Genomic DNA, 144,179 nt, shown 5'->3' with positions numbered 1-144,179 from the left:
CCAATCTCCCGCTCCATTGTCCCCTCACTCGCGAACAAAACCCCAAGGTACTTGAACTCCTTCACTTGGGGTAAGGACTCATTCCCTACCTGGAGTAGGCACTCCATCGGTTTCCTGCTGAGAACCATGGCCTCAGATTTAGAGGTGCTGATCCTCATCCCAACCGCTTCACACTCGGCTGCGAACCGATCCAGTGAGTGCTGAAGGTCGCAGGCCGATGATGCCATCAGGACCACATCATCTGCAAAGAGCAGCGATGAGATCCCCAGCCCACCGAACTGCAACCCCTCCCCACCCCGACTACGCCTTGATATCCTGTCCATAAATATTACAAACAGGATTGGTGACAGAGCGCAGCCCTGGCGGAGGCCAACCCTCACCTGAAACGAGTCCGACTTACTGCCGAGAACCCGGACACAGCTCTCACTTTGGTCGTACAGAGATTGGATGGCCCTGAGAAGAGACCCCCTCACCCCATATTCCCGCAGCACCTCCCACAGTATCTCCCGGGGGACCCGGTCATAAGCCTTTTCCAGATCCACAAAACACATGTAGACCGGTTGGGCATACTCCCAGGCTCCCTCCAGGATCCTTGCGAGAGTGAAGAGCTGGTCCGTTGTTCCACGACCAGGACGGAATCCGCATTGTTCCTCTTCAACCTGAGGTTCGACTATCGACCGAACCCTCCTTTCCAGCACCTTGGAGTAGACTTTACCAGGGAGGCTGAGAAGTGTGATACCCCTGTAATTGGCACACACCCTCTGGTCCCCCTTTTTAAAAAGGGGAACCACCACCCCGGTCTGCCACTCCTTTGGCACTGTCCCAGACTTCCACGCAATGTTGAAGAGGCGTGTCAACCAGGACAGCCCCTCCACACCCAGAGCCTTGAGCATTTCTGGACGGATCTCATCAATCCCAGGGGCTTTGCCACTGTGGAGTTGTTTGACTACATCAGTGACTTCCGCCTGGGAAATTGACAATGATCCCCCATCATCCTCCAGCTCTGCCTCTAACATAGAGTGCATATTAGTCGGATTCAGGAGTTCCTCAAAGTGCTCCTTCCACCGCCCTATTACCTCCTCAGTTGAGGTCAACAGTGTCCCATCCTTACTGTACACAGCTTGGATGGTTCCCCGCTTCCCCCTCCTGAAGTGGCGAACAGTTTTCCAGAAGCACTTTGGTGCCGACCGAAAGTCCTTCTCCATGTCTTCTCCAAACTTCTCCCACACCCGCTGCTTTGCCTCTTTCACGGCAGAGGCTGCAGCCCTTCGGTACCCTGCAACTGCCTCCGGAGTCCTCTGGGATAACATATCCCGGAAAGACTCCTTCTTCAGTCGGACGGCTTCCCTGACCACCGGTGCCCACCACGGTGTTCGTGGGTTACCGCCCCTTGAGGCACCTAAGACCCTAAGACCACAGCTCCTCGCCGCAGCTTCAGCAATGGAAACTTTGAACATTGTCCACTCGGGTTCAATGCCCCCAGCCTCCACAGGGATGCACGAAAAGCTCCGCCGGAGGTGTGAGTTGAAAGTCTGTCGGACAGGGGCCTCCTCCAGACGTTCCCAATTTACCCGCACTACCCATTTGGGCTTACCAGGTCTGTCCAGAGTCTTTCCCCACCCCCTGACCCAACTCACCACCAGATGGTGATCAGTTGACAGCTCCGCCCCTCTCTCTTCCGAAGTGTCCAAAACATACGGCCTCAGATCAGATGAAACGATTATAAAATCGATCATTGACCTTTGGCCTAGGGTGCTCTGGTACCAAGTACACTTATGAGCATCCCTATGTTCGAACATGGTGTTTGTTATAGACAATCCATGACTAGCACAGAAGTCCAACAACAAACAACCACTCTGGTTTAGATCAGGGAGGCCGTTCCTCCCAATCACACCTCTCCATGTGTCTCCATCATTGCCCACGTGCGCGTTGAAGTCCCCCAGCAGAACAATGGAGTCCCCCACTGGAGCCCCATGCAGGACTCCAGTCAAGGTCTCCAAGAAGGCCGAATACTCCAAACTCTTGTTTGGTGCATATGCACAAACAACAGTCAGAGTTTTCCCCCCCACAACCTGCAGGCGTAGGGAGGCGACCCTCTCGTCCACCGGGGTAAACTCCAACATAGCGGCGCCCAGCCGGGGGCTTGTGAGTATTCCCACACCCGCCCGGCGCCTCACACCCTGGGCAACTCCGGAGAAGAAAAGAGTCCAACCCCTATCCAGGAGTATAGTTCCAGAACCGAGACTGTGCGTAGAGCTAAGCGCCACCAGATCTAACCGGTAGCGCTCCACCTCCCGCACCAGTTCCGGCTCCTTCCCCCACAGAGAGGTGACGTTCCACGTCCCCAGAGCCAGCGTCTGCCGCCCGGTTCTGGTCCGTCGAGGCCCCTGACCTTCACTGCCACCCATTTGGCAGCGCACCCGACCCCAGCGGTTCCTCCCACAGGTGGTGGGCCCATGGGCTGGAGAGATGGGAGCCACGTAGCTTTTCGGGCTGTGCCCGCACCGGCTCCGGGGTGGCAAACCCGCCACCAGACGTTTGATGGAGCCCCTCCGCTCTGGGCCTGGCTCCAGACGGGGGCCCCGGGCTTCCTCCGGGCAGGGTCACTCCATCGCTACCTCGTTGTGTCATAGGGTTTTTGAACCATTCTTTGTCTGGCCCCTCACCTGAGACCACTTTGCCTTGGGAGACCCTAGCAGGAGCACAAAGCTCCAGACAACACAGCCCTCAGGGTCATAGAGACACACAAACCTCTCCACCACGATAAGGTGATGGTTCCCTATTCCTATTTTCCTTCCTCATCAATCTAACAAACACGTCTTAGATTATTTCTAACACTATTCGGTCCGGTAGATACTGGTCGTTAAGGCATCGGTGCCATATAAGCAGCGGATTTCGGTACCCAACCCTGGTCAGAGTGGAACTGTTTGGCACCTCTTTGTATTTACATTTACTTCCTCCCCCACATCTTTTTTTTTTTCCAATTTTCTTTCTCCCTAACACACTCTCCCTCCCTCTGAATATCTTTACTTCAGACAAAAAAAGTTTGAAAAATAGATGTCTGAAAAAACAGATTGTAGGACCACTGGCTCATAGCTACATACATTATTTAGAGAGGTTGCAAATCAGCCATATACTCCAGGCCACTCCGCTGAAGGTGAAGTGCCTGTCATAGTAAATAATAAGCTGCTAGCAACAACTACATTTTGAAAAAAACAAACCACCTCATACTGTATCTGTAAAGATTTCAGACCCCAAGAAAATAAATATTTCAACTCACAGAACAAAGGAATAAGGCAAGGCATGCGCAGGGCCTGTGTTAATAACTCTATTCTTAGTGACTGGAAGTTACAGCTGAATTGAATCAACAGGTTCAAATAGCTGTACATATTTGTATTTCTATCACTGCACAGAAAAGTTTGGTGCATTACTAATCTCCTGGGAAAGCAATAACTTTCTGTTGGGTATCTGGCACATAGTTTGTTGCTGGCTCTTCACTTTTCTGTGCGATTGCAGCTGCTGAATAAACAGTAACATGGTACCAGGAGAAATGTTCAACCAGCAGTCAGCTCAAGGGTCAGACACATAAACACACACATACACACACACACTCTGGTAATGTATCAAGCACCGGCTACACATTGTTTTGGAAACCAAGAAAGGTCTGATGAGGTCAGAAAAACAAGAAGCTGCTATGGCAGATAACCAACAGTGTGTGTGTGTGTGTGTGTGTGTGTGTGTGTGTGTGTGTGTGTGTGTGTGTGTGTGTGTGTGTGTGTGTGTGTGTTTGTGTGTGTGTGCCTATATGGTTGCACAATACAATCTAATACAACAAAAACACCATTCCCAACAAAACCATGCTTTCCTGTAGAGCTATTGTTTTGGATTGCATTACACTCTAGTCAAATTCTGTTCAGAATACTCATACATTTTCCTCTTCTCCTCTCCTTACCTTGGAATAAGAATTTAGATTTGCCTGCACTAAACTGTCACCTACATTTTCTGTCACCCTTGAAACTGTCAGTATGAATGTTGAAAGCTGTTGTTTCTTTACTTTAGGTGATTTCGGGACAATGTTGGACAAGTGGTTATAAGCATTCGCCACTTTTTTTCTGAAATCTGCCCGAGAAAAACGGCAGCCCTTGCAGAGACATCGGCCTCTTTCCGACCAAGTAGTTACAGGAACGTAGTTATAGGAACAGTCCACTTCTAAACAGTTCTACAGGCCTCCAGCTCCGCCTTGGAGTTTCAAAAGCAGAACAGTAAATGCTGACTGGGAAAGCCGCAGGGAGATCAGAGCGTTTGGACAACATTCGACACAAAAGAGGGATGGGATAGCGAGGCCTATGGTTTGTTCATGCACCTGCACCTGCAGGAACCGAAGTTCCTCCAGCTCTTGCAGTTTTTTTCTGAGCTCATGCCAGAAGTGGGCATTCTGTACAATGTACTGCAAAAATAGGAAATTGATGTGGCTGGTATTAACCAGCTCCAGCTCCAATGGGTTGATGCTTATTTTCATCCCTTTTCCAGCGCTATGCTGTGAAGCACGTCGCCTCCATTGGTAATTTGTATCACCTCAGCCAACAAATTCCATCCGTCTCCACCCAAGCAGCGCTCAAACATCGTTCCAAACAAGTCGGCACCGAGTTTGAAAGAGAGACAGAATAGGTAACAGATTCTGGGGCGTGCGTGGTGGAGCGAATGATGGTGAATGCAGAGCGATCGGTCCGAGTGGATAACAGTTTAAGTGTATTAGCAAAGATATTGAGTCAATGTACAGCAGAGTTTGCAGTTTTGTGCACTGTCGGAAAGCTGTAGCAGCTAGTTAACACTTGTCCAGCATGTTTGTGACGTTGAATGTGATGTATCGCAAGTAAAGTCTATGGGCTATTTTTACGGGTTTAAAAAACCTGCATATACATGCACTTTTGGGTGGATTAAGGGTATTACAAAGTCTTGCTTTAAAGCTCTTCTATGAGAATTTGTGTGAGACTAAATTAAAACTGCAAAAAGAGTGATTGTCTATCTTCATTAGTGCTGTGATGGACAGGCAAACTGTCCAGGGTATCTCCTTGCCTTCGACTAAAAGCATGCTGGGATTTGGCTCCTGGAGTCATGACCCTGAAAAAAAAATACAATCCAATAAAGAAAATAAATATGATATCAGGAATTTAGAGAATACAATACTATTGACGCAAAAGGGATTACAAGATCTGGGCGTAATGCACGTGCAGTTTAGCAATGACTGACAGATGATTGATGACGATGGATGATGGTTGCAGCTTCACTAGAATTATTTCCACGTATTTTCACAGTCTGCCTTGCCCACGTCAGGGGACTGTCTGCTCTACATTTTTTCATGGGCTGTAATTAGGACACAGTTTTGCATAAAGTGTCACCACGAGGGAGAATCCATCATACTGTCTCTGTCAGCATGCTGTCAACACAAACGCATCATGATACAGAGGGAAAGCTAAGAAACACAGACATATACTGTATAGGCCTATATCCTGTATATATATATACACAGTACTGACAAGCATTCATAAGCAAATAAACTCATGTCTGTCGCATAAACATATGCCAAATTTAGTGAATGTTGTCCAGTCATCAACCTCATGACAGCGTGAATTACTTTTCCAAAGTACACAGGAAGAAATCTTAGGAGTGTTTTTGCACCATGTATTTGAAGCTGCTTTTCAAAGTGACTAAAAATGTTCAAAGTCACCTAAAATAGTTTGTGAAAAGATATAAATATGCTCAAAGCAAATGCGAACAATTAAAAGGCTTGTCGTAGAGCCTCTTGGCTTTAATAAGGTGGCATGGTCTCTGTGAATGTGTGCCTCTCCGAACATGTGTGGACACTAAAAGCCAGGAAGGGATGACACATTTCCAGAGAAGCAATTGTCTTTATGTCAGTGAAGTATGATTAATAACCCACACGTTTATGGAATGAGAGTCTTTGTGAAGGGATCTACAGTATGTTGCTTTGGAAGTAATTACAGAACAGGTACAAGCATCAATACACTCTTCATTAGTTCCTCATACCGTACGTTGTTTTATCAATAAATGAGAATTGCACACAGCGACAACTTATATTAAAATGATATTGATTAATGACCACTGAAATGAATAGACCTTGGTTGATTGCAAACTAGAGCAGTTCAGTATGGGTTTTTTTATGTAGAGACTGTGGTTCTATACGTAGCGTATTGAACAATGCATGTGACCTTCTCAAGTAAACTGAGAAAAGATTCTTCCTTTAAAAGTGCTACATGACGATAACAGGGGCAGAGCAAAGGGGTGGCTTCTTGGGCTCCAACCCCGAAGGTTTTCTCAAAAAGCCCCGAATCTTTGAGGGTTTTAAAATAACTTCAATTTTGTGTAATTTCCACTCATTCTCTCTGACTGGACCAGCAAATCAATGATGCAAAAGTTCTATTACTGGGGAAATACTGACAATCTACTCAAGTGAAAATAGGTTTCAAGATTAGTTATGCGGGTTACGCCAAATTCCTACCTAACCTATGTTATGTCATTTAAAAGCAGTAACAGTATCAGGCAAATTTTGCCTGTTGTAAGTTGGCAGGAGTGAAAATGAGTCATCTTCAACATTTGTTGGGTTCTGCTTTAAGAGTTATGGAGACAGTTGGAGAACAATTAGATACAGAACAGGATGTCGGCTCTACAGGATAATTCTTTTCCTTGGCAACTATCATGTTTTTCCCAAATGATGTATAGATTTGTAGGCATTTTTTATCAAATGGTTTGAAAAATAGTGCCCCCTGTCACCCAAAAGATTTAAGCTGAGCCCTGAATGTTTACAACGTCTGGCTCCGCCCCTGGGCAGTAAATAAAGCCATTTTATCTTAAAGATTAGATCGGGCCCAAAAAAATCACGCCCGACCCTACCCGAGCCCGTGCACGTTGTGTCCGAGCCCGGCCCGGCCCGACACATTAACTGTAATTATGAGCCCGAGCCTGATTTAAACCCGACAATTTTTAAATATGCTAAGTGGGCCGCTATAACTGACGTTCTCAACTACAATTCTGAGTTTTTTGAACTGCAGAAGTTTAGAAGGGGTATACTTGGAGAAGTAACAAAAGAGGACGTTGAAGGCTGACTATCATCTTTTCTGCCATGGCCAGCCTGCTTCATGTGTCTGTTCATCGTCGAAGTCCCCGTTTTTTTTGCTGTCATAGGCGAGCAGCGTGCCGCACTTAATGCACTCGACAAAGCCAGCACATATTGTTATGGTTTTGGGGTTTTGTCTTATTTTGGTGGTCTGTTTTCTGTGTTGTATTTTGTTCGGTTTCCTGTTTTATTTTGAAGTCTCTGGTTTTCTGTCTTGTCTTGTTTATTTTACTTCCTGTCTTGTGTTTTCCCTCCTTTTTTGATTGCTCTGCCCAGCCTAATGTGATTCACCTGTTTCCCAGCACTTGTGTCACCTGTCTTGTGTTATCTCATTACCCTCTGTATATTGTCTTTGTTTTTCCCTTGTCAGATAATTTTGTGTGTATACCCAACCGTGTTCAGTCCTGTCTTCTCATCTGTGAGTTTTGCCAGTTGTTTCTGGATTTCCTTTGATTTTGATTTTTTTCTGTTCTTTTGTTGCTTCTCTTTTGGACTTTAGTTTTGCCTGCTTCTTTTTACTCTCTTTTGTTTATTTCACCTGCTGGATTTTTTTGGATTCCCTTTTTGTTGTTTGGACTCCTTGTTTAATAAATCTTCTACCGCTACCTGCTACCTGCCTACCTGCCTACCTGCCTTGCCTCTGCATTTTGGGTCCACCATTCCCTACTCCTCCCTGCTACACCTTGACACATATGTTGTCACTGCCCACGACTTGTTTAAAATGGTTCCATGCCTCCGACTTTCCTCCAAACTTGCTCAAAGTTAATTCTCCTGTTTTTCTTTACATCTTCAAGCTCCATGTTGCACTTAAGCTCCACAATACAGCACAGCAGGTCCGGTGTGACGCGTGCGAGTGGAGGAAACTCTGCGCATGATTATGGCATAGCTTTCTCCCCACCCAATTAGGCTAATAAAGTACTGATTTAAAAAAATAATAAAATGCTTGATCAAGGGCCCGGCCCAAGGATAGTGGCGGGAAATATCGGGCCGACCCAGCCCGTGTGTCGGGGTGGGTCAAGTTCGGACTCGGACTTGGGCAGAGAATCTAAACTCTAATGCCTATTCAACGAATCCTCCACCTTCCCTGTCCTTTATAAACAGCATCTCCTTTTTAAACAGAAGGTACAATCAACTCAGTCATAAATTTAAGTTACCGAGTCACATGATGACATTTAATCAAGGCTCAGTTTATGAGATTTGCTGGAATTCAAACACAGTTACCATCAAAGCTAATTGAAAAATGTAATAACACTGCCGAGGGAGAAAGAAGCATTTCACCATCTTAAACTATTTTAAAACTCATTCATAAGAATTCAATGTTGTCACATGGTCCTCTTAATGCAGACACAGGGCAGAGGAGGAGACAACACAACATGAATTCTTAACTTTATGACACAAGCTTGATCTTGCTTTTCTAAATGTCCTAAATGAGCTAGACATTGTCTTCGCAGCATGTTTCTTCTATAATACGCTGGAGAGGGATTTAGAATGTGATCCTGATTAAATGACTGTGAACTCTGAATAATGGATTGTCCAACATCTCCTCTGCTTCCTGATAATGCAGCTCATCCCTGATTCTGGTTTATTTGTAGAGCAAAATCACATAAAAATGCCAGTGCTTCAAAGGGAGCATCTTAAATAAGTTACAAATATGTAACTTATTTAAGATGCTCAAATGCAGTATGTTTATACAGTTATTATATGCTGGCCACTACTTAACCAACTATATGTTGCATTCATACCGTATTCATACAGGAACCATCCAGAGTATCAGGTCACATCCATTAGTACCTAAAGTTATTTTATGTGGCAAGTCCTCCTAAACCATACGACGATATAGGTCATTCATCCCTACCTTCTAAAACGACATACGGGAGCGCTTCATAAATTAGCAGAGTGGTGGCAGGAAGTACAACCCACAGGAGCGTTTTCCATCCACAGAACGTAACGTAACGTTCACAGTTTGTTTAGGCACAAAAACATGTTATGTTTTAGACAGAATTGAACCCAAATGCAGACAACAACGCAGAGCCGGAGAAGATTTAACAGGTTTATTACAATGTTCAATTGTTCCAGGTTTTCAGAAAAGGGGAGAACAAGTCCAGGTCTACAGATGGCTACAGGTCCAGGGGTTCTGAGCAGGAATAGTACCGTACAGTTCAAGTGTCCGTGTTGAGTCCTTTGTGAGGTCCAGTTGTGGCTAGCAGGATAGGTGGGTGGCAGGAGTGAAGCGGAGGCAGGAGTCAGGTTACAATATACTGTAGCACAAGAAAAAAAAACAATCAGGACAGGCCAAAAACACAGAGCAATAACTAGCCGGTTTGTTCTAAGTAGTTAAAAAGTGTACTAACTTGAAAACATAATAGAAAATTGTTTACAGCTTTACAGCTAGGGTAAAAAAAGATCAAATTTGAGACTTCCACAGTGTATCAAAAACTAATACAGCTTTCTTACTGCATTTCCATGCATGGCATACTGTATTACCCAATTTCAGCTGAAAGGGTCTTCTGGAAAAAAAAAACACTGGTACTTGAGATTTAAAAATAGGCAAAAAGATCTGTACAGTCTAGGGATTAATCAGTGTATGGCCTTACTCTGACCTACACTATGTTATGTGCAAATACATTTTAATAACACCCTGTCCTCCACACATACTGAACATGTTCATCTGGCAAAGCAGGGCAAAGTAGCAACAAGACAACTGGTTTACTAAACAGCTTAAAGCTGTGGTAGGCACATTACTTTATATTATACTTACTTATACTTATACTTATTATATATTATTATGGAATTGTTGGGCAACGATTCCATAATTTTTCATCATATTGTAATTGAAGTGGTCTGAGAAAAAAAAAAATAGACTTCTGCATCTCTGCTTGGCTCTGTTTCAGGCTTTAGAAAATCTAGGTGTGACGAGAGACTTTGGCCAGTCACAGGTCATTTCAGAGAGAGAAAGAGAGTGTTCCTATTGGCTGTGCATGCTTACGCCCGTACGACGGAAAGGACAGGGGGAGAGCTGCAGGATAAAGTCTTACTCTACTTCAAATTCTGCAGTTTCCTTTTTGCATTCTACCCACTGAGGCTATAACGTAGCAGTATTCCAAGCATAAAGAGCCTCTTAATTGGTCATTACAGCATGCCCTCAGTGTTTAAATGAAGGGATCATGAACATAACCAAGGATAGGCTAACTCATCATGAGGTCATCAGAACACTACGGTGAAAGTTCACTTTTGATAATCTGTTTGTCTAACTACTTTTGTCTTACCTCACAATACTTTTTGCATTCACTTAGATCCATTGATCCAGAGGGAGCTGCACTGTGACTGGCTGCTGCTGCTGCTGCTGCTGCTGTGATTGTGACAGTCTTTGCCAGGGCTCTAAAGACATAGCTGTGGCTGTAGCTGTGATTATTGGCCATTGTTGTTGCTGTAATCATGCAAGACATTCCCATGAACGTGTATCGTATGATAACATGGATTTGGCACAGCATGATAGCAAGCATAGCTTAGCATTGCATAGGGGGAACTCTAACAGCAAGCAGTACATTACCAGAGACGGATTCCTGTTAGCGCAAACTTCAGTGTTTCCATGAACAAGTACAATGAATAAGAATTCTTTATGTACTGCATCTATCTGTAATAAATAATCTCCTGAAGCCTAGAACTTAATAAATGGAAAATCCTTTCTGTACGCTGTAAAGTATATCATGTAACACTGTATATTTTATGAGGGCGTGTAACTGGAGTTAAACATATGGCTTATCACTTCCATGCGATGGGCGAGTTCAAGTCTGTCAAAGCTTGCACCCGGTGTAAAATGTATTGCTTTGCATTGCTCATCTATCACGCTGCACCATCTGTCTGGGGATTAATTTCATTTTTTTCTCTCTCTCCTCATATGTATCGTCTCTCTCCATCACCGTCTGTCTCCCTCACATTGGTATGCTGTCTTTTTGATATCAGGATTCTACCAGTGATCAGGTGACAGGGGTGTACACCATGTCAGATTAGCAAGTCTGCCATGTTATCCAGATATGTGTGGGAGACTACAAAGCCCTGTCAAGAGCCAGAGAGGCTCACTGTATAATCTCTCAGTACAAACTCTGCCGCAGGACAAACCAGCTGTTTTTTTTTCTGCAACGTCACAAAAAAAAAAGGAGAATAAGGGAGAGGGACCATTCTTTACTCCTAGTTCATGTTCGGCTGCTGTGGTTTTATATACGTAAAGGACAATATACATTTGCAGTGATGGCCACAGTGATTACGAAAGCGGGAGGAGAAGACAAGTCAACGAGTCAAATGTCTCTCAGTCTCTGGTGCTGGTGATTAGACAAATCCTTCCTGTGGGATGGGAGGACAGATGAGTTTTAAATACTGCAGCATTGCATGATCTTTTATGTAATTTTTCCAGCCAGACATGTCAGCAAATTATTGAAGCTAGTGGTCTACCTCACACTGAAGACAGTGGTAAGCTATTTCCGAACAACGTTTTTCACCTACCACCCGTCCATCTGGCTGGAAGTCCACCTCCTGGGCGATTTCTGCACTTGGTGTTTCTTTGACACTATGAACACCATTGAACAGATTCTCCTTGAAAAACATGGCCTAATCAAAGCCAAAGAAGGAGCGGGAGAACATCTAGAAAGTTCACGATGAAGAGGAGCTAGTTTCCACGGCTCCAAAACACTATAAATTGACTCTTCAAAGCTCTATGGGTGACCTACTTTAGTGCAGCCAATTATGTTATGTCTCGCTCTTGCATCTTTTTTAAGTGGGTCAAGCAACACAAGAAATCTGAAAACAAAGTTGGTGCGTTTGTACACAGAAGGTGCTGGTATTTGTTCTTCTTTTCTGACTGATTATTAATAAACGTCTTCAGTTGTCAGGATCAACTAAACATGAAATACTTATATAGCTGTTGATATAAATGGAAAGATTAGGTTTAGAAGTTTAAGAAAAAGACATACCGAGACCTAAGATAACATGTAAATTTTGTTGAAAGGGTTAGGCATGGGAGCTGAATATCAACTTCTCTTATGCTATGACTTTTTGTGAATGTATCTTTAGCTCATACAGTACAGTGTTCTAATAAGCAAAACTTACTTTTGCCCTGTTTTAGTTACCATTTCCATTAAAGTATACGTTTTGTGGGCTGTTTTGGAATTTCTGAACACTTAAATTACAATACTCATACTCAGAAAGCACTATTAACATCATGAGCATGTCAGACAGAAATACTGAACATCCATGATAGCCGAAAAACTGGCAACCCCAGAACAACCTGCTACTAAACAGTTGCCCAGACATGATTAATGGAGTCAAAGAATATTTGTATGATGCACAACATGAAAAACAACAGATTTGGTTTTCTTTTGATAAAGCCTAAATGTTAAAAGTGCTACAGTACAGCATACGTGGCATTTATCTATATTACATAATATAATTCTGCCTTTTATACCTGATAGCTAACAGTGAATATGGGGAAACAAAGAGGGAGATATAAGAGCCCCTGCAGTCAGAGTATTGCAGTTACATGTTAGATAAATGCAGTGTTCATTCACGTACAGATATCTATTGGTAAGCAACAATATTCACAATGCTGGTTTTCTTGTACAGGCCCAGGAGCATTGCCAAATTATAATAATGGGACATGTTGCTGAATCAAGATGTGAAGGTTGTGAACAGTGTAGAGTGAAATGAAGCAGACATTTGCCAAAATGTCTTTTAGACCTAAAACACCTTCATCTGATGCTTGTAGATTGTAATAAAAGATGAACAAACAAAGGACATTGTAGGAATGCAGAATCTTTGATTGCAGTTTTTAGATCTCTTCATATGCCATGGAATTGTCATGAGGCTAACTGTTTAAACCTTCATTTTCATTTTCTCCTTTATTCAAATGTAAAAGCAGTACTACTAGATTTTTTTTTTCAAAAATGGGGGAAGTGCAACAATCTCTTTATACAGTGAAGTTGATATGGCGAACATGCTAGCAAACTGTTGCCTCTTTACACATCCGGCAGACACAAAGCAACATTAGCATTCGTTAAGAGTGTGTTTCTGGCTACCCAATATAATAATAATAATAATAATAATAATAATAATAATAATAATAATAATAATAATAATAATAATTTTAAGTCCAAAACTACACTCCTTTAATCTTGGTTTTGGTCTCCACCAACTGCTGAGGAAAATATCTGTCTCTTTTGATGTTAGATGCTCATCAATTTTCACCAGCTGATCGATAACTTTGTCTGTCTGCTGTTTGGAAACGAGGTTGATGAGAGATGAGATGGTAAACCAAAACTGTAATGCTGTGGGCTGTTAAACCAATATGATCAGTGCAGCTTCAATTTTATGTGTAACTGATATGTATATGTACAACATTTTCATTCATACAGTATATCACACAATAGGAAACAACCTAATTCTAAATATGAATATGTTGGATACAAACATGAGGATAAAAACTGTCCATCTACATATAATTTTCTTTGAGTTTTCTATCTTATAGTATAGGGCTGGGACGATATCTTTTGGTCCCGATTCGATTCTTTCACGATACATGGGTGCCAATTTGATTTATATTTTGTATTTGATAATGCATTTCCTGCTTTCACTCTGTTTTGCTGGAAACGGATATGATGTAGTCGCCGTCGGCGGTACTGTAAAAAAAAGGAAATATTTTGGTCAATCATTTGTAAAAACATAAATAAAAAACTATTGAATTAAATCACATACAGTACAATTTCCATTTTTTTCCCCCGCCCCTATTATAGTATGTACTTTGTCCATGGTGTGTGCACACTGGTAATCCAGAATGTTAAAATACAGCAGCAGTGATCATTAATAACCCTTACCGACTGTCTCACTCAGTACGATGGAGATTTCTTCATGCCTTGATATGTGTGCTGTGCAGGTACCTGCACTTTTAGAAAACGCCAGACAAATGGAATTAGACAGAGGCTCTAAGTCACCAGAATAATGGTGTCTTTTCTTTATTAGTATGAGAATGTTGTTTACAAATCCCACACTCTTTCTAGCACAAGCACAACAGAATACAGATTATTCCTCCCTCTCTTGTGGCTTTTCTTAAACTGTAAAAAAAAATAAAAAATGACTTGGCAGCAACGCACTCAAGTTCTTTTAGAACTTCCTTACGATGCAAAGCCCCAACAAGACACAAGACAAACAGAGGTCTGTGTGGAATTTCAAATGCTAAATTGAGGTATGAAACATGGGATAAAGCTGCTTAACAACTCGTATGAGTTCGCAGCTTACACCTCCGCCACAACAAAGCATCTGTCTGCTACACTCTCCGAGTTAACAAGGCATGACGCCTCAGTTCCAGCTGATATCTTACCTTCCACTCTGTTGTCTCTCCTCTCTGTCTGGATATCCAACTCTGTTTCACTCTTCTGAGACAGTGTTATGGATTGAAAAAAAATGGGTTTAAAGGACCAGTACTTTTTGGGCAAAAGCTGCTGAAAGCTCAAACCAACACTCAATACCAGTAAAACGGACCATTTCCATACCAAGCACTTCCTGAAAATATTATTCGCTGTTTTCCCCAGGAGATTTTAAAGCCACTGAGAAAGCCTTTAGAAGATAAAGCACTGACATGGCAGTAATAATTGACTCCAAAAATGCTTTAGATACAAATCAGGGTTTGTTGTGCACTATTAAATCAACATATAATGAAACCAATTAATTAAATCCGATCAAATATTTCCAGCTAAGTCCTTAATGATGACAGTGCAGGGTATCAGTCTAGTGAGAGTAACTGGGTGTGTCTGTGTCTCAAGCATTTTACAGGCAGCCGAGGCCAATTGGCAAGCAGGGCTGTAGTGTCTGTCACCAGGAGGAATACACAGCAGAGCCTGAGGACAGGAAAGAAGTGGAAGAAGGCATAACGCCAGCGGACACTCAGGAATAATCGCTCTCTTCCCGGTCACCAGCACACACTGAGTTCTGTCAGCACAAATACAGCCAGCCAGCCACCCACCTGCTCTCTGTCCGAGGCCCTACAAACATTGCAGGGTCAAACATTGCAGGTTTTTGGATAAAGCATATGCCTGTTAATCACAGTCATATGCAGACAATGGCAGCGTCCTTTGTACAGCCCAAACAGGTCACACAATATGGGACAGCAAAGTAAACAGCAGATGCTCTCAAATGTTTAATGAGAATGCCTGAGTTCAGTAGCGTTTTTTGGCATGAGCGAACCGGGCAGCCGCCTGGGCGGCATTTTTTCATGTCACATCGGGGGACGGCACGAGAATAAAAAAAAATAAAAAATCCTCTGCGCCGCTAAGCAGTTTTCTGTTATCTATCATTTCACTGTGTGGGGAATTGGCAAATCGGCGCCCCCTGCAGCTGCAGGCGCCCTGCTTGCTGAGAGAGGAGCATCTCACTGCAGCCTGCATGAAGGCGGGGACATCCGCAGGGGCGATTCTGGGGTCTGACCTTTGTGGGGGCTCATCCCCTAATGAAAAGTTGATAGCAGTTAAGCTGTCCAGGGACATGCCCCCATAAGATATTTTTTTTTAAACCCTTAAATCATGACTTCTGCTGAGTTTTGGGGAAAGAAAGTGTCATAATTGCATGTCTCAATCTGTCTAACAGATTCAAGGCATCTGCTGTGAAAAAAAGATGGCAGCTACAAAGCATGATTATTGCAGCACAAATACCCAGGGGCGTCGGACTGGTGGGAAAAAGGGGACTGAGTTCCTCATGTGGAGGAGGGCCCAAAAAGATGCTAGAATTAATAGAATTAATAGCTGTGGATGCCCATAGAAAATGCCTTTCTACAGGGCCCAGAATTTTGAGCTACGCCCCTGCACATACCTTGAACTGGTAAAATAAGCCTTAACATATTTGTAGACAGGATTATTCATGTTTTTTCTGCTGTTAATTTTCAACTTTTTCATTTACATCATTGATAGAAACTGATATGGTTATACAGCTAAATGATGACTAATCTAATCTAATAATGCTTCTGAACCAGATGGGGAAAATCCAACATCTCTTTTCTTAAGAGCCTAGTCCTCCATGAAATGCATATGAAAATATAATGTGAATGGAACGTACAATATTTATTTGGGGTCCAAGCCTCATCGGCGCGAGTTGCCCCCGACGACCTGCGAGGGCGCGCGAAAGCGGGACCCAAAGTGTAACGGTGGGGAGGCAAACATCAGGAAATATCGAGAGGTGTGAGCCGCAAGGTCTTTGGTACATTGCCATTGCAAATATCCCATTAACACTGATTGAGTAAAAGGGCCAAAACTGGTTTACGTTGACACAGATCCTTTAGTAAGTAAATAAACAACTATTGAAAAGTTTATATAATAAATTAATAAATTAGAATTAGATATTAGAAACTTGGCGCCCAGATAGCTCAGTTGGTAGAGCGGGCGCCCATATATAGAGGTGTACTCCTCGACGCAGCGGGTCCAGGTTTGACTCTGACCTGCGGCCCTTTGCTGCATGTCATCCCTCTCTCTCCCCTTTCATTTCTTCAGCTGTCCTGTCAATAAAGGCCTAAAAATGCCCCAAAAATACTAAAATTTGCTTCTTCAAGACTGTGTGGGTGCAGTTTTATCAAATTTCATCGACAGTCTGGCAAAAGAAAACTTGGCAACTACGGAATAGTTAAGGTTAGGGAGAGATTGTGGTTATGTCAAATAAACTATGGTTCAGGTATGGTTAAATGTCCCATATTATACTAATTTTCAGGTTTATACTTGTATTTTGTGTTTCTGCTGGAATATGTTTACATGCTTTATTGTTTAAAAAAACACACTTTCTCATACTGTCCGTCTGAATATACCTGTATTCGCCCTTTGTCTGAAACGCTCCAATTAAGCACCTTTCGCTATAAGCCCCCCTCCTGAATAAGCCCAGTCTGCTCTGATTAGTCAGAACTTCCGGTTCTTCCACACCGTCATTGCAGCCGGGAATGACTGTAACGGTACTATAGCAACACGTTTCACTTATATATAGTCAGCCCAGTCTCACGGCAGTTCGTGAAATGTTCGCGTAATTTAATATATTGATTCGTGTACACGGACACATTCATCTAGTTTTTTTTTGGTGATGGTCAGCACGTTTTTTAATCTAATGTATTTCAATGGGAAGCATTTTTTGTGATCACAGCACGATTCTTTGGAAAACAATGCCAATGTAAAGTCAATGAGAAGATGACGTAGCATTAAGAGCGACTACAGTGCGAGTAGTATGAAAGCCAGAAAATCCGCGTAGGGAGGTTGGTTGGGGTGGTGGACGGGTCAAACAACACAGGACTTTCACCCAGGAGACCGGGTTTCGTGTCCCACATGTCACGTTTCCTGAACCCAACCGTTGCTTTCTTCTTTTCCTAAACCCAACTGTCCCGTTGTTGTTGAATCGTGCTGTGATCACGAAAGATGCTTCCCATTGAAATACATTAGTTTAAAAAACGTGCTGACCATCATGAAAAAAACGAGATAAACGTGTCCGTGTACACGAATCAATAGATTAAATTACGTGAACATTTCACGAACTGCCGTGAGACTGGGTTGATATAGTATAGTTGTGACATCACAACCATACAGAAGTCCTGATGGCTTGTTTAAAGGCATAGTTTCTGAATAGGCATGTGTGCATTTCTCTGGATTGAGCTTTACATCTTCCCGGGACGCCAAATCCGCTCCCCTGCTTGAAAGCCCTGTGTTTTATGACCCACCCATTAACCCCAACCTCCTCCCTATGTGGACCAGAGCGGTCTTATACAGCAGTTTGCTATGTGGTGCATACAGCAAAAAATATGTGGAAAACATATTAATTACAGTGCATTACATTCCGTAGCTATATGTACGAATGGTTTATTAGAACAGCCTGGAAAAAACTTTACAGTGTAAAGCCTTACCTTAAAGTTACATGCTATTGTGGCCGGGTTGGGTCAGTGGGCAGGCGCACATATACTTGGAGGTTTATGCCTCGACGCAGAGGTCCAGGGTTCGAATTCAACCTGTGACGATTTCCTGCATGTCTTCCCCCCCCTTCTCTCTCCCCTTTCTCACCTAGCTGTCTGGTCAAATAAAGGCGGAAAGCCCAAAAAAAGTAATCTTAAAAAAAAAGCTATCCCGCCTGAGAGCTGTTTTAATGAAAACAATGGCAGGGTTTGAAATGCAATTTGCTTTTGAGGGATTGTTTCTATCCATTTCCTCCTTTGTGCATTGGGTGTTTGACAGAAAACAGAGTGCAGAGTATAGGACTGATATGAAAACACTTAACTGAGAGATGCTGAAACAAGATTTAATAGAAACTTTGCCAAAATCAAATTAAAAGTAGATGCTTACTGATACTATTGATGTCTAGCTCTGCTGAAGTTGTCGTTGTCAGAATAAAGGAGAATGAATGATATCCATTTAAGGACAAAATGAGTTCTGGTATTGGATTGGATTTATCTTATCTTACTGGGTAGATATGATTCCATCTGTAAAAGAATGAACATGTCCTGAAAACAAAGGTTAGAAAAGAATCTGTCCAATACATAATAATAATATAATTTAGCCTGTAGCTTTCTCACTTGTAAAGGACAATATAGCCACTCCATTACTGAGTGGCATTTTGTGTGTTTTTGTCTGTGAATAAGAAGGCGAGAGGGAGAAAATGTGTGTGAGTAAATGCGAGTATAATGGGCTCCAGCAAGGAGCTGAGATTCAGAGATCATTTTGGGATGCATATGGTAGGAGGACAGAGAGGGTGGGCGGAGAGAGTGGAGAGGATGAGAGCGAGAAATTCTAATTTGCTCAGGGTTGCATGGCAAATACTTTTGGCTGATGTGTTTACAGAAAAACAGGCTGGTGGGATACTTGCTACCGTTTTCGCAGCTTTCACAAGCATGCTCTAAATGTAGAATGTGTCGTGGTGCAATATGCTGCAGTTGTTACTATGACTGAGGCATTTTTCATCACCATAACACATATATACTGTATGCAGAAATGTCAAGTTTTGAGCAATTGTAACTTGAAGCATTTCCCCCTAGCTGGAAGTTAATACTGAAAAAAATGTCTTGATGTTCTTGCTCTTTGTCTTTTGTAGCTGCATTAGAACGGATGCACCACTAGTGACTTGATGTTTGTGTCACACATCATGTCCCACTTTATCATGGATGACTCAATGTGTAGCACAAAAACACAGTGCCACTTTGCTAGTGTTTTATGGCAGCTACCATGGAAAATGGATGGTGGGGGAAGGGAAGCCTATGGTTCATATCACATTTAGCATTTTTTTTCTGAGAAATTCAAACTAGAAATAAATGCGTATTTATCCCACAACATTGTCCATTAGCCATGGTTGCTGTTTGAGCTGAAATCAATGGTTGTAACCTGCTGTGATGTGTAATGAAAGTGCTATTCTGGCTTACAAATCAGCAGGTACCTCAATCGCAGTTCCAAATGTATTGTTCGATTGACACTCTATTCACTGGAGGATAATAGCAAAATAAAGAAGCTCCCCATTTAGCCATGTTTGGCAGAAATGTGACTGGAACATACTGTGTAAACAGATGGACAGTAGAGAAGTGGATTATCCTGCAGGAGTGGTTTAAGATTTCATGTCTATTTGGAATCTATTGTAACTGATTGAATTCAGCCGGTCAAACCTTTGGGATGTTTTTTTTTTTTGGCTGTGACCCGTAGCTCAATAGATCCCTTTATCAACAAAAAAATCAACACACTTTGGCAGCTACAGTTTTTGCCCTAGGAAGTTGACATTTGGCAAGGAGGTCAAGTTTTCTTCTGTTATGCTATGACTTCTTGCAAATCTCTCTTCAGCTCATACAGTACAATATTGTTATAAACGGAAGTTAGGTTTGCCCTTCTTTAGTTTTTCCATAAAAGTCTAAATGTTTGAATTTAGTTCAATGTTAATGATAGCCAAAAAACTGTCAACCCCCAGAACAACCTGATTATAAAGAGTTGCCCAGACATGATTAATGGAGTCAAAGCATGTGTATCTGTATGATGCTTAATATGAAAATCTGGAGGCTGAAATTTGGCATGGAGGTCAAAGTGTTTGTGGGGTTATGTGTGTGCGTGAGTGTGTAATACATGGTGGCTGCTATTGCGAATTTTCAGTTGTTTATTTTTTAAAGAGACCAATAAAAGAGATTTTTTAAATGGAGTCCAGACACTGGCTGTGTTGAAGGAGTGATGAACATCCTAGCTGAAGATCTGGATGATGTGATGCCGAGCAGGATTCCTCTGCACTTACTAGAAGAACTAACTGGACAGCTGGTTGTGATGAACGCTAGCCTGTCAAGCCAGACCCACATCAAGATGTTGGGTCTGGGAACTCACCATTGGCAGGGCTCAATCCGAGGGGTGGGATAAACGGTTGTCTTTTAAATTCCCTCTGTACACAAGAGGATAGCGCTACAACCAGGTTGCTATACCCCCTGGCTGCAAATTACATTTGCTGCCGATAGGGTGCGTCTTCATTTCTAGGCTAGATGAACGCAATAGACAGGTGTTTAGCCGCCAATAGGTGACTGTGAGCCAGCTACAGGCACCGCCAGATGGCGGTCATTTCAGGGGCCATGGTAGTGGAGTTTAGCCAGAAAAAGTGAGCATCATGCGGTGATGACAGTTAACGACTAGCTACGTTTAGGAAAAAGATTGTGTTTGGATTAAAACACTTCTGAGGAACGAACAAGCGTTTCCTGGCTGAAAGTATTTTGTCCCGCCCACCTGGTTTCTTCAAAAATTGCACACTGACAATAGGACAGTGAAATGACAACTGACAGCAAAAGAGAAAGGGGCACATTTTTAAAGTGCTAGGAGATTATTGGCTCACAAAGGTTGTAGTAAAATCAGATTGGTTGAAGGGAAAAGTATGAATGCCCCTAGTCAGCTGAGTTGGAAGCAGGAAAGGAAAGAAAATATAAATACATACAGTGAGCATGAAGGTATCTGGCTGATTGAACTTCCATTAAGCTTGTGATGTCAACCTACATTACATGCATATAATAGGTGATCATATGAAGTTATATTTTATCTTTTGATTGATTCAGATTCAGGCTTCTGCACAATCTTCCACAACAAAACCACGTCTGAGTACCAAGTAAATCTACGCCTACAGAAAATCCATTTGATTGATTATGTCTTGAAAATGCAGTAGAAAGACTATTATTATTTCAATAAACAAGTAACTGATAAAGAACACCAAAACTGAATTTTGGCTGTGTTCCTATAATCTTAGTCAGTTTAAAAAAAAACATTGCTTTTCAGTGGTTGAAAGGGAGAACATCTGCGATGGCATCTTGCAAGACATACAGTATAAACAAAAGTACACAATATAAATGTAATAGGCTATATCCAGCAGTGTTTTCAGTTTGATGTCTATGCGTCTGCTGTAGGCTGTCTGTTCACAGAAGGTGTTTCCAACATAATACGCATCAAGCTAGGATCTGAGCCCCCAGGATCTGTGGGGTTAGGGCTCAAGTTTCATACCCTGGGAAAGATTCTGAGCTCATTTTTCAAATCATTTTGAATAGCAGAAATAATTATTCTATACTCCACACCAACATTCAGCATGAGTCTGTATTACTGTAAGTCTCTTCAATCTTTTACATTGCTGTCAAACCTGTGCATGCTCTGACTAAAGCCTGAAAAGAAACTGTGTGATGCCCGGGTCATGACTGGACTTTGCTGGCAATGTGACAGGACCATGACAGCTTGGCCAGAGTAATCCTGATCCACTGAATGAAGAAGTAACGGAGTGACAGCAAGACCTTCAGACACAAAATTGGCAAGGGTCACTGGATAAAGCAGGCAGTCAGCACTTGGCCAGCAAGGTCAGTGTTGTAGAAAGAGAATGGAGGATATGAGAGTAGTCTTGTTATAGGGCCATGCATGACTTAACCCCCCTGCAGGCTCCTCAAAAGAGACAGAGTTATGGAGGGTGTGGACATGAGAGAGAGAGCCAGTAAAGGACAGAGTAAGAGAAAGAGAGAAAGGGGGGAGAGCGGATGGGCATAGCCTGCATAAGGTTGAACTCGATGTCTTGGCTCACAGGGGATAGATTTTCAGGAGCATAACAGCCCATCTGTCCCCTTACATAAAGTGTTTCCCCTCAAGTAGGATTGTGAATTGAGAGGGAAATGCCCTAATCTGCGACATTCATTCTGGTGAACCATAAAAAAGCTGGGACCAACCTAAAGGGCATCTGATGACAGAGGGGTATCCTTCCTCCCTCTTCCCCACTCTGCTGTTCTCTTTGTCATTCTTTACTAGTGACTTCACTCCCAACACCAGGGATAGAAGAGTACTGCATATTTTACTCAAGTAAAAGGGAAATTACTTGTATAAAATGTGCTTTGATATAGGGCTGCAACTAACGATTATTTTCATTATCGATTACTTTCTTGGTTAATCGATTACATGTCATTTAGCTGAAGCTTTTATCTAAAGCGACTTACAATTGCTATATATGATAGAGGTCACTCACCTCTGGAGCAACTAAGGGATAAGTGTCTTGCTCAAGGACACATTGGCTGATGCATCGCAGTGGGAATCGAACCCAGGTCTCCCAGACTAAAGGCACGTGTCACATCCACTGCACCATCACCCCCCCGATAAGTTGATTGCTCTTTAAAATGTCAAAAAATTTAACGTTGTTAATGTCAATCAGTGTTTTCTCAAAGCCCAAATGATGTCCTCAATGTCTTGTTTTTTCCAAAACTCAAAAATATTCAGTTTACTGTCACAGACGAGTGAAGAAACTACAAAATACTCACGTTAAGAAGTTGGAATCACTATTTTTTCCCAAAAATTTGACTCAAACCGATTAATCGATCAGCAAAATAGTCCACGATTAATTTAATAGTTGACAATGAATTGATTGTTAATCAATTAATCTTTGCAGCTCTTTGAAATAAATAAAAAGATAAATTGTTCGGTTGAAATGTACTCCGTTACTGCGTTACATTTTCAAACGTCTACAAAATGTGGAACACCATTTTCATTTAATTTCATTTAATTTTTTCATTTTATTATTTATCTCGAACAACCTACAATGCTGCAAAATAAAAAAAAATACACAAAATAAAACACAAACTATCATAATTTAACAAAAAATAAAAAAAGGATTAGTTCGAGAAGGAGCAGGCGGAAGCAAATAGCTTATTTGGTCCTGAGCCTTTCACAAAATCATATTACTACAAAGCACAATTTTTCAGGTCTTAGACAAACTTACAACTATACAACAATACCTTTACATTACAATTCCATTCCTATGTTGCGGTCTATTCTTTTCTGAATTGGTCAAGTAATGATTTCTTTAATCTATTTTTAAACTGAATGATATTATGGCTCTGTTTGATTTGTCATTGTTCAGTCCATTCCATAAGTTCCATGACTCCCTCCCCAAGTGTGAACCTTATGTCCAAAACAACAAATTCCCTTTCTAGAAATGGACTTTTGCAGCCTGTGCATACAACTAATTATCAATTATAAATATCCAACCACCTTCCTGTCTACAGTATACCCTAAAAACTTGAAAAGAGAACAAAACTCAGACAATTACACATAAATGAGCAACAATACATAAAAAGAAACAGTCAGGCTAAATCAATTAAATAACCTGAACACTTGAGCAGCAGAATAAAGTAAAGCGGCCAACAAAGAGATGTTAAGACCAAATAAACTCGACAGTGTAGCACACACACACACTCACAATGCTGTGTTTCTAGGCAACACAGTGGTTGTTGACTTTGTTCTCTCTCTCTGTAAATCGATGTTTGTTGTTGTACTCGCCTGTCTGAATATCATTCATTGAGTCTGTGAATCCTTCACAATCACACACTGAGAGCACTCAGTTCAACTTCTCTGTTGTTTATTCTCAAACCAGCCTCTTTTTTTTTACCCACTGTCCTTGGTGCTTTTGTATCAGTGTGTAGGCCAATGTAAGCAGCTCTGCCCTGCTTCCATGGATCTGGGCAAGTTTTTAGTCAGGCAACCCCAGCCAAAGTAGATAGTGTTAGGGTTTATTTTATTTTCACCAACACGTTGATTAGCCTGATCCTGAAAGCGTTTTCTCTTGTAACATACATGTCTACCTAAGTGTAGACATTTAGAATAACAATCTGAGCCTCTCAGTGGCAAAAACAGCGCTGGTCACAATGCAGCCCGATCTGCGGCTGTTGGGTTCAGTGCTCTCACTCAATACTGGACCAATTTCAAAGATTATTGTTCACATTAGTCAATTAGACACAAATGCATGGGAAAAAAATATCACCCAGGTTAAAACATACTGACATTCCACTTTAAGTGCAACCTATTTCTTCAGAAGGCTACATTATATTTATATTTATATTATTTTATATTAATCGTCCCTTTCTTATATTTGATCATGATTTCCTGCATTTTTTTAAGATTAAGATTACCGGTACTCTTCTTTCGAATAATAAAACCGAACATAAAATGCAATGGAAAGGCTGAGGCTGAGTTTATTAGGACTTACTTTGACTTCCCTGTTATTAAATTGTGGGTTGCTTTATTTAGAATAATCATGCAGTGAAGGCCAGTGGGATGCCTTATTTTGGCGCTAGTCTTGAGGCTAGAGCCAATGTGTTGGGCAAACAGCCAAGGACCACCTGAGAAAAGACAGAGCACAGTAACATAATGCTTACAGAAAAGACTCCAATAAATTCCTCCAAAACACTTGAATATACTATGACTGATCCAAATTAGTTTCTTTTAAATTTTGTTCTTTGACACATCTTTTTTTTTCTTCAATCACATTGTGACAGAATTGCATTTGAAGTTTCTTAAGGCACATGTTATTTTCTTATCATCAAAGAGAGAAAAGGGAGAAAGAGTGAAGAGGGGGACGGGGAGCGAGGGAGCTGTTCCCTTAGAAGTTGCTTTCATAATGTGACCGCGATGTGAACTTTGTCATCAGTATAGCATGTTAGCAGTTCTCAAGCGAGTCGCTAATATATGTACTGTAAAATTATGATTTTACCGTATTTTTCTGATACGGTCTGATGACCAGTTGCTTACCAAAAGTATGAGAATAGAGGAATAGAGAAAAACAAGATAAAATAAGACAGTAGTCAAAGAGAGAAGGGCAGTTCTGGCTGGTTACCATGGTACCTCAGGTCAGTGATGTTGCAGAAGTGTTAAAGTGCTCATATTATGCTTTTTGGCTTTTCCCCTTTCCTTCTTTTGTGTTATATATCTTTTTTGTGCAAGTTATAGGTTTACAAAGTGAAAAAGCCCAAAGTCCACCCCAAAGGGACTTACCATCTCCAACAGAAAACACTGTTCACAAACTGCTCCAAACAGCTCTATTGTAGTCCAGCCTTTACTTCAGAGACGAACGTGCGTCACTTTGTAACACACGTTATAATGCTCGCCTAGCTGCTAGCGTGGCACGCCCTCATACTCTGCTTCTGACTGGCTAGTAGTCCTTACCTAGGTACTGCGCATGTGCGACTCCCAACAAAGATGGAACAGAAGTGAGATGTCTCACTCTGTAGCTAAAACAGAGAGCTCAACACACAGGGTGAAAAGAGGAGCTGCAGCAATAGCAATGTGCAGTACGACAAAAATATGGTGTTTTTGGAAAATTAAACCATGTAAACCTATTCTGATATAACCTCTAAATACAATTATGAAAATGAGCATAATATGAGCACTTTAAATATCACAGAGGGTCCTTTTGCTTTTCATCTAAATCTTCCAGACACCAGCTCCTGCCCCTTCCACATCCTAACAAGAGTGGCACCTGTCTGCAGAAAGACATCAACCACATGAGAAGTAAGATACAATCATACACAATAAGGCATACTCAAACTGATAAACAACAATCCAACAACAATACAAGTTCATTAGTTCATTAAAGTGTAGCATTCTGTGACTGACAAGTTCCTCCTGAAATATTCATAAAATGTCGTGTCATCTTTTTAAAAAGGATGCTTTTGTCACAGTTCATAAAGTCAAGTCAGATATCTGACACTGTGCATATAGTCTCGCACTGCCAGACCTTCCTCCACAGCGCTGCAAAGGAAGGTCTGGCTAGTCCACATTAAGTGTGGATCGGGCCGCATTTTTCTGTCCAAGCCTGGCCTGCGTCTGACAGAGCAGTAACCGAACCCGGCCCGAGCCCGACATGCATTAAGATATTTATGTCCAAGCCCGACCCGAGCCCGACACAGTTATAATCTCATTTTTTTTTCTCATACTAATGACACATACGTTTGTTTGTGTGGAAAGCCTGCTTTTATTAAGCAAATGTAGGAAGTCGTTCGGAAATGTCAACAGATGAGCGCATCAGCGCACACGGGGCAACAGTGCACGTTTACAGAGGCGCGCACCTACATAATAAGCTTTTTTAAATTTCAAATGTTAAATTTCTAAATTTCAAATGTTCAATGCCTGATGTGACCGAGCCCGACCCGAACCCAAACATCATTTCTAAATATCTGTCCGAACCCGGTCCGGCCAGTCGAGTACAGCTCTGTTCTGCTCTGCCCTCTGGACACCATGGAGGAGGTGGGGGGGGAGAGGAGGATGTTAGCCAGGCTGGCATCAATCATGGGCACCACCTCTCACCCCCCCCCCCACATGAGACTGTGAGCTCCCTGAGCAGCTCCTTCAGCAGCAGACCGCTGCACCCTCAGTGCTGCCGCAGGTCCTTCATTCCAGCAGCAGTCAGACTCTTTAATGCAACATCATAATGTAGCACTGCTAGCTGTTTCTGCAATATGAGCCATCTCTGGACAATATTCTGTACTATGCATATTTATTTATTTATTTATTTATTTATTTATTTATTTATGTATCACTCTTTGTTACCTCCAACTGTGCAAGATGTCATATCTATTCACCAGCAACTTACTCATCTGTAGATCTGTGTATATATACTGTCTGTTTATATAAGGGTGTTTATTGTGTAAATATGTCTGTTTTGTATTACTATTATTATAACTGATTCAATTTTCTTGTTCATATACTTTATGTATATATTTTTTTCTCCTATGTCTACTTAATGTGTATTTGTGTTATTCTGATGTAGGCCTATGTACATTTTTTTTTCTTTTTTCTTTTGAGCTGCTGTAGCACAGGAATTTCCCCAGTGTGGGATTAATAAAGTCTATCTTATCTTATCTTATCTTAGTCCACACAGCATTCCGGGATGGGGGAAAACGTGCTCTGGTTTATTGGCATTTCTTTAAACCAATCACAATTTTGCAAAAACATATGTCTTTGTTGTCATTGCTTACAATTTAGAAAACATTACCATGCCCTGCTATAAAAAGAACAAGGCATGCATTTTAGATTTCCAGCTGTGAGGAATTTGCATGCAAGAAGGATCCACATATCTTGGAATACATAAATAATGTAAATGATTATGTAAAAGGTGACAAGAAAGTATCTGTTTATCCAGGCAATTAAAAATATGGTGCATTGAATAGTAAATAGACTTTCATTTAGTACCTTTCTAGTCTTCGGACTACTAAAAGTGCTGCACTACATGCCACATTCCACACACACACACACACACACACACACACACACACACACACACACACACACACACACACACACACACACACACACACACACACACAAACATTCATACAGTGATGGCAGACGGCATGAAAGGTGCTAATCTGCTCATCATGTGGACTGGAGGAGACAGGGATCGAAATGCTGATCTTCTGATTAGTGGACAATTCGCCATACCTCCTGAGCACCCGCCCCTATCATACAAAAGCAGAATCATACAAAAACAAACACCTGTGCCATCATGTATGTTGATGAATGGTTAATTTAAGTAGGCCTGCTATCTCTTTATTGAGCTGTTTCTTTTTTTTTTTTCTCCTTATTAGAATGATATTGGCCAATACTCATCTTATTTTATAGGCAACTATTAATGGTTGGGATTGAAATTGACTCAAATGATTATTTCTACATGGAAAACTATTTAATTTTAGACTTTCACTTCATTTAACTACAGTGAGAAATTTAGCAGACGGTATCTGCATTCTGTTATGTTCTGGCCTAGCCAGTCTGTGATTGTACGTGATTATGGTTGTGCGCGCGTGCGCCCAACTGTGTATATGTGTGTTTGTGTGTGTGTGTTGTGTGTGTGTGTGTGCGTGTGCGTGTGTGTGCGTGTATGCTGCTCTCTCTCTCCCTCTTTACCCGTCACCCTCCTGTCCACCTTTTCTCCTATATACCTGAATAGTTAATATGGGTAAAGGCATATTTGTTATCCACCTGGATATTAGGAGCTTGCCACATAAAATTGATCTTTTAAGGGCCTGGCTTGTCTATAATAAACCTAGTGTTATCACACTGTCTGAGACCTGGTTGAATAATAATATATCAGATGAGGAAATTAAACTTGATGTTTATGTTTTGTATAGAGCTGATAGGGGTGCTCATGGAGGAGGGCTAGCCACTTATGTCTTCTCAAATGTATTATCATTATATTATTATTAAGCCCAAAGGAAAACCCTGTACACTTTGAATGTCTTTTTGTAAAAATGTGTCTTCATGTAAATAAACAGTTGATCATAGGGAACATCTATAGACCCCCAAGCTCCCCTCCAGAGTCAATACACTGCATAGGTACTACTATTAAATCTATTGGTAGCTCAAACTAAATGATTATTCTTGGTGACTTTAACATTAATTGGTTAGATCGTTCATCTCTTAACGACAGAAATTTCTTTGAAAACCTAAACCTGACTCAACTAATCAGAGAACCCACTCGGGTTGACCACAGATCCAAATCTCTATTAGACTGGATTCTGGTCACCCACACTTAGTGATCATTCCATGGTTTTCTGTGTATGGAAAATTAGATTACCTCGCCTACCACCCAAGGTAATAAGGGTAAGGCAGAGTAAACATCTTAACACTGAGTTTTTCATCCAAGATTTATTAGATATAAATTGGAATAGGCTTCACCTCATACCCTTTGTTGAAGATGCTTGGAACTTTTTCTACACTGAAGTTCTTAAAGTAATTGACAAACATGCCCCTTGGATATCAGTAAGTTCAAGTTCAAGTTCAAGTTACTTTATTTATTCAGTAAGGGTCAAGGGCCGACATTTACCTTGGATTGATGCTGATTTAATACATCTTTTTAAACAAAGAGATAAGTCATGGGAAAAGTACAGACTGTCAAAGGACTCAGCAGATGGGTCTGAATATAAACATTTAAGAAATACGTGCACAACTAAAACAAGAAATGCTAAATCGAATTATTATAAAAATTCCCTGTCTAATAACTTTAATAATCCTAAGAAGTTTTGGAGTCTTAAAAAAATAATTAATAAAAGTCTTAATTCTTTACTCAGTAATTCTACTAAAAGCATTGCTACCAAAATCAAAGTTAACAATGATATTATCAGTGATCCTTATCAGTGATCCTTCCGCGGTTGGTTTTCTAATTTCTCCTACACTAGTTTGACAGATGAGCTGAGCAGCTCCTTCTCATTTGCTATAATAAATCCTAATGACGTTCAGCAGGCAATTTCTGATTTAAAGTCAAGCAATAGTACTGATCCTGACAGCTTGCATACACGTACGTGTATGCAAACTGTTGCTGTAAATGTTTTCCTCAAGTATATATGGACTTTTCTTTTATATATGTCCAAATAGTTGGGATACTTTTTGTCCTTTTTATTTATGTGTATACATGCGAGTATGGGTGCAGGTGTGTGTATGAATATTATGTATGTATGTATATATGTATATGTGTGTGTTTGTGTGTATATGTATGTGTATGTATGGGCTAAATGTTGTCATGTCTCCTAATATTGCAATATGTATTATACACAAACTTGTTTTCAATAAGGAGTCGGTGGGGCGGGTGGGGTGGGCGAGATGGGATGAGGGAGAGCTCTAGCGAGTGTGAATGTACATGTGCTGTATTGTCCTTGTCTTATGTCTTGTGGACCCCCTCGAAAACGAGATGCTTCATCTCAAGGGGTTATCCTCTTAACAATTTCAATAAATGTATCATCACTCATATTTTCACTTTGGGAAACACATATCTCATATACCTGATGCAGTAAACTCAATGAGCCAGGTGGAATGTATTGCATGAAACAATACAGAACATAGTTGACATATGATTCAGTTGACATTGACATGTGATGGCCTTTTTAGGGGCTACAGCCAATGTTAGATAACTAAAAGCATATTTTGACCATCAAACCAAAGATTTGGTTAGAATTCAATCTACTAGCGAACATGTCACAAATAAACCGCCATGTTGCTGGAAAACATTACACAATCTAGAGAGCAACAAAACATAAAGCTGGCAAACTGCCAAGGAACATGCTAATAAACAGTTGAACTGCAAGCATGTTACATTCAAGCTCTTAACAGCCAGTGAAGTTAAGGGACCAGATGCTTTAGACATAACCTTCTTTACTTGGTTTTCCGTCTGCGTAGCAACACTGTAACTGAGAAATACTAAATACAACAATCTTTTAGTTTTGGCTAGTGACAGCTCAGTTTTGCAGTTTGGGTTTAAGTCCTCATCTATACCTTATCACTCCTTTCCAATTTCAGGCTGCCGCCACACAGCTGATTGAAATACAGTTAACCCTCCTGCACAGACCTTAGTTTTCTTTATAGTTTACACTTAAAAGTAAATTTTCTCCTCATTGAGTTTGTTGACCTTTTGCAACAGCCAACAGATACACTAGCACACACAGCTTTTGTTTAATAAATCATACTTATAGTTTATTTAGTATTGATGGCATACATTAGTGTCTATTTGCAGTGAACTAAATGTTCACTTCTGTACTGTCACGCGTTGCCTTAAGTTGTTCAAATTTCTGATTCTTTGAGTTACCTGTGCTGAGGGTTCCGCTTCTGCTGCTGGAGGGACATCTTGCCCAGCTGGAGCCAAACATGCCCCCCCAAAAACAGAACTCTTCTAATGTCTATTAATTGATGTTTTTGGTTTGATTAATTTCTAAAATAGTTGGACTGATACTGATAGACAAATTGTCCACCTTTTGTTTTATTTGTAATTGAGACGATAGTGTTTGTCTTTGGGTTTTCCCATTGTTTCAAAAATGGTCTGATCAGCTATTATATAGCTTCCTTTGATTTCAGTTTTTTTCTAGTTTCTGTTTTTATTTGGTCTGTTTAGTCCGTTTGATTCACTTTCCTATGGGACTCAATGCACAACCTACAGATTATTTATGACAATGAGCCTGAATGATAATCCCCTTGGTGAAGATACTCAGGGTGCAGTTATGTCTATAAATATTATCTATGGTTTATGTTCAGGTCAAGCTGTACTTAAGCAGTAGGTGGCAAAAGATACGAGATAAAAGTGCAACCAGAGTGTGTTTTTAAGTGGTTTATTGATGCCTGTCAACGGAAATCCACAGTGCGGCTCATCACAACTGACACCCTGAGTGAATGGCCTAGAGATGGAGGTGTTGGAACCTCTTAAAAAGATCAATCAGCCTGGCTGATCCATACAGCAAGCTAAGTGGAAAAGATTTAAGTCTATACAGTAGGCATTCTGCAGCATTGTGAAATTGAAATCTTCTTTACACATCAGAAAACTTTTTGGATGAAAAAGACAGCTTGACTATTCTTAGATCATTATCATTAGTAGGGCAAAAGTTTAAAGTCAAAATGGTTTATTTTATTGCGCAGATATCAGAAGTTCCAAAATGTTGTTTCCAAGTTTCCCTCTAAATGCAGTTTAATCAGGAGAGACTTGTTTAGAGTGAACAATTATTTCTTAAAGCTCCTATGACATGCTGCTTTTTGGATGCTTTTATATAGGCCTCAGTGGTCCCCTAATGCTGTATCTGAAGTCTCTTTCCCGAAATTCAGCCTTGGTGCAGAATTACAGCCACTAGAGCCAGTCCCACAATGAGCTTTCCTTAGGATGTGCCATTTCTGTGTCTGTAGCTTTAAATGCTATTGAAGAGGAGAGAGGCGGGGCAAGGTGGAGGGTGGGGGTGTGGCCTTGACCAACTGCCATACTTCGCTCGTTTGCAAGCCATGATGTCTCTCTTTCTCACGAGCGGGCCAAATTCTCTGGGTGGGCAAAGCAGAGAAAGGGAGGTAACCTTTCCCCTTCTGACGTCATAAAGGGAAGATTCCAGATCGGCCCATCTGAGCTTTAATTTTCTCAAAGGCAGAGCAGGATACCCAGGGCTCGGTTTACACCTATCACCATTTCTAGCCACTGGGGGACCATAGGCAGGCTGGGGGAACGCATATTAATGTTAAAAAACCTCAAAGTGAAATTGTCATGCCATGGGACCTTTAAAATGTGCACAGATGAAAAACAAAGTCTTTGGCGATAAGACTCATCATGATGTCATCATGATGGAGGGGTAGAGAAGCCGTGAGTATAATTAGTAGTAGTAGTTTGTGAAGTAAGATAGTCTTCCTGGTTAAACTTATGCTAAGCTTCATTGCACATTTTAACATCCAAATAAAAAAAATAGAAACTAAAACAGTTAATCCAACTGAATTGACACTTTATTTCACTTCATATTTAATCTGAAATAGTCTTAAGGTTAGTCATTTTCTGTTGATCTAACCAATCAACAGCAAGGTACCAGACACCTACAATATGTGAATCACTGAAAGAATCTTCAAAGTCTGGAACATTCTGAAACATTAAGCTAGCTTCACAGACAGCTTTCATTATAGTAAGCTAACAGTGTTCTTAATACCAGATGCTGAATGCTATCTTTACCATGCTAAAATGCTAATGATAGGTATACTGTAGAGCTCAACTGAAGTATTGGACAAGGGAAAAACATTTTTTAAGATTTATTCTTTGTGGGCCATAAATAGACTTTTTTTTGGCATTTAAGGCCTTTATTCGATAGGACAGCTTAAACATGAAAGGGAAGAGAGATGGGCAATGACATGCAGCAAAGGGCTGCAGGTTAGATTTGAAGCCATGGCAACTGCGCTCTGCTGGGGGTGCATGCTCTACCAGGTGAGCTATTCAGGTGCCCCGACCAAAAACTTAACATCACTTAATGTGATGGCAGTCACTCCAATAGTTATCTGATATAGATATATCACTCTGGTCCAATGTATTAGCCAATGAATTGGCCAACCAAAATTGCAGTCCTGAGAATCACGCCTCTACTGCGGCTGAAAATACATCTGCAGAATAAAATGTGTCATTTATCTTTCATGAACTTCACTGTACAACAGATGAATTACTTCCCAATGGATCAGCAACCTCCATCAGATGCATTAGGGCTTTTTAATCAGTCTGTTGAGCAATTGCAGCAACATTAGACACTTAAACTGTCTAGTGATGATTTAAGTGTTTTCGGGAAGACCTTGCCAGAGCAGACATTTTAATATTTGCATGGGTACAAGATAATTACCCATAAGCAATGAGATAACCAACAAGCACAATACAATAGATTCTGGTGCAGCGAATTGTGAAGCACTACATCAGAAGAATTTAAAACTACATGTACTTCATGTATTATTTAAGCCTCGTTTTACAGTATAACCTCAAACATAGTGTATATATCTTACATATTGAATCTACACTAACATATAGCTGAGAGCATACATGTAATTTATATGCAGCCAAACAGTTTGAGTGCAATGCTTTGCTTCCATTAATCGCTCTGGAGTGTAACCAAATCAGCAAAAACATGCAGTGAAGGATTAGGCATTGTGTCAGTTATTGCTACGTATGCATCCATGTATCCATCAAATCCAATCCCCACACTGATGATGATTAAACAAATCAGTGACATCCATCATCTCCAATAAGAGCATAAGACCCTCATTAGCTGTCTGAACACATGCTTGAGTAGATAAGAAACTGTGTGTCTGAGGGGCCAGCTCTGACAGACCAGATTATTTTCAAATGTCGAATTGTTTAAGATAGCAGATTGGGAAACCACATCATCCTCAAAGTGTGTTTGCCTAGTGTGGGGTACAGGACACATAAACAGCTGGATACAAATTTAGAGGAAATGCAACATTAACACACTCAGTGTTAGAAAAATCGGATTACAAAAATCTTGAGGGAAGTATATGTGCAAGCAAAGAACCTGTAAATGATTTATCACTTTAGATCACTCAGCATTACTTGGGGAGAGTGGTATTCTGCGCAAAATCTATGAGGTGTAACAAATGCGTGCAAACGTTTAAAAGCAGGAATCATGTTATTGATCAATTAATTAATTAATTTCATTTATTATACAGGAAAGGACTAAAAGTAACATTAAGTTACAGTTTAAACGAGCCTGACTCAGTTTAAAAACTGGTTTCCAGCAGGTTCCTGTTCCGCTGAAACATAGAACATAGAACACAGTTATGGCACATGAAGACAGAAACACTTAGACAGGGCTAGACAGATACAGACAACTACAACAACGACAGACAGTGCAAACAAGACTTGGACAATAACTGAACAATCAATGAGTGCAAGTGTAACTGCTGACAAGAACAGTTTGTATGCCTTTTTGAAATATGTGATGGTAGTGTTCTGATGTGACGGGGAATGTCATTCCAAATTTTGGTGTATGTATGAAAAAAGGATATCTGACCATAGTTGTTTTTGTATGGGGGGGACTGGAATGAACGCCTGTGAAACTGACCTAGTGAGGCGTACTGGTCTCATATTGTGCGTCGGGAGAAGTGCAGCAAGTGTTGGTGAAGTGCTATTTTGAATCTGAAAATAAAATGCAATAGCATGGCTGTTTATGTAGTTCTGGTAAGTCAGAGCGTTTGAGCATGTGAGTGCAATGCAATGGTGAGACCACTTTGGAAGATTACTGTGGATCTTGAGAGCTCGATTATATCGTCGTGCTATTGGTTCAGTAATTTCGTTAGTGGTAAGAGACCAGATTGGAAGACAGCAGGACATTGTTGAAAACACAATTGCATGTAGGTAGGTTTCAGAAACAGAAAAGGAAAGATATGATCTAATCTTGTTATACACGTAAAGTTTCTGATTCAACTTTTTTGTTAAGTTAGAAATGTTTTCCCGGTATGTAAGGTGTGACTCAAGTAGCACACCAAGATATTTGTAAGTCTTTGTGACGACAAGATCTTGGTTTGAAGGTTAATAGAATCAGTGAAATAAATAAATTTTCTGGGTGAGTGAAAATACCTACATTCAGTTTTCTTTACATTGATGGTCAGGTGGTTCTTTTTCAACCAGTCACGTAAGAACCGAAGATCAGATTAATAATGAATTAATAATTACCCCTATTTAATAGAAAAACCTTACTACTAAGGGGAACTGAACATTATATAATCATAAGAACATTATTTGCCACATTTTTGTTTGGCCTGTCAGTTGATTTCACGTTAATAACCAAATGATTGATTGGCTGAAAGGATTTGAAATGGGCACTTGGACAGGGCTTAGAATTTAGCCTGGGGCTCATTATTCAATCAATGACTTGTACTGGATGTCTATTTTTTAAAAGAAGAGGGCTTTTGTTCACAAGAAACTGATCATACCCATTTTAATGTGAGCTTTCACATTGCATGCACATTGACTTTTGGATGCATTCATTTACTTACACCTACATCTGTTTAAAATTCTGTGCTGGTTGAGTTATAATTTAAATGTGGGTGGTCATGTTGATTAGCTGCTTACTGGTGCAGAAAACACTTGCAGTTATGACTCCCTGTGCCTATGCATACTGTATGTATAGTGCGTAGGCTTGCGTGTGTTTTTAGCCATGCTAGTAACTTGGCTTTAGGATTTGAAATGTCGGTTGGTCAATCCATCACTTTTTCCAGGTTGAAATATCCCAACAATTATTAAAGTCCCAGTGAGAGAGCGTCTTTAGGTTCTGTACGGTGGTATATTTCCCAGTAAACCAGAATGTTTAAGTGGTAAATTTAATCCATTTCATCTCGACTTTAAAGCTTTAGTGCATAACTTTTTTATAATAATGAACGTCCGTTACATTCAAGCCATTGCCAAATGAGTTGCTACAAAGCTAATAAAGACTATCCGCTCCACACAACTCTCTCTGTATTTTTCAGTATGGCTGTGTTTAGAAATTGGTGTCGTCCGGCGACTTTTGTGCGCAGAAACTCAAGTGAAGATAATGACCTCTTTGTTAAAGACTACACTTTATAGATTAGACTTTAAAGCTATAGTGCCTGCATAGTTTCTGTCGCCCCCATGAGGAATTCTAAGTAATAACAACAAAACTGTTGGCACGTCCACATGATACAAGCCTTCCGTGAAGAGGACACAGAGGATTAAAAAAACATGATGGACTCTTCAGAAGTGGTAATAATCTTCACTTGAGTTTCGCGAAAGTCGCCGGACAACATAATCTTCTGAACATAACCATACTGAGAAATACAAAGAAAGAGTTGTGTGGAGCTGATAGTCTTAATAAGCTTTGTATCAACCAACTAATTTGGCAATGGCTTGAATGTAACGGACGTTCATTAAGCTGTAAAGATTGTTATGAATAGATAGACGTTCATGGTCCATGGAGGATGAAGCCTAATGCATTTGGGGATCCTCTAACTTTTCCTCTGGTGCCACCATAAAGGTTTGTGGTTTTGAGAGAAATGTTTCAGTAACCACAAAATACCTAACCAAATATGTTTAGTGCTTATTATTATTATTATTATTATTTATTTGCTCACTAGCTTACACTCAAACTAAGATGATTAAAATGAAACACATTGCCACATAGCATTTCTATTGAGAGAATGCTGGCATTTTTATTTTAGCATACATTTATCAGAGATTTCTAGTAATATGGCATGTTTGCTCTACCATGAGCCACGTTACTAGAAATCAAAGTAATTTTCCCAATTAATCTGTACTGTAGAGAATTATTGGGAAAAGTACTTTGATTCAGACCAGTGTGAAACTTGGTACTAGTTGCAGATCATTTTAATAAGCCTATCAAAGACACACCACATCTTTCTTATACAATATTGATAAAATTTTACCAATTTTATATGATTTCAAAAATCTTACAAACTTTTTTTCCCTCATGCCAATGTGTCATCATCTTAATGAAAGGCTATTTCTAAGTATTGCTCTCTATTGCAGTTAACTCTATCAAAGACTGAAGTGTTTTGTAAACATGCAGATGAAGAAATCTCTCTTTTCAATCGTAGATGATCATAACGGTTTTTGGCCTTTGAGCCCAACAGCAAGACATCTGGTTCTTCTTTATACTGTATTCATATAGTAAAGTATAATTGGACTCGCGTATACAGAAACAACAACATTTGGGCTGATGTGATCACTGTTTGGCTGCTGCCATTCTTGTGTATGTGGGCTTCGCATGTGCAAAATGCTTAATTATTGATAGCAATTTGAAAGTTGATCAATAATTGATTTGATCCAGCTGATTTAACATCTGAAGGATATGCTGGTATTGTGAGGCTTTTCAGAGATGTTGAAAGTTATCCCATCAGGGGGCAGATAATGCAAAAGAGTTTATTCCACACAATGGCTTTGATTCATTATGAATGAGAAGGGAACTTTGCATGTACGTAGCTTAACACAAATAACTACTTTTTATATCAAGATTTGATGTTCAAATGCCTGTTATCAAACAGCAAATCGTTTCATTATAACTTTTAATAGAATTAAGAAATAATTAAAAATAGCTATGTGATATATCTTTTCTGACTCTTCTTGTTTATCTGAATGCATGTTTACAACGAGCTTCCTGCAGTGAAACACTGGAGCGACAGCCTTTTGGGGTTTTGCTTCGATTCATCTCTGGAAAGTGTTGGGGTGATTAATGTAATGTCGCTGCTGGTGATGCATTGTTTATCTTTGTTCTCCACCTTTTTGTGCATCAGTGCTTCTGACAAGATTGTGACATGTGGTTAAATCCTCATGTAAATGTGGAAAGCGTCTGCGCACTGGTACAAAGATAACTCACAGACACAGCAAATGCATTATCACTTAATGGTATTTCAATTTCCTTTCTTGTTTTACAAGAGATCCCGATCCAAACATGCCGCATTTCAGCCAAATAGTATTTATGATGGAGTGTAAACAGAAGATAAATTCTGCTATTGAGCCCTAAGTGGAGCTTGGCATTTATTCATTGGATTTGACTTCAACGCACTCTTCAGTTTGTTTAAATTAAATGCCTTTATTTCCACAGGACAGATGAAGACATGAAAGGGGAAAGAGAGGGGGAATGACATGGAGCAAAGGTCAGAGTTGAACCCACAGCCGCTGCGTCAAGGAGTAAATCTCTAGTCTTGGTTCTGGATTCTATATTTTTATTTTATTGACAGATATTGATAGAATTGAATGAGATTATTGTATAAATTCTGTTTCATAGGATTATACAGTAAAGATGATTGTAAACTATACAGAAGGGAAGGGGTGTATTGTTGTAATAAAAGCCTATTCATCATCATATAATACCATCTGTGTTGGCCAGATTGTCTGGCGGATTTTTCAAAGCCAGCCACACCATCTTCTGATAAGAATTGATTATTTATTTATGGATTATTATTAATTTATGGATTATCACTAACGTAAAACAAAACTACCTGTTCTGTACCTTCATTTTAAGAAAGCCGATTGTGCATGTTTGGTCGCATGCCCATAATTGTATCACTAATATTTTGAATTGCATGTATTACGCACAATGCACTGATACAAAAACCGTACGTCATACTAGACATGGATATAGACTATACAGAGACATGTTTTGAATTTTATCTGTACACCTGACCAAATCACTTTTAGAGGTCCAATCACAGTGATTTGTTCATCCCCTCTCTGAAATGTCCAGGAATACAGCATATATAGATGCTTTCTCTGCAACTCAACAGTGACCATACAGTAAAACTTATCAGGAAAAACACTGTAGTTCCTTTGACAGTTGTGACATTTTAAACTAACTACTAACTAACTAATAAAAGCACCAACTCAAACCATTAAGTAGGTCAAGAGGAAAAATATCTTCCACTAAATAAATATATATTTCACATTTAACGCAATCCCAAAGCGTGAATATACTCTTTGTGTGTATATTTAGACAGATGCCACGGTAAACTGCTTAACACATTTGCTTGAGGGCCACTGAGGAGCTATCGATGCTGCTTTGAAATTCTGGCAGGTAATACATGATTCTGTAAATTCAACCTCAAACTAGAAACCCCAAGTCCATCATAGGGAGAGCCACTGTAGTTTGCCTTGCCTCACTACTTTCTCCTCTGTCACATCAGTAGCAGTATTTGGTTTGACCAAGTAAATTATGTTTGCCCACTGAGGGGCCTGATTTATAATGATGCACTTTGAAGTTTAGAAGCATTGGGCAGGCCACAAGCATAAAGAGGTTTTTATGTGTGTGTGTGTGTGTGTGTGTGTGTGTGTGTGTGTGTGTGTGTGTGTGTGTGTGTGTGTGTGTGTGTGTGTGTGTGTGTGTGTCATTGGCTATTGTGTGTGTGTGTGTGTGTGTGTGTGAGAGAGAGAGAGAGAGAGAGAGAGAGAGATGTAATTCTTTTTTATATACATTGTAGTCTTTTTATTTTGTCTATATATTCTTTTTAAATGAAAATGTATTTTTAAATGTAGTTGTGACATACATATTAATGACAAACCTATACTATACCTAAATATAATAGTTTACGTTTTCACCCTTTTTGTCCCATTTGTTTACCGTAGTTCAAGCCCAGTCTTCGGTTGCTTAGTAACGCTCTCTAACTACAAACACGGATGGTGGGAGAATTTGTAGAATTTCGTCAACACTGGGTTAACGTTAACGTGGTTGTTAAAGAAACTAATAAGTGGCATATTTACCTTAACACCACATTTAACGTACGGATGTGTTGCTTTTCTAACGGTTTAACAATGTTGCATTCTTGTTGACACCTGTACAGTTTAAATGGGGTAACGTTAGCGCTAATATTGGCGTTAAATTGTCTGTCGTAATTAACTTTAGTTTTACGGTAACGTTAGCTAACATACACAACTCATTTTTAGCTTAAAAGTATTAGCTAGCTAACGTTAACTTTCTCCTGTAATGGACCTGGATATTCGCCAGTATCTCACCAAGGCAAAGGAACAACAAGGTTTGTAGCTAGCTCCGTGTTAACGTTATTTACGTCAATTCAGGAGCAATTAACGTTAACCTACAGTTTTAACGAGTTGGGAAAGTAGCTATGTCTTTCACTGTGTTTAACGTCATGTAACGTTCATTTATGTAGACTCTGGAGCTCTGCAGTCAGCCTACCAATTAATTAAGGACATGGCAGTAGCTGGAACTAGTGGACGCACTCCTCACATTGCCCCGGAGTTGTACGTTGTTTGTGCAGAAGCAGCTCTGCAGGTGAGAGACTTAAGGAAGGGATGATTCATTGTTATATGTGCCTGTTGATGTAGCTAGCTAGTCAGCGTACGTTAACCCTTGTGTTGTCCTTCGGGTCCCAGTGACCCGAAGGACAACACAAGGATTATGTACTTCCTTTTACTTTGTTGAGAATTGCTCTCTGAACAAGGGTTAATACAGCACCTTAGTTCTTGTTTGTACAGCATTTTGGTCAGCTTAAACTGTGTTTAAATGTGTTCTAGAAATAAACTTTACTTACTTACTTTACAAGAAACAGGGTTTAGAGAGCAATTCTCAACAAAGTAAAGGGAAGTACATAATCCTTGTGTTGTCCTTCGGGTCACTGGGACCCGAAGGACCACACAAGGGTTAAGAAGGGTCAAAGCAAGGATTTTAGACATAACGTAGGTCATCATGAGTCGCAGCCCCAGGATAAAAAGCTGTTGAGTGTGTGACTAAGGACAAGAGTACAAGAGTGCTAAAGGACATACTGTATTTCTAAGACAGTGAGTTCCTAGTGTGTTGTCCTACAACATACAGCTTTTATTGAGGGGCAGGTTTCGTCTGGTCTGTTAAAAAATGACCAAACAATTATTAATTTCAATTACGCAACTAATACGCAACTTATAACTCTTAATACCAAAAGTGCCAATGGAAATGCCATTTAACTCTAAACTGCACCTGACGTTTTTTGCCAAATTCTACTGAATATTAGTTCAATAGAGGAATTAAATTACTAGTATCATCATCAACTTCTAAATTATGTCACTAGGTTCATATAGAATCATGTGTAGTGTGTCTTTTTGTGTCTCCTTTTCTATGTTTTCAGCTAGGTTGTTTGGAGATAAGCACAGCGTGTCTGAAGATGTACTTTGAACGGAATCCGCCGGCTAATCAATTTTTGTGTCGAGCCTACCTCTGCCAGGGCCAGCTGAAGTCTCCACCGGCAACTGGGAGTGTGGTGAGGACAGTAAATTGGGCACATCTCTTCAAGGGGGTTGTGTGTATTTGTGTGTCTTTGCCAATCACACACACACACACACACACACACACACACACACACACACACACACACACACACACACACACACACACACACACACACACTTACTGTAGAGATATACTTTACTTATAAACACAAGAAAAGGAGATGTTCTAGCTTCGTGAAGAACTATTTTTCCACAATGTGATTCTTAAAGGTATAATGGCCTTTGTCTATTTACAAGTTATTCCTTGGTATTTTATCATACTGTGGTCTTTATTGAATAGTTGGTTTGTCTGATCTTTGTATGTTTGCATGAAGTGACAAGGTCTCACTTCCCCTTTTGCATTATTTTCTATTTCAGGAAGACTTTGAAGAGGCTGTGCTTTATTTTCTTAAAGCAATTGAAATTTCAAAGCATGAACCAAGGTATGTTAGCTCTCAGAAGTGTGCTTGGCTTTGTGTCAACTGTGTCAAGAAATTTGACCCATTTATGGCATGTACAGTTTATCATCTCTGTTATTGTTTGGCAGTTGCCATTATAGTGCTAATTTGCACCTCGAAAGATACACAATGAAAGTGATATATTCTCAACAGAGAGTTTTTTTTAATTTTTTTTTAGCTATGATAGGTTATGGTGGTTCAGTCTGCTGCATACAATATATTCTGGGACATGAAGGTTTGGTTTGAAAAGAACATTGTTGAAATATAACATTATTCTTCATGCTTCACCCCAGCCCCTTATTCACAGCTGGATGATATTCAGCTTGTTTTCTTCTAAATTTAACAGCTGACTGGATGTATCTGTGAGCAGGACGAAAAGCATGATAAATATAGATATAATATTACAAATCGTAAAAGATAAATTCTGTTGTTCCTTGCTCTGAAAGATGTGTTGCTAGATAGCGGTTTAGCCTTTGCGAGCAATTAGCACTGAATCTCTTCGCTAATGAACTCATAACCTGTCAATAAAAGAGCTCAATGAGCAATTCCAATTAACACTAAGGGGAATACATATTTAATACGTCCAGCCCAGACTAATGTGCAACACACTCTCTGGTGAATACATTAGCAGCACTCAAATAGCCTGTTCACACACTTTCTTCTAAAATAGTGCCTTGAATTCATAAATTTTCCTCATTTTACGTAGAAAGCCGTATACATGATGCTCTCCTGAGGCTCATTGGACGGTGGTTAATCCACACACACACATTTGCAATTCACAGAACCTCTCCATACAGAGTTGACACATGGTCAGAATTTAGTTGTACTATGAGATGAAATGGCCTGCATGGGCATCATATAAATAATTCAGTGTTCTCTGTCAACATATTTTGCATGTGGTTTCTTTTGCTACAGATACCACTTCATAGTGTTCAATGCCTCAGTGCTGTACTTCCAGTCAGTGTATCCTCTTCTGCAGCCAGGGCGATGCCTCCACCTTGTCCCCTCCCTTAGGCAGGTGGTTCAAAGTCTGGAGGAGGTGGCAGACCAGGACCACAGCTGGAGGGCTGAACTCATGATGCAAGTGACCCCGCAATGCTCTCTCAGTTCTTCTTTATGAATAAGTCCAGTCCTGATTCTGTCCAGTCTCATGTTGGATTCATGGGGATGAGGCACGGGGCTAATTAACCAGCAGTCCATGTGTGACCACAGCTTTCTGGTTCCCTAGTTAATGTATTGCCTTATTATCCTCAATGGAGTGGAGAATCTTTTCTAATGTAAGCTGTTCATGTTATCCCATGATGCTTCAGGCTCAAATGTTAGTTTATCTTTATTCAGAGGCAATATGTACCTTCCATACAGTGATGTCAGTGATACAGTTAGCCAGGGTTAGTTAATAGGATTGGGTACATTATGTCTGAAATTCATTGATTCACAGTAATAAACTGGCAACTTGGTATAGTGCTGTGGAGACTGGTGTAGTAAAACTCAACATCATGATCAATGTCCATATGTTGTAGAAAATCCTAGTAATCATTGCAAAACACTGTTCTTTCACACTGAAATAGTCTCATTTGCACTCTGTTTCTATTCAGGCATCTTATCAAATGTCTTATGGACTCTGGGAAAATGGACGATGCTGCAGGTTTTGCCAAAGTTACAGAAGAATTCATCAAGTCACATACCCCACATCTTTACCCAAGACTCTTTACAATACTGGTAAACAACATTTCTTTTTCTTTTTTTTAAAGATAATCTTTTGGCCATTTTCAGCCTTTATTTTGATAGGACAGCTGAAGACAGGAAAGAGAGAGGGGAATGACATGCAGCAAAGGGCCGCAGGTCGGAGTCGAACCCGGGGTCACTGTGTCGAGGAGTAAACCTCTATATATGGGTGCCCGCTCTACCAACTGAGCTAACCGGGCACCCAGTAAACAACATTTCAGATTAAATGATTAAAAGATTAAGGAATTTTGTAGTAGCATTTATTTCGGGAGTTAACATATATATTGAAAACCATGTATGTCCAGAATGTACATGTTTCACTAAATAAGACAAGCAGCTTTGTTCTAACCTTTGTGGCATACAGTATAACACAATTATATTTAGAGTGTTTTTTTAGCGTAAAACTGTTTTTTTGTCTGAACCCACTAAAGAGCATTCTGAGTTTTTCTTTGGTCAGAATGGGCCATTGGGGGGACACATATTAAGTGGGGGGGTCTCGGGGTCTTCCCCCAGGAAGTTTTGAGCATCGACACTTCATTTCGGCACTAGCTAAAACCTCCAATATGCAGGAAAAAGCTGGCATTTAATCTATCAATGTGTCTGAATATAGTGCTAAAAATCACCAAATGCAGTATCAAACAAAAGTGAGTACACCCCTCACATTTTAGTAAATATTTCATTATATCTTTTAATGGGACAACAATGAACAAATGACACTTTGCTACAATGTAAAGTAACAGCTTGTATAACAGTGTAAATGTGCTGTCCCCTCAAAAATAACTCAACATAGCCATTAATGTCTAAACCGCTGGCAACAAAAGTCAGTACACCCCTATGTTAAATTCCCATAGAGGCAGGCATATTTTTTTTTTTAAAGGCCAGTTATTTCATGGATCCAGGATACTATGCATCCTGATAAAGTTCCCTTGGTCTCTGGAATTAAAATAGTCCCACATCATCACATACCCTTCATCATACCTAGAGATTGTCATGGGGTAGATTCCATAAAATCATCTCTCTATCATCTCTTTATCAGGATGCATAGTATCCAGGATACTATGCATCCTGAGAAAGTTCCCTTGGTCTTTGGAATTAAAATAGCCCCACATCATCACATACCCTTCACCATACCTAGAGATTGGCATGGTTTTATGTCAGTTAGCCTAATAACTAGTTTGATTTGCATTGAGAGATGATTTTATGGAAAGAACCCCATGCCAATCTCTAGGTATGGTGAAGGGTATGTGATGATGTGGGGCTATTTTAATTCCAAAGGCCAAGGGAACTTTATCAGGATGCATAGTATCCTGGATCCATGAAATAGCCTTTAAAAATTAAAATCTGCCTGCCTCTATGGGAATTTAACATAGGGGTGTACTCAGTTTTGTTGCCAGCGGTTTAGACATTAATGTCTGTATGTTGAGATATTTTGAGGGTTACAGCACATTTACATTTGTTATACAAGCTGTAAACTTAATACTTTACATTGTAGCAAAGTGTCATTTCTTCGGTTTTGTCCTATTAAAAGATATAATGAAATATTTACTGAAATGTGAGGGGTGTACTCACTTTTGTGAGATACTGTATGTAAATACTTGGTTATCATGGGAAAGTGTTGATGTACTATTGTGACTAACACATTAAAAGTAGTTCAGGGTTAATTTATTGTCATTGTACAACAGAGGGTTGCATAACGAAATGCAGCTGTAGTCCCTTTATGCTACACAAGAAAAACAAAAACAGTAATGTATTCCTGTGGTGCATTTTTTTTTATTTGCATCATTAGGAATGTAAATAGCAACAACAAAAACACTGGTGAAAGATTACACTTGACTAAGATGATACTTGACTAACAGCCAATACTCATTTGCATCTTTATTACATCTCCATAGATAACCAGAGTCCTGACTTTGTCTCTACTTTCACCGTGACCCTAGGTGTAACCCATTGTTAACCTGAACCGATTTATAAAATGTACCCGTTCCCTATACTAGACTGGACACCAGCTGTCTGTGGACTAATTTTCATGCAGTTAATGGAGTTAAAAAAATAAATAAATAAATAAGTAGACCTTTTAGTGAAAGATTTTGGGGTGATAAATAAAGATTAACTTCTAACTTTACTCTTCACTTCTTAGGTACAACACAAGCTGACAGAGAGGGATGTCCTCGTTGAAATGAGCAGCCAGTGTACTACCTTAGCAGTCATTTACAAAATACAAGAATTTAAAAAGTAAGGACATTTTCTTTGTTATATTTATGTAAGCTATTTTTTTTTTCTGCTCTGAAATTGCTGGAGGATTTGTTTTCCAGAAAGCATTGTTTTTGTGCTGTCATGATTAAAGCACATTTCATCTATCTGCAGTTAAGATGAAGAAGTTGTACTGAAGCAGGAGTTGTTTGACAAACATTCTTCGATCGCCTTTCATTAAGAAGGCAAAATAGTATTTGGAAGAAAATTCTTTATTGCTTGCTTGATTGTTTGCTTTTGTTGGTCAGAGTTTTACCATTCTGTATTTTGTACATGTAAAGTATAATTTTTGATATACTATATCATGTTTTCTTAAGCTGTAGGACCTAAAGTGGGATATTGATGCATTTTTGATCCTGAAGGTTGTATGCTTTCAGATAACTTGGAAGTGCTACAAGCAAAAAAAAATAGTTGATCCAGCCTGTGGCATCCCATAGTGATATAGAGCATTTATTAGAAGCATAACCCCTTGAGATGAATCATCTCATTTTCGAGGGGTCCTTAAAACAGTTATACAGAAAACACAAAATACATTCACAGATACACATAATACTCCAATGCCTAACTACTCCAACACCGACTGATTCCCCCATACGAAATACAAAAAATAATAATAAAAATATATACAAGTAAATACACAATAAGTTTGCATACATCCCAATTGTGCTACTATTTACAGTACGCACAAACATATTAAGGAGCAGAAATGTAAGACACAGAAAGAGAAAAAATATAAGAAGAAAAAAGTGGGCAGGTTTATTTGGATGCCTGCCTACAGTAATGATACAGTAACATGGCTTCTGGTGTGGCATAGTACAAACCCAGTCCCAGCCCCCACCCCCTTTCTGCAGGCATGTATTCAACATGTCAAAGCTCCTTATGGCTCTTCAGTTCAGCTATAAATATCGGCAGCATGACTCAGTCTGACCCAGCCATCGCCAGCATCATATAGGTTATTTTGCCTAAGGTTTATGCACTGTTCAGATGCATACTTTTGGATGAATAAGTCTTTGTATATTGTTGTACACAGACAGGTTTTTTGTGTGTTTTGTAGCAGTTTGGAAAAAATAAATGAGGATGAGCCAACAAAAGAGCAGCTTGAGCAGATTTTTCATCTTCTGATGGATTGTACCAAAGCATCTGCTACGACTGTGAACTCCAGTCCTCTTCAGAGCCCAACACCCATCCAACCAGCTGACAGGTCTGTGACCCAAAGTGTCCTAACCAAATCTCCTATCCAACAAGCTTACCTTTGTTGCTCCCTGTCCTTTTCCTAAATCTCCCACTACCACATATGAATATCCCAAGGGCATGGCTCAGATTACTGTACTGAAGTGTTGTGGATTGTATAAATTATGTTTTATCTGGGATTTGCAGAGTTGCCTTCCTCCTGGAGTTGGCTCTGCTGGCCTTGCAAGTGAAGCATCAGGAATTAGCTGATGACTGTTTGAAAGAACTAAAGTCGGCGGGAGAGGCTGTGAGTTTCCGGTATTCTCTTAAAACCTCAGGCAGTAGCGTGGCTACGTGCTGTACAACTGTACATATTATACTGTAGAAACATACAAATGTGTGCATGGTGTTTTGACATCCCATTTTAAGTAGGCTCTTGACAATAGATGAGATTGATTAGCTGAGCTCATGCCTAAGAGCTAAAGAGGTTGCTGCATCTTTGATTACTTTCCGCAATGTAGAATTTATTTTATAGAAAGGTGTGTAGTATTTTTGGAAATGTGCCACTTTTCTCTTTGTGTATTAAGTGAGATTATGACATAATTAGCAACATTGCATGTTCTGGGTTATACTATTTATTTCTTGTCTTTTAGACAAGAATTTATTTAAATTTATAATACTGGGTGAACTGCTGCTAAAAAGTTCGTTGTTCATTTTGCACAATGACAATGAATCTTCCGATTCTGATTCTGAAGAATTTTTGGCATAAAATATGCCTACTTAGTTGTAAATGTGTCATCCTCTCTTGCATGCATTGCTGAACGCTGACTCTTGAAATGCCATGTATATGTATTTGTCTTTTTAGAGTATTGGCCAACGCATAATAATGGAATGTATCAACTGTGAGAATAACCTCCTGAAGAGAGAGGCGAGGATGAACGACTATTCCAAATCCAGCGTGGAGGTGCTCAATCAGTTTGAATTATGAGCTATGTGTTTCTGCCGCATGTTATGCAGGCAGTGGACCCTTTGGCAAAGTCTTGATTAACTGTTTAATAATATTTTCTGTAATCTCATTCTTTGTTTAAAAGCAGTACATCCAGAAATCTTTTTCCCCTTGAATTGGTGTCCCTGCCTTTAGAACTGCTAACCCATCTAGAAGCGCTTCATCAGTTATTGTTTCAGTGAAGAAGTTTAATTATCATATATTTCACCCCAATATATCTTCAAGAATGTTTCCTCTCTGACAAGAAAAAAAAAAGTTGAAGGAAGTAGGACCATGTCATCTCATTTTGTACATATTATTTTGTTGTGAAAACTGTCATATTTAAAAATTGGCACCACCTATTCAATCCAACTCAATCCAATTCAATCCAAGTATACTTGCCAAATGATAGAAGTGTTTTGCTGTCTTTGCTACAGGAGAGACTTTGAATCTGTAGTTGTTATCCCACAGGCCCGGCTGAAGGATATTAGCAAGCTGGATCAGTGGCTGCAGACTGCAGTGAGGGAGGGGGACCCTCAGGCCATGCAGACAGTGTGTGCTACCCAGTGGAGCCTCTGTCTGCCCCTCTTGCAGCACAACCTCAGGAAACGTATCAAGACACCTCTGCTCAGGGTGGCCCAAGTAATGGAAGACATGCAAAGGTTTCCAGCTTCTTTAAATTCATCATGATACTTTGTTTGTGTGAATGTCTCTATGCTTTTCCATTTTTTTTTATTGTTCTTTGCACTTCACTGGACATATGTTTGGCTACATTCTGTAGCTTAGTTTATCAACAAAGTGGCAGACAAACAGGTTGTGTCCTAATTCTACATGCTGTCCATAGGAGCACTATTTTACAGTACACACAGTAAACAGCATGGTATTGTGTGTGTGTTATATTATAGCTCAACTTGTGCAACTTGTGCATTAGATGCAATAATGTATAGTTTTCATAATCTTTCTTGGTTTTTGAGTTAATGCAGAGTCTGAGTGTAATTTATAGCTTCTTTTCAAAAATGCAGTAATAGTTTGACATTTGGATCAAGAGAAATGCTAATATGAGGATTTATTGTAAGAAACAGGATTTCATTTTGTCAAGTTTCTTCTCTGTTGTATTTTGTTACAATTACTGAAAGCCAAACTTTAGGTATTTTTCCAGATGACATAAGTACATGTCATTACTATCTCCCTATTTTAAATTCTGTTATGAGACCTACCTATTTGTATTCATTTTTAATGTATTAGTTTATGGTGGAAGTGTTTGTTGGCTATTTTCACAGTATGTTGCTGGAGATGCGCTGTCAAGTCCACTCAGAGCTGGCAGTTATTGAAGAGGAGGACGGGCGCCTTGAGTCTTCTTTGACTCACCTTCAGAAAGCTATGCTGCTGGATAACGGGACACAACGAGAACGCCTGTCATCTGCTTTCCGCCTCCTGCAGCTCAGAGGGACCCTCTACCAAACGCCCACCCGGACCGAGGACAAAGCCGCTATGCTTATGCAGCAGGTTGTCAGCCCATCTGTGTCAGACAGTTCTTTAAAACTTAACAAGTCAAGACTTTTACGCATAAACATACTTGGCTTATCAACAGCAATCATACATAGGTACAGTGAAGGAGAATAGCATCCTTTTTCCCAGAACTTAGCTGTTGCATGATTTTTGGGGGTTAAAGTCAAATCATTTTAACAATTAACTCACATGCAGTGTGCAGGTTCAATGAGACAAGAGTAAGTGTAATTTGTATGCCATAAGATAGACATTCAGGTTTTTTATGTATAGCGTTGGACTTGAAGTCACAGGGGTGACACAGAGTGTGCCTACTTAGAGTACTTAAGCCATGGCAACAGGTATTTCTGATCTAACCCTTCCTTCTCTTTCTCAGGCCAGAGACATGCAGCCCCAAGATAGGACAGACATTCGTCCCATCCTGGTTGCTGTAGGTCTCCTTTTGGCCCCTGATGATTTCCAGATGGTGCTGGATGCTGACAACACCTCCAAAAGTACAGATTTCTCTTCTTTGCTTTCAGTTTTCACTAAGATCCAGTATCATTTTCATAAGGCATTTCCTTTTTGCAAGATTGTTGGGATAGCTTGAAACACACATCCATATTTACTCAGCCTTTTCCACCTTGTATCTGCACCTGGAATCACACTTTTGATTAATTTACTGGCCTGGAAGCATATACCCGAGATACCTCTTATCTGGGTAAAAGTGCACATTTCTCCTTTATGCAAATACATTTAAGGGAGGAACAAGAAAATATGATAAGTATCTGACTACTCTATGGCATCAAACAATGTTGGGGCAAGCACTGGTGTTTTTGTGCTCATTATACTTTAACTTATCGGTATGTCAACGAGCTACTTTTTGTAGCCTGTTCTGTTTACTGTAGCATTTTTACACTTACTTGGTGTTTTTAGACTGAAGTGTTAATTTAATGAGTCCTGTTGCATTAATGATAATAGGCTTACAGATCAGGATATATTATAAATTATTCATTTATTATTCAGCAACAATCAGTGCTCTTAGGTGTTGGAACTGTTGCACAGATAAATATTTTGGAATCTTGTTAGCTCGTTAATGACTATTTCAATGCAGCATGACTACTTTATAATATCTTTTCTGAGCTCAGTGATCTCAGATAAATCCCACTGTTCTGCGCCGACTTAGCACTCCTTTAAAGGCTCTGACACACCAACCCGACGGCCGACCTTCGGCAGAAAAGGCAGTCGGACTGACTGCCTCCCCGAGTTGGTCAAAAAAGTGCCTCGGAACACACCGAAGCGACGACGACTTGAGTGTACGTTCTGCAGGCGGCACTAATCTGTATTGTCGGCCAAAAAATGGCAGCTGATTGGATGAACGCGTCATTTCCAGGTTAGCACTCCACCAATCAGATTGGTCATTCAGTCCGACTGCCCGCCTTCCAATTCAACGTGTCAAATCCGATGGCTCCTCCGACTGACGATGGCACGGAACACACCGAACAGGCTCGAGTCACTGACCTCGCCAGACTGTCCGATGGCCGATAATCGGGTTGGTGTGTCAGGGCCTTTACTTGCAGAATGCACCTGCAGTCCTTAATCTTATTAATCTTATAGTCCCTTGTATTAGTTTCCTTTTACATACATTGAAATGAACTAATATCATTTTGTAACGTCCACAAAAGGATAACATTCTCACTATGTATAATATTAGTGCACATGTATTCAGTTTTCTATGAATTATAGACAATCATTTAGGCCCAAGGGTTTGTGTAAAAGAATGACTAAAGATTTTGATATGCAAACTAGACGAAAAATTGTATTGATTCATTTTTTAGAGAAAATGCAGAAGCTTTTCAATAGTATTTATAAAGATCAACTTATGTATTTAGTCCTCCAACAATTGTCAAGTTCCTGTAGGCAGTCTTGGATCTGGACCAGTGGCTCAGCTCTCTGCTAAGGCTCAGCATCACTCTACATGTGTACAGAAGGTGGATGTACACCTGGCCAGACAAGGAGATGACACAGACAACACAGAGAGGTGTGTGTGTGTGTGTGTGTGTGTTTGTACATTAACATGTATTATTTGTGATTATACATGTTTTCACTTGTATTCATACACATACAATGTATGTGTATGAATACAAGTGAAAGCTTGTCATCTTGCCAGTGTAAAGTTCTCTTAATAATTATGTTTAGGTTGTCAGGCTTCCAGAAACCCAGTTGGAAAGTTGCCTATAAAATCATGCTTTTATGCGGATGTTGGATTTATTACTCCTTGCTGTTACTAAACATTATACACTAATGGATGTATGATCTGTTGGTCCGCTCTACAGTTAAAGTTATTGTGTGACTATAGGAGTCCACAACCTTCTCCTAAATCTGCTTATTCATAGTGCATAGTTGAGTCCCCTCTGATACCAATATCATTTCAGTAAAAAGGGTGTGCACTGAATCATCAGAAATTGCAGGCTTATTGGTCAGCAGTGAGCAGAGACTTGAAGATTCCCCAAAGGAAAATGTTATTTTTCATAGCCCTGCAAACAAACAACCTTAGATTATATATGGTGTGCTGCTGTGCCCTGGCCCTGACCTCCACCTCTTTAAAAAAATAATAATTTTGAAGTGTTCTTTATTTCTTGGCTGCTCCAGATTGATGTTGTGGGCAACACTGGTGAAAACAGCCAGGAAACTCGAAGTTTGGGATGTGTGCCGAGCTGCTTGCCGATTCTGTTTGCTTTACAATGATGGGAGATGGAAGATTTCCAAGACTGACAGTAAGATAATGAATGATCCTCAGACTGATGATAAAAAAACAGAAACATTCCTCTAATATTAGAATATTGAACAGGGAGTAGTAACCCTAGTTGTATTATTCAAAATACAAGAAAGAAAGGATTTCCTTCATTGAAATAATTCACATCACAGATTTTATCAATTAGATCCAGAATGTGGATGCAAGGAGGAAGAAAGCTGTGCAGAATGTCTTGACAGTTGCAATGGAAGCCAAACCTGTGTGAGGGATTTGCTGCGCCTTTTAGCTGAAATCTGCTTCATCAGTGCTGAGGTGGGTGCTTGCTAACTCGTGTCAGAGATTGTTGTGCTTTTCTTATGAGCTTGTCTTATTGTGTAATCCCAATTCCTATCAAGCTTGTAGCCCCAAGTCATTATTAAGTACATACAGATATTACTTTGACAGCATTATGCAGAAAATGGACACAACTATCCCCAGCAACTAAGCGACTTTGAGTCCTTGAAAAAGTGCTATACAAATTCAATTTATTATTATTATTATTATTATTATTATTATTATTATTGTTACATGACCTTGTCAAAACTGACTAGCACTGTAGCCTCTATGCTTGCCCCTCCCAGTATCTCTCGCTTTGTTCCATGACACATATATACACGTATAATTTTATTGAGAATTGGGTCATAATTCATAAATTTTAAAGATACGTACGTCTCAGTCTGATGATTCAATTCAGTTCAATTTTATTTATAGTATCAAATCATAACACAAGTTATCTCGAGACACTTTACAGATAGAGTAGGTTGAGACCACACTCTATAATTTACAAAGCCCCAACAATTGCAGTAATTCCCTCAAGAGCAAGCAGTGCAACAGTGGCGAGGAAAAACTCCCTCTTGGGAAGAAACCTGGGACAGACCCAGGCTCTTGGTAGGCGGTGTCTGACGGTGCCGGTTGGGGATGCGATGAACAGTGGCGATAATAGTCACATTAATAATGGAACAGTGACTTCAAATGGTAGTCGTAGTAGTTCATGTCATATCAGGGCACTGCAGGGCGTTACAGGATGTAGCGTGGCCCAGCAGAGCATGGATGGACGTAGCAGGAAGCAGCAGGGTTTAGCAGGACGCAGGATGACATTGCAGGGCACCGCTGAGCTCAGCAGGGAGTGCAGCAGGACCACGGCGACAGCTGCCACCAGGATCTTTGTGCCAACGTTCTCCAAGGAAATACGCTGGGGGGAAATAACATAAGGACTCCGGGGAGTAAACTCCCCAGAAGCTAGGATTAATAACAAGCATTTCTGGAACGGGATGCACACAAATAGTAATAGAAAGGGAGAGGAGAGAGCAGCTCAGTGATAGACAAGTTCTTCCCGTCTTACCTGAGTTGTCCGCCACTAGAGTAAAATGCTCACCATTCGTTTCTTTGTTCTTTGATATACTACAGTTGAGCTTTAACAGCTCTCAACCGTCATTCCCATAGTGTAATGTGAGGTCTTCTCTTTTCCTTTTATTATGAAGTGATCAAATAAGGTCAACTTTAGTATTATCTTTGAGGTTGAGAAATGAATGTATCTTGTGTCTTGTTCAGGCCACCGTCCAAAAGTTGCTAACAGAGGGGGTGCAGCTTAACAGCCCTGTTGTCCCTGCAGTGGAAAGTGAGCTGTGTGTGTCTGAAGAGGATCCACACTGGGTTGTTTACAGGTAAAAAACTATGCTCACACTGCTAGAATCATGAAACTAGAACACTCTGTCCGTATTTTGTCTTTTGTCTATGCACTATATGTTTCTGATTTATTATTTGCATATCACAAATGTAATACATTATTCATTCATTTCTAAGTTCACATTTGTAATATTAAATGCTTTTACATTGTACACGATCATATCAAGCAATTTCAATTTTATGTTGTGTTTATGACTGTTAATAGCTATAGCAGCAATATCAGCAGCGATTTAAAGGACAAATCAGGCGCAAAATAATTCTAGGTATTAATTACATACGTGTAGCGAGTCGACCGTTCTCTGGGATCTGTTTTCATGCTAATCGAATGTGACCAGTTTTATCTCAAACGCTAATTACCTTATAACGCCAGTCGTTGGGACACAGGTAAAGTAAAAATAAATCACTATTTCTACACCACTAACAAGGCTCAAAATAGCACCACACTTCCACGGTAGCATAATGAGGGTCCCTACATGTAAACTGAAGCATTCAGAACTTTGTAATTGTACAGACAGTTTATTAAAAAGATAGTTTATGAAGACAGTACTGTTCACGTATACAGGTGGGCGAAACAGTCACGACCAGTCGAACGACTAACGCTGTGCAACGTGAGCTGAACTGTCACTTGAAATCTCCCATGGTCCGTGGTTTCCCAATGGGTCGATAGGAATTACGTTTGTGAAATGTAATTACATGGAAATGCATGAATTATATCTGTTTATTAAAATATATTGCACAGCGTTCGTCGTTCGACTGGTCGGACTGTTTTCCCAAGATGGCGCCTGCCTGTATACCTGAACGGTACTGTCTTCATAAACTATTTCCATGTAATTACATTTCCATGTAATTACATTCTTGTACATTTTGTTGTCTTTTGTTATCCAATGTTATTTTTAGATAAGTAGTTTTGACTAAAATCATTACTTAATTTAAATTTTTTTTGTCTCACAAAATGTAACTTAAGTTCGTAAAGTTGATAAAATATTGGTAGTGTATTATATATCATTATATAATCCTTCACTAATGCCAGTGTTGTGCATTAATGGACCTTTTTCACAGCAGACATTTTGACTTGTCATAGTAGGAAAAGTACAGCTGAAATTGATAACCCTAACGATGGCTCAGTTCCATCAAGTGTCCTAGTAAGCTATTTCAGTGCGTCAGCATGCACAATACCAGGGCCTCTCCTAAGTGGAATGCAGCCATCATTAATGCTTTTGAATACACCTGTGCTTTTCCTATTATGACATGTCAACATGTCTGCCGTGAAAAAGGTCTATACACTAAAGGAGTGCCGTTCATTTAACATGCTTATATTTGTGGTGAATGGTGAACTGTTCTGTTTGCAAATTATGAACTTAAACGTGAACGGCAGTTAAGGGCGCTCACGCACAGCTAAATCGGAACCAAATCTTAACCACCCAGGGGGCGCTATGGGAGAAATCAGTTAACTGGCGAACAGACTTAAACGTTAGCCACATCGGCAATGAATTTGAAACAACACCTCGAGTAGAAGCATCTGACCAGTCTCGGAGCAGCTTAAAAAAATTTGTTAAAAAATGATTTGCTATAAACGTGAACTTTTTCTGTGTGAACTGAACTTGAGCTAGCTCTTGTTAAGTGTGAACTTGCAAAACAACGACTAATGCCGCTATGTGGACTGTCAACTCTAGGGGCCCTATCTTGCACTCAGCACAATTGCCTTTGTACACCGACGCATGTATCATTCCTATTTTGCACCCGACGTACAGCAGACTTCTCCCTCCACAGACGCGGGGGTGGTTCCACGAAAAGAGTGGGCGTGTTCAGGTGCAAACGGTCCCTGGTGCTATTTTGCAGTTTCAGAAAACAATTCCGCCACAGACCAGGAAAAACCTGGTCTAAAGTCAGTGGCGCGTTATTCAGATGCTATTTTAGGGGCGCATAATGCGCATACACTTTGCTTCTCTCATCTACACGGACGCAGCAGTTCCCATTATTGCAAACCATACATAATTATAAGGAAAAATATTACTGAAAATGCGCTTCAGGTGTTTGGATAGATCAGGAGGCATTTTACAGTACAGTCCTCAAAAAGTCGCAGCATTCTTTGTGGCTTGTTGTGTTTTACACAACATTTCCATGAATCATGGATGTGTTGATGACATAAATGAGTAAATATTAGAGGACTTAAGGAGACGTGATGTTGGACGGGATCTGGTCCGGGAGTGGCAATGCGCGATGTGCTCCTGGTGGAGCGGGTGGGGGGAGGAGGAAGGGACACAACAGGAGCAGGTGGTGCGTTTGGAGGCCCACGCTCAATGGCTACAGCAATCCTCTCCAGACTTGAGGAGATGCGCCCGAGAGGCCGCAACAACATCGCCACGCGGTCAAGACGGGCATTTATTACTTTGCTGTATCCCGGACAGCTCCCGCTGGCGTGCGCCAGGCAAATCCGCCGTCATAATAGCAATCCACCATGGAACAAGCGCACCTGCTCTTAAAGGGAATGTGAGATGATGCTCTGATTGGTTTATTGCACTTTACGCCCAAACCACACCTAGCTACTTCAGACCAACCCATTTTAGATTTGCGTCCCACAAAGCTACTTGCGTTTCACGTTTGATACTTGCATTTCAGATCGTTAAAATAGGGCCCTAGCTGTTCATAGTCTCTGTTGGTGTGGTTATAAAATGTAAGTGTGTAAAGGGACAATAACTTGTACTCATTTAATGGGGCAATGAGCACACATTTGCATAACTCGTCAGAGGTGATGACAGGCAGTGATGGGAATGAAACAATCTCTTGAACTATAAAGCCATTTCCTAAAAGAGGTTTTGTTTCCTTATCTCTTAAACCAAAAATGCACACCAGAACTGAAACCATTCCTATAACAATAATGTGGTTTAACCAGTCTGAATCACACAGTCTCAACAGCCTATTTTCTTTACTGATTTCACAAGACCTGACTTGTGATTTCATATTAAGCAGTGGAACTAATGCACTAAGTTTACCTTCAGCACATTGCTACATAATGCAGGCTGAGAGCTATAAACAGCTCAAACTAATATATATATATATATATATAAAATATGTGTATATAAAAATCCAATGCATTATAAGTTCAAACAAGCAACTTTTTAAAAATTCATCAACTTTTTCACCTTTGGTTTAATTGGTCACTAGAGACAACACCATGGGGCCAGGATACGGTCTTTCTCTCTCACACAAAACACACAACTTTCTCTCTCCCTTTCCCACTCACCACTGTACTTCTCTATCTCTTTCACCCAGAGGCTGGATCCAGGCTCTGTCTGCCTACGCCACCTCCAAATTCTTGCGGGCAGCAGAGCTCGGAGTAGAGATCAGGGAGCCGTGGGTGGTAGCAAATGCAGCCATTTACCTGTGGAACTACAGCAGCCACTTGTTGGCAGCTGGGGAGTACCAATGCCTGCTGCCCACCTTCCAGAGTCTAGTGGCGATGCTTCAAAAGACAGAGTTCACTGGGTAGGTTGGGTCTCTAAATCTAATATCAGTTTTTATTACAGTGTATGTACCTGTTAGGTAGAATAGTTTTGGTGATTGGCTTGGAGTTCTTGCAAAGTTTATTTTGAGCCAAGCTGCTTCACTAACAATGAATGAAAGAAAAATGTGGGTGCTCAGTGTGTTTTTATAAACAGGTCTCAGTGATTTTTTTTTAGCAGTGGGGGCAGCAACCTCATCGCTGTTCAGAATCCCGTCTATCTTCCAAAATGTAACGCTTCGTATCCAAACGAATTGTGCTTGAAGCTGCAGGCCATCCAATTATAACGACTTCATCCACGTTGTGGAAATCATTTAGATATTGAGCCATTACATTGAACATCTTTTAGATAACAGGAGCCTATCCCGTTTCACTCTCCACAACGCTGTCTTCGGGCAAAAAGTCACGTTGTGAGATTGATAACAGTTAGCTTGCTTGCCTGTTTATGTTTCTTGTAATGTTAGCCATAGTTATTTATTTCTTACCTTGATTTTGGTGTCTGCATTTCAAAGCCATCTCCCACGGTGATGTTTTTGGTGGAGCTGGTCGTTTAATAGTCGACTCGGAAGAAAGCGAACGTTTTGACAATAAACTCCATCAACACAACAGTATGTGGAGTTAAACTGGACGGGCTCAATAACCTCTGAATAGTTCTACTTGTTGTTAAATTGCAACGTGAGCGGCAGCCGACAGGGGGTGTGTTATGTCGGCAGGATAATTTATTTTAAAAGGCAACCGCAACTATTGAGCGTCTGCCCTATTTCTGATACCGTGGCGGAAGAAATTTTGCCATGGCACACCGCCACAATAAAATCAACATAGAGGAAACACTGGGTCTAAACCAGAATATCACGTGTTTGATAAAAAAACTCACAAAATGTCAACATTTTCAGCAAACATGAAACGGTCTAAATGTTTTTAGACTGATGACATTTTTTAAATTACTTAGTGAGTTTTGAAAGTGTTTCATCAGACCAGCAGTCATTTATTCAACCCTCAGTGGACTACTGTGCAAATATAGTCTTTCAATTGAGGTGAAACTTGAAAATTTAATTTTTTTTTAGCTGGTAACCAATATATACACAAATTATTTTATGCACAAAAGTTGACTGAAAATATATTTTCTATGGCATTGTAGCTCACTCACACAAAAAAACCCGGCTGTGTTCTTATTTTGGCTATAGAAAGAAGCAGTGAATATTCATGAAAACCGACCAAACTGTCCTAGGGCATACAAAAAATTATGTGAATGTTGGGATTCAATGATATTCTCATGTAATGATGTGGCCAAGGAGAGAAACATTTTGCAGTCCTAATCTGTGGTAAGGGTTTTCACTTTTAGGAAGAACTAAAATATGAAAACAAAGATATTTGGCCTTCAAGCCCAACTTTCAGTCCTTGTTTTTTCCAGATAATGTCAGTTTGGAGCATTCTTCAATTGTATTTTCAGGAATCGTGCTTTATTTGTGCTGCTGTGTGATGCTGTGGCCCGAGGGTTGATCCAGCCTCTGCGTAGACAAGACAGCGCTGAGCTAGCCCCGCCAGGAGACAAGGACGTAAACAAACCTAAGAAGGGGATGGAGAAGGCTGTCAGCGGGGTTCTCTTAGACCCTGTTGCCCTTCAGGATGTCCACAAGGCATCAGAGGTATGTCAGTATCTGTGTATGTGTGTGGGATGTGGGCCATGGGCACCTGTGTGTGGCTGTGAACTGTCTTATTAATATATTTAATAAGTACCATAGAATTATTTGTGACGAATAGTGACTTTCGGTTTTATTAAGTTACAGTTACATTATTGGAACATTCGTCTTTGGTCTCATAAAATGCCTTTTTAAACAAACCCGCCTGTTATGCAGTAGCAGGGGTGAACACACCAATTCATGTTCCTATGTCCCTAACGTGTGGATAAAACCTACCTATGTCACCCTATTTTTTCATAGAATTCTCTCTGACTCCATATATTTTTATACAATCATAACCACAGTTGGATACAAACTTCCTATGTCACAATACATTTGCATTAAAGCTGCACACATCACTATACATTTGCATCAAAATGCCCTCTCTTGCCGTACATTTATATTAAAACTCCCTATATCAACATTAATTTGCAAGTCACCATATTTGCATAAAAGATAATTACTTAGAGGGCAACTATCTGGTAAGAGTCCATTGGTAATTGCACAGTCACTAATTCTGCCCAAAATAATATAGAAGATAAGAAATAATCAATCCCAAAGAAGGATTGATGAGGTCGAGAGGGTTTTGAAACCTCCAATTAGTATGCAAATCATGAAAACTCGGAAACCAGTTTTTCTGGGACCTACATGAAGATCAGATAGTAAAGTAAAATAAAACATGTTTAGTTGGGAGTTTTTTGATTGGTTGTATTTTGTTGAAGCAAACATGATTGATCCTCTGTCAAATCCCCAGACTGAATGTGGTGGCTTGAGCTGCTTCTTTTCAGTCTCTGATCTTTCCACTGTGAAAACAATGTCTGAAATTAGAGGATGGATACCCGAACTGAGCCCGCGGGACCTGTCGGGACCTGTCGGGACCCGGCGGTACCCAACGGGCCGGGCCGCGTTCGGACAGATATTTAGAAATGATGTTCGGGTTTGGGTCGGGCTCGGTCACATCAGCGCGATAAGGCATTGAACATTTAAAATTAAACAGCTTATTAACGTGCGCTTGTTGCCCCGTGTGCACTGATGCGCTCATCTGTTGATGTTTCCTAATGCCTTCCTGCAGTTGCTTAATAAAAGCGGGCTTTCCACACAAACAAACCTACATGTGTCATTAGTATGAGAAAAAAATGAGATTTTAAGTGGGTCGGGCTCGGACATAAATATCTTAATGCCTGTCGGGCTCAGGCCGGACTCGGACTCGGATAGAAGAATGCAGCCCGATCCACACTCTATCTGTAATGTCAGCTTGAAAACAGATCACAATCTCTGAAAAACGCTGAATGGAGTGTGAGTGAGACTCTGAAAGGAGAATGTGTATAATCTGCATGGAGTTTGCCTAATCTTTGCAAGACGTGTTCAGAAACTCAAATTTTAGTCTTTTGCACAGATATGTATAAAACGGTTTACACGCTGACAACTCGTTTAATGTTTTAAACTTTCAAATTTCCTTATTCAAACAACATTTCAAACCATCACAGCTTGCTTTCAACCTTCCGTGTGTTCTATCTTAATTTTATGAATTATGAAACAGGTTTCAAACCTGAAATGAGAAGCTTTTTTCATGTTATTTCCAAGCTATCAAACTTCATGTCGATAAAATGTAAACTTCTAGTACATCCATCTCTTGGAATGTACTGTATTTCAGCCCTTTTATTAGTATTAATAATAATATGTTATTATTACTATGTCATAAAGGTAATGGAGTTTATCAAAGCCAGAGGTGACAACGAAACATGTTGTTACATTTGTTATTAGTCATGAAAACTTCGTTTGTACCAAATACTTACCAAAACATGCTTCCGCAGATTAGATGTGGAGTTATCGAATGCTGCCAGTTCAGTCACCTTTGTCAGGCACATCTGGCATTGCATGATGGTACTATTGGCCCTCTTGTGGCCAAGGATTTTCGTCGTTTTGGGAAGCAGAATTCAATGTTTTAGCTAGCATTTCTACTGAAACAGTCACTAAACCGTCGTGGCTCGCCTGATCGACCTCCATCTCGTTCTCAATCTCCTACAGAAAGACTTGGCGCCTGGTAGGCAGCCTAGATGCTGATCATTCGTCACTGTAGTGGTTCCGGGCGCGATTTATTTTCTTCCTTTCGGTTTTCGTTAGTCAAAGTTTTTTTTTTTTTACTCCATAACGGATGTAGTGAAATACAATACTTCACTCAAAATGTGATCAAGTAAATTTTTAATTACCGATTTAAAAAAAAAAAACTCCTTGAAAAATACAAAATACACAACAAAACTACTCAATACAGTAACATGAGTAAATGTATTTCGTTACTTTCCACCTCTGATCAAAGCATACAAGAATGCAAAGAAGAAAAAAAAACACTTGTATATCTTGAGGCTTAGCAATCGAGGCAAAAAAAAGGGTTATGGACACAGACATTGTTTACACATTGCATTTGTATCTGTATTTTAAAACTATGAAGCCTTTCTGTCTATGACAGATGTTGTTGACATTCCTATATTCTTTTCTCGTCCATCCTTTGAAACACATTACTCCATGCATGCACACACATACATACACACTCACTCACTCACTCACTCACTCACTCACTCACTCACTCACTCACTCACTCACTCACTCACCTCACTCACCTCACTCACTCACTCACTCACTCACATACATGTAGCTTCCATGATTTAGTGTCTTTATGCCATTGAAGTCTGATGTCTCTGTTCTCTTACTGTGCTGCAGTTGCCAATTAAACCCTGTTTCCTTTCTCCTTTTCTATTCAAAGGATCCACCATGAATATCAGCTCTAAATCCAGATGAAAGGCACTTTATCAGTGAATTATTAACTACATTTCATCGTGTCTGTTTCCCTTTTGAAGGAAAGATTAAAAAAAAATAATAATTCCAATACATTTTTTATAAATAGTCTTCAGTACAACAGGGTCAGATACAGTGTCTGACTTGAACAAAGTCTTACTGAGTTCTGAGTGTTTTGTGTCCCTGCAGCTGATAGACTGGCAGAGGGCCTTGGGCTAGAGAAAACCCAGGGTGTACAGATGTGTATCATCATGTATAGTATTTGATAAATACTTTGATCCACATTAACATTATTAATATCATTTAGGATTATGCCTAATCTTGACTATGTTAATGTCATGTTCTACTTATTGAGCTTCTCAGACTGCTAATACCGTACCAAGTACTACATCTAGTTGATAGAATGCAAGCTCATTGTTGTTTTCTACACTTCCTCCTAGCTGTGTGACTACGCCCTTTGCATATCCAACATCCCCGGGGAGACTGTCCCCATCGCAGCAAGGAAGCAGGTGGTGGCCACATGGGTTCAGATCAAGAGGCTCTTGCAACAGCAGATTGGCTCAAAGATGGACACTAACGATGAGGTACCATTCTCTGTGCCGTCGTTTTAGATTGCTAATCCGTTTTTAGGGCATAATCAACATTGTAAAGCACTGTTCATAACATTTTAGTCCAGGATTAGGTTGCACTAGTTATTCATAAATCAATTACTATGTTCGAATATAAAGTCCTTCCCAAGCTCCTTCCCATAGTAACTACTAGCTAGTGATTTACTAAATCAGGTTGCACCATTGAAACTTAAGAAATGTCTTAGCTATTAAAGATTTTAGTAATATGTAAATCATTGATTATTTTGTGAAATGCAATTTAAAATCTATAAGATTTACCTTTTATCATTATGAAAGCATTTGTCAATTTACAGCTTAGATATGTCAAGTTTATTCCATTATTACCTCTTTTACCCTTCACTCATATATTAGCAAGCTTTTGTCCACAATGATTAAATCACTAAATAGGAACTATTTAGTATCTTTAATCTTTATGTAAAAAGCAACCGGTCAATATGTAAAACTCCAATTAGTAAACGCTTACTGTATGTTAGAGTTAGGCTAAATTTGGACTTACAAACAGTGGGTGTAACCGGCTCCAGTGGTCGGCAAGCTTTTCTCAACAGATTACTGTCAATTAACAAATATGACAGGTGTCAGTAGTGTTTGTTATTGAGCATGTAATTTACTTCCAATTTATGCACTGATAGTTACTAGAGTTACTAGATAGTGACAGTTTTATCTTGTTTATAATAATTATAGAGATGTGGACCAATTATTTGCACAGGGTCCCCTCTTTTTGTTACTCATTCACACATATGAATTCATGATGTGATGTAGGCAGGTGCCGAGTAAAATGTAAACTGGTCTTACCAATTATAGCGATCCCTGGCCCTGCCTTTCGCTGCTCAGTCATACTATGTCTGGTCTGCATGTTGATACTTTCAGCTGCACACATGCCTCTGAGTGGTCTGTTGTCAGCCGACTGTGAGATAGATTAAGCACAGTCTCAAGATGTGAAAAAGATCTGTTTACACATGTAGGTAGATTGTTGAGATTTATGCAAACCAATGAAGTCACTTTACACTTTTACACCACATTTTAGAAGTTTAATGTTCTACAAACTAGGATTTCTATGCAACTTGTGGGAGAAGTATGCTGTGACTGTGAAAAGAACCAGAAATAGTTAAAAGTTGGGTGAATGCATTAGGGGTTGTGATTAGGGTTGCAAGATATATTGACTCAATATCGTTATCGCAATATATCGAAAGTGTCGCAATAAGTATACAATATTTAGTTTATTTTGTGGAGCACTGCGTCCCGTCCATTGGCTGTGTGGCTTAGTTGTGTTCGATTTAGAGCCCGCTTGAAACGCTATAATGATCATGTTTCATTGGCCAGTTACCGTGCCACTTGCACATGTTAGTGCACATCAGCGCACGGGTCTACTAACAGGTGACAAACCCAATTAGGGCTGTCCCAAACGATTATTTTTTAAACGATTAATCTAGCGATCATTTTTTCGATTAATCTAACGATTAATTTTTCAATTAGCGATTATTTTCCCATTGCTCAATTATTAACAATTTACACAAAACAAATTTCATTAAGGTTCAAATCTCTATTTATTAAAATTGTTTAACACTGCACTGTTTGTAGTGCAACCTGAAGCCAGATGTAGGCTATCAATCCAACAACAAAATACAGTCACTTTCAGGAGGAATACAAAAATAAAAACTTCAAGTAAACAGAGCAAGTGCAAAAAGAGTAGCCTGTATTTGCTTTTTTTAACAGTAGTAGGTAAAATAATGAATAAGCCCTTGTTTAACATCCAAGCTCTTTTCCCTTTAATTTAACTTTAATTATTTGTATCTAAAGGCTGGTTAAGCACTGTAGGGAGGAGAAGTTGGACAGTTTTTTTTGTCTCGTTCCAGTGATTGGCACATCTGGGTGATGGCGTCGGATATGCGTTAGCATGTCCTGTTCTGTAGACATGGTCGTTATTTATTTATTAATGTTGGACCAGTCCAATATGACCGTCAGTTGAGATAAACCTTCTGTTGTAAGAAAACTTGTTTAATTTGTTATGACTCTATTTTGATGTTTGTTTTCCCTTACTGTCGTAATTTTACATATGTTTAAAAATATCTAAATTAATATCGATATCACAATATTCATAATCGATATCGCAATATCACATTTTGTCAATATCGTGCAACCCTAGTTGTGATCCCTGCATCACTGCAATTGGAGTTAGTTGGCAAGTGCAAAAGTGCAGAATAATGGAGAAAATATGTAACAAAATTGGTTTTAAGTAAGGGCAAAAAAAAAATTTAGTATTGCAAATTTCGTGATGTATGAAGGATGTTATTTTTATACTTTCCTAAGCAGTTATTTTCTATTTCTTGGAGGGGCTGGTATCCTCTATGTATACTATATCTAAGATTAAAATGCCTGCTTTAAAACTTATAATTGCACGACAAAATGTGTGATATGTAAAGGAGGGTGAATACCTGCTGAGACAACTGTATAGCTGATTTTCATAACATAATCATGTTACATTCAGAAGGTATTCTGTATTATGGTCTCAGGTCACAGTTATTGTATAATGTGTTTATAATATTGTAGACTGATGATGCCTGACATTTTCATTAATCTTTTTGATGTGGTAGGTGTTAACTTCCGGTTTATCCTTATTACATTATTGTATCCACTGGTCTGTAATCACCTCCAGCTGTCTTCTTTCCTGATTGTACTGCTTTTCAGTGGGACAGAAATGTGGGCGCTTATACAATTTGTCAGTTAAACAGTCACAATAATCCTCCAACCATTTGTCAGCCCAGAATTTCCTGCCCTACATTAGTCCCTTCAGCCTGATGTGCTTTGAGTCACAGCTAAATGGGGTTTGCTTCTTGCAAATTAAGACATCCAGTGTTAATACAGTATAAATGGGGTTGTCTCTAATCTCAATAAATCATTCATCAACTCATTTTCCACACAATAGCAAGTCATACATTATCAATGAGGTTATCTCTGCGGTATTTGGGACACATACTATATCATATAGTATGATAATCATACTGCAGGGCCATGTAAAATTTATAAGCAAATAGTAATACAGGTATATGTCTTTTGAAAAACTAAAGTTGGTGTATATTCAGCAAAGGACTGCATTTCTCAGTATGCATCGTTCTTTTCCCCATTTGCAGAGTGAGAATGACGAAGTGTCAGTGATGACGCGTGTGCTGGTTGGAGTGGAGATGCTCCAGTGCAATAGGAACCCGAGGCATATGGAGTTCTCTGTTCCCAGTCTCTCAACGGTATGTACTTCTTTGGTCATGTTTTCTTACAATAGCTTTTGCCCAGATGGTAACAGCAGATGCCAAGATGGCCTGTGCGCCCTCAGACCCTCTCTGCATCTCATCATGTGTCAATCTCTTTAAAATACTCTAGCTGCCTTTATCATCATGCATGATCAAGAATTTCCTTGACATGAGATGTGCTATGCAAATCTGTGGAGAATCCCACTGAAGGCCCTTTGTCCTTTTTCTACACCGTAGAATATATCGTCTTATACTCTCTCATCTGTCCATCATTCCTCGGCTTTCCTCCTTCCTTTTCTTCACATCATCTGTGCATCTTGTCCTCTTTTGAATCCTATGCACTTGCCCCATTTTCCCCATAATCTTCCCATCACTCTCTACCCCCTTTTTCCTCATCCTTTTTCCCTTGTTTTTTATTTTTATTTTCCACTTCTCCATAATCCTTCTTTCATCTCATCTTTCATTTTCTGTGTACCCTCACTATTCTCATTCCTTTGCTACCTTCCTCTCCATCCCTGATTAACTCCTACATTTGCTTTACATCTTTGTTATTTGCTATTTCTTTTTCCCACTCTTGTCTTTACTTTTTTTAAACTACCCCTCTGCTTACCACCTCCTGTCTTTTTCTTTGGCAATCATTTCTTCATCCCCTTTCTTTTTGACTTCAATGACTGTTTTTGCCTTTCCTTTGCCTTTCACTACAATTTCGCCATTCCCGGGTTGCCTTAATTGCCCCTCCCACACACACGCACGTTTCCCTCCCCTGTTTTCATTCCCTTCCTACTTGCCTCCCCTACCCTCTCTCTTCTCATCTTTTCTATCACTCAATCCTCCTTTCCTTCTCCCATACTCCTCCTCTCCTTTTCCCTCACCACCTCCATTTTCCTCCCCTCCCTTCTTCTCTTTCTTCACCTAAAGCTGGTGAGCATGGCGTCTGAATGCAGCTGGACTGACGCCGTGGTGAAGTTGCATGTGTGGTGCCAGCTGGCTGCCTTCTGCCACAATGCCAAGAACCACAGCTTGGTGTTGTGCTGCACCAAGAACGCTCTGCAACTGGAAGAAGCAGCAGCAAAGAGCCTCAACACCATGCCCTGTGTTTTGTAAGTGTAGTTGGCTGATTAGTTTTAACGTTATTTCAACAATAAGATAATTTTAGAAATGCTCAGGTCTTTTTTTCTCTAATTCTTAAAAATGGGCAAGAGACCATGCACTTGATATGAATGTGTGCACTTTGTTATGGAAAGCACTAAAAGTAGGTGTTAGGAGTGGTTGAGACTTTTGCTTCCAAAGCTCTCTGAGGAGCAGGTGACATCTTGTGCATATTCAAGAGTATTGCAGTTTATATGAATGAGCAAGCATTGCTTTCCATTTTTACATGAAGTCCCAATGTTTGAATTTCATGAATATGCAAAGGGACAGTTTTCTAGGTAATGTCAGTTTTACATTTTGAATGAGTGAGTGACTTTGAATGACAGCTAATACATGTCTTCATATCCCTAGGTATGGCCTGACTGCGGTGAATGAGATGCTGAGCAGTGCCAGTTGTTTGAGGGGTTTAAGTTTAGTCCACGAATCCAATGGAGATCTACACACTTACAGAGAGGCTTTGAGGGTGCTTCTGTCCAGTGTCAGGTGCTGTTTACAGTCAGTTTATGTATTGACTAATGCCTTGGGCAGCTAAAAATTTGTTTTGAAAGATGTTCCTCTACATTTTTTAATTATTCACCTTATATGTGCTTGCTATCTTCTCATGTCCATAGCTATGCAGAGAAGGCTGAGAATCCAGCAATGTGTGCCACTGCTGCCAGGCATTACTGGAACACATGTCTACCCCTGACACAGACTCCTGAGGATAGGTGGCAGCTCCATCAGTCCCTGGAGAAGATTCTGTTTGCTCTGGTTCATACCAACACAAAACATGCAAATGTATGGACCCTTCTTTAGCCATATTCACACATTCACTTTAATCCATTTTATTATTTATTTTAGTGTCATGTATAGGCGAGCCAGAGTTGATTTTTGTATTATACTTACTCCTTACTACATAAATCTTCTTCTTTTTTATTGTGAACAAAAGCAAAACTAAATCCTTTTGAAGATACTTCTGTGATGTTTAGACCCTCCCAGGTCTTTATCAGGCAAATGGTCAACATGACGATAGACAATGTACTGTATACAGTAGATAACTGATGACATGTTGTAGTCCTAGCCAAGTGATCAGGCAAGAAATATACAGCCACACACAACATTAAAATTGAAATAGTTTCACAAAAGTTTTATAAATTGCAAAATGTAAATACAGTATTTCAATATATATATAAATATTTGAGATATTTAAAAAGAGGTGTACAGCAGTTTTTTGGAGCTTTAATCTAGCGTCCTCCATGAATCTGTTATTCAGCAACACTTTCAATTTTTAGTCTTGCCAACTGCTGACAGGACAAAAGTTCCGCCATAAAAGTACTAGCAACAAAATGAATAGCAAGTGAGCAAAACAAGAATTGAATGACAGCCAAACTGACATTTCATGTTCTGCTATATTTAACAACTGTAGTTTAGTTGCTATTAAACTGAGTAAAATATGCTGCAAAGTTCTTAAACTTGCTCAGTCATGTTTAATTGATGATAGAATTGATGAAAAAAATGTTGAGGGTGCTACAGGGGAGAAGTGGGAGAAAACCTATCCTGCCCGCGGACAGCAATCTAGCCAGGGGGATAAACACTCGTTCAAATGCAAAATAACTTAATATCCATAATTTATTGATTCATCTGTGGTGTTTTTTTCCCACTTATCACAGTTCAGCAGTGCTGCGAATCACAATAAACAAGGAAAAAAGCTAACCCATACAGCTGTGTCTTGTCTAAACAGACAATGTGATTTTTTTTTTTTCTGCATGGGAGGCCCAAGTGTGAAACCAGTAATGGGTGTGAAAGGAGATTTACAGATAAAGGGGCAGAGTGATATACAGGGCAAGGCCAGATAGCAGTTTCTGTTATCAGTAAGCTTTAAGTACGACCAACTATCCAACATTCTTTTATCCCCCTTGTAGCAACTTAAGGATTAACCCTTTCCCTTTTTTTCAGAAACAGGGTAGAGTGAAAGGCTTGCTGACTTCGACAGCACTGCCTCTCCGGAGTTCTAAACATGAAGCAACAGGTGAGTGGTAAAAGGACCCTGACATGTTTCAACTGAAATTTCTTTTTGAATTTTGGAAGATGTTTTTTTTTTTTGCTTCCTGTTGTGATTCTGATTGTTTTTCTAAATATATATATGTATATAAAATGTATAGATATAATCGTATATAGATGTTAACTTTTTGCCATTTGAAAAAAAAAAAACATGAATTTGGATTTGTCTGCATTTAACACCAACTTAAGTTGAGTTAAATGGGACTGAACAACATCAAAGGCAGGCTGCAGGAATTAATTATGGATGGAACAAAAAAATTGATTTATTCCACAACAAGCAATTAAGCTTTGGTGCCTGTGACATTTGCATTTGGACAGGCTATTTGGACATCTGAATTTCTTAGATCTACATTGATATTTACATTATTACCACACGCCTACATTAGATTACTGATTAATGATCTAAATATGTATTTCTGTGTATCCATAGATGAAGAGGACCTAATCCTGAGAGCAGCCATTTACAGCTTGTTGCTCCACAACCACATTGATAAATCAGCCTGGAAAAGTGCTTTGCAGCTGCTGGACCAAGCTATTAGAGACATGCCTCGCACCAGACACCGACTGTGAGTAAAAAAATAAATAATGTTGGGCAAGAGGGGCTGGGGAACAGATATATGAGAGACTGGCAAGGTAGATAGAAAGAAATCTTATTGTCCTCTGTGTTTTACCAGACCTCTGCTGAAACACCGAATTCTGGTAAAAGCACGACTGGGAGAAAATGTACTGACGGACATGCAGATGTTACAAGACGAAGGAGAGCAGTGCTGTTCATTTATGTGGCACCAGGTGGCACTGTGTGCTGGCAGTCTAACCCAACAACTTACCTGCTACCAGAAATCCATCACCTCTTTGTTGGTAATGCCTCTGTTCTGGCACCATTTTTACATCCTTACCCAAACCTGATGCAGATTCACGCAGATCGATCATGCTTTGAATCTGTCATATTAGAAAGTTGTAGTTGTGAAGTTCATAATTTGATCTCCTGTGTAGTCTGACACTGAACAAAGGCAATATTTCTAGCAAGGTCTCCAGCACCATCATGTGCAGCCACTGTGTCATTGCAACTGTGTTTCCAAGTGCACATTGCGATGACTTGGAATACCGGAGGAGATTGTTTGGATAGGTTAAGTTTAGTAGAGTTAGGCTTAGGATGAAATAAATGTGTTATACCATCAATAGGTGTCACTTCCAAAACATCCAAAAGCTCCAGGCCACAAAAAGGACTATTTCCTGTCAACTATCTAACATAGGCGAAATGGAAAAAATAAATGTTTTGATTGACTTGTATTTTTGTGATGCCATTTGTGAACAGAATGTAGAAACTCAGTGGCAGAAGGCCAACCTTCTACTAGAGTTTGGAGAGTGGCTGTACTGTCACAACTTCCCCAAAGGCAATGCCCAACACCAGGTCCAGTGGGCCATAGATATCCTTCTACACTTGGAAACTGAACAGGCAGAAGGAGCAGGTACAAATCATTGACTCACCTTGTGCACTGTATCATGACAAAACTTTGTGAATGGCTTGTGGGTTTTGTTAATTATGCTTTTAAATCTAGAAGAAAAGGTAACCGATTTAGAGAATTCCCCTTAATGCATAAATCTCAGGGGTCTTATGCCATATGGATTCAGTTGAGGCTGTGTATTTTTATTTTAGAAAATCCCTGTGTTACACTAAGGGGAATGTATAGTTTTGAAACAGTCTAATAAGTATATACGAACAAATTTCAAGTTACATAACTCGTAAAACACAAACTTGCATTGTTTTACAAATTATGTAACTTGATACTTCTGTGTAAACATTTACACAGCAAATGTTGTTCAGAGGAAAAGGAATTGACCAGACAAAGACACTGAATTCTTAACATCCCATGTGGGTACCGCTGAGAATTGCATAGCACTATTTAAAAGCCTGCTGTGAGAAGTTGTTTTAGTCTCCTGCTATGAGCCTCGTGAACTATTCCCAGAGAGACAAACTGAACACTATTTACATAGATATGTGCCTGTGTATTATTATCTTTTTTCTATAATTGCTAAAAATAATGGTAATGTTGGTGTTCAAATATGCTTACAGATTATTGTACATATCTGTCCTGTTTCCTGTTAAAGTCTTTGTCACAGTAAATGTTATATGTTATCTTTCCTCCAGAGGATAAGTCCAAAAAAAGGGATTTAAGCTCCGTTAAATGTGAGTCCCTGGTGGGAGTCCAGGGCTTGTTATTCACACAAAGTTTGTCAAATCTGAAGGAGGTGCGGCACCTTGACAGCTTGGTTCGAGCACACACTCTGCTCGCTGTCATGGCAGACAAGACTTCACCTGAGCACCAGCTTAACCTGCTCAGAGCCTACAGTTTTGTGCTTCAAATATGGCAGGTACTGTATCTTTACAACTTCACAACATTGTCCTAAACTCACCCAACTCTGATAATGTGGATGAGGCTTTTCTTCAAATGCAAATTATGTTTAAGTTGAGTATGGGACATCTATGTGCGCTGTTTGTCACTCCAGGTGTCCTTGGCAGTGGGTTGTGAGATTTCTAATGAGATGGTAAAGAGTCAGCCATCCCAGCCTCCTCCCTCTGCTGGATCCAAAAAAGACAAAGACAAAGACAAGGGCAAAGGCAAAAAAGTAAAAGATGTAGGTCTGTCCTGTGTAACATACAGTGCTAGGTATTTACTTTTGAAAAATAATGCAGTTACTTGTTTGTCAGTAACTGTCAGCTATTGTTCACCCTCTCAGTCTGTATGATGAAAAAAAATAATGCTTTGAAATGCTGTCTTATGATTTTTGTCATGTTCACTAATTTCAGTATTTTATTTATTATTGAAAATGAGCTCACATAATACCTGACACTACACAATATGAAAACATACAATATGAAAATGATTAAAATATGACATTTTGCATACTATTTGTATAAATTATTATACATAAAATATTCTTTACGGATCTTTACTGAACTTTAATTAGTTGTGGTTCATTTAAAAATGGTGACTGCTTTTTCGTAATAAAGTATCAATTCTGTGTCTAATCTGTTTGACCAGCCTCCCCCTGCAGAAGAGAGACCTAAACCTGTTTCCTTGGATCCGGCAATTCCTTCCAGCCCTAAGGACTGGGCTCGCTACGTCTGTCCTGACCAGGCCAGGCAGATCTTCAGAAGCAACATTAACCCCCACTGTATCAATACACAGAGCATAACAAAGCAGGCAGGACTCCATATATTTCCTTTACATTTCTCTCAGTGTCATAACCATCTACCATATATGATATTGTCACTGATTTCAGTCTTGTTTTTAACATAGCAGGGATTGTATGGTTATACATGATCAATGGCTCAGCTGCCTAAAGCATCGACTTGTTATCGATGTCGCTCTAAGGAGCTGTCGTTTATTGGTCAAGAGGATGTACATTTATTGATCTGTGTGGCTCCAATTAAGATGCAAGGTTGAAAGCCGAGTATTCTGAATTCAATATGTGTTGTAATTAACTCATTAGTGGATCTCCAACCAGACTGTGATGAAAGTAATGAGAGAGAATGATATGATAGGATTTAATTCATTAGGAAATAGCGCAAACAGGTGAAACCATGGGCCATTTCCTATTATTGTATTACAATTTTGTGAGTATCCCTGTAAGAATAAGATTTATATTTTTCCATTTATTTGTTTTTTTGCTGTAGACGCAAAGCCTGTTTTATCTCAACCTTCTGGAAAAAGAGCTCCACTCACTCTCACTCGGCCACCTCACCCTACCCATAATGCATCTAGCTGAGACCATTGCTAATGACCTTTTGGATAGGAGGAGCCTCTCCGACCTCTACCGACTTAGGTAAGAACATAGACTCCATAGATTTGACATGTTAAAGTCTTGAAGAGAAATGTCGCATGAAGCCTTTTGTGGCCCCCGATGGACAAAATCTAATAAATTGTGATTTCACTCTGCAGCCCGCTCCTCATCTTTGCTTGAGGCTAGTGATTCCAGGCTACTTTAGCTCTATAACACACCTTATCTCCAACCAAACTGTCAGCAGTCCAGTTGCACTGTGGGTTATCTAGATGCCAGGTTTTTAAGAATGCATGGAATGAAAAAGACAACATCTCTGGTTCTGCTGCATCAATTTTGATCTATTCATCATTTTTCTTCACTGTACATCACAAGTCTGAAAATGTTATAGAACTACTCTTTTTATATTTCATAGGGATGTCAACAATACTGAGATAGATCTGTTTTTTTAGAATACAGGTTTCCAATTTACTTTATTTAAATTGTGTGCCACTGCAACATAATTATTGGACAAAAGTCAGCTGTTAAACGGCAATCAAGTCCCATGAAAGCAGAGAAAACTGCGGAAGTGAGGAATTACATTTTATGTAGTGACTTTGTTTTTGTTGCTTTGTTTTTTCCTAAATAGAATTGTGAGGACCTGTTGTCAGCTGGGTTTGGAGACACATTCACCATATCAGGAGAATCTCCTGAATCTGAGTAGAATCCAAGAACAAGAGCAGATGGGGTATGTCAACTCAGCTATAGCAAAATTATCTGCAAAAAACATCTTGCTTTAATGATCTTACGATATGACGTTTATGATTCCAGGTGCCAAAAAGCGATTGCTGTTTTACAGGAGAGGAGAGGCCTTCACAAAGCTTACAATCAGGTCAGCCTGCTTCTCATAAAAGAAATATATGTTTAAAATTTGGCATCAAATGCTCCACAGTGTGGAGCAGTGTGATGGCATATTAATGCATGAGGTTCACTGGAGTTTTTAAGCCAGTTATGTGTGATGATTTTTTTTATTTAAAATTATTAATAGTTATGACTTGTCTTGTCTTTCTCCATGTCAATTTCATATTGAAATCTACAAGGTTCATCCCATAAACTATAAACATTATAACAACTGAGCCCTAGCAGGGCACATAAGGAAGTCTTTTTTTTTTTCTTCAGATGCACCCATTTTTTCACATGGTGGTGTGTGTGTGTGTGTGTGTGTGTGTGTGTGTGTGTGTGTGTGTGTGTGTGGTGTGTTTATAAAGTGTCTTGCATCTATCAAAACTGTTAACAAGTTGGCAGTTTTAAAAATCATAATCCGTTGAAGCCATTCTAAACCATTTTAAACCATTTAAGTCAATTTAGAAAAAGAGTGAATTGTCATATATCTTGGTGATTTTTCAGAAAGGTAAGGTGGATGAAAAAGCTGCGTCTGGGCAACAAAGTATGGATGTGTGTGCTCAGGACATCTGGCTGGACAAAGCTGAGGTTTGCCTCAGCATCGGGCTCTTCCAACCAGCCAGGCAGCTCCTGGCAGAGGCTCACTTTGTGGCTATGGTGAGTTATTACACAGGAAGGCCGCAGTGTTAGACTCCGTCAGAATCTGACCAATCAGTCTTGCTCACATTGAATTTTCTAAAACATTGTTTTACTATCTTACACACATACCAGACTGATCCATTTTATACATCTGCAATATTGACAAAAACACTGATACTCATATACTGATACTATTCAGTCCTTCCAGGATTTTGCAGCCTTTTTTTGAGATTGTTGCGGCCCAAAATGCCTGATTTTGCGGGATCTTTTGTAAAAAATTGCAATAAAAGTTGCGATGTCTTTTGTATTTTTGTTGCAATGAAGTTACGAGAGACAGTGAAAGTTGCAAAAGAAAGTTGCAATTTTTTGTTGCTGTATAGTTCTTTAAAAATAAAAAAGGAAACTTTTTTTGGGGAGAATAAAACTACTCTGGTCTGAGTTTTCCTATTAACCTTACCAAAAAGGCTCAGGGTGCTGCAAATGTTGGTATAATATTAAAATGGTTGGTGGATTTAAGACAAAAAAATTATAATTTATTGAATGAATCAAATGTGTCAGTGGCTTGTTGATCTTTACATTGTTAGTTAATTTCCTATCCTGGGCTGGGACACACATACGGTTTGATAAAGTACTTATTGGACTTTAACTTATCATTGCACTGACAATAACGAGCATAGCTGTCCTCAATTCAGGTCATTGTGTCATCTCATCTCCGGTTTTTCCTGCATCCCCTGTGTATGTTTGTGTGTGTGCGCGCGTCAGTCGCGGGGGGAACTGAGCAGCAGCCCCACCCCAGCCCGCTGCAGTCAGCCAACAGGATTTAAACAGCAGACGCTTTCAGCAACTTTAGAGTGAAAAAAAACTTTACAGCGGACCTTGATGTTAAAATGTATACAGGTTGGCAGGACGGTCTGAAATGTCTTTTGCTGTACGTTTTGTTGGTAAATGTGAGATCTTCAAGTCACACACGTCTCGTCTTCATATCAGAAACAAGGAAATTAATTTGGCGATGTGAGTGTGTTACGTCAACCCGTTCTCACTCCCGCTTGGTCAGTGGCTCTCAGAGTCACATACTGATACAAAGTCTGGCACGTGGGACTGCTGGGATTGGTTGAAGTCGCGGGAAACTTCGGTTATTGGTCAAATTTGCGGAAAAGTTGCAGTGACTGGTCAAAATTGTGAGTCGCACCAAATTCACGGTGATTGGTTGAATTCGCGTGAATTTTTGTGATCGCGAAATCCTGGAGGGACTGACTATTGGCCGTTAAGTTATGCCCACTAAAATAATTTTATAATGGTTCTGCTAATTTTCTGCTTTATTATAACTCTTTTTCTTAAAATTTGTCTCTGTTCAGGAGCTCGGAGACGAGAAAGCAATGGCTAGAAGTTTGCTCAGTCTGGCCATTCTGGCTTGTGAAGAGCAGGACAATGCCCTGGCTTTGAACCTGCTGGATAAAGCCCAAGCCCTCGGTGGGGATGAGGAGTTCTGGTACCAGCTCACCCTCACCAGGGTCAGAGCTGTAGTGGGCCAGAGAGACGAGGACGCAAACACCAAGGTATACAGTCGAATCACTACCTTCCAACAGCCCTTTTTGAAGTGAAAACTTTTCCCATCATGGCTTTTTTCTTTCACAGGCTGGTCAGATTATAAAACAAGGCTGTGGTGCTCTGAAGCTGGTTCTGGAGGAGCGGGTAAACAGAGTCCCAGAAATCACATTCCTGATCACCTCATTAGAGATGAGGTAACCCCAAACTTCTGTGTTCAATCCTGCTAAATGTGTCATTTTTCCTGGTTAAAATGCTAAAAATGTATGTTTGGCCTAATGCATATGCATTTTAATTCAAAGAAAACTGATAAAATTTAACGCCTGGAAAAAGAAGGTGTCAAAATCTGCAACACTGTTTTATAGGACCTATAATTTTTTATCTCTGCCGGTGTCTGAATGTATCATGAATAAACTTAATATGGATATTTTACTCAATCAAAAGTCAATTTTAACAAGTGAAACCTACTTTTAGCATGTAACTGCATGCATTTAAACATCCAGTCAATGTCATATTTTAAACAGGGTTCCCACAGTCATGGAAAACCTGGAAAAGTCATGGAATTACTTAAGTCCTTGCAAGTTTTGAAAATGTCATTGGATTTGTTAAGTTTAATGAAATCCGTGGATAACCTTCCACATAATGTAACATAAGCTGTTGATGTAATGTAGCTCTAACATGCTTCAAAACGTTTTGTTTACCATCACAAACGTTTCTTCATTTTCTCAATTTGACCGAAATAAATTGTCATGAAATATTCTGAAAATATGTAGGCTACATATACTTATGTTGCAGTTTCTGCATTGTTTTTCAGACTTGCATCTAGAAATTTTTACAATGTTTACAATCCACCTCCCCCTCTCGCTATCTCTAGCGCTGCCCAGGACGGTTGTGATTAGTTTAAAGAAATGAAGACAAGTCAGAGGGCCCTACCTTGCACTCAGCGCAATTGCCTTTGTACACCGACGCATGTATCAATCCTATTTTGCACCCGACGCACAGCGGACTTTTTCCTCCACAGACGCACGTCGGTAAATTAGGGAATGTATTTGTGCTCCTGGGGGCGGTTCAGCGAAAAGAGGAGGCGTGTTCAGGCGCAAACATTACCTGGTGCTATTTTGCAGTTTCAGAAAACAATTCCGCCACTGACCAGGAAAAACCTGGTCTAAAGTCAGTGGTGCTAGTCTAAAGTCAGTAGCGCGTTATTCAGATGCTATTTTTAGGGGCGCATGCTTGGCCATAATGTAGCGTGTGCACAACGCGCATCCACTTCTCTCATCTACAGCAGTTCCCATTTTTGAAAACCATACATAATTACAAAGAAAAATATTACTGAAAATGCGCTTCAGGTATTTGGATAGGTCAGGAGGCTACAGTACAGTCCTCAAAAAGTCGCAGCATTCTTTGTGGCTTGTTATGTTTTACACAACATTTCCATGAATCATGGATTTGTTGATGACATAAATGAGGAAATATTAGAGGAATTAAGGAGACGTGATGTTGAACTACGGCGGGATTGGACACTCCGGCGGAATCTGGTCCAGGAGTGGAAATGATGATGGAGCGGGTGGACGGAGATGGAGTGGGGGGAGGAGGAAGGGGCACAACAGGAGCAGGTGGTGCATTTGGAGGCCCACGCTGCATGGCTGCAGCAATCCTCTCCAGACTTGAGGAGATGTGCCCGAGAGGCCGCAGCAACATCGCCGCCCGGCCAAGACAGGCATTTATTACTTTGCCGCATCCCGGACAGCTCCCGCTGGCGTGCGCCAGGAAAATCCGCCGTCATAATAGCAATCCGCCACGGAACAAGCGCGCCTGCCCTTAAAGGGAATGAGAGATGACGCTCTGATTGGTTATTTTCACGTTACGCCCAAACCACACCTAGCTACTTCAGACCAACCCATTTTAGATTTGCGTTGGGCGGAAGAGTCATTTATCCCGCCGGTAAAATAGCAACAGCACCCGAGATCCGCCCACAAAGCTACTTGCGTTTTGCGTTTCACACTTGCATTTCAGATCGTTAAAATAGGGCCCAGAGAGTTTAATTCCCCTATCCCTTAATATATAAGCTATGTAGCCAGGCCATAATCCAGCGCTGACACAGCACTGTGGAGATAGGTCTGTCAATGCCAGACTAAGAATACACTGATAGTACAATCGGTTCTGTTTCCCCTCATGTTTGAACGCCAGTGCCTGACTGATATAAGTGCTTGTAAAGTATAGGACAGTGTATTGACTGTGCCTGTAGTTTGAAGTATTTGAAGTGAATATGAACATAACTAGTTGGTTTCAGAAAAGGTTGCTCTTTATGTCCATACAATAATTACCATTTGGAGTTTAATGGGCATGGACTGTACATTTTATTGTGTCCTTGAAAAGTCATGGAATTTTTTTTTTTTTTTTTTTATGTTTAGCCAGACACAGTCAAATAAGTTTTGACTTTAACAGGCATTCATGTAATCCTGATCTGATGAGATGTGTTGTGTTCCAGAGGTGCCATCGAATGTATACGTTCCCTTGGTGGTGGTGAACCTGGAGGGCCACTCGGCACCGAGGTTGTCGAGAGGCTAACGGCTGCCTGTGATACACTCAGAGAGTGTGCCAGTGGCTTCACTAAACTCAGCTATAGAGAACACGCAGCAGAGGCACATGTAGAGTTCGCACATGGTCTGAGGTTAGTGCATCTGCAAATGGAACAACAAATTCCCCCTCCTCCAGTAGACTTGCAGTAACTCCAGTGGCAACAACGTGCACTGAGCTCAGACTCGTACACAGGAGGGGTAGAGTACGTGCAGTGGGGCAAGGAGGCATTTCATTGGTTCTTTCTGTGTGGATTGGTGGGCGTTTTTACAGGACTACAGCAGCAACAGATGACGGATCTTTTTCGCTCTTTATTTGATTTGATTTTTGGATTTGGGATTTATTTAGCACATGTAAAAAAAGAAAAACCACACCAACAATGATACATTTAAGAGACATTAAAGGAGAATTCCGGTTGATTTCAACACGTAGCTCTGTTGTTTGTGAATTTGGAGTGTTGCCAGTAGCGAGAAAAAATGAAAAGAATCGGTGTTGCCTACACCGTGTTATCCTCCTTCTACAGTTTGCACCCAGGAGGCTGAAACAGGGCAAGTTTTAAACGTGCTTTTAGCCTCTTAACATGTTCGAAATGCCATTACAAGTGGCTACCCATGTGAAGTGATTCCTTCCGAGTGAACACGGTGAATCTGACTGCAGTATATGTGAAAGAAATGCATAAAATTTGTGCTAATTCAGCTCTGTTTAGTTCCAGTGTTGAGACGACAAGACGAGTGCTTCAGGACCGTCTACAAACTACAACACCGAAAAGAGATACAAAAATATTTTCAAAAATAGGCATATACTTATTTTTTAAAGTAAGTGCTGTATTACAACTAGCAGGAGACAAGTTATAATTCAGTTAAGTTTGGAGACACTACCTTATTTAATATATTTAATATATTTTTGTTGTATCTCTTTTCGGTGTTGTAGTTTGTAGACGGTCCCTAAATCTTGCTGCCTATAAATTACTCGTACTTGCCACGTAAAAACTGTTTGTACGAGTGGTTCTTGTATTAGGCCCAGTGTGATTTTACATAGTCTGTTTGACTCAGGCTCATTTGATGTCTCACTCACAAACTGATACTTTGTTTTCTCTGTCTGGTCACCCTTAACAATATTGTCTTACAGAATCCTAGCCAACCATACCACTTACACAGAAGACAAACAACGCTTTCTGCTTGATGGCCTTTCCCAAATGCAGCTAGCTGTTACAGAGCAGGAACATGTGGCGCTGAATGCTCAGAGACTGCTCACCTCACAGGAGGAGGTAAATAAAGGGCATGCATGTTTCTTAAAAATCCATCTTTCACTGTGATGAACCATGGGAGGCATTTCATCTCTCACACGTTCTGGCATTATCCACACTTTTAACCAGTCTTAGCCACTCTACTCAGAGGCGTAGCACAAAGTTCTGGGCCTTGTTGAAAGGCATTCTCAATGGGCCCCTCCCCGCATCCACAGCTATTCATTCTAGCATATTTTTGCCCCCCCAGTCCAACACCCCTGACTCTACTTAACTTTCCTTCAAGGACACTGATCAGCACAGAAGGTGGCTGAATATGAACACCAGAAATAGAGAATCAAATTTTTCAAAGTGTGGAAGTGCATTTGCTCGGCTGTTACCCTCTAGCTCAAAAGAGTTCTGGCTAAAATTGCTGGCCCATTAAGGATGTGCAGATGGCAAAATGTTTGATCCTATTTAGAGAACTTCTATCTGAGCATTTTTTTCAGTTTTGAGGGAAAAAAAGGATTTTCCTGTGAAAAGCCCTTTTTAATGGCTAAATGAGAGGCTTTGTTTGTGCTTTCCGAATCTAATTTCCTAAAGAGTCTAATTGACCGAATCACAGTTAAGCTGCTGCATGAGGTTAATAAGGCCCTGTTGTGTCACTGTCGTATTCTGGGCTTCTTGGCTGTGTGATATCTTAGCTAAAAAGATGTGTATGTGTGTATTGCTGTTTATATCTTAGAGATGTTTTGACACAGATAAAGCCTCCACTACTGTTACTTGTCAACAGCAGATGGTTGTTAGAATCCTATTTTATCCAGACACTATACAAGCTGTCATACAGATGAGGTTATCTGAGGGCTTCAGTGCCAGAGATGGCCTGGCATTACACTGGCTGCAGCCTTGATTTACATGTTGATAGAATCATGAAAGAAAGATTGATTGAACTCTCACACCTGCTGCTTGCTGTATTATGTTTTTGATTAAATTGTCTGTGGATGTTTGACTCAGCCATTGCAGGCTGGATTATAGCAGTGTGCTTTCAGCAGATGGTGCTGCTGCCCTGGTAAGTTTGGCATCCTATCTGCTTTGGAAACGAGAGAAAAAACTGAAATGTTCATTTATTAATCTTCATGAGCTGGGCTTTTGTTCCATATTCAGTTCTGTCATGTTTAAATTAGTGGTTTTCAGTCTGATTCAGACCATTGCCCAAATTTCTCATTTGCCTTGTCTCATAATATGTGATCACACATCTTGTCTAAATTGCTATTTGTCTGTGAACTCATCATTACAGTCTACTCCTGCACCCTAACCTGCCACTTGAGAAGTGTTTCAAATTACCATTTTAATTATAGTTAGACTTTTTAATATTATAAAGAAAAGGTGCTTCTGATTTCAAGTTGGCAGCCCATTGAAATAGGAAAACAAATAGACTGCTGTGGTGTTTTATCATTTAAACTTGAGTTACTGGATTTTCCTTTACTGCATGTTTGACTACAATTTTGAGTGCATTTTCTCTTTTTTGTTTTTATGTTGGTGCTTTTATCCTTGCCAGAGTCATGGACTGTCACTGAAAGCCATGCGGAGGTTGCTGCGTCTGCGAGTGGCTCTGGCAGAATTTTGTCTGGCCGTGCTGGAGGAACATTGTGCTGAAGAGAAACGCCAAGCTCTTGCCCGCGAGAGGAAGACCTCTGCTGAGATAGCACTGGAGGAGTTTACACGCTGTACACCTGAGCCCAACTCTATAAAACAGGTTAGACAGTAAACACCTCAAACCTGGGTTAACTGTTAGATATAATCTGTGACTGCTAGATATAATCACCTTGCATGGTAATGATGTAGACTGTAGTCTTGCCCTATAACACCAAACAATGTAGCAAAAAAAAAAAAAAAAAAAAAAAAACTTTTTAAAAAAAAAATTATTTAATTTTTGGGGTTTTTTTTTTTTTTTTTGTTTTGCCTTTTTTTTAAAAAATTTTTTATTTTTTTTTTTTGCGGGCCAGATCTTGCTCCACCAAAGCTTTTAGTCTGGCCCGCAGAATAATCACGAATTCAGAAAATGTAAAGAGGAAAAAATGCATTCTGTTATTTAGCATTTCAAACATTTAGAGCAGGTAACATTACACAGGTAGAGCACAAACCCAGCCCCCTGTATTTGCATCTCTATTCACATGCCGGGATTCTGTACAGCGATGCCTGCGCTCCACACACACAGCTGAGCCAAGATGTGTGTGCGTTAAAACATGCAGTATCTTACTGGGAACAATACAAAGAGGATAACCAATGGTCGCTGGGGCAGATGAACTCACGCTAGTCTCGTTACTGTAAGTAGGCTACAATAAAAACTTTGTGAGTAAAAAGTCAATACTTCATCAATGCACTCACCTGTGTAGACCGGCATAAACATATAGAGCTCTGTCTGCTCAGTCCACTCTTGTCCACCGCGCTGTTTTATGCAAACACAGCTGTACTCTGCAAATAGAGAATTTTTACAAACAAGCTAAAACAAAAGCTGTCAGTTTGTAGTCTAACTGTTTCTTAGTTTGCCGGGAATCTTAAAATTTGGACAAATTCTTATGAACTTAAATGCTGGCTGAGCGAACCCTCCTCTCCGCTGGAGCGGTAAATCTATGGATGTCTTAAGACCAAAACAGATGCATGCATCCATTATGTTTGCGTTCTTCATTCTTGATGATGATGCCGGTTGTATTATTTTGCAACAACATCGTTTCATTGCAAATTAGGCATACATGACGAATGCATAGCCTGCTTATCTGTCCATTCATCATTAAAGCTGGGCTTTTCCACTTCAACTTTTCGCTTCAGCCTCTTTGACAGTGACATGTTTACCTGACAACAGCCGTTTCTTTCTGCAAGCATTTTCCACCAATCAGGACGCTGCATACTACAACCATGTCTCCTAATCACAGACTTTAACCATCACTCCTCAGTGAACTGCCTCCTAGTCTGAGATCTTTTTCTACTTAAAGAGCCAGTTATCATTATGGAGTTTCCATGTTTTTTAGGAGTTTGCTCACACTAATACATGTAAAAAAAAAAAAAAAAAAAAAAATATATATATATATATATATATATATATATATATATATAGCATTAAATCAGCAAGAAAGTGAACATTTCAAACAGGAATAGGCGTATTAGGTATAAATTCATTTTATTTTCTTTATTTGAAAGTCCTTGGAAAAATGTAGTTGATGACCCCTGCTTTAGGGCAAATATTTCTTCATTACAATATATATGACTAGTTTAGGTCAGCATATATAGATGAGCTGTTAAACTAGATAAATATATATTTTTAAAAAAACATACACAAATCACACATACACAAATCAGGGCTGGAAAAGATAGAAACATTCCATGCTATGTAACTCAGATTTGCCCTGTCTAAATTATTTCATGTTTCATGTATAGTATTGAGGACAAAATGTCCTTAGGGCACAGGAAGTGACACATTTACACTTCAAAGAATATAAAATATTACTCTAAACATCAAGAAGATAAACATCCATGTTGATAAATTCTGGCTTACTATGTTGGTCAGAAGGTTGGTTGTGTATGATTGCCATTTGGGGACGCTAACGTGCAAAGTAACACCAGGCTGTTTTGTACTTTATACCCTTATCTGTGACCACTCTCACTCACCCCTCCAGCTTTATTGACATGTAATTGTGTATTACTAGGACTGTCATAACCAAACCGAAACCAAAGTGCAGCAACAAGCCATCACTCCAAGGTGGCTTTCCACCAATGTGTTAATTTGGGACACCACTGCCTAAAAATTAAGCTGTTGGGAGTGTTCATTAGAATATTTATGTAGGATTTCAAACTAGAGTGTTGAGTTCAGGAGACAGGCATAGTAAGTTGTGTGTATAAGATGTTCTAAAAGTTGCCAAGGTTCATGGGTTAGCTCACACTCACTCGACTCTTCTAAGCTTCTTCTCAAGAAAACGGGGATCCAACTAGTAACATGGAATTTGGATTTGGATCCATAATGTAATACAACAGATTTTAAAACAAAAATAAAAATTGACTTCCGCGTGTACCAAAAAGAAAACCTTAAAACTCCAGTCAGAAGATGGATACACTATGTAAGAAATCCCTCCATTCGGAATGGGCTTAGTACAGTCAACAAATGTTAGAAAAGCCAAATAAGATGTTAGCTATTGCATCACACCGAACTCTAAAACTCATTTCATATTAACTGATGCAGTGCCCGTTAAAACCGTGTCTGATTCCTTGCCCTGTGGTATTGCTGCTTGCAGCTTTCTTGAAACTGCTCATACAAACAACTTTACTACTTTACTAATCACACTGAACACTGTGCTTCCATGGGTCCTGAGCAATACACCTGCCATTTGCGTCACATACCCAAGTTGCGGCCACTCACGGTCAGAAACACTGGTGAAATACGTACACTCTGGCTCACAGGAACAAAAACTCCAAGAGCAGACTTTACCACTAGGAAAGGTAGGCAACTGCCTGGGGGCCTGGGGTTAAGAGCCCCAAACAGCTATAGATTCATTAGGATGTTTAGATATGAAAAATATTGTATGTGTTACTATTCTAACTCACTGTAATACCCGAAATAACTTACAAAAGGCCCCCCAAAGCACTTAAAAAATGCCTCATGGGATGGCACCCCGAGCAGTTGGGGGTAACTTACAGGAGTAACTATCGGTCCACATTTGACACCTGGTCCAAGCTGGACTGTCAACGCTTTGGTTCCCATGCCAAGTCCTAATGGACTGAGCTACTGTGATGAAAAATAAAATAGACTACTTACATGTTATCTCCATAGACACCAAGCTTCCTTCCACTCCAATGCTTCCAATGCTGCTTTCTGAACAGCTTTTGTAACAGCTTTTCCTGGTGAAAAAAGGGGAAAAGGAAATATGCATAAAGATGTTAGGATTTGCTTCCAAAATGAGTTTTTGTTTAGCCAAGTACTGAACTTCATTTAATGCATCCAGTCAAATTGAGAGAGGTTTGTGTATCCAAAAGCTTGTTCATCAAATGATATTGCAAGTAAGTGCATTGCTTTTCCTCCATCCATCTCCTCATATGACCTTAACTTCCTTGTGTCTTGTCCAGGAATGGGTGAGTGTGGGCAGTACCTTGGGGCAGTTGGCTCTGGGCCAGCTGGCTACAGTCAGCTCTCACTCCCTGGACAACATGGAGACCAGAGCTTGCTGCCTAAGTCTGATGGGAAAGTACTTCAGATTGCTGGCTGTGCAAGAGGACCCCATTTATCTGTGTGCTCTCTGGGACAGACACAAACAGGTAGACAACACAAATGTTCATATATTTACACATAATGCTCATTTATACATATATCTGGTACATACTGTAGATAGGATTTGGTTTAAAGTGAAAATCAAATCTGCAGAATCCGATCATTTATATTATATATTGATATCGTTTAGAATAGGTTAGAGTGTGTATACTTGCCAGATTCACATGCGGCTTGCAGAGAAAATCGACCAGAAAATAGATTGCGATCTTACCCGAAACTCCACGTCGCTGTCTAAAGAGCCCAATTGGTTAACATCATATTTATATACAGCCTATGGTTGACATGGCCACCCAAGGGAAGTGGGCGGTGCTTCTGCCTCTTGTCTTAACCCGGCATCTGCCAAAATGAGTTTTGCAGCAAAAGCTTAACCAGAGAGTCAGAGTGACCAGACAGCCATGGAGCCTTTACGGTGTAATCAGTTACTCCGGTGTTGTGACGGGTTTATTAACTTGTGGGAAAACTTCCTCACAGCAGCATTTCTACTTTTTACCATTTAAGTACAAAATATCTTCATCAGATCAGTATAACTTTGTGGTTCTAATCTTTTAATTCAAGAAGTATCAAGAACGTTATGGTATGGAATGAATTCCTCAAAAAACATTAGGAAAACAAATCATGAAAACATCATAACAAAATTGTCTTAAAGGGACCAATTGTATAATGTCTTATGTAATTCTGGAAGGAATTTCATGGGGCTAATGAAATATGCTATTCAGTTGTATTATTGGAAATGTAGTATATATTGTTTTTGTAGGTTTTGTAGACTCATACTAGGAACTCAAATTCAGGATATCTTAGTCTCTGCTGCTTACTTTCGACCATTAAAATGCAATACTAAATGTCTGAAGTACCCAGATATAAACCTTCCCACAGTAGTCTGAAGCTTGTAAGGCACTGAATTTGTTTAATTGGAGCCGTGAGTGTTGATATTTGTTGATGTTTAATTTAAGCAGTGTAGGCATGTGACATCATCAGCCTAATTGGTGCAACTGAGTAATGCTGAATAGCTGGCATACCTGGAATTTATTTACTGTTGTTTGCTGACATCACTACCTGTCCCTGATGATGGTTTTAAAGTAAAATCTTGAAACTGCAACTATGCATCTCTCCTTTTTTTTCTAGTAACTCTACACCAGACTATCCATGCCTTCAGAACTTTTGTGACCACAAAAACAACATACCAGAAAGAAATCACTTTTCTGCTTAAGTGTTAGAAGTCATATCAACCTTGGTAGCTTGGTTGCAGCCCTTTTTGGCAATCTTGATGCAGAAGTGCGCGTGCACACACACACACACACACACACACACACACACACACACACACACACACACACACACACACACACACACACACACACACATACACACACACACAACGGACAAATAACCTGGAAAAAGTTACTTCACAAGGTGAAAAGCTTATAGTGATTAGAGAGATGGATGTCCGCTTACATAATTTAAGACAGAAAAGCTCAGGTCTTCATGGTTTGTGATCATGAGGGGATTTTATACTAATCACGATTATTGTTCTGTGATCTTGAAATCATTTTGTGCAGAAAGAGGCCTGGGCTGACCCTAAAGCTATTTACATGGAGGAGGAGAATTCAGAGAAAGAGAAAAACGGAGAATCAAGCAGAGGAGAGCAAAGGGTGACCTCTGCCAAAAGTGCTGAGCTGCAGGTACATACCTCCTGACAAGTGATCCCATCTCTTCTGACTCATCTCTAGTCTCAGGTCTTTAAACTGAGGATCACCTCACATCTTAAATCCCCCAGAGGTAAATCCCTGGGTGCTCTGCATAGCTCTCATATTGAAAGTCAGCACAGAGAGATCTATTGTCCACATCAAACTTGGTGCAGAATAAAATGTGGGCCAATGTATTATTTATGTGGCAACATTTGGAATATTAAGCAAGATTCACCTGGTAATGTTGAATGGCTCAGTTTTGACTATTGTCTGCATTGGGATAAACTATAATGAAACAAAATGATTTGAATCATATTAAAATTAGATGAATGCATTCACAGACAGCTTTGTTCAATTCATTTATTGTGCTTTTGTCACTGGGGGACTTTCAGTTATTGTTGCCAGTCAAAAGGGCCTGCTTTGAAATAGTGTATAACTTCTTATGTAGAAACATAAACTATAAACATGAAGTATTCAGTGCCTTTTAAAGTATTTTAAAATATATTACCTACAAATGTAAGAACAAAGCATTTAATAAGACATGAATGAATCATAATACAGGTGCAATATGATGATATTTTAGAATGATGGAGATATAATGCAGTGTATTGATAGCATTGTAATTTATATACACAGTGTAACATGCTTGTATGTGTACTGTACGTGCATATGTTTGACTGATTATGCAGTGTACAGGGATTTTAATCTGCCTGTATTTTCTATATGTGTGTTGGTGATGTCTATAGCAGGGGAGGAGGCGTAGAGCCCAGCAGCTGTTGGCAAGGGCCAGTAAGGCTCTGGCTGAGGCCATCAACCTGTGTCTCCAACACAAGCTTCCTTCCTCCATCCTGGCTGATGCCTCTCTCAACATGTTGGAGTGTCATGGCCAGTCTGACCCTGCAGTGGCAGGTCAATATATTGCCCTGTTTCAGGTATTGTGCATCAGATAATATGGGCATTTTTTTACTACATTGCCTGAGTGTGCTGGCATTGTCTTGAGAGTGCAGTGTTTGTATAATGTGTAGAAACTACTTGCTAATCATCAGGTTTCACTTCCATTCTCATCACTGTTATGCCCATGGACACTGTAGAAAGGTCCACATAGGGTACATTGTATGAAACAGAGGTCCATATGCTACCACTGTCCGACTGCAGGCAGGTGGCTCTATGCACAATACAGTCCCTTGCATCTGTACCCACAGATTATCTTCGCTTACTTAATAGTAATCTTTAGGATATCATCGCCTACTATAATTCATGCTATTACGAACAGCTCTTTCATCCATCTTCTGTATTTTTCCCAGAGCTGCTGCACTGCCACTACAATGGCCGAGGTCCTACGTTCTGCCTGTGCTGGCACTAGCGTGTCCCAGCTCTCCGCTCTGCTCAGCCTTCACAGGAAGCTGCTCCTCTCTCAGGAGGAGAGGCCCAGCAGCATGCTGAAGGGAGTGGAAGACTCCCTCAACAGCCTCTCCAAGGTACCGGTCACCAACCCCTCCTGCGCACTCATGATTTATGGATGCTGTCATACTCAGCCCGGAAAATTCCCTTGATGGCTGACACACTATCGGTACTGTTATGGCCTCTGCTCTAAATGCACTTCCAAAACCACACAGAGTAGTGAAGCTTCAAACACACTTGTTTTTAGTTACACCAACATGTGCAGTAGCTGGTACTGTATGTGGGACAACTTTGTGGCATCTGCAGCTTAATGAACATGATACAGCAAGAAGTTGCCCCATGTAAGGCAGATGAATCCTTTGGAATCTTATTTCAGAAACATGTTAATGTGTTAATATTACCAGTAAAAATACAAATTAATAGTTGCCCAATAATTGTAGTGTTATATTTTATAATTGGGATTAGTCCTCAATTTAACTCAAAGCAAGTTACGTCTCTTGTTAAATCATGTTATATACAAACAATTATGTCTTCAGAAGCAATTTAAAATTGACAAAATGCTCTTTATTTTCGACATGACAAAGTAAAAACTGACTGTGCTTTTATCTGACAACATGGACTTGACTTAAATGTTATTTTTTTATCTGTGACGTTTTTGGACAAATTACACCTGGTAGTTTTGAACTTCTCATAATCAGTTTTGGATAATTAAGGTAATGAATACTAGATCATTCACTATTGTTGTTGTTTTAATGCATGGCAATTGCAAATCCTTTTTCAAAATAAAGGGCGTAGGTTGGCTTTAATTTTGGTAGGGATATTTTTAGTGGATGGTCAGTATGCACAGCTGCATATATGTGCTGTGGGTATGCACAGCTGCATATATGTGCTCTGTTCTTTTTCTCTTTCATACAGTATGTCTACATGTGCACCCACATACAGTATACACACACAGATAGCTTCACTCTGCAACATGTTTACTTCATTAAATATATATTATTATATATTTATTTAGTTCTCTGATTTTAAACACATATTTTACATTTTATGTATTAATATTAAATCTGAGACTCAAATCAATAAATAATTAAAAAAATGTATATGATAGATTTGTTTTACAATAAACAGACCTGTAAATAATCTGTTTGGACCAATTGCCGCTGTAAACCATATTAAACCTGAATTTCTGAAACAGTTTAATATTCTTCCGTACTACTGTCAGTTTAAATGACAAGATATTTTGAGATGTGTAAAAATATTGCTAGTGTCAATTCAGCAGCACCTCAACATTGGTAGAGACATGTCCCTACTGTCTATACCCAAAACTATGCCTATGTTCAAAATACTTTTAAATTTAAACAAAGAAATATTTCTCTGTTCCTCTTCACATACTGTATCTCTGGTGGAACTTTTGTTATGTAACATGCTTGTTACCTACCTGTTATAAGGCTAAGCTAACCTGGGCTAGTATTACAAACACACACAGCTAGTAGAGGCTAACCTAGCGTGTAACATTAATGGTATTGTCATTAATGGTTTTAAAAGGTGTATTTACAAAAGTTGAGGGAAAACAGAATAGTCTTTAGGCATCTTTGTCTTCAATAGTGTTCTCTGCGTGGTAAGCGTGTGGTTTGCAGCCGTCAGCGTGCCGTTTCTGTGACTGTCTCCCATCGGAGACAATCTCCTGAATGAATCTCATCCCATACAGCTGCAATGGACTGAGTTATCAGCATCACACAAACACACACCCTCATGTCACATGTCCGCACTTGGCCTATCAGCTAACTTTTCGAAAAACACTGAACTGATATCATAACACTACCTTTTATTCCTTAAAAAAAAGTCTTAATTAAGGAAAAAAATCAAGGGCACTTTAAGTTTGTATAATATGCTGTAAAATTTGTGTTCTTGGAATGACTTTCTGGTTTGCAGACCTTCAGCCACCTGACCATCTATCCCAGCCACCTAAATATCCTTGCAGAGCTCCCGCCTAACCTGAAAATCCTGCTGCTTCAGCACTCTGAAGATGGGTAATTTCTATTTTGTCGTCCTCTGTTTACTCTCTATTCCCTTTTCTTTGCCATGCTGTAAATTCTGTCCTTATCTGCCCCTGACAGTGTAATGGTACATGAATACATGATTTAAAAAAGGCCATGCAAGTCACAATAGATATAGGCTAAAGTAATACTGTACCTATAGAAGAGTGGGCCTGCTGTGTGTTACACCTGCCACTAGAGGGCTGATGTAGTGTATATGTACTTGTGGATAGAGATGGAATTTCTTACTTTCATTATTTGAAATTTAAGGCATTTTAAATATACGTGAAGCAATGCGTACAGTATACAGGTAAGATGTAAAAAGTGTTTTTTGAGTGTTTGTTTTGTTTTTAGGTCAGAACTTTATGGGGCCTTCTATGAGATGACCAAAGCTCCAAATCAAAAGGGAAAGACTACGCAAGTTACAGGTCAGGACTTGTACGTTTTTTTTAACCAATGTTCATAATACAAAGAGCTGCCAGACTTCCTACTTGTATGAGAGATGTGGGCCATTTCAAACAGAAGATTTACCGCATTTATGTATTTTTATACTTCATCTAATTTGTTCCATAGCCCCAGGAATACGGTCTTCACACACACATACAATGCTGTTCACAGCATTGTTGTCAGCATTAAAATGGAACCAGATGAATTCAGTATTCCCATGTAACATTTATCTGCAAGGCAGATGAAAAGTTCAGATTTAATGAAGCCGAGACAGAGGAAAAGATGACAAAGTGTATAATAAGCCAGCCACCTTTTTGCTACTGGTCTGGCATGGAACACCAGCTTGCATTAGTCATCACAGGGTATTAGCATACTGTATTACCTGCTCGCATGACCTTTCCTGCGACTAGTCTGACATAAGTAGTTGTAGGAATTGGGGAAAAAGGGATTAGGCTGGCATCTCGACTCCATTGTCTGAGAATGAGGACAAGAAACAGAAAGGAAAAAATAAGATGAGACAGAATAAGAGATCTTACAAAAGGTCCAGGAGGAGGAGGGGTTGGAGGTACTCATGGGGACCAATTACAAGGCCTGTATGTGTCTATGTCTATGCGCATTTGATCGATTGTCAATCCTGTTGTTGCAGGTACCCTGACGTGCTCTAGGGTGGCCAAGGTTTCAGTCTGCCCACAGGCTCTGCTGGCACTGAGGGAGCAGACTCGGGCCTTTGGCCAGGAGACAAGACATGCTCTCCTCAAGCAAGGCTGTTGGCACAGTGCTGAGGGCAGGCTGGAGGCCTCTGAGGAGCATCATGTTTTTCCCTGTGTATGTCTTGTTGAGACCTCTGCTCTTATTTCACTCTATTAACAATATCCACTGCAAGCCTCTTAAAAAGTCTCACTCCACTGCAATTATTATCATCTCATGCCTCTTCTATTTTGCTTACTGGGGAGACATGAAAGTAATCGGTGACCTAAAACAATAAAAACTCTTTTCTTTTTTTTTTCTTGTTTTCCTATACAGAAAACTGCTGCAGAAGAAATGTTAGGACCCCACTTCAGAGAAATTGTACAAGATATGGAAGACTATTTGAATCCACTTCTCACACAGTTTGACTTATCATGCTTAAGGTGAAGTGCTGTATGTGTCATCAGATTCCCCAATTTTTCCCAAACCGCTTTGGCAGGTACAACTGTGGGAAGAGTCTTTTCAAGTGTGTGGTACCTGTTGCGTTCACAAATGCATGCAGCAAGCTTACACAAAGCGAGTGCTGCATGTCTCTATTTCTATTTCTGGTTCTATAGTATGTCCTTGTCAGACAGAAGGCAGTGTAGCCCTACTGATCCTTAGCTGTCCTTACCTCCCTCAGGCCCCAGGCTGCATCACTACCAGTCCCTGAGATGGCCAAAGCCAAAGATAAAGAAGAGAAAGGGAGTTCAGGTAAAGGAAGAGTATGTTGGGTGTGAGCTTGCTTTCTTATTTTGCTGTGTTTGGTACTTTTATGGGTGTCAGCAAAGAGTCTTTGAGCCCCACATGGGTGTGTAAACCCCAGCCAATAACAGCACATTCTCATTCCCATGTTGTCAAATACCACGGCTTTGTTAAAGGTACAATAACATTTCTGCTTTAAAATGTCTAAAAATGACCATAACTGTTGTATATTTTTATGAGTTGTGTTCTTACACTATCCCCAATGTTTCCACCAAATGTCAAACCCAGAGAAATCTGTTATTTTATTTTCAGACACGTTTCCTTTAGTCGCCCGTCATTGGCGTCATATAACCTTTCACTGTGTAGTTACCATTGACATATATAAAAGGTAGTTACTCTAACTTCCGTCAGAACGCTGGCACCAAGATGATACGTTCAGGAGTAATTGTAAATCATACAATGTCACAGAAAAAAAATACTTGTAACCATAATACTGCTTTTTTTGCCATACAGCATCATTGTGATTAATTACATCCCACTTTTTATCACAGTAATACAACAGAGACCTTAATTATTTTGAAAGTTCAATATACCAGCTTAACGTTACTATAATGTGCTGGTTGACAAGTAGCTAACGTTGATGCTAATGCTTTGTGGGTAACATTATGAGGTTCCAACATCGTTCAACACGCTAATAAAGTTATTTTTAGTATGACTGTTTCGACCACAGTTAACAGGACTGGGCTAACCACGAATAACTTCACTAGTAACGTTAACATTAGCTGTATAGATAGACGATTAATGTAATGCTAATTTAGCCAGCTAGCACACCCCGGTCTGTCTTCCTCACTCCCCTGGCGCAGAGAGACTCAGTCGGGATGACAGCTGACATCAGCCCCGGGACATATAGCTAGCTAGCTAGTTACCGTTAGCCCCCAGTCAGCTATCAGCATTGACATATATATAATGGACCAACAGATCCCGTTGCTGTGGACGGAGACCAGTCAAGGCTATTAGAAGCACTTTTCCGGTGATCACTTGCTTTACTGCGCAGCCTCCAACTGAGAGATACAACGTAAATGTGACGTGAGCAACGTGTCTGAAAGTTGTAAGTCTTCTGGTAGCTGTGCCAAGAGAAATCTCAATCATTCCCAATCTTACAGAGACAGAGAGCGTAGGAATATGTAAGGAGATAACATGGGCACAGGCTAATTATTGCTAACTAAAATGCTAGTTAACATCAGTAATTAAACCTAAACAGCTCATGTAAGTCCAAACTGCCTGCAAGCTTCTCCTGTACTATACGGTAATTCCTCTACTCTGCGACAGTAAGTCGCTTGGTTATGACACAATCGTTAGCCTATTTTTACAAAAACGTCTGCTACGGAGCCATAACGTGAGGTACAAGGTAATGGAGCCTTTTATACATTGTCGTGTTTCTTTAGAAATGAACAATGGACAAATAGAGTCTTTAAACACTTCAGATGTAAAGTTATTCACTGTCAAAGTGACGTCAAAATGAATGGCATTCAATGGAATGCTAACGGCGGGTGATCACTTGTTAGCATCAAAATGGCGCCATGGGAGCTACGCATTCCAGACGCTCGCTTACCCCCTGGCTATCAGCCAGCTACTTTCAGGGCTCTCAAGTCTCACGCATTGGGCGTGAGACACACGCATTTCAACCCGTTCACACGCTCACACACCACACCTTGTATTTCTCGTGCAGAGAAATTACCAGGATAACACCCACCAAGTTGTGCCGCTATTTTTTAAACAGTGGAACAGGTAGAGAGGAATCAAGTGAGTTCAGAACGGACCGGGCCCGCCCATTTTGACCCAGGCATATAGTTAGTAGTGAGTGATTTTTATTCTAGCAGTTCATCCAATAAGCAGCCCGATGAAAGCCAATCAGCGGCTTCTACCCCACGTGTGGACTCTTAAGCCCGCCCACAGGCTGCATCGTCACCAGCAAGTGATCCAATGAAATTAATGACGTTTGCGCGCAAGCTTTTCAAGCAAGCTCAATGAGACAGACACAGACTGTAGCTATTAGCTAATATGAAACACAAAGCGAAGCAGCTTGTTTTCATTTAAATTAAGCAATAAACGCTCCGATGAGCAGGAGGGGGAAATTTTAAGTAACGCTGTTACAAGTGACGAGTTACCATCCTGCTCGGCCGCCCTCTCCCCATCAAGTCCTCCCGTAGCCACCCCCTCACACCAGCAAGACAAGTAGTATCTTAACGTTATTAGTGTCTGGCTGTCTGAATGCAGGGGGAACCTGAATACATTTGGCTTATTTTAATTGGCCCATCCAGTTTTCTGGAGGCCCACCTACAATCAAAATCCTGGCACCGCTAGTGCCTGCCACGCACCAGCTGAGTGACTGCGGATTTCAAGTTGTGGATTTCAAGTTGCGGATTTCAAGTTGCGGATTTCAAGTTGCGGCTTTCGTCGCTGTTTGTGACTTTGCCTGAGACTGAGTGACAAGTAGAGCACACGGCTCTACTGAACTCTGTAGAGTCTTGGAATTATGACTTTATATACATGTAGCTACAAAGCGGAAACCCTGTTGTGCGTCTGCCTTATTTCTGAAACTGTGGCGGCAGAAATCAACATAGAGGAAACACAGGGGAGCTTTTGCGCCTATTATTATTATTATTATTATTATTATTATTATTATAGCTACACGTTGAATCGGCTGCAGGCATACTCTGACAGTTTTACACTCTAAAAACTCCTGGGTGAAAAAGGGACCAACTAATTTCTGTGTTATTTCAACCCAGAAAATTGGGTTACTCTTTTTGACCCAACTTCTGGGTTAAATACTTGACCCAAATGTTGGGTTAAAATAACCCAACAGTGTAGTTAATATAACCCAACTTCTGGGTTAAATACCTGACCAAATTTTTTGTTAAAATAACCCAACATTGTAGTTAAAATAACCCAACTTCTGGGTCAAAAGAACAACCCCAGAAATTAGTTGGTCCTGGGCCCTTTTTAACACAGGAGTTGGGTCACAAATAACCTAACTCCTCCAAAATGATATGGGAAAAAAGGGATGACCCTGCCCAACAATTTATTGTACTGGTTTGCATTTGGCAAAGGTATACAGTAAGGCATGGATACCCGACCCGAGGCCGACGGTACCCAACGGGCCGGGCCGGGTTTGGACAGATATTTAGAAATTATGGTCTGGGTCGGGTCGGGCTGGGTCACATCAGCGCGATAAGGAATTTGTTGTAAAATGGTGCTGCGGCTCCTTTTAAGAGAGCTCAGTGCGTGTGGGTTTGTGTGTGTGTGTGTGTGTGTGTGAGAGTGTGTGTGGTAAGTGGGCAGAAGAGAGATAAAAAAGAGGAAGCAAACTTGTTGTAGGCTAGATGCAACCGGAGCAGAGTTAGTGGTTATTCATGTTATAACGTCGGCCCTGGATGTAACGAGTCTCCCCTGGTTTTCTGATCACGGTCGGAAACGAAGCGATCAGGAAAGGTTAACCCATTGAACATTTTAACAGCTTATTACGTGCGCTTGTTGCCCCATATGCGCTGATGCGCTCATCTGTTGACATTTCCGAATGCCTTCCTACAGTTGCTTAATAAAAAAGAGCTTTCCACACAAACAAACGTAACCTACATGTGTCATTAGTATGAGAGGAAAAAAGATGAGATTTTAACTGTGTCGGGCTCGGGTCGGGCTCGGACATAAATTTCTTAATGCCTGTCGGGCTCGGGCCGTGTTCGGACACGGCTCTGTCAGACGTGGGCCAGGCTCGGACAGAAAAATTCGGCCCGATCCGGACTCTAGTATACAGATGGACACTGTGCTTCCTTATCTGACTCATCACACTCCTCTGTTATGGTGTGGTGGCCATTTCAGTAGATTTACTCACTAACATTGTTGTGGAATTTGCATTACTTCACATATTAAGTTACTCATCTAGTGTGCGGTGGTTTATGAGATGAGTAGTTCCTTCGCTCTGAAATGACGATATGTACATACGTTGTATCAACAGTCCCGCCCCTCCTCTGAGAGATGGGGCGTTCTTCTTCTACGGGGGTAGAGAGGGAAGGAGGTGTTTCTTCTTCCTCTTCTTCTGAATTTCTGGCAGACTGATGTGTATGTTATAGGGGCAAGGCTTTAATATATTAACTTATTTCTTCTATTTCTTAGTTAATATATCCATGTTTAGAGGGTGTGTCACTTTATTTCTCCTACAAATACTGGTGGTACTGTTTTATCATAATGTACACAACACACAAGTGTGATTGTTGATATTATAAACTATGTTGACATGATAATATAATAACTCCATAAAATACACCCCTCCAACAAAAAATACATTATAGAGAGAGAGAGAGAGAGAGAGAGAGAGAGAGAGAGAGAGAGAGAGAGAGACAACCCTATAACCCAGAACATGGGTTACTCTTTGAAAAATAACCCAGCAACCCAAACAATCCAGGAATTGCGTCAAAATATTAGCCCTATAACCCAGAAAATGGTTACTCTCTGAAAAAATAACCCATCATTTTAACCCAACACAAATAACCCAGAAACTGGGTTGAAGAAATAAGGTAAATAACCCAGGAGTTTTTAGAGTGTATATTTTTATAAAGATACCCATTTTATAATAGGCCTACCCATAATACTTTTATAACAGTACCCATAATAACTTGGAATATTATTAGTTTTTTCTTTCCTTTTATTTTTACTGCACAACCTCCCGGCCCCCATTTGTACGAATTTGTGTCATTTATCAGATCAGACTCCCCACCCAAACCCCTGCCACCAAAATCTCACTCTGAAGCCCTGTACTTTCATTACAGCAACCCCTGGCCAGAACTTATCTCCAGTACCTGGTGCTTACGACGCTAACGGCAGTTTAATTAAACGTCGGGAAACAGACCATATCAGACCCAGCACCAAGTTGCAACAGCGGCCATCCATAGTGTTAGCGACATCTCCGTAGCGCTACCGGTGTATGTGCCAAAAATCTCCTCCCTGCCGAATTTCTCCCCCCTTTGCGTTTAGCTGTCTTTACGGTTAGCTAAATTAACCCGACAAAAGGTGGGTTAAGCACCAAAACGAAAAGTTAAGATTACTGAAAAGTGAAGGGGAGATAATTCCGGGCAGCTGAGAGATGTTCTGCTGTTGCACAACAGGCATCGAACGTCCTCGCCGTCATGGAGATTTCCCCGACAATCCCCACCCACACCTGTCTCTCAGCCTCGTTTAGTAGCTAGCTAGCGTTACAACAAACCCCGTCCGCCCCAGTGTTGAAACCATCCAAAAGGTGACATTGATATGTGAAATATTTTGTGTTTTTAGCTGCTGGCTACTGTTAGCTTGCTGGCTCACTAGCTAACTGGTCAGCTACAAATAAAAATCTAATCAAGAAAAACGTAATTATGTTGGGGAAACTGCAGCTATTTTATTAGAATAACATGAATAAACGTTACTAAACGTAACGTGAATAAACTTGAATGGGTAAACTCGTCCGTGAACTGATGCATTCTAATCGGCAGCGAAGGTGTTTAACACTAGAAACTCCTATAATTCCACGCAACTTCCCAACGTCATCAAATGTCCAGTTTTACCGTCCATTGTTTTGGTTGAGAGACCCCTAGCGGCAGAAAGTTACATAATGTACGTTTAATCCCCTCAGCGACTGATACTGAGGCACAAAGCACCCTTTAGCATCTGCATGATACAAAGCGGCTGTATTTGACGACCTGGGATGAAACTAGGTTGTTATATCGCTGTGTGCTTCAGTGTTTCCCCTGCTCGCCGTCTCTCTCTGCTCTGCTGTGTAATGTTTTTGGTGTCAGTTTGGCCTAGGGCGGGTGTGAGCCATACACAGAGTCGAGAGGCACAGCGGACAGGATAAGCTGCATTTACACAAAATCCTTCCCGTAGGGTTGTGTGGAGGTGTGTGTGTGTTTATTTGTGCTTTAGAACGTAACTGCCATGAAACAATCAGAACATTGCATTTTATTCCTCCGATTCACTGCTAATGATGAGTTCTTTTACAAAGCACTGTGGGGATTGTATTGCCACTAAACTGTTTTATAAGAATTACTGACCAAATTGTTGGAATAACCACTACCAGTTAGAAGTGATGGACTTCAGAAATGGAGCAATAGTTCCTTAAAGATTGCTGTACAGAAACATCTAATTTTCTTAAACAGTTCTACTGTCAGAGAGCATACAATATGTGCAAAAATGGATGTACTTGTGTGTATGTATACAGGTAAATTACCAGCAGAACCAGGGGAGTATGTGGTATTGCTGGCAGACAAGAAGTTACTGGAGTTGCCGCTGGAAGCCTTGTCCATCCTGCGGGACGAAAGCCTGAGTTCTGTGTCACGAGACTTTTCTCTCCAGCTTCTCCACAGTCGCCTGAACAGAGAAGAACAAGACAAAGGTACCAGAGACATGCATGCACACACATTTTAAGAAATGTTTGAAAGCACTGTCTATGGATTCCTAACCATTCACATGAACATGCAACTTTAGGAACATAGATAAATGCTCTAAGATAAGTGCTCTAAGTTTTGAATGGATGGCAACCAAGTCATTTCAGACCATTAGGAGAATTCCTGCTCAACGTTCATTCGGCCTGTTATTACTTCCCTAATTAAACAAGCACCCTGTTTAAATTGTTTGTAAAACATTTTCTAATTGTCCAAGGAATGGTTAATCCAAACCTTTGATCACTTATTTCCCCTAATTTCCTTTGTTAATTTCTAAGAAACCCCCTTTTTTTGGTTGGAGACTAAATATTATACTTCTGCAAAATTCAGGGAAAGGAACTTGTATACCTAATGTCAATTTGTTTTGGACAACAGTAGTACAGATAATGTAAGACATATGCTTTGTTAGAGATATATCACTTACTTGCTCATTTTTGTTTTGTTTATATTTGTAGTGCTGCCACTCCATATAAAGGGAAGATGAGGCATTTAGCATTGGCATTTATTGATAAAAGGTTTACTGAAACAAAGGGCAAAAATGAAACCTGTCAGATTCAATAAAACTAAACTATAAGCAAAAGAACACTAAACGAATGAAAATGCTGCCTCACAACAAGCTGCCAACTCCTTTTCCCCTCTTACTCAAGTCAATGGGCATTTGACCTTCTCAGCCTCACCTAGCTGGAACCTACCACCTGCCCAGGTTAGTATAGAGTAAGCTAAACCATGCAAGCATCCAAATCACACAGAATATTGAACATTAATACAAGATCTCTAAGTTACTGCTGATATCACTATCTATCTATCTATCTATCTATCTATCTATTAGGGGTGGTCTCACGATTCAATTAGATTACGATTTTCCTGTCAACAATTCAAATCGATTTAATATCGAGATGTATCACGATGCATCACCTCCTAAATGTTATATATTGGTTTTCCATTGACAAATTCAAGCAGTCAGATATATATGAACTCCCCTTTTTATTGTATCTGCTCTTAAAAAGACACTTCCTGAATGTAGCAAAGTCTAAACAAAAGGAAAAAAGTAAATAAAGCAGCGACAGGAAAATCAACAAGTACCATCAGTAGGCAATAATTGATGGTCTGTCAATGCATCAATGCAGAATCGTCTAGGTCCACATCGCGATGATTAATTTCAACGCCAAGTTTACACTCCTGGCCCAATTTGGCGCTGCAGCTGGTGTGATCCCTTCACAAGGTAGTCTCTAGTTGATTACTGTGAACTATGGTGAACAGTTTTTTCTTGGAGCATGAAACAAACAACAAAAAACATTTGGATGTGTGAGGACAGAATCTGATTTAAAAAGTCTGCTTAAAAAACTGAAAAGGATTCACTTCATCATTTTAATTAATATTATCCACCACATTGTGTCCTTCTCCAGTCTCTCAGGGTTTTATTTTGTAGGTCTCCTATGAGTGTAAAATCCCGTTGCTTTTTGGCAATGATGCTTTAGTTCTCTGGAAAATTATGCACAGTTATATTTAGAAAAGAAACGTAAAGGGAGTAGAAAGCACTGAATCTGATGCTGCAGACATCTTTACCTTTTTAAAGGTTGAATCATTTGCATAACTTGAGTGAATGTTCAAAGGTTACTGTTACTAGTGTGAATGTGTGTGTGTCACTTGGCAATTACATATGCCACAGGCAGGAAACAAAAAGAACATATTTCCTAATACATCTTTTAATGCCTGGATCAAATACATGGGTGACGATGAGACCAGAAAAAAAAATTATGATCTTTTTCTGGATCATTACCATAATTTTGACATCTACAGTTTACCATTTTGTCAAGAAGATATAGTGCCTGAAACCACTTTTGAAAGGGCTATTTGTTATTCTGTGCAGAGCCCTGCATGAAGTATACACAGGACAAATTAGCACAAACAAAAAAAGCACTGCCTTCAGGTGGGAAATGTTTGCCTTTATATGAACTTCATAACCTCGTGAATCACAAGGTTATGAATGCATGGTGATATTTTGTGATTCAGTGAGAGTGAACTCAAAACATCGGAAAGTATGTTTTTGTGACATTTCTTTATTTACATTTTGTCAAATAGAAAAATCAATAGCAAACGTCGGTCTCCTCGGCTGTGAACCGCTCCTGGCGTGCGCCCATGGATGTATTAAGAGCGTGCACCTAGTAAATCCTCCATTATAATAGCAATCCGCCATGGAACAAGCGCACCTGCTTTTAAAGGGAATGTAAGATTACGCTCTGATTGGTTTATTGTACGCCCAAACCACACCTATGAGTAATGTAGCTACTTCAGACCAACCCATTTTAGATTTGCGTTGGGCGCAAGAGTCATTTATCCCGCCGGTATAATAGCAACAGTGCCCGAGATCTGCCCACAAAGCTACTTGCATTTGCCGTTTGATACTTGCATTTCAGATCGTTAAAATAGGGCCCCAAATGTTTTATGGTCACAATTCATCTCGTAGCTGTTTAGCTTGGTTTCAGGCTTCAAACTCTTATGTAAGCATTTTCTGAAAAGCCAATGGAGCCATTAAATGGGGAAAATCACTTCCGGAACCAGAGCCGTTTCAAAAAGTGGGTGGTCACTGTTGAGCTGTTGAGCTCTATGATGGTATAAAAAAATGTAATTATCGTAACCACGAGGGGTCCTTGAGCGTTCAGTCATAAATGTGCACGAAAATATTAGGCTGATGGCTGGATGAAACACTTTGCCTCTTGTGGACATTAACCTAGTCATCTACTTTATTAGGATTTTAGAATTCCCAGTCTCGATGACACACTAAGTACACATTGGGCTTTGAAAAATGTAGGCTTATTTTAAGCATACTGCAGCATAGTGTTTTGTGGCAGACTTAGGGTTTCACAGGCAATAAAACTACTATAAACCGGCAAAAGGTTCAGACACAAAACCGACTGAACGGTCTGAAAATATTGCCCTGAGCTTGGCATTTAATGTTGACAGTAGTGGCAAATTGGCTGGGTCATTTCAACAGATCAAACACTCTACAATGGTGTTTTTGCTTTTTCTGATTTTGAATGATGTTACTATACAGTTGGAAACCTAAGGTGAGTGCTCCAGGCGGTTTGAGATCAGAGTGAGGAAAATCATTGATTCCTTCTTTGTGTGCATGGAATTTCAACAGCATATTTTTTTGCAGTTGAGTAATTCGTTTTTAAAGCAACTTTTTATGAAATAAGGAGTAGTAAGTGGAAATTTGGATTTCCTGCTGGTGATCAGTACAAACTATAGTTATATATACAGTAAATATTGCATTGCATTTCCTTTGGCAGACACCTTTTTCCATGTGAGCACATTCAGACTCAATAGTTTGAGTTAATCTCAAATGAACACCTGAAAACATGTTGGAGTGGTACAGTACAAGTGCTTTGTTTTTTTGATTGTTGTTTTTTATTACACACAAGTACATGCTGTCATGGGGTGTGGGGATGTAGTGAGTTTCTATCCTGCACATTGACTATTGAGATTTATTTAGATAAATAATAATAATGAACTTAAAAATGACTTTTCTTCATTTAATAAGAAATGAGGGTTTTAAACAAATGAATCAGGTAATTCAATTGATAAAGCCATGCTCAATCAATAGGTAGTGTTTTATGTGCAGAGGGTGATATGTGTTGCAGCCATGAGGAAACTTTTAGAACTGGTCTTCAGTCACTAATAAATGTCATTGACTTTGCAGATAATGAGAGTTTTTTTTTTCTCCCAGTCCAAAAACTGTGTAATCTATCCTGCAGACAAGTGTATGTATTAATTCTGCCTCCTGTCTGTGGCAGTTGAAAGTGACAACAAAAAGGAGACCAAAGGTGGCAAGGGAACTAAGGGGAAGGGAGATCAAAGCCAAGCCATCAAAGTGGTGAGTTCGGTAAATTAATCTGGGCCTGCCAGATAGAGACAGCAATATTACTTTTTACCTGCTGTCAGCAATGGCAATTATTTAAGTTCCTCTCGCCTCTCTTTTAAGTGTGGGTTTTCAATCAATTACATAATTTGTTTTCATAGAGGTGCTATGTCTAGCTTCTGTGCATTTATCCTTTATCTATTTTTTTTCCACCAACCCCTTCCTTTTTACTTCAATTTCTTTTGCTTTGTCTCATTTAAAAAAAAATCTACTATCATAGTCTTTCTTGTAACTGTTTTTTGCAGATGTATATGTGCAAGAGACAATATTTGCATGTGCATGTACAGTATATACTGCATACACACTTTATGTTTGTAACTATTCTTGCTTTGAGCTGTAATGACTTTAATTTATTTATTCATTCAGAATCATGTGTTGCCTTCTAACACCTTCCCAGTGGACATACGTAAACTTAAATGTATCCTTTTTTTGTTAAATATTATACCCATTTCTGTTGTGTCTAAAATAGCTGTTTATATGTGTTCTTGACATATAGTTTAACATAATTTTTTTTTTTTTTTTTTTTTTTTTTTTAAAAACCCCAACAGATGTTGTTGACCCTCACAATGAAGGCAACTTTGGTAAGTAAATGTAGAGGATTCAATAATTTTTTTTGGAGAGATTAGATTACAGTGCATACTTTACATTACATATTTACAGAAATAAATGGGAACTTCGGTGAACTGCAATGTAATCCTATGGGGCAATTACACACCGTCAAAATTTATAATAAGAATCTGAGCCTGTCAGTGACAAAAACAAGCTCTTTTAGTGGACGTTCGTAATTGCCCCATAGGATTACATTGCAGTCCGTTTCGCAGCTGCTGGCTGCAGCACTCTGGCTCAATATTGGACCAATTTCAACAATTGTTGTCCCCATTAGTCACTAAAATGTTTTTTGTCTTTGTCTTTTATATAATATGTAACACAATTTCAACCTTTGTGGCCTGTATGAGTCACATTTCAGCTCGCAGTTAGTGTCACCCCTTTAGCAAGTGGACTGTTTCATAATAATTATGTGTTGATGTCTATCTGGCACAGAAGGGACCAGCCTGTGCACGAGGATGGAGGAGATTTTGGAAACCCACAGCCAGCATTTTACCCATCTGTGGGAGGGCTTCATGGGCAGCAAACAAACGCCCAGGTTAGAATGCAGTGCAGCATGTCTTTGTTTGGTCTTTGCACTGAGCATACTGAAATCCTACTGTATTTGTTACATTGCAACACACCTGCTTATTTCTACACCACTAACCCTTCTCCAATATGTATCCAGTCTGTCGGAGGTGGAGCAGCTGCTGTGCAGATGCAGTGCCTTCATTTACCTGGGGATGGAGCGCTTCATGGCAAACATTCCACCTGCCAAACTGGCAGCCCTCAATCTGTCTGGTACTTTACACCCATATACAGCATTTATATTTGAATTAACGTATGATATTTTTAAAATGTTAGATGTCAGCATTAAAGTTAGCAGTATGCTGAACATATCCATATAAATACCACTGTATATGACGGCACAGAAACTTGATGTACAGGTCTGTTGCATGCTATGGTCTGTTACGATCTGTCCAGACACCAGCATCAAAGACATCCATACTTAATGTCAGAAACCCATAGAAAAATCCCCTAACAAACTTATAATGTGTCCATCACTAACTTGCATTTAACGTTAATGACACCAGTCTGCTGTCTGTTTTCGGCTGACGACAAGTACTTATTGGGTGGTCAGTAAAATAAATAACAACATTTGGAAGAAAGCTTAAATTTCACTTGGTTTTGCTCAGATTGACTTAATTTACTGCATTCAGGCCCTTTAAAACAAATAAAAATGTAATATAAACATTACGACATCATGTTAAACACAAAATGATGAGAATGATAGAGAACCAGTCTATGTCATCAAATGTCTTGAGTCCTCGTAATGTACCAGCTTTCATGAAATCACACAGCCGAAGAAAAATAGGCGTCAATGACTGCATGACATTTGGAGCAGAGCTGTTTGCGGATTATGTAAGCAGTAAATGGAGCAGTAGGCTTAATCTCTTCAAACCCATCAATCTTTCATTCCATGTGGGTATATATATATAGAAATAACCCTGTTCTGTGAGAAATCAATGAGGTTTTACGATCAGATGCCTGCTATAACATAATTACAATTTAACTAAGTGCCTGTAAAAAAATATTTAACTGAGATAATCTAATCAGGATTGCTTAAGAAAACTATAATTATTTCAGTCATTCAATCTTACCAAGGATTCTTATTTATTCCAGATGTAAAGAGCAGCCTTCTGAAAATCTTTAGATATATTTTTTATTTGGAAAATGTGATAATGGCATGAAGTCATCCAAGATAACAAATCTGTATGGAGTATTTTAAGATATTTGCTGAATCATTTCGACCTAAAGTCACTCAAATCAGCCCTTTTTTTTTTCTTGGAGTAGTCTTTAAAGAACCCCTGGTCATAATTTATTTACAGTCAGGGGACAAGAAGTCTCCAAACCAGTCTCCCTCTTCTTAATTATTATATGACGCCTTAATACTTTTTAAATAAATAACCTGCCCAAATGACCTTTCAGTTCCTCACACCTTTAAATATATTTTCACAAAACCAATATGGCTTCATCTTCATGGCTCCTTTTCTCTCTTTCACCAGCAGGAGAATGGGTGGACTTAGTGTGATTGACAGAGTCAGGTTGTCCTTCCACATCGCCCCAGGCCAGACATGTAATAGCCTGGCCTGCTGCTAACTATAGTGACACCATGGTCTGAATTCCAGCTGTTAACAACAACAAAACGAACCGCTCCTACTTAATTGGCCAGGATATGATTAGGCGAGGGCAGATTTGTATTTCTCAGAAAAAAAGGTGTCATGCAGTGCATGCGGCACCAGCTGCACTCATATCTTATCTTGGAATTGTTACTTGATCACTGCATCTTTATCGTGTTAAAAGCTTCACAAGGCAGAAAGCAAAGAAACGGCAGAATTTGAAGTAGAGGGAGACCTCTTCCTGCAACTCTCCCTCTCCCATCTCTATCCAGCAACTCCCATCAGACAAGCACAGGCTTCGTACACTAACCTGTAACCTGTGTACTAGTCATTAATTTCATCCCAATGCCATAGCAGCAATTCAATGAGAATTACTGTCTTGTCATACTCCTGCCAGTTAGCAGAACTTTCATTGAAGGGATGTGCGCGTGCATCTTTATTTGTAGAATAGTTATAAGTAGGGCTGCAACTAACGATTATTTTAATAATTGATTAATCTGTCGATTATTTTTTCGATTAATCAATGAATCGGATAAAAAACTAAAAACCAAAAAAGCATTAATTTACATGAACCCAATATATACACACATACATACTTGTTGTTTTAGTTTATAGTTGTGTAAAGGTAAGTAACCCAAGGAGCACACACACACACACACACACACACACACACACACACACACACACACACACACTTCAAGCTTATTCATTAAATTATTACCATCATTGTTGTAAGTGCAAGTTAAGTTCATTTATACACCACATTTAAACAGAGCTTAAGATGACCAAGTGCTATAAAAGAATTTTAAAATGAAATTAAAAAGTACAACACACACAAATATATTTGTCAACAATAACTAATATGGGACAAAGCACAGAATATATACATGACAACAGATTGAAAAATGAATGGGCCAAAAAAGGCAAGTGAATAAAAACGTGTCTTTAGTCTTGCAAACTATACCACCCCTGCTTTGCTACTGTTATTAACGAGCTAACGCTAGCTTGTCATGCTTGTCAAGCTAGATAACGAGTAAACACCAGCACCAGAGGGATGGTACGTTTCTCACTTCAAAACGGAACAAAAGGAGGATTCTGTAGTGACTTTACCTTGCTGTTGAACCCCCTTCCTCCTAATCAAGGACTCCAACATGTTTACGTTTTAGGTGCTGAATCATCATCGTGGTGCTCCCGTGCCATGTCGCTTTTGCTTATCTTGCAATTAACACGTTTTCGATTTATTTAGTGTGAAATGCTCCCACACCTAGGATGACTTAGGTCGTACTGATTTCTCTGCCTCTGCCGTGTGTTTCCGAACAACGTTACGGGTCTCTCCGGTCTCTCTCCGTATTTCCCCTACCCCCGCTCTGCGCTGCTTCTCCGCTCTGCCCTCAACTCAATTTTATTTATTTTTTTATCTCCGCGACTGAGTGGCGTAATAGTTGCGCAACACAACGAATCGATAATGAAATTCGTTGCCAACTTTTTTAATAATCAAATTTTATCGATTTTAACGATTCGTTGTTGCAGCCCTAGTTATAAGGAATGCTCTCTCTCTCCCTCTCTCCCTCTCTCTCTCTCTCTCTCTCTCTCTCTCTCTCTCTCTGAAATGACCTGTGATTGGCCTAACTCTCCTGTCACGGCTAGATTCTCTAAAGTCTGAAAACAGAGCCAGGGAGGAGATGCAGAGGTCTATTTTTTTTTGCCAAACTATGCCCCACAAAAACTGCCTACCCCAGCTTTAAGTAATAAAATGACTTATTAACATGACTCTTTGAGGGACGAAGCTCCATGACTTTAACACTGCTGTGACAATTACTGGATGAGACTCACATCAGAGTGGGCTGCTGTTCTGGCCCCAGGCAGCTGTATAGCAAAGGGCGGGGGGGCAGCGGTGCTACAGACACATATATATATATATAGGCACTGCCTATCCTTGCTGCAACAGAGAAGAGGGTAAGATGGCCTCACTGACATACACCTGGGGCTAGATGCATACAACTCTGTGTAGATTGACTGACATACACCTGGGGCTAGATGCATACAACTCTGTGTAGATTGACTGACATACACCTGGGGCTAGATGCATACAACTCTGTGTAGATTGAAAACTAAACTAAAACAGTGTGTATGCAAAAAGACAGAAATATGCACCTAAACCTATACGTAAATTTGTAGCTGGGCACACATGCACAAGCCTTGTTCCACTCCCACAGTTTGCCATACATCTAAACATCTGTTTGCATATTGATACGTGTTCCCGCACCAACATTCAATAGACCAGAGAAATATGGCCAACCTGGTGCAATTTCACCGACTGCGTGGCATCGGCGAGGTTTTCCAATGGTGCTAGAGCAGCTGTCATTAAGCACGGCTGTGGCTATTTGTAGCATTCGTACCACTATTTCATCACATTTCTGCAAACGATTATCAGGGTAAAATCTAAATCATCAGTATTAAAAATGTCAGAAGGATGATCAATATACAGTTATAATACAATTCATTCATAGTGCTCATGTTGAAGCTGACTTTAAAATGTGCTTTACAATTCAGGATCAAATCAAATGATCAATAGCATGGATATAATGCTCAAATGTAAATAAACATAATGATGAAATTCATCATCACAAATGATTTTATATATATATAATTAAGTTTATATATGTGCCTTTGATTGACATTTTACGCAACACTGTGTAGACTGCAATAAATAATAGCACAATCAGTGAAATTGGCAAACTCAACTTAAATTCAATTTCCTCCTCATATCTTGTATATAGCTATATATAGCTTATCACTATATATAGCTTGTCATTTTAACAAACTAAGGTAACAAATCAAAGAATACAACAAAAATACAATGTAGAGTGTCTCAAAAGTTAGCCTGGAAGTAATGCTGGACTTTAGCTGTTTTATACTGTTGCAAATGCAAAAATAGAACTATGGTTATTCAAAGCACCTTTAATTTTGTTTTTATCAGACATTTTCAATAACATACTTAACAACATACTTTACTATGCTTCTTTCTGCCTGTACAGACACTGGCCTTAACCCCTCTTGTTGTTTAAGGAAGAACATGATGAGCATCATAAAAGCTGGGGTTTATGCTTAATTTGGAAATGAAGGAAAGAAAAACTGTGCAAGCAGTGTGCATTTCTGCAGCAAGAAAGAGAGAGCCAGCCAGACTGAGGGGCCATTAAGGCGCCTCAGTCAGTGTTTTTTGTGTATTTTGCTTGTAAGGAGTTCTGTTTTTCTAGAGAGCATCGATTTATTCTGTTTCCAGGTAATGATAATGATGTTTACTCTCCTCAGAGTGTCACATGGCTCTGCTCTTTGACCTGGTTCAGAACAGTGCCAGTGTTCTCCGCCAATCAAACCTTGACATGCACAAGAGGTAACACAATAGCTCTAACTTGGTTTGTCAGATTAATTTGCACTTAGCTTTCTGTCGTCCCTTTTTAACCTACCTGATGTGTTTTACTGGATATAACCCTTGTATTGTCTTCCCATTGACCAAAATTGACCTGGTTTGGTTTGCCTGTTTATAAAGCATAAAGTAGCCTGTAAATGATCTCCCATTTCTGTCTTACGTCTTCTTAGCCAACTTGATTCCAATTTATTACCATTACTCGTTTTACACTTCTGTTTGGAATGTATGGTCACTGCACCTCATTTACATGAAATGATGCCTAATTTTTGAGTAAAATTAGCAGAAATTACGCCTTTAAGAAAATGAAAGCTCAGATGGGCCGATCTGGAATCTCCCCCTTATGAGGTCATAATGAGCCCCCCTCTCTCCTCTTCAATAGCTACAGACATGAGCACATACTATGAAAAGCTCATTGTGGGACTGGCTCTAGTGGCTGTAATTATGCACCAAGGCTGAATTTTGGGAAAGAGACTTCAGATACAGTATTAGGGGACCACTAAGGTCTATATAAAAGCATCCAAAGAGCACCATGTCATGGGACCTTTAACTAAAATAGTAACTATTGATGTTGTCTTTTTGCCCTTTGAAAGTATTTTATCATTTTGGGTGGTTATAGTATCTAGAAATAGGACTTCCCTGCTCTCTGTCTTTGATAATGTCAGTATTTCTCTCCTCTCCAGAGCAGGACAGTTTGACCTGGAGAAGCCCCTGGAGACTGCTCTGCTGTTCAGTATGGGTGGTGTTGGCTGTATTGCACTCAACCAGTGGCACAGCAGCCTTCAACAGAACACACACATTTTGGCCAGTGTCCTAGACAGTACGTTATCCTAACCTCTTTAAATATTAACTTTTTTAGCCTGTTGGGAATCATTAGGAGTTACAGTTATACATCTGTGTGTGTTGCCATGTGTTGCAGATCTACTGAGGGTCAGACAGACCTCTGGCCAGACCATCCATGCCCTGAGGAGAGGGGACAGTTCAGAGAAATCACATCACATGGTTACAGGATCATATGGTACTGTATATCCTATTCACCTCCCTTATTAATTAACCGTGTAACCCTCCCTTTTTTAATAGCATCAAAGACACCCATACATCTCTCTTTCTCTGTATGTGAGGTATGGGTTTCTTTGCAAAGAGAAATAATGAACGCCATTCAAAACAGTTCAAATTATGAATCCAACTAATCTGGATTTTAGTTCAACCCTCAGATATAGTTATTGCTTTCTGTGGCTTTCCTCTGCAGATCAAGTGCTCCTTACTGACTCAAAGGAAGAGGATGTTCACCACAAAACGACTCTCACCCCATCAGCCTTCAACTGCATTCTTTATGGACTCCCTAACCTAACTGTCATGTAATATGCTGTATATCCTCACTTATATTTCACAGTTCAAGATGATTACAGGCATACATGTCGACTTTGAAGATTTTACTGTGTGCAAAAAACTAAAGCTACTGTAGAATGAGTGAGTTAGATTTTCATCAAAAGTCATCCTCGCTTCTACGTTTTCCACTGTCATTTTATAACAATACAGATTTCATACTTGGTGTTTTTACTGTTTTTACATTAGACGTAACTCCATGAAAAAAGGCTGGAGCTCTCAGTGCTCTGGGAGAGGGTAGCTTACAAAGATTCACCCTATACAGTACATGTCTTGTATTATTAAAATGCCAATGTTACTGTTTACATTGTCCAGACAAGTTGTACCTTTGGGATCTCTGCGTTGCAGATCACTCTCAGTATAGTGTTAGTGTATAGTGTAAACGTGAGAAATGAGCTCAGGCCCAGTAAACACTCAGACAGGACCAGCAGCCCTGCTGTAACAGAACAGAAAATACTGCAATAAGAAGACTGAGCTACAGAACAAAGGCTCGTAGTAAGGTATGCTTTGCGTGTAGGGATGCAGCTTCATCTTGCAGCTGTAACTGAAGTTTGGTTATTGCTTGTAATATCTATTTACTCAAACCTTGTTAATTGTAGCTGTCATTACAAACAGTGCTGATTTAGTCTCTTGTTGAAAGTATTTATTACAGTTCTGTTGTCTTGACTCATGACATGAAATTATCTTTTAATTAAACAACAACATTGAACTCACAAAAGAGAGTGCACTCATTTTTGAACATGCTGTGTCGCACTGCGTCAAGATCACTAGAACTCGCTTTAGTTGACTTCATTTGAGAGAAGCTTGATGCATCCTTTCATGGAAATGAGGGTCAAATTAAATGTAAATGTGTTTGCTCATTTTAATTTAGAGAATGCCTCTATCAGAAATTGCAGTGCTTAATCCTTATATTTGTTGTATTTAACTAAATGTTAATTTAGTACTTTTTTAAATGGTAAGTACACCCCTTGAGAAAAAAAGGGTTCTTACTGTAAGAACAGTGTGACCTGAGGTTTTAAATGCTGCCCTGTTTTTTTGTAATTAAGTCAAACCTAAAATTAGAGAGTGGTAGTCACAGTCACAATTATTTTAATGCTTACTCCTCAATAGATTTAGGTCTGTAAGTTTACTAAAAAAGATCAGTTTTTACCTCAATGTGTGTAAGAATGGATAGATTTTGTATATGTAAAGCTACAGTCGGCAGACAGTTAGCTTAGCATGAAGACAGGAAGCAGGGGGAAACAATTTATTTATTTATTTATTTGTTTGTTTGTTTATTTAAAAGGGACAGTGCACATCAATTGACATTTTTTGTTTACACTCAAAATGTAAATGTGCCAGAGTTAGCAAAAAAGTTCATTTTCCTCTGTAGTCCCTTGGCAGGTCAACACATCATCATATGACATTAATAAAAAAGAATGCAAGAAACATAGAAAGCAAATTAAGAAGAGAGAGGGACAAAATAAATATATAAAAGAAATAACTACCAGGACCTCTGTTCACTAATTAACATGTTACATCTTGTTTGTTTAATCCGTTAACAAAACAAAGCATTAAAGTAACAATTTAGCAGTTCTACAGGTTGTTATGTGCCAATCATGTATGTGTGGTTGCTAGGCAACCAGTGGAAAGTTTAGGAAATGATATACGCCAAGACCCGCCCTACAAAGCAGCTTGATTGGTTGGGGTTAGGCATTCGACCTCGAGTGGTTAAGGTTAGGGTTAGGGGATTGGTCAGGGGATAGGACCTGTACATGTAAGCATGGACGCCTGGCCAATAGTAGTGTGTGAATGCTATTGAAGGGTGGGTCTTGGCGTGGCCATAGTGGGATTCGTAATATCGCTGCCCGGCCAAGAAATAGTCTGGCACATAGCCTTCAGGGGCCCGTTTCAGAAAGCAGGTTTAGTGAAAACTCTGAGTTTGTTAACCCTGAGATGAGGTAAAACTCTGTGAGTTTTCTGTTTCATAGAGAACTATATTGTTCTATATATCTATGGGTAACTTCATCTCAGAGTCAGTTACTAAGGTAACTGAGCCTGTGAACCTAACCTGGTCGGGAGCAGGTTTTCTTCTCTCAGTCTCCTCCCTCTGACACAGCGCTCTTTCATTACCTCATTCATTCATTTAGTCTGTATCAGGTGCATTTTAGTGCAGTTTGTTACTGAATCTGCATGAATGGAAAAAAATGGTGTAGGTTTATTAACCATGCAGACTATAAAACGTTTTTTTTCTTCTAAAAAACGTGGAATTACCTTTTGTCGACGACCCCGTTGATGAAGAAGCTGTATTACTTCTGCTTTACTTCGCAGGCTGTTATATGTCGGGAGATGATATTGAAGCCCAGACATTTTAATTTTCAGATAACATGCTATTTGAGCGGTATCGTTATGCAGCCTATGCTAACTAACATTATCCGTCCTCATATCACTAACGTCACACATTTTGGGCATGCTCTACATCCCAGCAGATTCTTTGTGTCACATTAATTATTATTATTATTTTTTTTTAAGTAAAAGCCACTGTATAGCAAAGCGCCGTCAGAAGAGTGCGACTCGCTCTGAAACGTGTTTTAAACACGTTCCCTCGACACAAACCAGTGAGAGCCATTAAAAAGGAGTTCCACAGTATCGCAGGTGAATGATGTAAACCCCTTTGAAATAAAAGATTATGAATTATAATTCTGTTAATGATGGCGCTGCAGCCTCAGTGGGATTAGTAGGCCAACTTTTTCGCCTGCACTATTACACTTAAATGAAATGGATTATAGATTCAATACCATTTCACCAATAATATTAGGCTATACTTATGATTAAATATGATACACTAGCCTATATTGGAATATACGCATTTATTCTAGCAGCAATTTTCTCCCACGCAAATTCTCTCTCTTTTGCAGCAGCCGCTCTGTTGTTTTTTAACTCGCTGTATGCGCGCATGAGTATTCTCCTTTTTATTGTGGTGGTGCAATAAAAAATAAAAAAAACCTACTCTGAGTTGATTTAATCAACTCATATCAGCTGTTCTGAAACCGAAAACTCAGTTTCCCATCTCAGGGTAAATCAACCCAGACATCTGGGTTAGACTCAGAGTTTATTAAACCCCCTTCCTGAAACGGGCCCCTGTAGAACACAACTTGAAGTGTTTATGCTTTAGTTTCGCAAGAATTAAACAAGATATAAAATAGGTGAGCTTTGGAGGAAATGGAAAGCAGATTTTGTTACCTTTTGTATTGACTTGTCTCAGACCCTCTGTCCTGAGCAAAAATTCAGACTCATACAACTGATTTGTTTGCGTCAGGCCCAAATTTCGCCCCATGTCCCCAATCAGATGATGATGAGATTTCAGAGCCCCTACAATGCAGAGACAGTGATTGTAGTGCTGTGCAATGGTGCTAATTAAAGGGAAACTTCACCGATTAGAATTAAGCTTTGTATCAGTAGAAACCTGGTAGTATCTTTGAATGACCATGCTTTCCTCCCTCATGTCCCCCTGAGAGGGGAGATCTCTGTATTGTGGGTCTGGAAAAAAGCCTCAGATGACGCAAAATGACGATTTTTGCGTCATCTGAGGCTTTTTTGCCCAGAGGCAAAAGACTACAGCCTGTATTAGGAGCCACTTCCGCATAGACCAAAGGGGGTTGGACTGACGGCTTTTTCCGGAGATTGCCGAGGAAAAAACGAGTGTCAGCCATCTTGAATCCTCGCTTCTCCGCAGGAGCAGAAACTGTTCATCCCGACGGAAATTTTAGAACAACAATTATGTGCATTCAAACTACCACACCGTACCCCACCGGGATACATTGGTACACATTGGAGAATATGCAGGACACTTTATTACAGACGCAATACTCGACACACTACGCGAGCTTTGCCTGCACGGAGACCAGCGTCTCGATGCCTCTGGCCGGTAAAGTGACCTCATCAGCGGGGAGCGTTGAACGAGTGTGCCGGTGGAAAGCTAACGCTAGCCAGCCACCTGTTCACCAATCCTGCTTGCAAGTTTCCGCTCATTAAACAAACTGGACTACATCCAACTTCAACGAAACTCCCAACGCGAGTTCAGAGACTGCTGTGCTGTGTTTTTGTTGTTGTGGAAATATTGCTGTGAACTATATATCTATGGCTGTGGGCAATCCAGCCTGCTGTCACCGGGTAAGACTAGCTAGTGGAGGTGGGCTGTGTTACCCCGGACTGCCTGTTGCAGAAATGGGGTGATTTGTTTCCAACTAACTGCTAACTGCTGGTGGAGTTTGTGAGTGTAAAATGCCGACCATTCTAGCTACATCCCACGCAAATGTACGCTGTGTTTATACTCGATGTTTATACCACAGCCCACCAAGAGCTAATGCTAGTAGCTATGTGTTAGCCTTCTTTTATGGCTTGGTTGAATTCTAATGTAGAATGCAGTCTGTTATTTCTTGATAACAGACTAAGGATAACACACCGTTGCCATGCAAAAGCAAAGCGTTGCTTTTGTTCACTCTGGAGGACAGCTATCAATCAATCCGCTGAAAGAAGTCCGGATAATGTATCAGCTGTGGCCAAAAAAAAGCATGTTTTAAATGTGTAACACCACTTGAGTCACGGTGAAACGTTTTTTCGTGTATATTGTTGAAATGACAATAAAACACACTTGTTGAGTTGATCGTCTCACTTTCTGTCTGTAAAGGGTAGGCGTGGCTTGGGAGTGGCCTCATACATCAGCAAAGCAAGTGCATTCTGGGATTTGGTGTCTTTCATCCATATGAGCCAAAAACACATTTTCTGGCTTATCTCGGCCTAGAAGGCCCCAATTTCAATTTTCTTTTCACATTTCTACTACATTAGTGACCCAATTTAAAGATATATTCAGCTTTCCAGCGGTGAAATTTCCCTTTAATGCAAAGAACTGTACCTTTTAGACCTAATTGCTGGTTATTAAATAACATTTGAGAAATCCAGCAGTTTCAGCTAATGCCTGCATTGCTGATGTCTGGACAGCTTTTCCTTTAGCTGAAGACATTCAGAGTGGACAAGAGCCCTTCTGGGTTCCGGTGGCATGGCGGCAGCTTGAGCGACTGAGCTCCCTCACAAACCCTCCCGAAAATGTAGAGTGACGTTTAATTAAATATACTGTGGAAATGCACGTCGCTAAAGTCAGGGAATGAATCTTCGATCGGGCGCTGCCAGTGCAGAGTTGTATGAACTTAAATTCCAGAAGAAAAGCAAGAAACACAAACAAACCAAAGACGCAAACAGCAAGGGTGGAGAAACGCGAGATCCAACACCTGTTTGGTGAGTTGAAAGACTCTCTAACTAAAGAAATTCAAGGGCTAAGATTGGAACTAAAAGAGTTTCGCCAAGACAGTGACCGAGACATTAAGGGCCATATCTTGCACTCAGCGCAATTGCCTTTGTACACCGACACATGTATCATTCCTAATTTGCACCCGACGCACAGCGGACTTTTCCCTCCACAGACTCACGTCGGTAAATTAGGGAATGAACTTTTGCTCCCGGGGGCGGTTCAGCGAAAAGAGGAGGCGTGTTTAGGCGCAAACGTTCCCTCGTGCTATTTTACAGTTTCAGAAAACAATTCCGCCAGGCAAATCCGCCGTCATAATAGCAATTCGCCATGGAACAAGCGCGCCTGCTCTTAAAGGGAATGTGAGATGACGCTCTGATTGGTTTATTGCACGTTACACCCAAACCACACCATTTTAGATATGCGTCAGGCGCAAGACTCATTTATCCCGCCAGTATAATAGCAATAGCGCCTGAGATTCGCCCACAAAGCTACTTTACGTTTCGCGTTTGATACTTGCGTTTCAGATCTTTAAAATAGGGCCCTAAAACTATAATGCAACAAACAACAGACTTACGTAAAGGCATGGAGCACATAGGGGTCCGAGTTGATGAACTTGAGGCCAGAGTAAGCAGCCTGGATGATATTAATGATGGGATTAATAACAAAACATCGATGGACTCTATGAAGTCTCAAGTTGAACAGCTTACGGAACAGGTGAACTATTTGGAAACTAAATCCAGACAGAACAACATATGCATCTCCAACGTTCCTGAAGGAAGTGAAAGATCCGATATGACGGCTTTCCTTAAACAGCTGATTAGAGACAGTCTCGGAGTGACAGGAGATCTAAATATCGTGCGGGCTCACCAAACTGCAACTGAGAGACAAAACTCGGCACGACCATAGACTGTATATTAATGGACAGCGCATGTGTGACGTCACCCATTGGTTTGTGGAGATCTGCTCTCCGTCGCCGAGTTTGACGTTACGGGCATCATATCATCCTGGTTGCGGATGTGACGATTTTAGACGAGAGGGAGGAGTGAGGGAGGAGCTGCGTACACTCTACGTTACGTTACACACTTTCAACTGGCAATCACATCATAGCCACACCCTAAAAACACCCCCTGCTATATTGCCGATTTTAAAAACAACGAGACCATAATTCAAAAAATTAACATCATTCAGAAGACTTAAAACTAGCGATTAGACCATAAACTCATTATGAAGATGTTTACTGAGATAATAAATCAAGTGAGAAGTGGTTCACTTTCTCATTGACTTCTACAGAAACAAGAACTCTTTTTGCAACCGCATGTGTCGCCCCCTGCTGGAATTCAGATAGAATTTAGGTTTAAGGCACTTCTGCATTTGCAGCACTTCGCCGAACCGGATGCGTTGTCCATTAATATTAACAGTCATTTTTGGATAAAGCTCTTATCAATACATTACGGTAATAGTGTTGGTTGTTATATTTGAGGTATTACGGTTTCTCATACCTGCGTGTATGCCATGTATGTAAAAATGTATTTCTAAATAACTATATAAAACAGACGCTCCGCTTATACTTTCACGTCAAGTTAAGCCTGCGCAAAATCAGTTAACTTAACAACGACACTAAAAAGATTGTACTGCAAGCTGCATGGAGTAAGAAAGTGATTAAACTGTAGGAGGAACAGATTTCGCAGCACAGTCACATCTTAGCACCGGCTAAGCTAAAAGTATACAACAGTGACGGGACAACCACTATGTTTCCAAACCTGACAATAGCTGCAAAGGAATTAAAAGAAAAGGGCCTCTATAAAGCAGTGGATGGAGGAAGATGATGGACTCTCTCTCTCTCTCTCTCTCTCTCTCTATATATATATATATATATATATATATATATATATATATATATATATATATGTATGAGCGATATTTATTTATTTATTTATTTTTTTTATCCAAGGTGTAGTCGGAAGAGATGGGTTTTTAGCCTTCAGCGGAAGATGTGTAGGCTGTCAGCCATCCTGATGTCGATGGGGAGCTCGTTCCACCATTTGGGAGCCAGGACAGTGAACAGTCTGGATTTCGTTGAGTGATTAGTTCTCCCTCGCTGTGAGTAGGCAGCAAGCAGTTTGGCTGATGCAGAGCGAAGTGAGCGGGTTGCGGTATATGGTTTGACCATGTCCTGGATGTAAGCTGGGGCTGATCCGTTCGTGGCCCTGTATGTAAGTACTAGTGTCTTGAAGCGGATGCGGGCAGCAATTGGTAACCAGTGAAGAGAGCGGAGGAGCGGTGTAGTGTGAGAGAACTTGGGGAGGTTGAAGACAAGTCGAGCTGCTGCGTTCTGAATGAGCTGCAGAGGTCGGATGGCACATGCAGGCAGGCCAATCAGGAGGGAGTTGCAGTAGTCTAGACGTGAGATGACTAGAGCCTGAACCAGAACCTGAGCCGCCTTCTGTGTTAGAAGAGGACGTATCCTTCTGATGTTATGCAGCATGTATCTACACGATCGGGTGTTTGCAGCAATGTTAGCAGTGAAGGAGAGTTGGTCGTCAAGTGTCACACCCAGGTTTTTAGCAGTCTGGGTGGGGACTACCACAGAGTTGTCAATTGTTATAGTCAGGTCTTGGGTAGGAGAGCCCTTCCCTGGAAGGAAAAGGAGCTCAGTCTTGTCAAGGTTGAGTTTCAGATGGTGTGCGGACATCCAAGAAGAGATGTCAGTCAGACAGGCCGAGATACTTGCCGCTACTTGAGTTTCAGACTCAGGAAAGGAAAGAAATAGTTGGGTGTCATCTGCGTAGCTGTGATAAGAAAAGCCGTGCAACTGAATGACAGACCCAAGAGAGTTGGTGTACAGAGAAAAGAGGAGGGGACCCAGGACTGATCCCTGGGGAACCCCAGTTTTGAGTGGGCAAGGTTCTGAGCTAGATCCTCTCCAAGTTACCCGGTAGGTTCGGTCTGCGAGGTAAGATGTCAGCAAAGAGAGTGCAGAGCCTGAAACACCTAGATCCTGGAGTGTCTAAATGAGGATCTGGTGGTTCACTGTGTCGAAGGCAGCAGAAAGGTCCAGAAAGATGATGTTGGAAGAGAGAGAGGTTGTTCTAGCGATGTGAAGCTGCTCAGTGACAGCAAGGAGGGCAGTTTCTGTTGAGTGACCAGCCTTGAAGCCAGACTGGTGGGGATCAAGAAGGTTGTTCTGGTGGAGATAGGTAGAGAGTTGATTATGAATGGCACGCTCAAGAGTCTTAGATAGAAATGGAAGAAGGGAGACGGGTCCGTAGTTATTTACATCCGAGGAGTCAAGTGTTGGTTTTTTGAGTAGTGGGGTCACTCTTGCCTCTTTAAGGGCATCGGGGAAACAGCCAGTTGACAAGGAGATGTTAATGAGATGAGTGAGGAAAGGAAGAAGGTCAGGTGCAATGGACTGGAGAAGGTGAGAAGGGATAGGATCCAGGGGGTAGGTGTTTGGACGGGCAGAGGTAATCAAAGTAAGAATTTGATTCGGAGATAGAGGGGTGAAAGAGCAAAGAGTACTGGATGTGATGGATAGTAAGGTGATTTCAGGAGGTGTGGTGGAGAAGGAAGAGCGTATGTCATCTATCTTTTTTACAAAGTAGTTGACAAAGTGGGTTGGTAGAAGGGAGGAGGGAGGAGGTGGACCGGGGGTATCTAGCAGTTTAGAGAAGATGGAAAAAAGTTTTTTGGGGTTTGAGAAAGCGGATTCAATTTTGGTTTGATAAAAAGAGCTTTTTGCTGCAGAAATGGAGGCAGCGAAGGAGGAAAGAAGAGACTGATAGGTAAGCAGATCATCTGGGTGTTTAGATTTCCGCCATTTCCTTTCCGCTGCCCGTATGGTTGATCTTTCAGCATGTACATGTAGAGTCAGATAACCACGGCGCTGGGGAGGACTTGCGAGCTTGTCGTGAAGTAAGAGGGCAGAGAGAGTCGAGAGAGGAGGATAGAGTAAAGAGTAGAGTGTCTGTGGCAGCATTAGGAGGCATGAGTAAGAAAGATTCAGATGGAGGGAGGGTAGATAGAGTACATGCCACCAGAGAAGAAGGAGAGGGTGAACGAATATTATGGCGGACAGGTATGCTGTCTCTTGAGATATGGTTGTGAGCTTGGGAGAGTGGTAGAGAGTAAGAGATGAAGAAATGGTCTGAGGTATGGAGTGGAGTAACAGTGAGGGTGGATGTAGAGCAGTTTCTGGTGAATATGAGATCTAGGTGTTTGCCAGCTTTGTGAGTGGGTGGTGAAGGAGAGAGTGAGAGGGCAAAAGAAGAGAGAAGGTGAAGAAAGGTAGCCGACTTCTCTGTCTGGATGTTGAAGTCGCCCAGAAGTACCAGCGGAGGACCAGTTTCAGGGATGTTTGAAAGAAGGACATCCAGCTCCTCCAGAAACTTCCCCAGAGGACCTGGTGGGCGGTAGATAACAATGATAACTAGTTGTACCGGATGTGTTATGGTGACAGCATGAAGTTCAAAAGAGAGTGGAGTAAACTGTGGCAGTGGATAGAGAGAAAATCTCCACTTGGGGTTAATGAGTAGGCCTGTCCCCCAGCATCTCCCAGTGGGTCTGGGTGTGTGGGTGAAAGAGTAGACAGAAGAGAGAGCAGCAGGGGTGGATGTGTTGGTTGGTGTAATCCAGGTCTCATTGAGAGCAAGGAAGTCAAGGGATTTCAGGCTGGCAAGGCCAGAGATGAACTCAGTCTTGCGAGTGGCAGACTGGCAATTCCACAGGCCACCTGCAACAAGGTGTTGGGTGTGTGTGGAACGGGTGGGATAGGTAAGAGAGTTGGGGTTGCGGAAACGTTGCGAGCTAGTGCGTGGTTTGTAGTATCTCCGAGAGGAAACACGGATAGGAATGGAAAAGCAGCACATTTCCGGATGAAGACACCGAGCAATGTGAGTGAGATATAAGATATCGAGTCCACTTATCTTCCCACTTAGCCTCCCGCGAAGACTCCTGCGTAGACTCCTTTGTCTTTGTCCTCCGAGTCATCGTCCGAAGAGGCTGCTGCTGAAAGTGCCGCTTCACGCAAATGCCAATGTTAAATACAAGGAGGAGATCAGTGTTTGGTACAGTTGGGGAGGCCACACCCTGGCTAATCAGTCAAAGCACCTGAGAGCTGTTAACCTCCACTCCCAAGATTCACACTTCACACTAACTAGTTTCACTTTAACAAGAAGCACTAAATTTGGCCTAACAACCAGTCCAGCAGAAAAAACACAGCAGCAGTAGAAAGCAGAAAAGTGTGTGGGAATGTGAGTGTGTTTTGTATGAGTGTGATTAAGGGAGTGGGTGGGTGTGTATGGGGTATACATTTTGTTTGCAAGTGTGTGTGTGTGTGTGTGTGTGTGTGTGTGTGTGTGTGTTTGTGTTTGTGTGTGTGTGGGAGGGGGGTTGGGGATGATGATATAATTGCTAAAACTTGTTTAATTAATTAAATACCTATTAATTCCATTTAGATGGAGAGAAAATATGATTTTGAAAATGGGAGAAAGAATAAGAAATTCTAAGGTATCTATTCAATCCTGCAAAATGCAACAGCTATGGAAATTAAGATACAGACACAATGGGGGAAAGAGTTATGTATAGACATTTCAGATGAAGAGTGGAGAGAATCCTTAAAATAACGCAATCTAAACGCTGGAAGGAATATGCATGGAAAATAAGCCAAATATGTTTCATTACTCCAGATAGATGTAAAACAAACACAGCAACAGAGGGAACAAGCTGCAGGAGAGGATGCGGTGAGAGAAAAGCAAATCAGACGCACATATCTTTTACCTGCTCAGTAATTCAGGTGTTCTGGCAAAAAGTAATGAGCGATATTAAACACATACTTGACATTACTGTTCCACCTACACCTGGAAATCTTTTGGCTAACCTCAAGATCAATGCTAGGGACAGATACATATATAAAACGCTCAGCTTAACGGCACTGAAGCCAGTGACGAGGCTTTGGAAACAAGCCAAATCCCCAGATCTTCAAGCATGGTACAAGAAAATAGAACAAACACTGGAAATGGAAAAAATCACTCTAGCCATCAGAAATCAAACAGAACAATGGAATAAATTGTGTCCGGAGCATATATTTGGAAGAATAATTAAACTGTCTAATAAGTGCATACTGTAGATGGATATGCATGCACACACACACACACACACACACACACACACACACACACGCACACACACACACACACACACACAGTGGCGCTGTCCCCTTTTTTGTGTGTGTGCGTTTTGTTGTTGTTGCTGTCTTCCTGTGTTTTTTATTATTTTTATTTTTTTCCCTGTTGTGTGATGTGTTCCCCCTGTTCCCCTTTGGTGTTTCTATTGAATGTTAATATGGGGAGGAAAAAAAAGTAGTACAATAAAGAATGTAATGCTTTTTGCACTACAATAAAGTAAATAATAAATAAAAAACCAAAACAATTCTGAGCAATTTTCTGGATACCATGTTTCTTTTTTTATTTTATTTTTTCGTTATTCTGATAAATAACTGCTGCTAACTCAGCAGCTTGTCTGTCCTTTCACCCAGGAATAACTTGGCTTTTCACCCCTCTGGGCAGCCAACAGATGTCTCTCCGTTGCTGTTGTGCTACTAAAGTCCAACTTTCTCGCACTTAAGAGCTCCACTTGATGAGAGCCTCCATGTTTAAATGCTGTATAGATATTAACATCATACTGGAGTCGCTGAATTTAATTTCTTTTTTTTTTATTTGACATGCATTGGTATGTATACAATTTTGCTTCCTTTTTCATCATGAAAGTAGATTTTTACCTTAATCAATTAAAGCCCTTCTGCCATCAATCAGTTAATCAAACTAATGGTTTCATGAATTTGTCTTATTGATTGACATACAGTGGAAGAATTGTACTGATGACCTATTAAAACAGTGGCATGTAGAGCACACTACTACTGCTAAAGATAACTATTTCTAACACATTATTTATACACTTTGTTATATCCTTAAGGTTTGGAGTTCACATTAACATTGCATTTGTTTTGACCAAAGAGAAGATTACAGCTAGAGGATGTTCTTCTGACCTTTGTATGTACTATTTGTAGTAAGTAAGTAGGTCAGAGAAAGCTCTTCGCTGTGCAGCCGGCTTAGCACATACTGGAGGCAGCAGAGACAGGAGGAAGGAAAGCAGAGGCGCTGGAGATTAGGGTACTAGTACATGCTCAGGATAAACAGTAAGCATCATCACTTCACTATTATGATTCTGGATGGCATCTGCAGCCACTGGCAAGCAGTATATGTTGTGGCCTGTTAGCTGCAATAGCTGAAAGGCTTAGAGTTAAATTCCCTAGACATAAATTGTTTCTCCACTTCTACCTGTGCCGTGACACTTGGCTGTTCTCATTTTCTATAGTTATACTCATACTGTTTATTAAATACAACTTCAAGTTGAAATCTTTGGGAATCCCACGATTGGATTTGATTCTGGATCCTGGTTTCATGATTCGATTCAGAATCGATTCTCGATTTAAACGATTGAATACGTGTGAGTACACAGCCTTCTGTTTTTTAAAAGTTAACTGCACTCATTTGGACACATAAACATAAAATAAATTGGCATTTTTGAATCGATTCAGAACCTTAGAAAAAGCGTGATTCATATGTGAATCAATTATTTTCACCCACCACCGTCTGCTATCTCAGCACCACGGACAGCAGCATGGATTTATCAATAGACAGCAAAGTTAGGCTACTGATATTGTCTGGCTACACCGCTTATCTATACAGAAAAAAAAATGCACTGGCATGTATTTCTTTTAACCAATCACAATTGTCCTCGGCGGCGGCTCAGATGCAGCGCCCTTACAAAATAGATAGCGGAAGGGGGAGAAACATCACATGTCTGATGTCAGGCTTTATCTCAGCACTAAACTTTAACAAACCTTCGTTTAGAGATTGTTGAGTTTAAAAAAGTAAAAACAATGCTGATCTTTGATGTCTATGTACTTTTATGTTTTAATGTATTCACAATATACGCTGCAGGTGGGTTAAGGCGGAAGGATTGTATCAATGCTGTTAGACCCAATCAATATCTTTCTGTTTCATACTGATTCTTCAAGATTCCAAAGAGTTTCTCAAGATAATTAGATCATGTCGGTCTTTGTTCCAAATGGTCAAAGGGGCAGCCCTGCTTTTGTCACACGGCAAGAAGAAACCTTTTGTCTGTCCGTCTTGAAGCCAACTCCTGCTGTCATGCCGACTACATTAGAGAAAAAGAATGTTAATTCCTGTAGCTTGAAAATAAGTTACATCCTCATGCGAAAATCTTTGATCTATGACCGAGAGTAACCTAAGAATTTAGAAGTACGCCCTCCTTAATTGGGCGACGAAGAAAACCAATGAGATACGCCCAACATGCCACTGTGCCATTGAAGGACCAATGGGAATGGTTTTACTCCACGTGGGGAAAAGGAACCGCCCACATGTCCAGGAGAATACAGTGAACAAGCGAAGGGTCGTTAGGGACTGAATAGATGTGGATCCGCTAGGAGAGACAGCTATTTCAGCCCGCTGCAGGTAAAACTTTTTTTTCTCATGTGATTTTGTTGTTAAATCTTTTTGTTAATCTTCATTGGACCAAGCCTTTCTTTCCTCAAAATTCAAGAAAACGTAACAAGACAATCAGAATCAGAATCAGAATCAGAAAAGCTTTATTGCCAAGTACATTTTTTACACATACAAGGAATTTGTTTTGGTGTCGTAGGTGCATGTCACACATTATCTAAAATAAGTTAACAAACAGGTTAACAGAACAGACAATATAAGTATAAATATATGTGTATATATACACACACAGGATGTAATAAAATAAGAGTAACAATTGAGATAAAAGGATCAATGGGACCGGCAGACTAGTCTGACGTTTTCAACTAATGTGTACCATATACTAGAAGACTCTGAACAGACTTTCAAAAGACTCCATCTCACATCTAAAGACAATCATCTCACATCTAATGTTAAAGACTGTCATAGTATGTAAAGACGGGGGATCTTGCAAGATCACACATTGCAAGTCTACAACTAGATTTGTTTTAAAGAGTTTAACCGCTAGCGTTAGTTGGTAAGTTGATGGAAAGTTTGCAGATTTTCTGTTCTGCCTCACATGGAGATGAATGGTGGCAGTACCCCGAGGTCTGTGTTTATCTGCCGGTAAAACTCCCATTGGCTTACGTGCTTCATAAGGGTTGAAAATCTAACCGTTTACTGCTTCCAGTTTGGTGCTGGAGGCAGCTCACCCATTGGTTGTTGACAGTGTTCACATGATTTAACTTCACTACCAAGACTTAAAACTTACTATAATATCAAACACGTTTGATTTTGTCGGAATGTCAAGACGGGAAAAAGACTGACTCTGACTGAGTTTTATGACCACCTTACACCAAACGATTGAGCGCGCCGGTGTCAGGTGGTGTCAGGTCGACATAAACAACCCCTCTGCCCCTGCACTCTCTACTGTCCCAAAGGCACTTTATATTATAGAAGAGAAGTTGCAAAAGATGTCTGTCTACTGGTCCAGAAACCTGAACCAACTCAATTCACATTAACATAAATCTTAGAAAAGTAAGTAAACCAACTCATCTAAAAAGCAGAAACCGACAATGTGTGGCATCTTTACAGTAAAAACACAGAAGTGATAAATGCGTTATTAAATATAACCTTTAAAGGAACACGCCGACTTGTTGGGACTTTGTCTTATTCACCGTATCCCCCAGAGTTAGATAAGTCCATACATCCCTTTCTCATCTCCGTGCGTGTCGTAACTCTGTCTGACGCACCCACTGCTAGCCTAGCTTAGCACAGATCCTGGAGGTAACCGGTTCCATCTAGCCTACTGCTCCCAATAAGTGACAAAATAATGCCAACATTTTCCTATTTACATGTTGTGATGTGTATAGTCACAGCGTGTACAAATAACAAGGTCACATGAGACACAGCCATCTTCTAACCGTATACATACTGGGAACTATTCTCCACAGAAGGTGAAGCACTGCTACTTCTTCTACTTGGGTGGAGTGATTTGCTCGTAACACCTGAGAAGCCCAGTGGTGAGGAGCAGAGAGTAACAATGGTGCTTTTCAGGTGTTGCGCTAATCACTCCGCCCAAGTAGCAGTGCTTCGCCTTCTGTGGAGAATCAACCTGATATCATGACTTCGTGTAAACATACACACCACTTTCCTAAAGCCACGTGGCATGTTATCGCGAGGCTATGTGTTATCGCAAGACTACGGTTGGGTTTAGGAAAACAAGAAATGGAGGCTAGATTACCTCCAGGATCTGTGGTAAACTAGGCTATGGGTGGGTGTGTCAGACAGAGTTACGACACGCACGGAGATGAGAAGGGTATGTATGGACTTATCTAACTCTGGGGGATACGGTGAATAAGCTAAAGTCTCAATAAGTCGGCGTGTTCCTTTAATCAATTCTCCATTGGTTGACCCATTATTGAATTGGCCCTATCATCCCAACTCCAAAAGAAAGTCTGATGTATGATGTTGAATGCAAAAAAGGAATGTATTCATCATATGCCAATGTTCATCCTGGTTACTTTGAATATCTTATAGGAAGACACCCATGGTCACTTACAGCAGAGGCCTAGGTCACTTACTGTATATAATAATTTTGTTAATCAGGGAAGTTGCTACAGGCCCTGATTTCTGTTGTATTCTTCTATAGGCGCACCTCATTTCTCTTTTATCATCTCCCCCAACCTCTGTTGTGGTGTGACCAGCAAATCAATCAGGTTTGCCATTGCTTAATCTCGCATTGCCAGACCTTCCCGCTGCGGAGCAGGGTCTGGCTAGTCCACGCAGCATTCCAGGATCGGAGAAAAATGTGTTCTGGTTTATTAGCATTTATTTAAACCAATCACAATCATCTTGGGCGGTGCTAAGCGCCAGACGGAGCAACGGTGCCTCTTCAAAATAGCCTCGGGAAGGAACTTGTTTTGGTGGAACGTGTACGTTCAAAGGTTGTTAGTCGTGCTAAAGTGAGTTTAGAATACTTACACAAAGAAAGTGTAAGGTGACTGAATTTCCAGCAGAACCTGAACAATACTGGAAATAAAATGTTGTCGATATAGCCTAGCCATTGCTGCACAGTGGAAATAGCCTAATTTTGCAAATACGTATCAGTCTGGAATCTCTCAGTCCATTTTCGATTTCAGCTCAGTGTTAAAGTCTTGACTGAGTTTTGCTGCACCTTTTTGTTTTGGGTCAAGCTAAATGAGGGCTCTTCCATTCAGCACGGTACAGGCAAAATAATACCGTAGTAAGGCATATTCAGACCAGTGTACTTTCTATACTGTTTATACCGTCCACCCCTATGTGGAATACTTATACCCGTGACTCCTCTTGCTACCTCTGATAGCAAATGCTTGCAATCAAAAACCAACACTATTTCCCTGTTTCTTCGATGTGCAAGTAAATTTTGCTCGGCTAATTCTGATGCGGTAGTCCCTTCATGAGATGTATTTTCTTTCCATTGGTAGACTTGACCCCACCATCATCTACTTTTTCAACAATGTAAGGTATGTGGGCATTGGAGGGCTGCATTTAGGCTAACTGCGGCAAGGAGTATATGGGCTATATTTCTGTGACACACAGCCATTCAGACAAGCAAGGTTGATTGATGTAGCCCTGTGAAGTCCATGAAACGTCTGCTTCTTTATTCAAGGCCAGGGCAGTCAGCTTGGTAACTATGGATGCCCAGACAAAGCTCTGATTCATGGCAATGCTTTATTTGACAGCCACCTTTCCTTAACGAAGTTTAGGGGTTTGTTATTTTGCATACTAGAAACATCCTAAATGTTGTTTTGTTTGGTTTTTTAGACAGACGCTATTATTTTCTTAGTGAGTTCACAAAACAGCTTAACCAGCTGCAAGCTGCAAACAGACATATATATATAAAATATTAAAAATATATTTAGCGCTCTGCCCTGATGCATTATGTGAGTGCTCTGATAATAAATGTAGATGGGCATTGAAAGCATTTTTTTTTATTATTTAACTTAAACACAACATTTGATACCAGTTAGTAAGAAATTATGAATTTTCTGTTTTTATTGTTTGTTTGGATGGAAAGCAGCTGGTGACAGATTTACTTTTATTTTTTATTTTTTAAACCAAGGAATGTACTGCTGGCTTTTGTATGTACTCTGTCAAATAATGCACTAGTATTTTGACCAAAACCGTATTTATTGGTTCAGGTTATTATTTGCATCTTCACTTTGAACTGGAAGAGGAAAAACAGCCAGTAATCATTTTATCACCAACATTTCCCCTAGTTTTTAAAGCATGGTAAGATTTGGGCTTTTCACATTTGGTGTCAGTAGTCATAATCATATTATTCATGCTAAAAAATGCAATTAGGGGGTACAATCATAACAGAACAGCAAGGATAGCAGCCCTCTGCCTGAGCACACATACTTTTTTTGATTTTATAATTGAATGTGTTGAGAGATGACTTTATGTCGATCACATGATGAGCCAGTACAGGAACTATGGCCATCCGAGTTTCACATGAGAGGTGGAGGGCGAGATGAAATTGTTACATTACAAGTCTCATTATTTCACACACACAAAAACCAAGACAAAGACAATTTCATTACGGCAGAGAGTGCACAAGGATGTAATGTTTCTGTAGATTATTTGCATAGTCTGCAAATAGAAATGTGCTTGTTTTTGCAGTCATACATGTCAGTTTTTTTCTTCAGGTTCACACACACACACACACACACACACACACACACACACACACACACACACACACACACACACACACGTAGCCAGTAAACTGAAGTAATATCAGTTATGATGAAACAACTGCAGCACAATAAAAATGTTTGCCGATGGAAAAGGCCCGCTGACAGCGCTGTAAATTTCACATAAGCCTTGGATCAGTTGAATTGCTGAGGTTGAATTCCAAATAGATAAGCAGAGAAATGTACCACTTGCCACAACATTATATATATTTACACATATTTGAAGTACACCGTAACAATAAGATTTGCAATGTACATGCAATGTAGTGCAACCTATTATCTGGGGAATTATAAAAATATAATAATAATTCTTTAACACAGCGTGTTGTAAAAATACTCAGAAACATCTAACATATAGGAGGAACATTGTGCTGCCTTACATTACATCCGCTACATGATCATGAACTGCTTTTGCTTACACTCATATTCTCTGAAGTGAGCTGGAAAACAATAAAAGACAAAAATTACGACACTTGTGTATTAAATAACTTTTTAATTTATTAGATATATTTTAAGCTATAGTGTGCTTCAATAGTTCACAAACATCCTCAGAATGACTGTTTGTAGGTGTCTAAAAAGTGAAAGGGATACAGAGCCAATCACTTTGAAAACATTGAAGAAGGATCATTAATCATATCATGCATAAGGCCAGGTCAAATTAATAATTTTTATTTAATAATTAATTTGATATAGCACCTTTTACAGACAGAGTCACAAAGTGCTTCACACAATAACCATTTGTTAAAATACATTAGGATCCAAAACAGAAAATAAAGAAGCAAAAACAAATACAATACCAATGAAGGTAAAAGATTAAAAGACTTATAAACCCAAAAATACAAACATGAGACAAAGGCGAGTTGAAACAATTGTGTCATCAGCTGCTTTCTAAAAGCGTCAACCGAGACTGCAGAACATAAGTTAATAGGAAGGGCGTTTGCATTTAGGGTTGTCTGAGTAAAATATATACCTTTTAAATACCTTTTTATAGCTGAACTGCAAATCAAAAGTATGATTTAACAAACCAAATGGGTGTGTGACATTTCCAATGTGCCCCTGAGCTAGGCACTTATACCCTTATAGCTGCTCCAGTCGGAGCTGCTCAGCTTTTAACAGATGCTGTACTGGGAAGCTCCCAATTGCAAATGTGTGTGTGTAAATATGAATGTTAGGAAAGGCATTGCTGCATTACACACTTCAAAAGATAAAACATGAAGAAAAAAAAACACAACACAGTCTATATTGACTGTGAAAATTGACAGAACACTCATTTTAAACGCAATTAAACGTAAGTAAATGTATTAAGTAAACTAGTAAACTGGTACTGTTAATTCTAATGTTATGCCACACATAACAACTGACTCTCTGACTTTCTCTGTTTGGCTGCAGATCTGAGATATTTCAGAGGAAAGATTGGCAAGAAGTAGAAAAGGTCAAATTCTGAAGAGCAAGAGCAGAAAAATGCAGATGCTACTGCGCAACTCACACTGGTTTATATTCTTTTATAACTTTACCCCACTCCCCCCTTCTCTCCTTGTCCTCCTCTCCTCCCCTCTATGTATCTTTCAACACCATTTGTTTGTCTCTATGGGTTCTTTTTTTGCTTCACTGCTTGATTGGTCTTTAATATGTTCTGTTTTATCATCTCTGCCCTTATTATTTTAGTTTTTTTTCTTCCCTTTCCCTCTTTTAGCTGTCGTTAACCACAAGATGGTAATCGGCAGGATCTGATATTTCCACACTGTGCTGTAATAAAAGTGAATCCATTTTGCATCTAATTTACATTCCCTATAACAACCCATCGCACTCAATTTTCTGTGAAGGCTCTGCTCTGCTGCAGGTATTGGTGCAGTGCTGGGTTTTGCAGGTCTGGGTACGTTTCAAGGACCCATTCCCCTCTGAGTTTATAAAGTTCACTACACTAAACTCACTACAACTGAACTTCTGTGGTGAGCTGCGGCCTCCTGCCTACCCCAAACCTACTGACTATCTGCGCACGGCACAAGGGGAGAGTGAAAGATCCCGTGCAGTTGGCAGAAGTGGACTGTAATTCCTCTAACATACCTAACATGCCTATCTTGATTGTGATTGGCCAAATGACACGCGTGACGTATCACCAAAGATTCGTTATTGTGAAGAAGACCGCAGTAGGTTTTTGAAACTCTCGTTTATGGGAAATTACTAGCATACTAACATGTTTTCAATGACAATGCATACACGCTGATAAGATAAGACAGACTTTATTAATCCCACACTGGGGAAATTCCTGTGTTACATCAGCTCAAAAGAAAAAAGAATAAAAGAAAAACAATGTACACACATCAGGATAACACAAATACACATTAAGTAGACATAGGAGAAAAACAATATATACATAAAGTATATGAACAAGAAAATAGAATCAGTTATAATAATAATAGTAATAAAAAAACAGACATATTTACACAATAAACACCCTTATATAAACAGACAGTATATAAACACAGATGTACAGATGAGTAAGGTGGTGGTGAATAGATTTGACATATTGCACAGTTGGAGGTGACACAGAGTAATAAATAATAAAGCGTAGTGCAGCATATTGTCCAGAGATGGCTCATATTGCAGAAACAGCTAGCAGTGCTACATTATGATGTTGCATTAAAGAGTCTGACTGCTGCTGGAATGAAGGACCTGCGGCAGCACTGAGGGTGCAGCGGTCTGCTGCTGAAGGAGCTGCTCAGGGAGCTCACAGTCTCATGTGGGAGGGGTGAGAGGTGTTGCCCATGATTGATGCCAGCCTGGCTAACATCCTCCTCTCCCCCCACCTCCTCTATGGTGTCCAGAGGGCAGACCAGTATAAATAGAATGTATCCTCTTGCCCATTCACATTAGAAATTAGATACAGAATTTGAATGAACATTAATGATGTTTGCTAGGTTTGATTGCACTGAGCAAGTCAATCCCTATTCTCATATGCAACAAACTATGTCATCATTTTTATAAATGTAGCAGGTTGATTGGTTGCAGGTGGTTTCACTCACACTCACTCTCTCTGGACCAATCAGGAAGTAACTGCATGCTATATAGGCAGGGGGTTTGACCTCTTGACACTCCTTACTCTTTGTTGCTGGAGGCACATTTCCGCTTTGGGTCCTTTTGCGTCACAGTTGTACAACAGGTAATGCAGTGTGCTAACTTGTTTGTTACCTAAAGGCCTTGTTTTTGTTAGGATGGGCATTATAGAGTGTATTGTCTTTTGCAGTGTCTCCTTGTCACAAACCCGATCCTTCCTGTAACGGAACCGGGTTGAGTTTTGCTGCTGGTAGGTTGGTCAAATCTTTCTCTACTTTGGATATTTTTCTGAATGAGTGTTTAAGTAATCGGATGTTTTACAGTTTTTTCCGATTGCTAAACGACAGTGGGCACAACTGGAGTCACATGTGCAAAACTCAAACTACAGCCTGCACTACCACCAGTCACCTGAGCTATACAGTTCACATCACCTGCAAAACTCATTCAAAGCAACACAACTCTTAACACACGTCTCAAAACAGGCTCAGTGCAGCCAAACACTATGCAAAGTCCTCACTGAGATAACACACACTGTCACTCAGAACACTGAGGGTAAAAACACTAGCGTCAAACACCAATACAGAAATTACTAACTTTTTCATCTTTACTGTTTGAACAATTTGAGTGACTTGACACTACTCAACAGTTTATTTAAGGAAAAAATATAGATTGTATAGCAGACCAATTTTTACATAAGGTAAACAAGAAGGAATGAAAATCAGCAGTTTTCTTCAATAAAGTATTTTGTCTCTATAGTAATTTATGGAATAACTGGGGAAAAAAACCTAAAGGTACATAAGTTTTTTTCATCACATTGGATATCTGCATCATCTTTAAATACAAATGAATGTGGTGTTTCTATTGCTTTCACCTCCATTACTTACTGAAAAACAGTAAGAATGCAGTTTTACTATTGTAAAGATATAGTGTTTTTCACTTTTTCTTTATAGCTGTGTATATAACCTCAGACATCTTACCTGGACATATTGGTATCTTTGCTCTTTTACCTGTTTCTCTCAAATGGTACAGTGTGTAATTGTTTCATTCTTATTTGGTGTTTGTATTACAAAAAAGGCTTTCTGAGCTTTCTCTGTATAAATACCATATATGTTCACTAACTAGTCTAAAACAAGACACCTGCTTAGGCTTTCAGCTAAAATTGCAATCAGCAGTGTTTGATAGACACCAGACTGAATTAGACTGTATTTGAGTGATCGTGACACGGGTGATAGCTTTGCCTTTCTTTGGCTTGCCCGTGCTTATTAATAAGTGTATGGAGATTGGGGTTTATGTTTATGGGTTTATTTGTTGAATTATGATTAAGTGATTTTTGGTTAATTTATATATTTTTTTTGTTTAAGTACTGATAAAAGTCTTTCATTTCTGTTGAAACCTTTATGGTTTATTTGTTAATTTTGGTTATTTGTTAGGCTCTAGGCAGCTATTAAGACACCTTTGCTGCCTAGATTCGCCTGAGATTGTATTTGTTTTTCGTTTATTTTTGGTTTATTGATTCATTTTCCCCCCTATAACTGAATGTGTGTGTGTCCGTCCGTCCGTGAGACCCCTTGACCCTGTCCCTCCACCGGTAAGGCCTCAGCACTTATTTCCCATATTTAGTGTCTGGTATTTTAAATAGTATTTTATATTTGATGTTTTAGTAATTGTATTAATAAAATCATTGGTTTTAATGGAACTAAATCTCTGGCTTCGTGCATAAATCGAATCTGTGTGCTTTCTGTATTGGTGGTTTAACTATTGAGCTAGTCAAATCCTATTCTCAGGGTGAAATTCCCCAGGTGGCGTTGCCAGTGTTTTCCTTGGGTCTGGGTGTTGAGCGGGCCAAAAAGGCGCTCGACACCAAAAAGTCCCACTCGCCACAAAGACTGTGGCTAATGTACATCCTAATGTCTGGGCAATTGAATGAACAAAGCATTGCCGCTATCGCTAAAAAAGCTGGCTTCTCTGATATTTTCAAGGCCAGTTCTTCCAGTTTACTTGTATTACTGTGACCGCCAACGTTGAGGTAATAAGTACATACAGTGCCTTGCGAAAGTATTCGGCCCCCTTGAACTTTTCGACCTTTTGCCACATTTCAGGCTTCAAACATAAAGATATAAAACTGTAATTTTTTGTGAAGAATCAACAACAAGTGGGACACAATCATGAAGTGGAACGAAATTTATTGGATATTTCAAACTTTTTTAACAAATAAAAAACTGAAAAATTGGACGTGCAAAATTATTCAGCCCCTTTACTTTCAGTGCAGCAAACTCTCTCCAGAAGTTCAGTGAGGATCTCTGAATGATCCAATGTTGACCTACATGACTAATGATGATAAATAGAATCCAGCTGTGTGTAATCAAGTCTCCGTATAAATGCACCTGCTCTGTGATAGTCTCAGAGGTCCGTTTAAAGCGCAGAAAGCATCATGAAGAACAAGGAACACACCAGGCAGGTCCGAGATACTGTTGTGGAGAAGTTTAAAGCCGGATTTGGATACAAAAAGATTTCCCAAGCTTTAAACATCCCAAGGAGCACTGTGCAAGCGATAATATTGAAATGGAAGGAGTATCAGACCACTACAAATCTACGAAGACCCGGCCGTCCCTCTAAACTTTCAGCTCATACAATGAGAAGACTGATCAGAGATGCAGCCAAGAGGCCCATGATCACTCTGGATGAACTGCAGAGATCTACAGCTGAGGTGGGAGACTCTGTCCATAGGACAACAATCAGTCGTATACTGCACAAATCTGGCCTTTATGGAAGAGTGGCAAGAAGAAAGCCATTTCTTAAAGATATCCATAAAAGTGTCGTTTAAAGTTTGCCACAAGCCACCTGGGAGACACACCAAACATGTGGAAGAAGGTGCTGTGGTCAGATGAAACCAAAATCGAACTTTTTGGCAACAATGCAAAACGTTATGTTTGGCGTAAAAGCAACACAGCTCATCACCCTGAACACACCATCCCCACTGTCAAACATGGTGGTGGCAGCATCATGGTGTGGGCCTGCTTTTCTTCAGCAGGGACAGGGAAGATGGTTAAAATTGATGGGAAGATGGATGGAGCCAAATACAGGACCATTCTGGAAGAAAACCTGATGGAGTCAAATGCAGACAAAGGAGAAAAGGGAACGAGATTTGTCTTCCAACAAGACAATGATCCAAAACATAAAGCAAAATCTACAATTAAATGGTTCACAAATAAACATATCCAGGTGTTAGAATGGCCAAGTCAAAGTCCAGACCTGAATCCAATCGAGAATCTGTGGAAAGAACTGAAAACTGCTGTTCACAAACGCTCTCCATCCAACCTCACTGAGCTTGAGCTGTTTTGCAAGGAGGAATGGGCAAAAATGTCAGTCTCTAGTGCCAAAACTGATAGAGACATACCCCAACCGACTTACAGCTGTAATCGCAGCAAAAGGTGGCGCTACAAAGTATTAACTTAAGGGGGCTGAATAATTTTGCACGCCCAATTTTTCAGTTTTTTATTTGTTAAAAAAGTTTGAAATATCCAATAAATTTCGTTCCACTTCATGATTGTGTCCCACTTGTTGTTGATTCTTCACAAAAAATTACAGTTTTATATCTTTATGTTTGAAGCCTGAAATGTGGCAAAAGGTCGAAAAGTTCAAGGGGGCCGAATACTTTCGCAAGGCACTGTATGCCTTGTCAATGCCATGTTGTCCAAACATGTTCAAAAAGATGGAAAGGTACTCATTCAATATCTCACCAACTCACACTGAAATCCTATATTATTCTTTATTATTGAGACATACTGAATAATCTGTATGTCTACCACATTCCTCCTTGTAAGCCTTCAGGCAGGAAGTCAGATGGGAAGTTTATTCTCATTGCTGGAAAGCAGAGGGAACTCTAACTGAGTCAAACAATTACAGGGCTTTTGCTGCGCGGATGCGGTTTGGCTTCCTAAATGGCCATGCTTGCCTTGAAAGTTAAACTCTGGAAGCGAACAATGGATTTCAGACAGAACAGCACAAAATTCCACAAATGTACTCAGAAATAATACAGAAGTTGCTTCACTGCAAATTGCCTCTATGTCACTAGAAGTAGTAGGAAAAAGAGATTACTCTCTTTATTTAATATATCATGTTTCTGCGTTGTGTGTAATGAATCAGTATTAGGCTACATATATTGCATATTACTCTATGCAGCTGTACTAGCCTAATGCATATACTGTGCTCACCCAAAAAATACATCATTGGTCACTTCTTCAAATCCCGAGAAAAACCTTTTTATTAAACCAACTGTACACTACCGGTCTTGCACTAAATGGCAAGTAGAAAACAACTATAGTGACAACTTGTGAACATAGAATTGGCGAAGACTAAAACAGAGATAAAAAGAGAATCAGTATTTAACTTATATTAATAATAACCCCCTGCAGTGGGCCTCATGTGAACTTTGACACTGCATTAACAGTTTTTATTTATAAACTTGTATTACCAGTATCTATCTTTCTAAAAATGTTTTATATGCTGCCATTCAAGTGTGCAATGTTCATATGTATGCTGCCTTCAAACTTATTTTTTTTAGAATCATATTTTAATGTGAAAATAAAATATTTTTTTATTTAGTTATTTATGAGCCTGTGGAACGAAATTCCGTTCATATGTGCACTCTGTAGTTACAGTTGAATGACAATGAAAAGCTATCTATCTTAATCCGGTCCCTAGAATCCAAATGCCCAAATGCAGGCTATCTTTCATGTTTGCTGGATGGATAAATAGGCAATTGTTTGCTTCCACCAGCCGGCTGACTTAGCTTAAAGGGTAACTACTGTTTTTTTCAACCTGGGCCCTATTTTCCCATGTTTCTGTGTCGAAGTGTCGGATGGGAAAATGTTTTGACATTAGTGCAGTATTAAGCAAGAACGCTGCAGTAGGCAGCGGGGAAACATGCTACAATATAAGTTATAGGGCAATTGTGCACAAAAGTGCTAGTTTTGCCACTGACAGGCTCAGATTAATATTTTAAGTGTCTGATAACATTATGGGAAGGATTTCTAAGGAGGTCGACCTTTCTGTTAAAGAGTAAGATCCTTTTTTTAAACATAAAAACATCTGTGACATTGCGTTTGCTAAAACCACCAGACTCCACATAAATAGCAGTCATTTTAGCATCGTAAAATACACTTCATTCAAAGTCGACAAACTAAAGTCTAGATTTGCTTGAAATAAAATCATAGTTTACCGATTAACATGAAAATATGTTTGCTCTATACACGCTAAAAGTATTGCTTTTTTAAACGGAGTCTGGTGGGTTTAGCGCTAGCGACTTCAGTGCTGTTTCTGGTTAAACCGAAAGGTCTTAAAGAGCTTTTAAAAGGGTCTATCTCTGAAGGGATGCTTTCCATAATGTTGTCAGATACTTAGAATATTAATCTGTGCCTGACAGTGGCAAAACGAGCACTTTTGTGAAGGTAAATACAGCGGGACAATTAACTTACATTGTAGCTTGTTTCGCCGCTGCGGTGTCCTACGATCTTGCTTACAGTTTTTTTCGATTGCTGGACAACTCTGGGCACAACTGGAGTCACATCTGCAAAACGCTAACTACAGTCTGCACAGCAGCAGTTCATGTGGACCAAACTCTAGATCGTTTTTCATTGCTTGAACACAGTTTTCAAAACTCTACACACTTATCCCATGACTTTAACCACAACGTGCACAACACTGTAGATTTACAGCACTTTGTTCAAATGCTGACATTGCTGTCAAAACTGTTAACCGCACATTCAAAACAGAATAGATTTCAGTCTGGTGCCTATCAAACACTGCTGATTGCAATTTTAGCTGAAAGCCTAAGCAGGTGTCTTGTTTTAGACTAATTAGTGAACATATATACGGTATTTATATACAGTAGAGAAAGCTCAGAAAGCCTTTTTTGTACACAAACTCCAAATAAGAATGAAACAATTATACACTGTACTGTTTGAGAGAAACTGGTAAAAGAGCAAAGATACCAATATGTCCAGGTAAGATGTCTGAGGTTATATACACAGCTATACAAAAAAGTGAAAAATACTATATCTTTACTATAGTAAAACTGCGTTCCTACTGTTTTTCAGAAAGTAATGGGGGTGAAAGCAATAGAAACACCACATTCATTTGTATTTAGAGATGATGCAGACAGCCAATGTGATGAAGAAAACTTGCCACATGATGCTGGAGAGAGGCAGGATTAGTCACACTATTCTTTGGTACTGTTACGTATGTACCTTTTTTTAGTTTTTTTTTTTTCCCCCAGTTATTCCATAAATTACTAGAGACAAAATACTTTATTGAAGAAAACTGCTGATTTTCATTCCTTCTTGTTTACCTTATGTAAAAACTGGTATGCAATACAATTTATATTTTTTCCTTAAATACACTGAGTAGTGTCAAGTCACTGAAATTGTTAAAACTGTAAAGATGAAAAAGTTTGTAATCTCTGTATTGGTGTTTGATGCTAGTGTTTTTACTCTCCGTGTGTTCTGAGTGACAGTGTGTGTGTTATCTCAGTGAGGCCTGTGCATAGTGTTTGGCTGCCCTGAGCCTGTTCTGAGATGTGTGTTAAGAGTTGTGTTGCTTTGAATGAGTTTTGCAGGTGATGTGAACTGTTTAGTTCAGGTGACTGTTGGTAGTGCAGACTGTAGTTAGAGTTCTGCACACGTTCCCGCTGTCGTTTAGCAATCGGAAAAAACTGTAATACTAGAAAAATGTCAAAAATTGTTGTTCCCATCAGTCACTTAGACACAAAAACATAGGAAAGGTTGGAAAAGAAATGGTAGTTACCCTTTAACGCAAAAACTGGAAACAGAGGGAAACAGCTGGCTTTTTCCAAAAACAACCAAAGCTGCCTTCCAACAGTAGTGTCATATTTACCGTACAGACAAAGGGGAAGAGATCCTCTCATCTAACTGTGGGCAAGCGTATTTCCCAAAATGTTGAATATTTATTTGACAAAAATTATTAACCTAGCAAAATTCGATAAAACCTTCGCAATTGTGCAAAAAGGTTTTAACACTTGAGGTGGTCTTATTTCACCGACAATAGAATGGAAACATGACTGATTTGTGGTTAAACCCATTCTACAAGTTCCACCTCTCTTTCTTTTCCCACTCTTCACTTACCTGATTTTCTTTCCCCAGCCATCACACACTTATTTCGGCGTTTCAGGGTGTAATCTGTAGCAGCTGAGTGCAGATAAGGGTTAGACTTCACTTACTAGACTTCAATTTCAGCTTTCAGTCATGCTTTGTATGCTACTGAAGTCCCTAACAACTAACACACAATGTTCCTCGAAGCAAGGCATTAGTGTCAGGAGTGCTCATTTATAAGAAGCGACTCTGACATCATTCCTGCCCTCTGCTCATAGGGAGATGGCTCATATAAGAGCACTGCCAGCACATTATCAGTGGATAAAAGACAGTAAACATTCAAAGCAGCGAGACATGGGAGTTATAGCATGTAAACAAAATGGGAACAGTTTGTTCATTTTGGAGATGAACAAAACATAGGTTTCCTCAAATATTGCCTCAGCATTAGTATATGATGATATGGCCTGCAATATATCTAGCTAATTCACGTAAGGGAAGCTTATTGGACCATTAGCGCAGATGCTCTAATATGTTAGCCTTTAGACTTGTGTACTATGCAGTCACCACAGACAAAATCACCCTTCTACTGATTGTGACCTTTTAGATTTCTCACCTTGTGATTATAGCGTGTCGCTCTCTTATCACTGAGGGTGTGTTTAGGGAATTCTGATTCTGATTGAGTGGGCTGAGCTAAATTAAATCTCTGGCTCATTAGTAGAGTAAATGGCTACTTAGTCAAGTAGAAGTTCAGTTGCTGGCAGCTTATTGTGCTTCTGTGCCTAGTGCAGGGATTGCTTTCTCATTTTGTTAACTGAACCCCATTGGCTGTTTTCCCTAACCTTTTATCCATTTGAGCTCTTGATGGCTGGTGTATTTCTGTGAATCCTAATGGTTGCTGGTATAGTATTGCTGATGTTAGACATCATATGTGCCTCTTTGTCTCATGCAGGGATGTCACTAGGATTGAAAGACAGGGGGGGTTTAGCCCCCAGGGTATTTGTAACTTTAGTTTGCACTCACATCTTTTGTTACTGTATTATGTCAACAACCAGTCAAGAAACCAAGATGTTAACAAGTAAAAAGTGACAGACATATCCTCTTCTTCCATTGCTACTCTTTTCCTTCTGTCTTATCCTTTAAAAAAAACAAAAACCCTGATGCTAATTTCATGACTTCGAAATGCTAATTGGTCACATGAAACAACATCCAAAATGTCCAAAAACTGACAGAGGCCAGACAGCTAATAAGTTAAACAAATATGACAAATAGCAAGACAAGAAAAAGAAAAAAAATTCTTTGTCTGCCATCCATTATACCAGTTTTAGATTACACCTTTCTACCATTGTGTGTAACTAAGAAAAATATCCAGAGACAGCAAGGATCTCATTGCATCAGCGTGATGAGCCCCCCCCCCCTCCCAGGCAGTGCTGAAGTCGGGCTGGGTCAGTCTTACTGATTAATCAGCCAGTAGCATGTCAGTCATGGCTGTGGAGAAACACACTGATGGATTGTGGTCGACATTATGTGGATGGAGGAGTGGCCCTCAGGCAAAGAGCTGCACTTGTGGCACCCCTCTGGGGCTTTAGACTCCAGGTGCTGGCAAGCAGGCCCGTCTCACCCCACTGTCTCACCTCTATCTCTCTGTGAGGGCATGGAGAGTCGTGAAAATCTCGGCTGGCCATGCATTTTAATACAGGCTGCGATCACAGTCAGAACTGTGGGGCTGTGACTGTAATGCTAGGAGAAAAAAGGAGGCTGAAGGATGAAGGTTTTCTCTGAGTTAAAACACTCAGCGGATATCATGGAACAACATACAGTTATCGTAAAGTTGTCAAATCGATTTGCATGAGGGAAAGTAAAACAATTAATGGATTACTACTGTTAGAGTTAACAAATGTATTGTACATCTTGTTCTAGAAGCCACAGACCTCTCCATGGCCTCTCCATCAGTTCCGCAAAAAATATGCTGAATTGTCTATTTGGGGGAATGCTGTTTTACAGCATTCCACCTATTGTTATCCTGTTCTTTATTATTCTTTTTCGTTTTATTCCGTACGTTTTTTGGCTCTCTGTAACTTCTGCATACTTCCACCGATTTAAACCATTCAACTTTTCAAATGTTCAGCTCTTTCAGCTAATGATGGGACTTCTTCAACTTTTTTTCTACTATTTATACTTTTTTAAATTTTAAGCTTTTTAACACTTTTTTTTAACATTGAAGTGAATGAGAGCAGCATTCAACTCCTTAAAATCTTCTTCCACTCCCAAAATTTTCAGCTCCTTCATACTTTCACCTACAGACATCAAACAAACTTTAAAATGTTCACAAAATATTCAGCTATCCGGCTTGTGCTTTTCATTTTGATACCTTTTACAGTTTTTGTTAAAAAGCTGTTTAAGTTTAGTGATCATTTCAGGAAATTTTATCGATTAAACAGGGTGTGTATTGCGCTGCTTAGAGTGGATGACATCATAGCTAGAGCACAGAGCCTTAAAAAAAATGTCTTTGTCCCTGCTGCTTAAATTGCTCTCACGCCCACATTTTCTACTTGTCATACACAATTTATAGATCAAAACGTAGGTATTTTTGTCTAGTTTCAGAAAATCTGCTCAGTTTTGTGATACGCCTTTTACTTTTGGCTGGTTGAGCTTCCAAATGACAAGATGTCCATATCGTTCTTCATTGAATCCAATGATCAAACTCCTAGATATTTCCCAGCGAAACACTGAACAAACCACTTTTTGAAATCGCTGATATGACCACATTTTTACGTTTATCCATATAAATTTTATACCGATACGTTCACACAGGCCTTGTGGTGCTCAGGATCACGTCATTTGACTGATAGTAGTTATCGTTTTGCCACTGTGAGGCTTTGTTTGAGAGCTCTCAGGGACTCTGAATAGCTGCAGCACAGCACAGCTGACAGATTCAGCAGGTGTTGCTCATCAACTTGATTACAGACATCAAATCATGTTTATAAACATATCCACTGGCCATTGGTTACCATGACAACACTTTCACAGACACACCCAGATACTACAGGCTACAGGCCTCCCTCCATCTCTCTCTTTCCCTCTCTCTCTCTCTCTCTCTGTCCCTTTTTCTTTACCTCTGCCTCTCTCTCTCTCTCTCTTTCTCTCTCTCTTTTCTCTCTCCATCCCTCCTCCCTCCCTCTCTCTCTGTCTCTCTCTCTCTTTCTCTCTCTCCTTCTCTCTCCATCCGCCTCTCCCTCCTCTCTATCTCTCTGTTTCTCTTTTTTCTTTCTCTCTCTCCTGTTTCTCTCTCTTTTCTCTCTCTCTGTCCTCTCTCCATCCCTCCTTCTCCCTCCCTCTCTCTCTGTCTCTCTCTTTCTCTTTTCTCTCTCTCTCTTCTCCTCCACTCTTCTCTCTTTCTCTTTTCTCTCTCTCTCCTTCTTTCCCCTTCTCCCTCCCCTCTCTCTGTTTCTCTTTTCTTTCTCTCTCTCTCCCTGTTTCTCTCTCTTTTCTCTCCTCCCTCCTTCTCCCTCTCTCTTGTCCTCTCTCCATCCCTCCTCTCTCTCTCTGTCTCTCTCTCTTTCTCTCTCTCTTTCTCCATCCCCCTTCTCCTCCCTCTCTATCTCTCTGTTTCTCTTTTCTTTTCTCTCTCTCCCTGTTTCTTTCTCTTTCTCTCTCTCTGTCTTCTCTCCATCCCTCCTTCTCCCTCCCTCTCTCTGTTCTCTCTCCATCCCTCCTTCTCCTCCATCTCTCTCTGTCTCTCTCTCTCTTTTTCTCTCTCTCTCCTTCTCTCTCATCCCGCCTTCTCCCTCCCTCTCTCCCTGTCTCTTTCTCTTTTCTCTCTCTCTCCTTTCTCCATCCCTCCTTCTCCCTCCCTCTCTATCTCTCTGTTTCTCTTTTCTTTCTCTCTCTCTCCCTGTTTCTCTCTCTTTTCTCTCTCTCTGTCCTCTCTCCATCTCTCCATCTCTCTCTGTCTCTCTCTCTCTTTTTCTCTCTCTCTCCTTCTCTCTCATCCCGCCTTCTCCCTCCCTCTCTCCCTGTCTCTTTCTCTTTTTCTCTCTCTCTCTTTCTTTCTCCATCCCTTCTCCCTCCCTCTCTATCTCTCTGTTTCTCTTTTCTTTCTCTCTCTCTCCCCTGTTTCTCTCTCTTTTCTCTCTCCATCCCTCCTTCTCCCTCTCTCTTGTCCTCTCTCCATCCCTCCCTCTCTCTCTTGTCTCTCTCTCTTTCTCTCTCTCTCCTTTCTCCATCCGCCTTCTCCTCCTCTTATCTCTCTGTTTCTCTTTTCTTTCTCTCTCTCTCCCTGTTTCTTTCTCTTTTCTCTCTCTCTGTCCTCTCTCCATCCCTCCTTCTTCCTCCCTCTCTCTGTTCTCTCTCCATACCTCCTTCTCCCTCCATCTCTCTCTGTCTCTCTCTCTCTTTTTCTCTCTCTCTCTTCTTTCTCCATCCCTCCTCCCTCCCTCTCTTACTTTCTTTAACTTATTGAACCAATTTCCACTTTTTCAACTATTCTTCAGCTTCAGCTAAAGACTTCACAATGTTCTACATATTTTGTCATTTTTCAGCTTTTAAAGCCAACAATTTAGCGTCAACTTTGAACTTTTTAACGATTTCCACTTTTTCAACTATTCTCTCTACTTCAACTTCTTCTTACAGATTTCAGCTATTCAACCAGTTAGCTTTAGCAGTTCAGCTGTTCAGCATTCCCACGCATTTTCCGCAGGAAATGCATTTTCTAGTTTACTATTAAGGGTGCTTTATGTGGTTGACGTTGGATGGTAATAGCATCAGGCTATAAGTCTCTCATCGTGATCAGGCAATCAACTTGCCAGTCCCCTGCTGACTTTGCTAGCCTCCTGCCGACTGCTAGCCTGAGCAGTCAGCTGGTTGATCAAGTTTTCAAATGCAAACATCAGAGTAAACACCAAGGAAAAGGTGAAGAAGATATGCTCAAACTAGCAAGACCATCTCTGCGGCCATCACATGACAAATCACCAAGTCATCAGTCTCCTGACTTTTCTAGCCTGGCCGGTCAAGGTTTTCAAATGTAAAGATCAGTGCAAACCCAGACGAAAAGGTGAAGATGGCTATCAGCTACGACCTGTGCCTACAAACTAGTGGTGGGCGGATCGATCCAAATATCGATATCTATACCAACGTTGGTATTGATATTGAACCGGTGCGGTTTCATCAAAGAGGCCTGGCTGTTTGTGTCTGTGTAAGTGCTGCTGCTTTCAAGTGCCGGATAGGGGTGATACTGCACCCCTTGGCCCAGAAAGACTTTTCACATAGACATTGCATGGCGAAAGAAACGTCTATATTTCAGCGGATCATTTGTTTCGGGGTATATCAACTTACCAGCTTGAACAATGAAAGGGTCCTTGTTTAAAACGTCACGTTTTTAACATTTTTAACATTCACTAGAAGCGAATCCAGAATTATTAAATTTGGCATGATGAACGCGCATAATGGACGTGAGCAGAGCTGCGGGACTGCGCCCGGCTAGCTAGCTCGTTGCTAACATCAGGGGTAGCTAGCATGGCTGTATTAAGATCTATACATAGCTAGCTATATGCCTACATAACGTTACTACAGACATAGTGATGACATGGCCTTGGTTCTCTCTTATGATACATCAGAGGGCTGTATGCTGTAAAGCTTGTAACGTGGATGAAGGATGAAGCCATGGATGACCTTTGTTCACGAAACTGCAGGCTAACTGCTAGCGCTAGTTAGTAGGTAGTTAGCTAATAGCTAGCTAGTAGCACGACATAATTATTAAATATCCTTGGTTGTCTAGCTAAATACATTTATTGTTTATTTAGCATTTAAACGATCGGGAACCACGAAAACACAATGTTTAACGTTAGTGAATATTTTAGACAATGAAAACGGCGAGTTCATGAGTTCGCCACTTGTAAGAGACACGAGAGAGCCGCTCATGAACGAGCATGTTGCTACCGGTTGCTAAGACAACGCAAACAAATTGTTGCTAGTGCGCGTGTCCATC

At 40.1% G+C, this 144,179-nt stretch overlaps 1 protein-coding gene across 3 annotated transcripts; it reads left to right on the top strand.

Moving 5' to 3' along the window:
- The first annotated feature begins 39,863 nt into the window (after positions 1 to 39,863).
- LOC120548360 (cilia- and flagella-associated protein 46) lies at positions 39,864 to 110,673 on the top strand. Of its 3 annotated transcripts, none has more exons than XM_039784593.1 (59): positions 39,864 to 40,212; positions 40,348 to 40,469; positions 41,299 to 41,430; positions 41,816 to 41,880; positions 42,811 to 42,975; positions 43,491 to 43,614; positions 45,758 to 45,852; positions 46,925 to 47,071; positions 47,248 to 47,347; positions 47,906 to 48,004; positions 48,497 to 48,687; positions 49,306 to 49,531; positions 49,908 to 50,025; positions 51,422 to 51,551; positions 52,163 to 52,287; positions 52,453 to 52,577; positions 53,856 to 53,968; positions 57,264 to 57,476; positions 58,943 to 59,138; positions 62,405 to 62,548; positions 65,722 to 65,832; positions 66,754 to 66,935; positions 67,336 to 67,467; positions 67,596 to 67,761; positions 68,926 to 68,992; positions 69,455 to 69,590; positions 69,699 to 69,882; positions 70,340 to 70,493; positions 71,174 to 71,397; positions 71,533 to 71,661; positions 72,069 to 72,230; positions 72,704 to 72,852; positions 73,436 to 73,534; positions 73,618 to 73,678; positions 74,194 to 74,346; positions 75,684 to 75,884; positions 75,964 to 76,070; positions 78,365 to 78,547; positions 79,582 to 79,720; positions 81,234 to 81,431; positions 84,791 to 84,979; positions 86,549 to 86,671; positions 87,424 to 87,609; positions 87,982 to 88,155; positions 90,011 to 90,108; positions 90,469 to 90,542; positions 91,208 to 91,386; positions 91,585 to 91,691; positions 91,931 to 92,001; positions 98,243 to 98,416; positions 102,263 to 102,342; positions 102,754 to 102,805; positions 102,936 to 102,968; positions 103,429 to 103,531; positions 103,661 to 103,773; positions 108,465 to 108,546; positions 109,263 to 109,399; positions 109,499 to 109,597; positions 109,829 to 110,673. In XM_039784593.1, the coding sequence occupies exons 1-59, from the start codon at positions 40,164 to 40,166 to the stop codon at positions 109,939 to 109,941; spliced, it is 7,803 nt and encodes a 2,600-aa protein (XP_039640527.1). In that variant the 5' UTR covers positions 39,864 to 40,163; the 3' UTR covers positions 109,942 to 110,673. The 3 variants fall into 3 exon arrangements, with proteins under 3 accessions (XP_039640527.1, XP_039640528.1, XP_039640525.1); XM_039784594.1 differs by having other exon boundaries at positions 68,920 to 68,992; positions 71,533 to 71,652; XM_039784591.1 differs by having other exon boundaries at positions 68,920 to 68,992.
- The last annotated feature ends 33,506 nt before the right edge of the window (positions 110,674 to 144,179 follow it).

This window comes from Perca fluviatilis, chromosome 19 (genome assembly GCF_010015445.1).
Source record: "Perca fluviatilis chromosome 19, GENO_Pfluv_1.0, whole genome shotgun sequence".
Taxonomy (NCBI): Eukaryota; Metazoa; Chordata; class Actinopteri; order Perciformes; family Percidae; genus Perca; species Perca fluviatilis.
Note: the sequence above shows the minus strand (reverse complement) of the source record. Positions and strands in the feature narration are given on the sequence as shown.

Coding starts and splice junctions, on each gene's coding strand:
- LOC120548360 (XM_039784591.1), top strand. CDS start 40,164: ATGGACCTGGATATTCGCCAGTATCTCACCAAGGCAAAGGAACAACAA. Junction 50,026..51,421: donor TGCTGACAACACCTCCAAAA/GTACAGATTTCT, acceptor ACAATTGTCAAG/TTCCTGTAGGCAGTCTTGGA. Junction 68,993..69,454: donor TTCTAAACATGAAGCAACAG/GTGAGTGGTAAA, acceptor GTGTATCCATAG/ATGAAGAGGACCTAATCCTG.